Source organism: Rhinolophus sinicus, chromosome 17, assembly GCF_057876585.1.
Source record: "Rhinolophus sinicus isolate RSI-liver-muscle chromosome 17, RSI-T2T, whole genome shotgun sequence".
In the NCBI taxonomy this organism is placed as follows: domain Eukaryota; kingdom Metazoa; phylum Chordata; class Mammalia; order Chiroptera; family Rhinolophidae; genus Rhinolophus; species Rhinolophus sinicus.
The window spans coordinates 2,660,388-2,778,747 of NC_142517.1; the positions used below are offsets into that span (position 1 = coordinate 2,660,388).

The 118,360-nt window shown below is 51.9% G+C and overlaps 1 protein-coding gene and 1 long non-coding RNA gene across 8 annotated transcripts; both read right to left on the bottom strand.

Moving 5' to 3' along the window:
* Nucleotides 1-1,089: 1,089 nt before the first annotated feature.
* PDE9A (phosphodiesterase 9A) lies at nucleotides 1,090-96,763 on the bottom strand. Of its 7 annotated transcripts, XM_074324827.2 has the most exons (20): nucleotides 96,612-96,744; nucleotides 87,414-87,486; nucleotides 69,192-69,262; nucleotides 67,819-67,896; nucleotides 61,645-61,688; nucleotides 37,473-37,527; nucleotides 36,553-36,623; nucleotides 29,867-29,951; nucleotides 23,846-23,927; nucleotides 22,439-22,513; nucleotides 19,093-19,179; nucleotides 18,049-18,153; nucleotides 17,743-17,825; nucleotides 16,541-16,697; nucleotides 13,698-13,811; nucleotides 11,115-11,219; nucleotides 10,058-10,186; nucleotides 8,623-8,718; nucleotides 6,995-7,070; nucleotides 5,907-6,159 (listed from the first exon to the last, which is right to left on the bottom strand). In XM_074324827.2, exons 2-20 carry the CDS (start codon nucleotides 87,444-87,446, stop codon nucleotides 6,116-6,118), a joined length of 1,590 nt encoding a protein of 529 aa, XP_074180928.1. In that variant the 5' UTR covers nucleotides 87,447-87,486; nucleotides 96,612-96,744; the 3' UTR covers nucleotides 5,907-6,115. The 7 variants fall into 7 exon arrangements, with proteins under 7 accessions (XP_088650525.1, XP_074180928.1, XP_074180927.1 ...); XM_088794399.1 differs by lacking the exons at nucleotides 5,907-6,159; nucleotides 87,414-87,486 and adding an exon at nucleotides 1,090-1,115 and having other exon boundaries at nucleotides 69,192-69,358; nucleotides 96,612-96,749; XM_074324826.2 differs by lacking the exon at nucleotides 87,414-87,486 and having other exon boundaries at nucleotides 5,907-6,126; nucleotides 96,612-96,763.
* On the bottom strand, nucleotides 79,289-87,407 carry LOC141570012 (uncharacterized). Its single transcript, XR_012493771.2, has 2 exons — nucleotides 87,108-87,407; nucleotides 79,289-86,665 (listed from the first exon to the last, which is right to left on the bottom strand). It is a non-coding gene; the product is annotated as an uncharacterized LOC141570012 (long non-coding RNA).
* Nucleotides 96,764-118,360: the final 21,597 nt, after the last annotated feature.

Here is a 118,360-nt window from a genome sequence, read left to right on the forward strand (position 1 = left end):
AGTTTCTGATAGAAATGCTTGCAGCAGCAAAGGGCTGCTTTTGCCACTGAAAGGACCCTTGCTCGTCAGGAAAAAAAGAACACCCCTTTCCCTTTCTGCAATAATGTTAATATTCGCCCTCCCCCCATCTCTTTCTTTATGCCCATTGATTTCTGAACAAAGCAGATGCATTTTTCCTAAAGAAATACACTGAGAATCTACGTAGTTGAAGTGGTGGACAGTGGTTTGGCACAGTGGATCATAGAACCCCACAGGCTTTCTCCCTGGGGGCTCTCATAAAATCCTATCAGAAGTGAGAAGTGTGTGTGTGTGTGTGTGTGTGTGTGTGTGTGTGTATGTGTGTGTGTGTGGAGCTGCCACTCCCTGCATCTTCCTGTTTCTCTTTGTCACTCAGGGTGTCATGCAGGGTCTCAGCTCCAGCTCCCCGCATAACAATGCAGGACATGGTGAGGCCAAAAAGGAACACCCACGGAGCCATGGATGGGGGGTTCATACCACTATAGTCTCACTGGCGGCTGGGAGGCTGGGATGGAGACACAGGAAGCAGGAGCCACACGATCCACAATCTGCCATCTGCTTCTCTGGCAACCGACCCCACTTGCTAACTGCAACCCGCACTTGCTAGCTCAGCCACGGCAGTTATATCAGTGGCCAATGGCTAACTGGTAACAGCTGAAGGCCAACTAGTCACAGCTGATGGCCATCTACTACCTGAGCCAGCACCTTTCCACGCAAGGCCGAGGGCCTGGAAACTGCTCTCCTGGCTCTGTCCCCACAACCTTCCAAGCTTCCTTTACGCCAATTTTAATGCAATGCTAACGGTAGTAACCCTTTCAGCTGAAAACATGAGCACTAAACTCACTAATTTTACTAGGTTAGCTGTATACACAGTCCAAGTATTTGCCATTTAATAGTTCGTTCATTCGTCTGCTCATTCATGCATTCACGCATTCATCAAGCATGCTTGAGCACTTCTTGCCCACACCGGGCTGGCCACCAAGAAGGCAGAGAATTTACCGTCCCTCGAGTTTACTGGTGCCCGTCCTCATCCACCCCAGCTTGCTCCGGTATTTTCTTGCAATCCCGATGGAGGCAGCTCATCTGTCAGAGGTCAGCTGTTTAAATGAAGATTTAAAAAAAATTTTTTGGGGGGTGTATATTGGGGAACAGTGTGTTTTTCCAGGACCCATCAGCTCCAGGTCAAGTCATTGTTTTCAGTCTAGTTGTGGAGGGCGTGGCTCACTGGCCCATGTGGGAATCGAACTGGCAATCTCGGTGTTATGAGCCCTGCTCTCTAACCACTGAGCAAACCAGCTGCCCCAAGAGGATGTTTTTTAAAGCTTCTTACTCCTTACTGGGTGTTTTCCAATTATAACTCATGTGCTGACGTGACCCTGGTGGAATGTCTGTCTGACACATTTGTGCCTGTCAGGCAGGTGAGGGGAGGCTTCCAGGTTCATGGGCAAGGTTAGGTTTTGCAGGTGCCCAATAGAAGGAAAAGAGCAGGCTGTTATTTAATAGACAAGTTTAACCCCCAGGGTGATTCCCACAAACTCCTCACTTAATCTCACCGGGTTCAAATGGCACGATTGATTCTGAGTAAATAAACACCTAATTATGACCATCAGTGCTGATTCAATCAAGCCCCAAACACCTGCCCCCTAATCATTCAGGTCAGCCCGGAAGGACCCCAGATGTCCCCAGTCCCTGGGAAGCATTAGGACAGCAGAGCAGCATAGGGTCTCCAGGAGTGACTGCGGGATGAACCAAAGTGTGGCTGCTTTTTCCCTTATGGGGTGGGGTTTCTCCGACAATAAATATAAAGAAAAACAGTGTCGCCTGCTTGTAGGTTAGAAACGTGACTGTCCCCATGTACAGGGCCTGTGTTCACAGCCTCTCGTCTGTGACCTGGCCTGACCTCTGAGCCTCAGGCCATCGGTGCTGCTTTTGGGGCCAGGAGAGCCCATCAAAATACAGTGTTGTCCATGGTCACCTTCTGATTAAACAGTGGCTCCTGCTCATTGTGGAAGGTGTGGCAAGCACGCCAGAAAATCATCCCTTTAACCTCAGCCCTTGTAACTTCAGAAATACGCTTCCGTGAAATATCTGTTGTTGACATTTTTTTCTCCAACAAAATTAGGATCGGACTGTATAGACTATTTTCTGTCCACTTTGCTCAATCTAACATTATCTAATGAACATTTTGCAATGAAATGTAATGCCCTGGAAACACGATGTTTGCTTTGGCTGCAGCCTGTTGCCCCCTATGGATGTGCTGGTTTACTTGATATTTCTCCCACCTGTAAGACGCCGTGACTATTACCTTGGAGTTAGTGCCTGAAAACGCCAAATACCCTTTGAACTTCTCAGAACATGGAGTGACTCTGCCCTCCCATCATTTTGAAGGTCAAATATGACATTTCCCAGGAGCCCTTAGGGGCGTAGGTCCTTGCCCTCTTGAAGATATTTGAATGATGTGCCTTCTGCAAGCTTATCGTTTAAACATTCTTTGCAGTTTTGTTAGACGCCTCTGAGCTTGGTGCAATAACTACATATAAAACCTGGCGAGGCAAAACAATACCAGAGGCAAGAAAATCATCTTTTACCCTCTCACAGGCGGGCAGGTGGAGCGCAGTGCTTTCCCTGACTTCCCGTGGTTGGGACAAGTGGATCCCATCCACGCTGGGGGACAGCTGACAATGGAGTCCACAGCGGATCTGGGGCAGTTGCTCCAAAGACCACACAGACGCCTTCAAGAGCTTTATAAGCTGAGCAACTTCGATGGCGGTTCTAGGGCACGGCCTCAGAACGTCACCAGCATTTCAGCTGCTCTGCACCGGGTTGGCGGGCGGCATGCCTCCACCCCTGAAGTCAGGTAACTCTTGGAAAGCCTAGAATGGGGGTGGGCGCCTTGTGGGGGCAGAGGAGTCAAAACAGGCCTCTGGAGGAGCTTGAAGAATGACTGCAGCTGTGTTTTAAACCACGGTCTTCCTTGCTCTGGTATATGACAAAAAATGGCCATAAACATTTTGTCACTGCTGTCATGGAGTCCATTTTCCCACCCCTTAAGTCCAGGCTTGACCAAGTGACGTGCTGTGGTTCCCAGGATGTAATAAACGTGCTGCACAGCAAGACTTGCATAGTGACAAAGCACGGGGGCTTATGCTGGTGTTGCTGGGTCGTTGCCACCAGGAGAATGAGCCATGTTTTCCTGCCACACAATTACACATGTGGCTGAAATTCCAACTGACATCAACCGGCTTCCAGACACGTAGGTGACACCATCCAGAGCAACAGCTCCAGCAGGGCTGGACCAGACCAACAGTCCTGCCCTGTCAACCCACAACCATGAGAAATAATACACGTCGTTTCTCCAGGTCACTGAGTTTCAGGGTGGCTAACGGACACGCTCCACAGCCAGGGGGCTGAAGGCAACACTCCGGCTTTCAGTGTGACTGAGCAGATGATCATAATTTGTCTTCCTGGATTTACCTTTCTACCATCCTTTTCCTTCTCACCCATTTCTGTCGGTTCTCCCTTTTGGCTCACTTTGCACCCAGTGCCCGGTCCTCCCTGAGAGACCCCACCAGCCCTTCTCTGTGTCTGCCTCGTACCCTGAGCCGGCCATTGTTCTGTTCCCACAGTTGCCTGCCTCCTGCCTTCCTCACATCCTGGCTCATTTGGGGAAGCCTGAACAAAAGAAAAAAATATCCCCAAATAACGGGGCCACAGCCCTCCCCAAGGCAGGAGTTGTTGGTCAGTGATGGCCTCTGCAAGGATGCTGGAGGCCACGGACCGATGGGGACAGGCTTCTGAGGGACCTGACGCTGGTGGAGAGCTGAGAGCTGGGTTTAATGCTCCCCACGGCCAGAGGGTAGCAATCGACAGACGGGAAGGCTAAGACTATGATGCTGTGAGGGGGTGGACAGCGTCCCTCTGAAAGGGTCCTAACTCCTGGCACCTGAGACTGGGAGCTTATTTGGAAATAGGGCCTTTGCAGATGTCATCAAGTTGAGGCCATATGGATTAGAGTGAGCCCCAAATCCAGTGACTGGTGTCCTGATACAAAGAAAGACATTTGGACACAGAGACACACAGGGGAGGAGTCTACATGGCAGTGGAGGCAGAGATTGGGGGGAGGCGGCCATAAGCCAAGGAACCCCCGGGATTGCTGCAGTCACCAGGACTGGGAAGAGGTGATGAAGGACCCTCCCCGGGAGCCCTCAGAGGGCCCTGCTGACACCTTGATTTTGGATTTCTGGCCTCCAGAACTGGGAGAGGATGAAGTTCTGTTGTCTGAAGCCACCAAGCTTGTGCTACTTTGTTATGGCAGCCACAGGACACTGATACAGAAGGTGTGTGCTCACACAATCGGCGAGGAGAGAAATCCAGAAGCATTCAACCCCCGTCCTGCTAGACTCTTTCCAGAACAGGTGGCCTCTGGATGACCCTCCTTTCTTGTGGCAGAAACTGGGCAGCACAGGGGAAAGGAGCAGCCTTGCCTGGGGGCCAGTCGAGGGGATGCCTGCCAGGGTCCCCTTTCAGGATGGATGGGTCTGCCCAGATGAGCAGGCCATACTTGAACAGGAGGAACATTTCTGTGACGTCCTTCCCCACTGGTACACGGTGGTCGGCGTACTACCTACGTTAGGTCGGTGGGCAGGCTTGGTGCATGGAGCCGGCGGACGACTCCATGGCACTGGGCGCCGTGTGCCACGCTGCCAGCCATTCCCTCCAGGTCGATTAGCACCCAGGGGACACACGTCAGCTACGTCCCAGGTGTCCAGGCAGCAGTGAGAACAGGCCGACCGGTCAGCACACCACACGGCTTAACCTTGCCTTCCGCCCCATTGTAACTGGCACGCTGGATGCACTTTCAATGTTTTGTAAAATTACTTTTAAGGGAAACAGCAGACATTCCTGCAGAGCTCTCGTGGCCACGAGAAATGGTCAGCTGCTGGATGGCACGTCTCGCTCGCTGCTCCGCGAGGGACCCACTGTCCACCTCGGCCACCTCTCCCTCACACCTGTCACTTTGTTCCTTAGCGAAGCCCAAGTGTTCCTTGTTTTTTCCCGTTCGCTGCCAGGTCTGAGGAACCGAGCGAAGGATGAACACCTACTACCTTGTCATCCTTCAACTTCCTTCCTCTCGGCGGCAGGGAGGCTCGATGAGTCATAAATACACACACACACACACTCATACACTCAGTGTCCCTGTCCCCCCGTCCCCACCACACACTCTGCAGGATGTGTTTTTTCTCGGACATGATTCTTTGGGTTAGCGACCACAACTCAGATGCATTCATTTGGCAAATATCTGAGCTCCTAATACGTGCCAGTCACCAGGGTCGGCCCTGGGGTGCACGGGGTCCTGGGAAATTACTTTTTGCTGGGTGCCCAGCTATACCATGAAAAAGCTGGGTACAGCCTCCCTTTGTGGGCTCAGTGCCACCCAGAAAGTCCCCAGTGCTTGTCCCTAAAACGAAGGCAGGAAGAAAAGGGCAGCTTTCTCCCCTGAGGCAGATGCCCTCAACGGCACTGAGGCACCTCGGCTCCTTTTCTCACCTGCGAGGTAAATGTTCAGTTCCCACCCCCCAGGAAATGGGCGCCCTGTGGTGAGTCTGTGTCCCGCGGGGACACGCGCTGCCTCCAGGGTGACCGGGCGGCCTCAGCTCCCCACCAATGGCCCCCTCGCAGCTCACAAACACAGGACACGCACGTCCTTGCGCCCCGGGCTCTGGTCTGACATTTAATGTGGAATTTACACGGATGCACGTGTCACGTCTCACTGGGCAGGCGCCCTGGAGTACATCTGTGAAAAAGCGGAGTGTCCCTGTCTCCACACGAGGACGGACGGAGGACGTCTGGGGTTTATCACATGCACCAGAGAAAAAGTGCAGCACCCATTTCTGTATAAGAATATATTATTTAAAAGGCAGTTTAAAAATAAAAATTATGTACAGCATCATGAGTTTTTTTTTTGCATCACTGAACAAAACGATTCTTAGAAAACGTGGTTGTGTGGTGCCAGGCGCTGGGGTCAGCTCATCCCCGCGTGGCTTTCACAACGTCCGACTGGGCTGGGTCCAGAACACCCGCGGACGCTCCGCTTCCTTCAGGCATGGTCTGCGGGGACGCAAAATGACAACTGGTTTGTTTCTGTTGGGATTGAAATGTGCAGGCGATATTACAAATGTCATAGGACTAGACACAGACTATGTGTGAAAAATGAGGCATTGGACATATTGTTGGACACGTGTAGGCAAAATAAAACCATTTTGATCCCTCTTCCACGCCATTCAAAAATATGAGCTGACTTCAAAATGAAAAGCCAGCATTTTCTAAGCGCTTCTTACATACAAGGTCTCTGCTCATTCACTGGCTGCAACCACCACAGAAATGGTCTCACTGCCTCTGCTTCAGAGATGACGGCTGAGGCTCAGAGAGGTTGAGACGCCTGCACCCATCACTCAGCTAGTAATCAGCAAAGCTGGTGCTCAAAGCTTGGTTTGTGGGGTGCGGCTGCCTCTGTGCCTCTTACACAACCCAGCCCAGTTTCTCGTGCTGGGCACCTGGAATGTGATATAAACCGAGACTCTCTCTAGTGACCCATCAGGCACGTGTGTGGTGTAATCTTATTATTCGGGGCGGATGGGCTGGTCTGCCTTCTGCACGGGCTGAAGGAATGGCTCAAGCCAGCAAGTGGGCAGGGACATGTTTACAGACATGCAGGCAAACGCTTTCTTGGTGAAAAGCTTTGAAAACCTGCTCTCCCTTTTAAGTGGTACACGTGCTACTTATTGACCTTCGCTTATTAACTAACGCATGTCCCTGTTCCTTCAGAGCCTGATTCTAATTATTACAAGCAAGCAATAGAAGTTTCACTTATTTAAAAATATTCTGTATTCAGATTTCCTCCTTCCCTCTCTCCCCCCAGATCCCAATTTTAGCTGGAATTATTGTATCACTGAGACTCAAGGTGGAAGATCGTTACCTTCACTTTTTTTCCCGTCTCGGCTTTTCTCCCTGGACTTGTCGGAGCCCTCACGTGTCAGGCCCTTAGTCTTCTTCTGCAACCAGGACAGAGCACAAAGAAGACACAAGTCAGGCTTCAGGGGACAAGAGGGAGTGCCCTGCGTATCTGCTCAAGAGCTCCCTGTTGACCGAACACATTAAAATGTGGAGTGGAGACTGCTGCCTCCAACCTTGGCGCGCCCAAGCACACGCGTGTGAGCTTTGCAGACACAGCTGTACGCAAGACCAGCTGCCCCGTCATGGGGGGCCTCACCCCCGAGGCTGCTGTCTGGCGCTTGGATGACGAGCTCACACTGGCTGCAGTGGACACAGCCCCCAGGGGGTGCCCTGGCGGTGGTGAGCATGGACTCCATGGCCCCTGCGCCTTTGCTGGTCTGTCCTTTCTGGGGTCAGGAAGGCACCTGGAGGATCCCAGTGGCCCCCACTGGGCAGCGGGGCTGGGACTCGGACACATAACGCCTTTATCACGATGGCTCCCGGACAGCCGAGGACAGTCAGGGCCCCACCGCTCTCCTGGTGGGGACCAGCCAGGGGGACACCTCTTCTTATCTCTGTAGTATTTGCTCTTAGGCTGATGGAGTTTCAGGACCTGTCTGTGACCTTCTGGGAGACTCTAACTAGAGGGGCTGGGATTTCCAGTCTAGACTGTCACTGGGCTCATAGCACCTACACTGTGTCGGGCAGTGTACACAAAGTAGGCAGAGGGAGATGCGCGCGACACGATGTGCCTGGAAGGGAGCGCAGCGCTCAGCGAGGTACGGTGGGAGTTCTTGGCAGCGAAGACGGTAAGGACACCGCACGGGGAGGCCCTGGATACAGTGAGTGATGAGCAAGCAGTATTTTGAGGGGCACAGCAGGTTGGGGATGGTGGGACCAGCCAAGGCCAGGTGGGGCACAGCGTTTGGCAGCAGGGAGATGGCTGCAGCTGCATGGGGCCCCCGGACAGAGGGGGGTGGGAGAGTGGACCCAGGGGAGGCCAAATTCCAGGTGGCTGGAGGTCAGGCCAGCGATGTGCTCAGGGGCCCCAAGAGGCAGGGGGCACACCCTGGGGTCCTGCCAGACCAACTCGTGGGCCTTTGCGGAAAGCCTCTCCCCTAGTTCTGAGCCTGTGAACTGCACCTTCTGAGAACAGTATCCATCCCCAGAGCTCCTGAAAGCCAGGCCCGGTCTGTCTCCCTGACCCCTGGGAGGGGCCGAGCAGCCACGGGTCAGGGTCTGTGGCCTGGAGCTAGGACGTGGGTGGAGGCTTCGCCCAGGCTGGGGGAGCGTCTCTTTCCACCACCCTAATTGCTGAACAAGGTCAGCCTCGGGGCAGGAGGACGAAAGGCCATCGTGGGGCCTGGGTGCTGCTCGGAGGGATCGGGAGGCTGTGGGTGCTGACACCCTTGGTCACATCTGGGTGGCACCCTGTATCACACATCTAACTATATCACATGCCTAATTGGATTGACCTGGCCTGGCTTTGGGCTGAGAACGAGCCCCTGCCCAGAGGGGCCGCCAGAGTGGTGCCAGCACACGGCGCGAGTCTGCCCATGTCACCTGCTCGCCCTCGGGAGGTCACACTTTCTCGGCCGCACAGCCGTTTACCTCTTTCATGGCGTCATCTATTTGCTTCAGTTCCTCATAACGGTCCCTGGATTCCCACAGGGGCTGCAGCATGATTTCCTCAACCACAGGGAAGAGCTGCAGAGAGACAGATTCACTTAGTCCCCAATTGAAGGCGACGGAAAACGTTTGGGAAAATGGGTGTCAGGTCCTGTGTCTCAGAGATCACACAGGAAATCTGCCTCCATCCCACTGGCGCTTCTGGAGCCCCCAGGGTCACGGCCTGCAGCCAAATCCAAGGTGACCGAGGTTCTGAAGTCCTTTGATCAATGACTCCTGGATCTGCCACCCGCCCACCCATCCCCAGGGTCCCTGCTGTCTCATGCTTTTCACAGGGACCTGGGAGAAGCCACTGCCTTCCCTCTCTTGCCTCTCGCATCCTTCTGGCTGTCCATGCTGCAGTTTCCCACTGTCCAAATGCCAAGCTCACCCACTAGGCCCCTGACAGCCCCAGAGGCCGGAGGAGGGAGGCCATTCTCGAGGCGTGGCTGCGCGCCCTTGACCTCCACTCACACCTGCCCGGCAGCCCGGTGGTGCAGGTCTGCCCTCCTTCCTGTCCACCTAGCGGATAGTCACTTGTCTCTGAGACTTGGCTCATCGGGGCTCCTCTCTGTGGAGCCTGGTGAACACCGCCCTCCAACACCCCCACTGCAGGGCGGCCAGAGCCCTGGAGCAGCCCCCACTGGCCTGCAGTAAAGGCACCGCAGTTTGTGGAGGGAGGGAATGCCATGTGCAGGAAGGCAGCTCCCTACGTGCAGAGAAGGAACAGCGCTATGGGGTTTCAGGAAGGGTGTGCTGAGGCGGTTCTGGAAGGTTGGTGGAAGGCATGGAGTGGAGGCCGGCGCCCCAGGAGAAGGAAGGAAGGGCCCAGAGGGGAAGGGTGGAAGAAAGGCGAGAGCCAGGAGCTGTGGGCTGTCCTGCAAGACAGAAGTGCCAGGGAGGGCGGGGACCATGGCCCTGTGTTGGAGCAGTGGGGAGCCATGGAAGGTTCAGGAGAGAGGTGGGGACAGTCTGCTCCCTGGAGGTGAACCTGGCTGTGTGCTGGGTGGAGTGGGGCGAGACAGGTGGGCACCGGTTTGCAGGTTCTCTGAAGGTGAAGGTGAGAGGAGCTGGCTGTGACCTGGGAGTGAGTGCGGGGGTGGTTCCGAGATACTGTGGAAGGAGGTCTCCACAGGAGGCAGCAGGCTGGCCGGGGGCCAAGGAAGGGGACGCTGAAGGCTCTGTGGCCGTGCTGCTGGGTGACAGCTCAGAGGGGCAGGAGGGGACGACATGCCACTGTGAAGGTGGAGAGGGGCTTCCGGGGGGTGTCGGGCAGGCAGCACAGCTCAAGGGAGTGCTTGTGTGAGCGTGTGCACGCACGTGTGCACATGTGTATTTCTCACTGTCGTGTCACCCAGGTGGGGTGACGGTCACTCACCTTGGTCACTGTTTCAAACATGGGGATCAGGACAAACTTGATGAACCCAATTTGGGCCGTGGCTTTGGTCACTTTGTCCCTGTCCATGAAAGGGGCCACAGGAAGGCCTTCTGACTTCTCGCGGTCGCTCTGTGGGGATGCAGCAGATGGCAACGTTAACGACAGAAACAGCCATGGAAGGTGGGGGACTTTGAGGGGCACTGTCCTTCGAGGAAGAGAAAAAGCTAATATGCCACAACCCACCAAACCGCTCTGCATTACGTAAATCAGGATTAACAAGGACGGATGATAACACCTTACGTGCTAACGGGGGCGTCTGCTGGGCATGCAGAGCCATGCAGTGAGGACAGAGTGGAGGGGACAGGCAGAGGCTAATTAAGTGTGTCACAGGGATGCCCAGTGACAGAGGGGGCTTGTAGAGCACCTCCTGCCCGTGTTCTCTTGGGGCTCATGAAGTCGTGGAGGTGAGTGGCTTATCATCCTTCCTGGCGTTTTCGTTCGGCTGGCCTGGCTTTCTGTCTCCACGCTTCCACAGGCTACAACTGTAGGCTGACCTGCGTGGTCCCCCCACCTGGGGGCCCCTCCTGCAGTTCTGTTTCTTGACCTTCAGGCATTGGCCTGCCGCCTCTGCCACTAATAGTGGCTCAATTAGTGGTAACAGGTGGCAGCTTTACAACCTCAGCGTTCCCAGGTTGTAACTCTTTCACGCCTCAGATTACAACCTATTTCACTTTTTATTTTATTACTTTTGTTTTATTTTATTTTATTTACTTTTTATTTTATTAAGGAGGGCGCAGCTCACAATGACCCATGTGGGGATCGAACTGGCAACCTTGGTGTTATTAGCGCCACGCTCTAACCAACTGAGCTGACTGGCCATCCCCCCCATTTCACTTTTGATGTGCACCTGCTCTGAAGGCTTTCTGGACGTTGGAGACACTTCGATGGCCCTATGCTAGTCCCCCTGGGACGTTCTGCAAGGTTCAGACATGGACCCTGCTTATGGGACTAAGAAGAGCGCTAGGAGGCTTGACTGCTGTGCATAAAATACTCTTACCTGCATAAAATACTCTTCCAATAAGCAGTCTACCCAAGGCTCTGCGACGTCCATCGGGCGCACCTCGTTAGAGATGTCACAGCATTTTATCAAAATCATCTTCAGCTGGAAGAAGATGTGTGGGGTCAGCCAGCAGGACACGGACCAGAACCCACTGCTACCTGGGCTGGACAGGTCAGTTGCTACCTGGGCTGGACAGGTCAGTTGCTACCTGGGCTGGACTGGGTGCCCCAGGAGGAGAAGCCGGCGGGTGGGCAGGGCTGGCCCCTCCACGGTGGGGCAGGGTCACCTGTGGTGGGTGCCCTGGTGGTCTGCATCTAGACGCTCAGCCTCACTGGGGAGAATGGGAGCGTCACTGCACCCCACAGGCTCAGAACCTTTCCTTGGAGGGGCCACGAGTTGTCGAATAGCCCATTTAACACACAGGCATTCTGTCACACGAACTACACTTTGTAAAGTTCAAAAGTATCTTCTTGATTATGGAAGACACACAAAAGGCACAGAGCAGCACCGTGAGTGAGGGAGAGAGTGAAGAAACGAAGTGGAGACATTACAGTCAAGCTGCTAAATTACTAAAAATCAAATAGGTTGAGGCAGGAGGAATAGAACCCTGTCGGCTCTATTCCTGTTCTCATGAGCCTGGAACTTACACTTGTGAAAACTCCAGTCCCATGTCGATGCGGGACACACACCAGATCCCCACATAACCCTCCTGCTCTGAAGGTGTGGAATGTTCATGCATGTGGGCCACTGGACGTGACCAGGCCACCTGGCACCCATCCTCCAGACCGCCTGGCACCCATCCTCCAGACCGCCTGGCACCCATCCTCCAGACCGCCTGGCACCCATCCTCCGGACCCCCTGGCATCCATCCTCCAGGCCACCTGGCATCTGACTGATACCGTTAGGACTGATTCTGGGGCTCAGAAGGCAGGACTGATTCTTCTCGAGAATGTACCTTTTGCTGCCAGAACTCAGCTTTTCTTTCTTCTTTGGGACACTTCTGGGTTTTTGCTTAGCTGTGTTTCTGGTTTGCAAACCCTAAGACCCTTGAGTAAATCTTTATCATTTATTTGTAGCCAAAGCTTTCAGATACCTTTTGAGTTTGACACAGAAGCAGAGATTAAAAGGGTAATGAAGGTGGGTAGTGCTGGGATCCCCTGAGCGACATGTTAGAAATACAGGGTGAAGGGGACCCTCATGTGAAAGCAAGGAGGACATGGCTTCGGCACCCCAGCCCTCACATGGGAATGGAACCGCAGTGCTGCCTGATGCCATGGGAGTCCACTGGGCAGAACTCGGACTCCTCCTGCCCCCTCCAGCCCAGAGTGAGCGAAACTGCACAAATGTCAGGTGGCATTGGCTTCTGCCGTCTGCTCCCAAGCCCGGTGGCTCCCGTGTCAGCCGGGGCTGTCTGCCGGGTCCCTGTGCACCTTCTGCCTGTGTCCCCGGTCCAAGCCACTGTCTGCAGAGGCCTCCTCTTCCCTGCTTCTGATGCTTCTGATGCATGAGTGTGGTCCTTCCAGGGCCTGCCCTGCCCCTCCTCTAGCTTCCTGGCCACCCCAGCCCCAGATGGTGGCCCCACAGCACCTTCTGTGTGTGCTGTGTCCCAGCTGGGTGCATTACTCGTCCTCCCAGGACACTGACTCCCTCTCAGCCTGGTGAGGTTGGGCACATAGTGGGTCTTTCAGATGGCAACTTGTTAGGCCAGAGTGCTTCTACCTGAACTAGCCAGGTGAGTGCCTTCGGGACTGGCTATAGAGGGCTGGCACCAGGCGGCCTTGCCTCGCTCCAGGCACCAATGACTGCCACCTGGAGTTGCCAGTGTTTGGGGTCAAGGTGTTGGATGCCATCAGGGTCTGGGGCTGACTCAGCGTGGAGGTGCCCCTGGACACATGGACTGTGGGCCCCCAATCTGCCTGGGCTGGTCCTCCAGAGGGGATAGGCTGGGGAACGTGACTTGGCAAAGCACGGCTGTATTCAGCTCAATGTCTGGCACATTAGCCGAAACTCCAGGAGACGGCTGCCCTTTAGTCCTTCCCTCCTCGCCCTGCCCTATCGTTTCCTGGGAACTGAGCCAGGCCTGTCTCGTCTCCTCTGAGGAGTCGGGCAATTTAGGGCTCTGCCTGGCAGGCCTCTCGGGGACGTTGCCCCCGACACCGGGTGTGGGGCCAGCCAGCGCACCACCGTCCTGGAGGCAGCTTTAGCAAGGCTTCAGGCCCCGGCCACTCGGTCCCTGAGTTGCCCTCCCAGAGGCTGGTATTCAGTGTGATTTTTGGGGCTGTGCTATTAAGGAAGAGACCATTTTATTCTCAGGAAACCAGACAAGATGAATTTCTTTCACCCACTTATCACCTTCAAATAGAATGGGAAGGAGAATGGAGAAGGAAGGAGAGTTCTAGCAGGACAGGGGCCTGCAGGCAGCTTTCCCGGAAGACTGGTGACTGAAACCCGCTCCAGGGACCCCTCGCTCCTAGGCCAGGCTAGGGATTTTGGCTTTTTGGTTTGCAGTCTGAGCTGCAGGGGAGGATTCACCCACCGCACAGCCCTCTCCACCAGGAGAGGCAAAACCGACCTACTTACAAGGGTCATGTGCTCCTCGTTGCTGTAGTCAAAATTCTCCATTTTTTCTTTAAAGGAATCCACGATCTCTGCGTGCCTCGCCATGTCAGTGGCCAGGATCAACGTGATCATCCCCTGAGCGGTGAGAGAGCAAAGTGTTAACACGGGGCAGCACCCCAACAATTCCTCAGCGAGCCCCGACGGTGTCCTGAGTCCTCTGCACATTTCATTTCATTTCGTTCTCGTGCCAACGCTGTGTGTGTGCCTCAAAATCACTGCCCTCACTTTTAAGACAGAAACTGAGACTTGAAAAGGCTGGGGACCTGCCCAGGCCAGTGTGACAGTGGATGGCTGGGGTTCCAGCCCAGGTGGGTGCCGTGCTGTGTCCGTGGGGGAGCAGCAGCCACGCCCAGGCCTGTCAGGACAAGTCACCTGTGGACGGCAGGCTCGGCCAAGGACAAATCTTTCCCTCACCCATAATCTGGATAGATATATGGTTTGTTCCTTCCAGATCTTGTTGGAGGTCAATGACCGCTTTTCCATGGGTATTTTTTCCTATTATCTAATCTGTATGTAATTATATGTGCATATACTGCTTGAGAATGATCAAAGTCTGATTATATATAATAGCGTTCTTCTAGTAACAATGTTGTAAAGGAGGAGACAATGGGGTTTTAAATATAAATGTTTTATTACCTTGCTAATTGAATATTGGCTTAGAAGAAGTAACATAATTCAAAACCATAACCAAATCTCCATCTGTCCACTCATCCACCTATCAATTTATCCATCCATCCATCCATCCATCATCCATCCATCCTTCCTTCCTTCCTTCCTTCCTTCCTTCCTTCCTTCCTTCCATCCATCCACCCACCCACAACTCATCCACCCACCCACCTATTCCACAAACATTTATGGAACACACCTCTGGGCTGGGTTTGATGTTCAACCTTTCCAAGAAAATAAAACCACAAGCATCAAATGCAGAACTCAAATCAGTCAACGAAGATAATTTCAAATGTATTTTGGGGGGCGGGGGGCCATGACTGGCATTTTGAATCGGGCAGTTTCCTTGTAATGATTTAACTGTAACAGCGAAGGATTTATGCCCATGAAGAGTTCACCCTCAAAATATTCAAGGACAAAATATTAAAAATTGGGACACCTGATTTTACCCTCAGAAAAAGTCACATTTTAGCGTTAAAATGTGTGAGGCAGGACAAGTGCTGGGTGACCCATGGCAGATAGCACAAGGACAGTCCCGTCTGTGGGTGGCTGCTCCTCCCGGGAGGCACCTCCTTCCCGGTGGGCAGTGCTGGGAGGTGCTCCACCAGGGGGCGAGTCACACGCGGAGGGGGCATCAGCTGCTCTGATTCTCCAGGCCACATTCCTGGTCACTGGGCAGCCACTGGTCGTCAGGATGCACCCCCTTCCCGACGTCAGGGAAAGGTTCCTGAGGGTCTATCAGAACAGCCATGGTGGTGATGGTGGGGTTCCATAAACACGGGGAGAGGCCAGAAAGCCTGAGATAAGGGGAGGGGAATCGGTGTGAGTCAGTAGTGACAGTGACTAAGCATTTCGCTCTGAACTTCCTGGACGCCTGGACAAGCGATGCTTTATGAAGCTGCTTCTGATAAAGCGAAGCTTATCAGTCCTCCCGGGGGAGACGGGTTTCCCCAGCACTGGGTTCTAGACCCTTTATGAGGTACATCTTGAAGCGAGGCCACGGAGACATCCGATGGGGGACGTCTTCATCGTGAAGCGGCCGAATATGGGTCCCCAGACACTGCGATGGCTCCTGTCCAAGTGCCCTCAGTGCCACACGCAGACTAGGTGACATAGGAGAACACAGAGGTGTTCTCTCATGGTTCTGGAGTCTGAAACCAAGGTGTCGCAGGGCCTGCTCCCTCTATGGGCTCCAGGGGAGGGTCCCTCCTGCCTCTGCCCACTTCTCATGGCCCCAGGTGGTCCTTGGCTGGTGGCCACATCACTCCAGTCTCTGCCTCTGCCATCACCTGGCCTTCTCCTCCATGTGTCTGTGTCTCTGCCTCTTCTATCTCTTACAGGGACACTTGCCATTGGATGGACGGCCCAGCTGCATAGTCCAAGCTCATCTTGTCTAAGAGATCATACTTAAGTGCGACTGCAAAGACCCTTTCTCCAAATAAGGTCCTCTTCACAGGGTCTGGGGCAGGAGGTGGACATACTTTTTTTGTGGGGCTACCATTTAACCCGCTACATTCTTCCAAGAGATCACCCTGATATCTTTCCTCCCCTGGAAACATAAGGGGTGGAGCAGAGTCGTGTCCAGTGGGACCTCCTGTGTGGAAGGAGGGCATTATTTTTGGTGACTTGTAAGTGTCTGCCTCAGGACAGACGGCCGCTCTCACCTCTCCCAACATGCCGCGAGGAGCAGTAAGGTTTCTTATGTAAAGTGAGCAAGTGGGGCTGACTGGGTCATAGTGACAGGGGACAGCAGCTGGGGGCTCGGGGACAGTGGTCAGGGCTGTTAGGTTGGATACAGCAGGGGTGTCTGCGTTCCCTGGGCAGTCACTTAACCTCCGGAAGCCTCTCCCCTTGGGCCTCAAGACGGAGAAAAGACTGATCTCAAAGGTTAAGTTCAAGTGCGTGTGTGAAGTACTGGGCAGTGGGTCCCGCGTACTCACGCCAAGGGCGTGCATCTCTTCCTGGGGTGCTACTCGGCCTTGGAGCAGGTGGGAAGGAGGGCTGGTTCCTAGGACCCCTGGTGGGCACTGCAGTGACCGGGAGCTGCTGGGAGCCTCAGCCCCAGAGAGGGGGTGCTCTGGCGGCCGTGCTGCCCCAGACACCCTCCCTGTGCAGCCAGACGCCCTCACCCCGCACACCTGTCTGAGCTGCTTGAAGCCGTCTGGCTGCAGGTTGGAGAGGATGTTGCACTCGGGCTGTGCGAGGATCTGGAAGGCCACGGCGCAGTGGTGGTTCTCCAGGGGCGAGATGTCGTTGTACCGGATGGCCAGCTCCGTGCGCGCGTTGATCTGGTACCTGGATGGGGGGAGGGGAGCCTCAGGAGCCCAAGCGCGGGGCCCCAGCGGTACGGGCTGCCTGCAGGGGCCGGAGGACAAGCTGCCGTGGGGCTGGTGAAGCGACTGCACTGCCCGTTCCAGACACTCACGTCTCCTGGCTCCCTGCTGCCCCTCTAACTAGATGGTCCCAAGTTTTCACAGCCCTACCGGGTACATACCACCAGTGAATCTCAACTTCTCCCTGTTACGGCACCCTGAAGGTGGGCAGCCTTCCGTTATGGCACCTTGCAAACAATTTCAGTGCATGCAAAAGGCAGGCCCTTGGGAGGGAAATCAGGATGCATTTCTATGTCAGATGCTGTGGTCAGGGTCCCTTTGCTGCACGTCACCGTGACTGTGCAATGAGGGAACGGGTGCCCTTGGGCTGCCCCAGCTTGGAATCCACTCTGGTCCCGACACGTGGTGGCAAGGTTCTCGGGGATATTTCAGGTCATGACGCATACAGTAAAACTTGATACACAAATACACAAGTTGGGTAGAGAGAAGCGATGCGTCACTAGGCACACAAACCAATGCCACACAGCCGGGACTTTGGCAGTTAGGTGGGGTGGAACGCTGTGCCTTCGCCACCTCCCCTGCACCCCCCTCCAGGTGGGAGTGGGTCAGCCTTCCAGCAAAGCCCCATGGCTGGCCGTGGGCCTCTCCCATGCCTGCTCAGTCCTAGCCCTGACTCGCTCCTGTTGGGCACAGGCTGGGGAGGCTGCCTGCTGACCTGTCCACACGCAGGCACCAGGCCCTGCCTCAGGGACAGGGAGGCTCTAGTACCCCAGGGCTCTGCCCACAGATGTGCAGCCTGGAGCCAGACAGACGAGGGTATGGTTATGTTGAAGGGTCCTGGCCTGCGGAGGCCGGAGGCCCTGGACAGAGCCCCGAAGTGGGGAGCTGTGTCCTAGGAGGTGGTGCAGGGGGCTCGGAGGCGTCTGCTGACAGCTCCGACGTGGGACTGGGCTGGGTGTTGAGTTGAACCGAGTGTCATTTACAAGGAAAATACACTGTGCACGTACGTGTTGTTGTACCCTGGATGGTCCAGGTCGTGGCAGATGGCTGCAGTCATGAGGATTAAGATATCCATCTGGGAGAACTTCTCCTGGGTCAGAGAGAGGGTGGGGTGGTGGGAGGTGAGTGATGTGGCAGGGCGCCGCCCCTCCAGCCCCCCGCCTGGTGGGAGAGGACCCGACCCGCGCTGCGCGCTCTGGGGTGGGGGGAGGAGGAGCCTGGCTGTGGGGCGGCACAGACTACACAGGCTGAGGTGGCTCGGGGGGGGGGGGGGGGGGGGGGGGTCCCAGGGCTGCGCCCGCGCGGAGACCCACCTGGAGCCCGCACAGCCAGATCATGCTGTACATCATCTGCGTGACGCAGAAGCAGTGCCGGAAGTTGTGGAAAGGGTTGTGCCGGTAATTGTCGTGCACGCAGAGCTGCGAGACAGAGGGTTGCCAGTGTGGGCGCTGCTGCCCACCCCCTCTCCAAGCTCCCAGGACACCTCGCTAGCTGTTTCGGGCGCTCCCTGCCCCATCCTCGTCCAAACCCGAGGCCAAGAACACTTGTGTGTTGCTGCAGGTCAGGACGAGGTGGCTACACGGTGGCCCCGGGGGCAGGGGTGGGGAAGGGCTCCTCCAGGCTTCACCCTGGGCTCGAGGCCTTAGCTGCCCCCAGAGGGCGTCTGAGGAGCCAGGGACATGAAGCTGGGGGGTGAGCTGGGGGGCATTATGTGAGGGGTCCTGTGTCTCCAGTCACCACCAAACCTTCAACAGGCTTTTAATGTTTGGTTCTGAGCAATATTTTGTTTAGAAAAAAGATCTGCTGCTAAACACACACTCACACACACATACACTTCCCCACATGCACACACTCACTCATACACGCTCACACGTGTACACCCCACAAACATGCACACACGTACACACTCATACACCTCCCCACATGTACACACTCATGTACACGCAAATATGTGTACTCCTCAAAACCTACACACGTGCACTCACATGCATGCAGACATGTACACACAGAATGCACACATGAATACACACATGAACACACACATGTACAGCCCCACAAACACGCACACACGTGCACTCATACATGCACACACACACACATGCACGCACACAGATACACACTTACACACGCTGCTGCTTTAGAGCACACTGCTTCACTTGTCCCTCCCTGGTCCTCGCCATGTTCTTGCTCACCAGAGCAGGGGCGCAGGGGCGGAGTGTGTGGTGGGGACAGACTGGCTGGCCGTCCTGGGGGACCTCTCATGGAGGCCCAGCACCTTCAGGAAGGTGCCCAGATGGTCACTCCCCTGTCACTGGACGGAAGTGTGTCTGACGGGGGCCAGCGGGGCCTGCACTTACCAGCCACCGCTTGAGCGTGACGGGGTTCATGCCGAAGTCCCTGACCAGGCCGAGGTCGTGGTACATGTGCTCCAGGCAGCTCAGCATCTGCAGGCACAGGAGCAGGGCATGACCAACAGTGCGTGGCTCACGGGGCCACCGCCATCCCAGAGATGCCCACGGGGCAGGTGGGCAGCTTTTCGGGCCGGTCTCCAGAGGATGAACCTCCCCTCCCGGGGTCCCTGAGAGTGAAGCCTGTTGCCTGGGGGATTCAGGATGTGGGGCCTGAAAGAGCAGCAGGGGTTCAGAAGGCAACGGAATTCTGGGCAATGCACAGTGAGGCACTGGGTGAGAGGGGACACTGTGCCCAAAGGACCGTGTCAGGAATGGTTTATTTCCACACACGAGACAGCCTCAGTGGGTCAGCATCACAGCTGAGGTTCTGGGACGCGGTCCCTCCAATGCAGACCTGAGAATGGCATCTCACAGGCAGAAAGGCCGGCCCCCACTTCCCTGAGCCCAGGGCACAAATGGGCTCTGACAATTAACCTCTCAGACTCGCCTCACTGTGCCCCTTTGGGGCCTGCTGGGACCTGAGACACCTTTTAATGTGTTACCTGTGGTGTCCCAAAGATACACCCGTTCTGGTTTCCCAAACCTGATTTCACTGACTGTCTTCTAAAGAAACCCCTGCTCAACTTGAAATAGATTTTTGTTTTCAGTCCCAGAGAGGATTTATTGTCACTGCTGTGATCTATTTAAATACTGCTCAGAGCTTTGGAGCTAATTAAACTAGGGAAGAAAGATTAAATGATTTTTAATCGACGAGAGCTTGACAAAGTTTGGCTCTCTGGGAAAGCATGTCTTGGAGAGAGCCCAGAGGCACGGAGATCTGCAAAGCAGGGACAATTGAGAGGTCCCCTGGGGGTGCCGGGCATGACATCAGCGAGCGCCCCTCCCCCCGGGGCCACACCCCCGTGCCTGCCTCTGGCACATCCGCCAGCTGTCTAGTGCCTGCCAGGCAGGGCAGCTTCTCAGGACCAGAGGGCTGCAGCCTGTCGCCCCCGCCCCCCGCCCCCCCAGCCATGTGCTACTGCTCGGAGCAACGCCGATGAGCTGAATGAAATGTCTGCTGTGAAATCGGAGTCAAGAGCTGGAGATGACAGGCAGACGAAACCATCTGGTGCCACTTTTGCGACATCGGTGCCAGGTCTGGGGCAGGGCTGATGTGTCTGCATCTGTTCCCGCCCTGGCCGCCCCGACACTGCAGCGGCTCCCGCTCGGGAGGCAGGACTATGGGGAGTGTGGAGGGTGCAGGTGAAGAGCAGGAGGCCCAGCCTGGACGCCTGGTGCTCAGGAGAGCGGCTCTTCCCAGCCCCGGGGTGGGCTCTGACCGGGATGAGGGCAGCGTGAAGTCATCGACTCCTGGCCTGTGATGGGGGAAATGGGGCTGGGCCCCGTGATGCTGGGCACACAGCACCCCTGCTGGGAGGGAGAGAAGGGAACCACCACCACCAGGGGCCAACGGCTTCAGGGAGTGAGCTGCTTTGTGGGCGGCCACATGCTGTTTTGGGGGGCCAGGTTGGCTGTTGAAGTTTTCAGGTATGACCTTCGTTGTTCATCTTTTCCATCCATGGTCTAAAATTCATGGCATCCCCAGATTTGCCAGAGCCCGGGGTTTCTGCTCTGGTCTGTCACCTCAAGCAGCTGGATACTTTCTGGGAGCAACAGGACCCCTCCCCAGTTTGTCAGTGCCGTTGAGATGTGCTGGGGGAAGAAGCCCCAGGCCGGGAGACAGCCACCCAGAGGCCGACCCCGCCTGCAGGGACTGGCTTGCTCCTCTCTCACTGGCCCTGATGGCTGTGCCACCTACACCCCATGTGTTGGAGGGCAGGGAGGCGGCCTTCTCACTGTGAATGCACGAGGCCTCCAACTTTTCAACGTGAGGGCACAAAGCCCAGTGCCCAGAGGAGACAGCAACGGCAGGGGAGTGCCCAGAGGAGACAGCAACGGCAGGGGAGTGCCCAGAGGAGACAGCAACGGCAGGGGGTGCCCGCTGCCTCGCAGGTGCTTTGTCACCAGGGGGCTGAAGTCAAAACGAAGTCGGGGAGTGATTTTTCCAGATGTCTCCAGTGGTGGTGCTTGTCCACTTGCTGGAAGCAGAAAGTGCTAAGCCACTCTGTTGAGTCCACTTGCCCGTGGACAGGCCAGCCTGGGGCCCGTGTCCAGTGGGGCTGCTGAGACCAGAGGTGGTCATATGTTTCGAAGCGCTACTTCTCGTCCGTCCGGGTCACGCTGCCTCCCACACCCCGTCCTTTACCGACCGTGCATTGATCTGCAGGTGATGGCTGCACTGCAAATGCCTCCTGCTCCGTAGTATCCACGCTCCCCTCCTGCACGCTACTTGGTGGCTGGAGATTTTGGAACACGTGTCATCTGGTTCAATGCTGGCCATGGGACAATCCCGCAGACACAGGCCAGCTCTTCTCAGGGTGGCGGGGGAGGGGTGGAGGCGGGATCAGTGCGTTCCCTCGCTGGAGAGCGTGAATGACAGCATGAGTGCGGTTCACTCAGGACACTGCTGGCCCCAGATGCCCATGACTGTGACCTTGCCGGTGGATGCTCAGCGTGCACAGTCCCCACTCCCGCCATCTGCAGGGATGTCACCGTTCTCCTCTCGTCCAGGTGGGTGGGCAGCCTTGCCGCACGTCTGTGTTTCCAAAAAGCTGGAAAGAGTCTGTAGATTTTGGTGGTCTGATGTCCACGATGAGGGACTTTTTGTTTTCTTGGGGTTCGGATAGACAGGGTTACGACTGATACAATTAGGTCACTAGACCAAACAAACAAACAAACAGAATTTCCTTCTTTGTGCTTTCTCAGCAAGGTGGAAATTTTCCAGCAGTCGCTAGCTGCAGGAAATGCCTTGTAGCCCCAGATCCTGTGTGTGTCGGGCCACGCAGCTGCCTCTCCCAGCACGACTCTCCATCAAAGCCCATTTCTGGGGAGATATTTCTCCACAGCATGGGGGGTCTGTGGGCACAGCAGTTGGCCACCTGAGAGGGTATGTTTGGGGTCAGCAGATGCCCCCTGGGGACTCACAACACTCTCTGCAGAGGGTGCTCTGTGGGGGGGTTAGTGCCAACCGGGGTTCCCGGCCCCAGCACTTGGCCGCCTGCTCCTGACAAGCCCTTCCTGAGTTACGTCTCCTGGGCCGCCCTGACTTTAGTTAAGAGCCAGTTTAACTAAAACCTGGAGAATCAAGTTTAAAAAACCAGAAAGAACAGAGAGGAGAAAGTCACGGGAAAGGGCGACAGGGGCACTCGCATCAGGCTCAGCGGTGCTGGAATGGGGGAGGCCCTGCACTCACCTCGTTGGGCTCCCAAAGCCACACATCGAAGGTCGGCTTGCGCAGGGCCTCTATGGTCTCCGGCGAGAGCAGGTACTGGGTGGAAAGGGCAGGAGGCAGCGTGAGCCAGGCTCTGGGGCGGGGCCTCTGTGCTGAGACAGAGCTGGCAACCTCACGTGCTCAGTGGAGGTTCTCTCCACTTTCCCCTGTTCCCTCTCAAGGGCACCTCCAAGAATTCTGGAAAGGGCAAGCTCTAGGCATGGGCCTCCATCCATGGTCGCCTGACGCAGGTGAGAGCACAGGCACGAGGAAAGGCTGTGGTGTAACAGAAGAGCCCCACCTCTTCCTTGTGGCATCTGTTACGTGACTGTACACATTTGCCAAAGTTCACAGCACACTGACCTACAGAAGGTGAACTACCCCGTGTAAATTACATTGAAAACAAATACAATGAAGTGAAGTCAAGGGAAAAATTTAACTTGGTATACATGCTAATACTGCTTCAGAAGCGATGGGGAGTTTCTTTTTTGGGGAACCCATCCCTGGCTTGGCTGTGGGCGCAAACAGCACAGCTTGCTGAGGGGGCTGAAGGGCCCAGGCGGGTTCTAGGGGGCAGCAGAGTTTGAGTTAAATCCTGACAGGAAACAAGCTGCGGTTTAGGCATAAAACAGTCACGATGTTTCAGGATTAGATATTGTCACCGCCCAGGTCTTTCTGTGTATTTATTTTTTAGAAAGGAACTGCAATAGAGGACTGACACCTGTTATTTTGGACCTAGGCTGGGCCTTGTGACTCCTGGGGCCAAATCAAGAGAGATTTGGGTCACGTTTTCCTACGGGAAAGGCACGAGTGTCCATCTGAAAACCTGGGACAAAGTGTGGGACCCCGGCCACTGGGGTTTCGTTCAAGAGTGCTGCAAATCAGCGGCCAAGGTTCTGCTCACTCGCCAAGGGACGGCACTGTCCAGGCAGGCGGCCCTTCTTCTGTAGTTGTTTGAGGGCCCCCCCACCCCCGAATTCCCAGGGCATTGCTGCTTTAACAACGGCCCGGAGTCTCTTGTAACAAATCTTTTGTGACAGAAAAGAAAAATGTCTCATAATTATTGTGTACTGCTCAGGACAGGAGAGCTAATGAAGCAGATTGTTAAACACGTACTTAAAAGTGTAGCTATTATCTCCTGGCCCAGTAAGCTATGTTCTGGGACCACTTTTGCTAAACAAATGTCAAAGAGAAGAATATTCTGCCTAAGAATAACAGGGAAGCATAACAAGCTTGTTCCACAGCCCAGGGATGGGGTGGGAGCTGTTTCTGCAAACATGCGGACAGCAGGCGCCCGGCCAGGAGGTGGGGGGTGAGGGGGTGAGGGGCCTGTGCCCTGGGCGTGTGGATAGGAGCTGCTGTTTCTTTGGAGGCCCAATTTCATCTCACCTTGGGGTACGTGGGGACATCTCGCCGAGGAGTCAACTTCTTGTTGTTATCCAAGAAACTGTACTTACAGGGACAGCTGGTCCTACAGGGGAAAAGCAAAGATTAGCCTGGCGCTGCCCCTTCCGACTTGGTGCCCGCGTGGGCAGGGGACTGTGGGGACCTCCGCAGAGAAAAACAAACGAACAAAAAACCCCAAGCCAAACCCACACACTCCTTTGGTCTTATCTGTTATGGGAGAATAAGTCGTAAAGCCGGTGACGTCTCATTGCTAACCCCCCAGGGACCCTGCTGCATCTCCGAAGATAATATTTGGTTCTTGGAAACATGCCATCTTCAGCACAGGTAAGCGTCTAAAAATCTTTTGTTTTTTAATGATACAAGTAAAACATTTTCATTCTAAAAAAAATTCAAATAGCTCCGGAGTAGATAAAGTAAAATTAAAAAAAAAAATCAAGTCCCCACTTCCACTTCTTTCCTTTAAATCTCACATCCTGGAAATAGCTCCTGTTAAGTCTGGGGAATCTTCCAGAATTTCCTGGGCGTGGACATACACGAACGGCCCCCTCGTACTTTTAAACAAAGACAGAATTGTACGAACTCATTCTGTTGCAACTTGTTTTGTTCAATTCATACACCCCAAACTCACTGGGCGTAGCTTCCCAGAGCTCAGTTTCGTTAAAAACAAACCCTCCTCCAGTGCTCCTGGGGATGGCTGCAGCATATCAGCCATCTGGTCACCAGGACGGGCTTTCGGGGCGTCCCCCATGTTCCCCATTGCATACATGTTGACAGATGCATTTGCTATCTGGCTCTGTTTCTGTCACCACTCAATGTCAAGGTGTCCCATGTAAGAACAGACCCAAAGGAGCCAGGTGTGTCCTGGCGGGAAAGCCACCTTCTGATATTGGGCAGAGTGTGCTGGCTGTGGGATCGTACCTGGGGCCCCGACGTAGGGGGCTGTCCCAGGAGATCTGGCCATTCCACGGCCCCCTCCCCACTGGGGACCTTAACTTTCTTGGATGTGAACATTCTCTCCATCCTCCCTGTGATGGGGAGCACGACGGAGGGGTCTGCACCCCCTTGTTTGAGATTCCCTGGCTGGCGCGCAGCAGAAGTGCGTGTGGTTTTGTTAATGACGCTCCACCTTCTGGGAGAGCCATTTAATACCATCTATAGTAACAGCCATAAAGAATTCATATTCTTTAAGCCCGTGCATCTACTCTGGGGAATTTAAGATAAGAATGAGGCACGAGCAAACAGCTCAATGCACAAAAGTATTCACCACCGCGTTATCTGTCGTTGCAAAAACACCGAACCCAATGAGAAGCCACCTAAATGTCCCCAAGTGGGAACTAATTTAAACCATTACGATTCATTGACAAGAAAGACCTGCTGTGTGATCGTGACTATAATGTGAAGTGAGGGAATTTTAGGTGAAAAGGGAGAAAGAAACGTTGCATTCAGTATGTACTGAAAGGGAATGCTAAATATTTACCAAAGCACTAGGTAAAAAGAACACATTTGGTGGGTGAAAAGTGAGTGCTAGACTGGCCTTCTGGAAAAAGCTGGAGGTGGGTTAAAGTTCGATCCATTTATGGCTCAGAATACTGTAAGTGAAAAAAGATGACAACACAGTATTTCTTAGTTGTTTTCCAAAACTAGACACCTATACACAAAGAATCACCTGGAAAGCTCAGTGCCCACATTTCACCTGGGGGTGTTCTGCTGCTGCCATTACTGACGATTCAGTACCGTCTGATGGTTTTACAAGGAGGCTGTGCTACCTGCAAACTCAGAATAATAAATCGATTTCCTTTTTGAAGAGAGCCTTCAGTGTTATTTTCAGGGCACGCTGCTATTCCTCCCTCAGCCAGACACTTGTCAAAACCATCAGAGTTGCTAGGGACAGCTTCCCATGAGTGTGGGGATTTAACAAAACAGTCCAAAATGGACCAATAAAAGGTACCAACCAAATGACTGCCACTGTCATCCTGTAACCGAGAAATCCCATTTACACATTTCTGAGCGACGATGAACTTGGTCTGTGCACTTAAGACAACAGATAGCATCATCATGACCTCTTTTCTGCTTTTAACCTCTTCTGCAGAAACATCCATGCACGTGCTGGCTAGGTAAGTTGTGTGCCTTTCCCAGGAGGGCTGTGGAAGCCTTCACCACGCAAGATGGTTTGAGTGCTGGAATCCAGCAGCTTCCTCCAAAATCCCAGTGCTGGGAGCATCTGCTGGGTGCCCGGCGACTCCTGCCAGGGCCTCCCCACCTCAGCCAGGCGCCCCGCCTGCTCCCTCTGCACCCTGTTGCCATGGGAACCAGCACCCTCCAGCTGACAGAGCAGCTGGCATGGTGCCTTTTCTTTTCCTTTTATTTAGGGCTCATTTTTGCTTTCATTTCCTGGGCTCCCAGCCTCCCCTCCCCTGGCTCAGTCCAGCGGTCAAAGCCATTTGTTTGGGATGAAGTGAGGCTACAGACCCCCAGAGCCCTCAGATGCCACCACATTCCTGCAGCCTCCCCACCAGAAGTCAGCCAGCAAGCTCCACCCTGTGCCCTCAACTCGAGCAGGGAACTGGACCTCTTTCCTCATGGGAGAAAAAAATCCGTGTGTCTCAGGGTAGCGCAGCCTGTCCTGGGGGTGTCTCTGAGCGCCCCCAGGCCTGACGGCTATCCGTTTTAGCTACTCCTGGAGAGGCAAAGGCTGTCTGGGGCATGCAAACCCTTGGCCGGGGCTGCCGTGGGTGCTGTTGGTGCGTGGTGTGCTCGCTCATTAGCCACTGGGGGGGTACACGGTGGGGCTCAACCGTCCAGGCACCTTTGTTCTCTCTGCGTGCCCAGGGGCTTGACACCTCTGGAAAGAGCTGCTCACAGGTGCCACCTCTCCCTGGCACTCCAGGGAAGTCACATGGAACAAGCCTGGCCCCAGGGACCTAAAATGCTTCATGGCGCTCCTGTATGATGACAGTGGGGCCCTCCATCAGCACAGACAGAAGGGGCAGCGCACAGGGCTCTTGCTCTCCATCGGGGTTTATTTCCCCATGAAGACAAGGGAAGGGCTGTCCTTTCGGGCACAGAAGGGGCTGCTGGGCTCCTGGACCAGGGCCCTGTGGAGACTGGGACGGGTCCTCTCTGTGCTGCCAGCGATGCTGGGGACTTTCTTCCTGTTCTGTTTGTGACTGAAGAGCCACAGTTACTCATCTCTCACCTACATGGGATGCTGTGAAAACTGTCTGCTGAGAATGTCGCCTCTAAGACTGGTTAGGGCATCGGGAGCCTTCCTTTTGGATTATGGCGCCATGAGCTCTAAAACATGCTTTTGGGGGAGCACAGAAGAGGCCTGAATTACTCAGAGGAGCCTGGGGGCTCACCCTGCCCCACAGGGGCGTCTGTAGATGACGGCTTGTCTCTCGGGCCTGGTTGGTTTCCTCCCATGTGCTCTAAAATTGGGGTGGTTGTGGGTTGAGCTGTGTCCCCCAAAGTCACATGTTGAAGTCCCAGCCCCCCGTACCTGTGAAGGTGACTTCATTTGTAAATAGGGTTGTTACAGGTGTAATGAGTTAAGGTGAGATCATACTGGAGTAGGGTGGCGCTGCTCCAATATGACCTGCGTCCTTTTAAAAAGGGGACATGTGGACACACACAAGGGGGTTGGGGGGGGTAGGGAAGACGGAGGCAGAGATCAGGGTGATGTCACTACAATCTAGGGAACCCCAAGGACAGCCAGCAGCCAGCTGAGGCTGGGAGAGGCGGGGGGACACACTTCCCCCCAGAGCCTTTGGCGGGGTGAGGCCTTACCGATACCTTGATTTCAGACTCGTGGCCTCCAGAACTGTGACAGACTAAGTTTCTATCGTTTTCAGCCCCTCAGTTTGTGGTGCTTTGTCATAGGAAACTAATACAACTTGGACAAAATTTTGTTTTGTCCTTTGAACTTGACCAGAGGACCAGGGCACGCCAGAAAGCCCAGCAGTCCCACTGCCACCCTGCCTGGACTACAGAATGGGAAGGAGGTGGAGGAGCGAGGGTGCCTCAGACATGCAAGCCGGTGGCATTTGGCCACTGAGAAGGGAGACAGGCTGCAAACGCCTCCTGCACATGCTCTGTGGGTTCCGTGAAGGCAGCCTGTTTGTGGGTGAGGTGACGCCCACAGAGACAAGAAGGAAGCTGAGGGGACACCATTGCAGCCCAAGAGACATACCCTCTGGGCTGAGAGGTTTCGCTCGGGAGCCCTCAGTGTCAGGCTGGAGACTAGAACTTGAGTTTTAATCCTCTTCCCCTCGATGCTGGACGATGCTGGACACACACCCCTTCTGAGACAGCATGCCCCACCTAGCCCTGGGCTGAGGGCAACTGTGTCAGGGGCTCCTGGGGTACGTAACCCAGTGGGCACCACGCCCGGCCACCCCCTTGCCACAGCAGACATGGCCCTTGGCCATGGCAGCCACTCTGAGGCCAGCAGCTAAGCACAGCCAGCATAGCCTGGAGAATTGGGCAACAGGACTGGCCACAGGGTGGAGGCCGAGCAGGTGTCAGCTGGGCACAGGCACAACCAGAGGGCTGAGCTGAGCCCTGCAGGTCCTGAGCCGAGAGTGTCGCCATGACAAGGGTCACTTCAGGTCTGGGTGTCCTTCCAGATGCCGAGCCAGGTCTCAGGCTTGGGGGTCCAGCTCCTCAGCTGGCCCAGGGCAACTCCAGGACTCTTACTAGGTCACATGGAGGACTGTCCCCTGTCCCATACGGAAAGCACCTCCCACCATAAATGACAAAGGTGAATTATTCACTCAGTTTTCTGTGGTCGCAAACTCCTCTGCCCTGACCTCCCCAAATCAAATGGAATGAGACACCCCAAAATCCAAATTCGCTGCCGTGAGTGTGACATAAACGTGGCTTGCTCCTGACGGACACACGTGAACGGGGCTCTGAGCCCCTCAGTCTCTCCCCGAGCCCACCCCGAGGCTGGCCAGCCCGGCCGGACTCTGAGGGGACTGACCCGCGACCACCGGCTTTCCATTGCCCCCTGCCCTGGAGGACCCTCCATCACAACCTGTGGAGCCATACCCCTCACTCCGCAGGTTGCGCTGTGTTTTAAAACTGGGGAGAGATTGCCTAGCTGTTAGGTGTCTCTTCGTAAGACAGTTGAGTGCATTTACACAGGACTGTCCTCAGGTTCATTTGACCCCACTGAATGCTGTGAGGCCCTGCTGCGACCCCAGCAGCATGTGGGGGGCATGGCGTTCGGGGGGTGACGGGCCACATTGTAACCACGTGTCTCCTGGATGTGACTCTGGCGTGAAGAGAAGCAGGAGCAGGTGAGGGGTGGGGCTGGGCCCTGTCAGCAGAGCCCTCGGCCCAGCCGCACACGGGTACGGCTCACGGCCGTGCGGTCCCTCAGCCTCGACAACTGCTGTGACCCTGGTTCGGTAGAGGGGTCTACGGTCAAGGGGGTGTGAGGAAGCCTGTGTGTCTTTTTCATGAATGTCGGCTCCGCAGGGGCACGTGTGGACAGACCCTTGGTTCCCCGGTTCAAGTGAGTTCTGCATCCGGGTGAGCCACAGGCCTTTCTCCCCGACCTGCTGCTCTGGTTGTGGGGACGTCCACCAGGGAGTGGGACCTGTGGGGCACCAGGACGCTTGTCCCCTGAAAGCCAAGCGCATTTTCCTTTTATTGTCCCCTTTGTTAAAAACTGCAGTCACCTTCTTTCAGTCTGGCTAAGCTGATCCTAACACTTTGATCTGCAGGAGGGCTACTCCCCCTGAGATGCAGTCAGCTTCCTAACCTCCATCCGCCAGGACCTCTCTCCTATGACGAGTGAGCTGTGCGATTGAAAAGCAAATCCCAAGCAGAGCAGGGCGGCCTCCAGACTGCTCCCACCCTGCCGGGGGCCGGATCACACGGCTCCAAACTTCAGACTTGCTTTTGGGAAAACAAAGCCCATACCCCCCACCCCCAGCCCCATGGCCCCTCTGAGCTCTCCCCTGGCCCGTCTCCTGGCTCATTCAGTTCAGACCTTACCTGTTGCTTCTGGCTGCCAGCTCCTCTCTCATCTTTTTAATGTCACTCTTGCATTTCTCAATCTCCACCACTTTTAGTCCTTCCACTGGGGACAAAGAGAAACAAGGGGGTTACCATGGATACACAGGGAGGACCTCGCAAGGCTGGTAACGGGGGCTAGCTGGAGGCTGCCATGTTGCTGGGAGGACAGCTGGCTCAGTGCAGTGGTTCCCCCCTGCCCAGGCTGTGACATTCAGATCCCGCCAGCCCCCACCCCATTCAGCTCGGCCACAACCCACGCTGACATCTCAGGCCTCTTCCAAGCGTGAGCTGTCGCCCGCATCTGTGTGTTTCTATAGGGCAAGCCCTTTCTCCCTGCTCCTTGAATCTTGACTTTCCTTGCACCCACTTCTGGCTCTCTCTCTCCATACCCCTAAACACCAGCTGAGGACACGGAACAAAGAAGTCTATTATCCAAAAGAAAAGGGGGAAATGTGGCCCCAGGGTATTAAAATGCAACGGAAGGCTCAGTGGGCAAAACCACAGCCTTGCCAGCAAGGACGACAATTTCATTAGCCTGAAAGCTTTGCACTTGAAGGTCCTCCCTGGAGCCCTTCACCAGGAGGAAGTATGGATTTGAAATGGATTTGAGCAGCCGCTTCGGATGAGTAGAACCCGGGCTGTGTGGCATTCCTGGAGACCCACGGCACAAGCGTGCCCGGAAAGCCAGGGCTCAGCTTTCATCAAAGGATGAGGTGGGGCTTACGCCTCCAAGCCCGTGCGACTTCCAGCTGGTCACACTGGCTGGCTGCACAGGGGCCTGGAAACGCTGCCACCAGGCAGGCAGCCTGGGAAAGGCTTTCAGATTTGACTCATTCATCAGAAATAAAAAGATTGGCTTTGTCACTCTGCCATCACACCTCAATTTTTGTGCAAAAAGATACGCCTCGCAATGCTACTCAATTCCCCTTCTTATCAAGCGTGGCTCTGAATACGGCTAAAAATAAATGCGGATGACTTCTACTGAAAACAAAGTGACTCAGTGACTTCAGCAGTTCTTCCCACCCCGCCAGAGCACATGCTGGGGGACACTGGCTAAGGGCAGCGCCCCAGGCAGGAGGGCTGGAACCATAACCTCCCTGGGAGGTTTCCTAAATACCCCAGGGTCAGGGGCCAAGTGGGGCCAAGGCTACGCGAAAACATGGCTTCTTTCTGCCCAAAGTGAGCAGACTCTGAGGATCTGATACTCAAATCTGGTCCTGGTGACATGCTTCTGTGCCACACCGGGGACACCGTCCCTCCTACCAGGACTGGGGACCGAAACACGGGGTCTTAAGTGCAAGTGGCCGGAGCCTGCGAGGTGGCTCTCAGTGGCCGGTGCCACATGCACTGCCACTGGGGAAATTTGGGAGCTGATGCTGGGTGCGTTTCTGCTCCCTCACTAGGAGCCCACTGTAATGTGGAGTGGGGTGTCCTTGGCTGTTCCTTGTGTCACAGACACCGTGAAGAAGTCACTACTGAAAGCCACAGGTCCTCTTCCAGGAAAAGGCACACGGGCACACACCGTTCGCGGTTTGTATTTGGACGGGAGGACGCTGCAGGCATCCCGGACCTCGGTCCACACTGCAGGACCTCACCCCAGGCCGGAGAGGACCACAGGGCGTCTGCCAGGAGGACGCTGACATCAGCAAACGGTAGATTCAAAACCAGTGACAAGAAGCTCAGTTTTACTGACACAAGGAAGGCAGAAAATTCCAGAAAGTGAATAGATCTGGAGGAGAGCCCTGGCATGTGGTGTAGACTTTGATCCAAGAAGTGAGCAGATTGGGGAAGAGATGAAGTGTGTGGTGTAGAGTCCACAGGGGAGAGCCTGTGCCCTGCCATTCAACGTCCTGGTTACGTTATTATGTTGCAAACATCATTTTATACAAAGTAACATATGACTGTTGCAGAAAACAGAGGGAATAAGGAGAATCTTAAAGAAGAGTATTTGATAATTTATCTATGATCCCATTGGGCCAGACACAACCCATTTCATACTATATACACTGGCAGGCTTCCTTGTAGGCATTGCTCTCCCACCGCCTTGCATTCTAAACATCTGCCTATCTACCTATCCGTTCTTAATTTTCGAAAGACAAAGCGGGGATCATGTTACTTTTTCTGTTTTCTCCTCTTCGTTTTTTCCATTCTCAGTAAGGCAAGGGCACTGGGTGTGTTAGCAGCCGCCTCCTGGCTCACGGTGCTTGGTGAGTGTGTAATGTTTGTATCGCTCTTCGACTTGGCTCAGACTCCCTGGCCATTTACTGAGCGTGATATTAATATTAAGCCTTTTGGGAGACACAATATAATATCACTAATTTGCATCCCAGGGATTCAGAATTCATGGCAATTATGTTTATGAAGAGCTTGGTTGCTAAGGAACTTGCTAGTGTGTAACAAGATGGCAAAAGTCATGCATTCATCGGTGGACGAGAAAAACCACTCTTCCTGGGATTAAGGAGCAGGATGCCGGGGAGCAGGGCCCAGACGGTGGCTGAGCGGCTCCTGCTTCCCAGTCCTTTCCTGGACGGGGCTGCTTTTAGAGAAGATTCCACAGCGCACATCCCGGGCCGGCTCCAGCCCAGCCTGCCCCCCCCCACCCCCCAGAGGAGGGAGAAAGACCCCGCCCCTACTCCCTACCCAACCGGGGGACTCGAGTTGAGACTGGACGTCAGTTTCATACATGCGCCCTCTTACTCGTCCATTTTGAACTTTGAACGTAGGTGGGCACACATCAGGGCTCCAAAGGAAAGCAGAAGCACCCTAACCCTCCCAGCACTGGGGGCCCCGGTTCATTCTCCCCGACCAGGCGGCCCAGGTAGGCGGACTGGCCGCATGAGCGCATCTGGAAACCCAGCTGTCCCCTCTCGGAGTTTAGAGGTGGTTCTATAGGCCTCTGCAAGTCAGAGGCCCCCGTGAGGGAGAACCCTTAAGAATGAGGGACAGTGGCTTTGGGGACAGGCAGGAGCAGCAGAACAGGGCCCGGGGGCAGCTGTCTGCCTGGCCTCCACTGGCCTATCTGGGGTCACGTAAGAGGCCGCAGAGGGCCGGGCCGGGGAGGCCCTCCTTTGGCTGCCAAGTGAATGCAAGATGTTTAAAGACACGTGAGTCGTGTTTCAACACTTCCTCCAAGGACTTTGGTAAAGAATTTGCATAAAGCACATTTCCCAAGTGACAGAGAAAAATGAGCTTTGGTTTCAGCTTTGCATCTCATGAATTGTTTGCATTACCCACGGGGCCAGTTCTCCTTGTGTTTAGGGTTTGGTCCAGGCCCCGGGCACAGGACAAAGGCTGGACGGGAGCAGGATGTGTGCTGTGTGTGTGTGTGCTGTGCGTGTGAGTATGTGTGTGCATGTGTTTATGTGTGTGTGCTGTGTGCTATGTGTGTGTGTGCTGTGTGTGCTTTGTGTGCATGTATGTGTTTATATGTGTGTGTATGAGTGTCTATATCTGGCCTGGGGCCAGGGGGGCAGTCATGCTCCTGGCAGCCTCCCTGGCCACCGGCCCAGGCCAGCTTGCTCTGGCAGCTGTGCAGAGTCAGGACTGACCTGAGTAGCCGGCATGACCTTTTCCCCAAGTGATATGCATGAGAGGTCCAGCTGCAGGACCCCTGTCCTCAAAAGGACTCCCCTCTGCTCTTCCACATCTTTGGGGTAAGGCACTGCTCTCTCTGGTGGTGGCTCTCGGGAACTCATACCCCCTGGGACTTAGCACAGGACAGGCAACCCTGCCACCTCCGTGCCAGTATAGAGGCTGCTGGAGACTGGAGGTGGCAGCCAGAAGCGCCAGGAGGGGGCCAGTCCAAAGCCAGGTGGAGTCAAGGAGGATGAGAGCCCATCTGAACTGTGCGACCTCCTGGGGGTGTGAACCTACATGGCCATGTTCCTGAAGGGAGGGGGGCAGCTAGGAGGGGGAGAGCCGGGGGCTGGTGGGGGCAGAAGCCCCAAAGTAGGGCTGTGGGGCGAACCCACTGCCAAGCCCACAACTTGCGGACTGTTCCTTCCTCCCTATTCCCAAGAAAGGTAAGTTCCCTAAACCTCATTCCTGCGTGCCTGGGTCTCAGTGCTAGAAATGAGCACAACTAGTTAAAACACTGGTCATTTTGAATTATGCATCCAGCCTGAGCTCGGAGGGCAAACAGGTGATACCTCTTCCAGGTAACCTATATGCATGTGCAGGATGTCTGGGATTTACCCAAGGACCCGGTGGGCAGATGCCTTCCCTCTGACGAGCAAGCAGTTCCGGAGAATTCCGGGCTCAAAGAGGCCAGGGGAGAAGATCATATGGGCTGCATCGTTCAATGGTCCTCAATTCACACACCACGTGAAGGCAAAATAAAGTCTTCTTGGCCTGATCTTGTCTCCATGGCCAGACGCCGGAAGCCACTCAAACTGAGGTCACCGTAGTTCTCTGTGCGAGTTCTGAAAATCCCTTACTGGCCTCTTCAACTTGCCTGTTTGCAAGTAACGGTGGGCGGTGGGCGTTGGAGCTGGCTTCTGTGTGGGCAGAGGGTGGGAGGAGCAGAGGGACCTGGAGGAGAGGGGGCAGTGCCGAGGTACCCACTGGCCCCGGGGCATCTGCTCACCAGGTGGTGACTGTGACTTTCCTCTCTGTAAATACAGGCGGGGACTCGGCAGCGAACGTTTTTCATTTTCTACGTTCTTTTCCACGTCTGGAGAATTCCTTGCTCTGGGGGGCTTGATGGGAAGTTGAGCTTGCCTCCCAAATGCTCACTGTAGTGGCTTGAACTGGGTCGCCCCAAAAGATGTGCTCACATCCTAAGCCCCGGAACCTGTGAGTGGGACCTTATTTAGAAAAAGATTTTCGGCATACATCTCAAGACGAAAGCATTCTGGAATAGGGTGGGCCCTGAACCCAAAGTCAGACGTCCCTATAAGAGACAGGCAGATGGGACTGGGGACGAGACACGGGGGAGAAGGCCCCGTGAAGATGGAGGCAGTTTGGAGTGATTTGGCCACAAGCCAAGGGAGGCTGGCAACCACCAGAAGCTAGAAGAGGCCTGGAGCAGATTCCCCCTCAGAGCTTCCAGAAGAAACTGACCCTGCAGACGTCTTCATCTAAGACTCCGGCCTCCGGAACTGTGGGAGAACACATTTCTGTTTGTGGTATTTGTCACGGCAGCCACAGGACACATGCATTTCTCTGGCCTCCCTTGCAGCGAGGGTGTGGGCACACAGCTCCTCTCTGTCCAGACTTTGCACCTGCACCAGTACCTGGCTGTGTGCAGCCGTGCCCATGGGGCTGTAGGCGGCTGGGCACAGAGTGCCAGGTGCTGGGGCAGGCACCGCACATCTGGGGCTCAGGTGCACAGCCTGCCACCCTCACGGCGTCAGCTCTGCGTGGGATTTGGAGCATTCTCCCTGCTGCAGAAACACCGAGCCCCGTTCCTGAGTCCTCCTGGTGACCCTGGGAGCTCCCCCAAAACCTTTAGGAAAAACCCCTTGTCTGTTCAATGCGGCCACAACCAGTGTCTGTGGCTGTAGTTGCGAGGCATGCTTTCTAATCTACATTCTCGGGTCTCCTGGTGGGGGGCCCCCAGCCAGGCGTGGAGAAAGGTGACATGTCACAGAAGGGCAGGCAGCAGGCAGTGAGAGCAGCCCTCCAGGATCCTGGTCCTGGTCCCAGTTTTATCTATATTTCTAATTTGCTGGATGAACTTGGCAGATCACTTAATCTCTTTGTGGCTTCTCCATCATCACTGGGGAAAGCAAAACTGTTTTGAAGGTCGAATGACGGCAAGGATTTTAAAAATGTCAACGTACTTTGTAAAGCATGACTATATGAACCACGTTTCCGGTGACTTAGGAGAACTGGCTTTTGTATCATCCTGAATTTTTTTCCTTGAAAACAATCCAAGCAATTCAAACAAGACATGAGAAGTGACATTCAGTGAGTCCTTGTGAACAGGAATTGGCCGCATGGTGTTTGGTGACGCCCCAGCCCTGCTGGCCTCAGGTCTGCGTTTGGTTTACCCATCCCTCCAGTTAATGGACATGGTGCCGTGGACCGTTCACCTTTGCCTTGACATTGACAGAGAGCCTTCTGCCTTGGGGGTCGGATGGGAAGTTGTAACGCACGTGGGTTCAAGCACTCGCCTTATTTGCAGATGAAGACACAGAGGACACATGACTAGATACTGTCCTCCGCCCCGAAGTTTAGCTGGGGCGTCACTGAATCAAGACTTGAATCGACTGTCCTATGCTCATTAGAGTTTTTCTGCTTTCCTTTACGGAGACTGGAAACCACAGAGAATGGTTTAGTAGACATGTTCCCAAAAAGCAGACCACAGCGTGCGGTCAGCGCGTCCCCACTTATGTACGAAGAGACACACACTTATTACTCAGCAGGAGATCCTGTCCAGAGAGGTCGAAATCTGGGGGGCCTCCCGTTTTTATTCTGTGCCCCCCTGCTCGGAAAGGCTGTTTCCAGGCGCTGTTCTGTGGAACGTGTCACCCTGTACGTGCGGTGCTACTTTGAAAGTGCCTCGGTGAGGCCCCGTCCTAGCCTTTGTCAGAATCAACGTTTAGGCATTTCACAAAGAAAACACATCACACTTCCCGTCCCTCTGCACCACGAGCTTATTAGTTAATTTACACAGAGGTAAGAAGACATCTAAGCAGAAAGGAAACACAAGATTCACTCACATTCGACGCGTTTCTCCAGCACTGCCAAGTGACTGGCAACCTCTGCTTTCAGTTCGTTGATTTTAAATGCTCTAGGAGTGAAAATAAGAGGAGACAAGAAGTAACTCATAAGATTCTCAAAGTTAAAGTGGGTCCATCAAACAGCTGTTGAGCCACTGCCACGGGGGAGGTGTGCAGGTAGGCTGGTGAGGGGGGACACGAGAACGCTCCCAGTTGCTTTTAAGGAACTCACAGTGTGTGGGGGTGGGAGGAGGAAAGAGACACACCCTCAGACTATCTAGAGGGTGTGGTTTCCAAGCCTGAGGTGCTGGTGGGGATGTCTCCTCCCCGTACCTGGGAGTGAGCAGTACCTGGGAGTGAACAGCTGGGTCCTCTGCTCACAGCCCTGCCCCCTGCCCCCTGGGCACACACCACCTTCAGGGGACCTGGTGTGACCTCTCCTGGCTCCAACCCATTCAAGCAAACAATTCTTAAGCTTTAAGGAAGTGCCACCACATGGCCTCCCCCCACCGGAGTTACCCCGGCAGTGAAATAAGTGAGAAGAGGCAAGTAAGGCCAGATAACCCGGAATGAAAAGGCCCCACATCTACACAGGATCTCTGTGACAAAGCTTATTTCAAACGGTGTCAATTCTTGTAGGTTGAATTTGGAGTCCCAGAAGAGCCAGCCAGTACAGAAAACTCTTGGCAAACATGAGCCCTCATTCGAATGAGCCCCCTTCCATGGTCTTAGGTGTAAGGTGAGTGTTTCCTGGACCCCACCCGGCTGCTCAGTTACAGAAGTCACAGAAGGGTCGCGTGGGGAAGGCAGCTCCTCCAGGTTAAGTGTCTGCGACCAAGACAGCCTCAAACGAAGAGGCCCGTTGTCATTAGAAGAACAAGCACCTATCTTTGGAGATTATGATTTAGAAGAGTCTGTACCTGGAGAACTGCTCTGCAACCTGGGTCAGCACGGTCTGGACTAATTCTTCTTTATCTACAGACCAAAACAGAAAGACAGATGGAAAAAGGGAAGGGTCTCCGGGTCCCCTTGGGCCTGAATCCACCGCTATGGCTGTGTGGCCCTGAGGTTGCGGTGAGGAGTGGCCTGCCATACTGGAGGCAAGCTCTTGCCCGGTCAGCACCCCAAGGCCTCTCCTGCCCACCCGCAAGAGCGTTTTCCCTCTTGGACGGCTCCAGGCCACCAACCTGTCTCTTATCTCTCTCTCTCTCTCTCTCTCTCTCTCTCTCTCTCTCTCTCTCTCTCTCTTTCGGCAGAATGGCCTCCCATTGTCGGCACCAGCTGTAAAAGCAGGCAGGACTGGGTCTCCACACAGGGGAAGCCTGATTCGTTTTATGGGCCAATTACTACGACAAAGTAAGTCCAGGACATATTTCAAGTGCAGAACAGAGTGTTCTCATGGCGGGTCCAGAGAGGGGAAGCAGGCCAAGGTCTGTCCCTTTGTTGCCTGGCACGCACACCGGGCTGGGCGGCTGGTTTTACAAGGCGCAGGTCCCAGGCTGCATGAAACCTGCCTGGTTTCCTGTTTCCTGACTGGCCCAGTGCCGGGTACCTCGGGGCAGGTGTGGACGCTCACTGACTTGTCCTTTCCAGCAGGACTGTGCTCCTGGGAGGGGGTGGCTCCAGCTGGCCATTAGACACCCCCCCAACACTGAGCACTTAGTGCTGACTTCATGTCACTGGTGCTGACGCTACGCGTCACCCTCCAGTAAAACCAAAAGAAACCTGCCCACACACACACAAAGTCTCAACAATCCAATTTGGCAAAGGGGCTCAAAAGCTAGAAATGTTCAAATGCTCGGAGTTAGGGTCTCCGTTTCTAGGAGATACTCATGTAGTACACAGAGGTGGCCATCACAATATTTTTTCACATAGTGAAAACTGTAACAACCTATATATCCATCAAATGGGTATAAATAACTGACGGCATATCTCTACTGTGGAATCACATTCTGCTGTTAGAATATCCTGGAAAACGCTCACATCTATTGTTAAAGCAATAAAATACATTGTAAAACAGTAATACAGGGTGGTCCTATTTTTGAAAACATTGCAGGATACACTCCGATATAATAACAGTAGTTATTTTTAGTTGTAAGATGATATGGAAATTTTATTTTCTTATATTTGCTTCTCTATATCTTACACATTTCTATAACGAATATGTTAATTTGTTTAAAAAAATTGATCAATCTAAATTAAACTTTTTAGACCTCATCCCTTCACCTCCAAATGAAAGGGGAAATCGGATGACCCAAGGTTCCCTCTGGCTTTAGCATTCTGTGATTTGATGAGAAGAAAAATGACATTTTGTTACATCTTTTGAAGTTATAAGAGTAAAAATGTCACCAGGAAACTTTCGCAGAACTGTGTGTTGAGCTGTGTTGACCCGAGGCGCTAGGTTTCAGAGAGGCCCATACCTACCAGGGAAGAAAAACGGGGACCCCAATGACAAGAACCACCAGGGAGCCCTCCTTGGTGAATTGGCAGGATTTACATCACTTCTTCTGAAGTCTTTCGCAAAGGAATGCATCACATAGCCTTCAAGAGTTAATGATCTCAAAGTCTTGAGATAAATTTAGAAGGCCATCAAACAGTTGACATATATAGACTAGCCCACTGAGTAACAGTGGAACACACATTTCTTTCAGGTGTCTATGAAGCACGTACCAAGACAGACCATATCCTGGACCATACAGAAAACCTCAACAAATTAAAAAAAAATTGAAACCTTATAGCGTATGTTTTCCGACCATAAGAGAATCAAACTAGTAATCAATAACAGAACTATAGACGGAAAATCTCCAAACACTTCGAACTAAACAGAACACTTGTAAGCAAGCCATGGATCAAAGAGGAAGTCTCAAGGGAAATTTAAAAAGATGTTAAACTGAGTGAAAATGAAAATATAACACATCAAAATTTAGCCATAGGACACAGCTGAAGCAATGCTGAGAGGGACAGTTATAGCACTGAATGCTTACTTTAGAAGAGAGAAAAAAAATGTCAACACAGTAATCTAAGAAAAAGAAGAACAAAATAAACCCACAACAATAAGAGCAGGAAGGACGCAAATGATGAAGAGCAGAAATCAATAAAATAGAAAATGAAAAAACAATGTAGAAAATCAATGAAAGAAATAGTTGGTTATTTAAAAATATCAATAAATTGACAAATCTCTAACAAGACTGTCACAGAAACACAAAGAGAAGACACAGAGCACCAATATCAGAAAGAAAAGAAGGAACATCACTACAGACCCCGCAGTTATCGAAAGGATAGTGAGGAAACACTGCAAACAACTTTATACACATGCATTTGACATCTTAGATGAAAATGGACCAATTCCTAGGAAAGCATGAACTACTATATCCATTCAATACGAAATAGTTAATTTGAGCAGCCTGTAAGTATTGAGGAAATTGAGTTTCTAATTTAAAAAAAGAAATTTCCAGGTGCACATGGTATCACTGGAGAATTCCACCAAACACTTGAAGAAGAATTAACACAATTCTAAATGATTTCTTCCAGAAAATAGAAGAGGAGGAAACACTTCCTGACTCATTTTATAAAGAGAATATTAACTTGATACCACATCCAAAGGCAACAAAAAAAGCACTACAGACCAGCGTTCTTCATGACTATAGACGCGGAAGTCCTTAACGAAATAGGAGCAAATAGAATTCAGCAATACACACAAAAAATTATACATTGCGATCAAGTGGGGTTTATCCGAGGGATGCAGGGCTCATTCACTGTTCAAAAACCGACCCATGTGATCCACTATAATAACAGCCTAAACCTAAAGAATAAAAAAACTCATCTAATAATACGTATCAATGAATTCATAAAAAGCACTTGAAAAAAATTCCAGGGCCGGCCCGGTGGCTCAGGCTGTTAGAGCTCCGTGCTCCTAACTCCGAAGGCTACCGGTTCGATTCCCACATGGGCCTGTGGGCTCTCAACCACAAGGTTGCCAGTTCAATTCCTTGAGTCCCGCAAGGGATGGTGGGCTCTGCCCCCTGCAACTAAGATTGAACACGGCACCTTGAGCTGAGCTGCCTCCCGGATGGCTCAGTTGTTGGTTGGAGCGCGGGCTCTCAACCACAAGGTTGCCAGTTCAATTCCTCGACTCCCGCAAGGGATGGTGGGCAGCGCCCCCTGCAACTAAAATTGAACACGGCACCTTGAGCTGAGCTGCCGCTGCGCTCCCGGATGGCTCAGTTGGTTGGAGCCTGTCCTCTCAACCACAAGGTTGCTGGTTCGACTCCCGCAAGGGTTGGTGGGCTGTGCCCCCTGCAACTAGCAATGGCAACTGGACCTGGAGCTGACCTGCGCCCTCCACAACTAAGACTGAAAGAACAACTTGAAGCTGAACATAACACCCCACAACTAAGATTGAAAGGACAATTTGACCATTGTTCCCCAATAAAGTCCTGTTCCCCTTCCCCAATAAAAAAAAAAAAAATCTTAAAAAAAAAAAAAAAATTCCACACCTGTTCCTGATAAAACCCTCAGGAAAATAGGAATGGAGGGGACCGTCTTCCAGCTGATAAAGAACAACCACAAAAACCCCACCGCTAACATTATACTTACTGGTGAATGACGGGCTGCTTCTTGCCTGAGACTGTGACAGAGAAAGGATCTGCCCTCGCTAGTCTCCTCCGACACAGAGCTGGAAGGTCTAGCCAGCGCAACAAGGCAAGAACAGGAAGTAAAAGGCATGCAGACCAGGAAGGAAGAAATAAACTGTCCCTGTTTGCAGATGACATAATTGTCTACACAGAAAATTCCAAGGGATGCACAGGAACCCTTTTAGACTAGTAAGTGAGTTCAGCAAGGTCACGCGATACAAGATAAACAGATACGACTGTATTTACATATACTAGCAATGACCATCCAGACACTGAAATTAAAATCACAATACCACGGACAAACACTTAAACAAAGGTCAGGCATAAATATAGCAAAGCATATGCTGAAGCTGTACACTGAAAACCACAAAACACTGATTGAAGAAATCAAAGATATACATAAATGCAGAGACACACCCTATTCACGGGTTGGAAGACTCAACATAGGAAAGCTGTCAATTCCCCCACATCGATAGACAGGTTTAACTCATTGCCTATGAAAACCCCAGAATAATTTTTTTGTAGAAACAGACAAGATTTTCTAACATTGATGTGGAAATGCAAAGAAACTAGAATAGCTAACACAGTTTTGAAAAAGACGGTGAGATGGGAAGACTCAGTCTCTCTGATTTTAAGACCTATTATTATGTAGCTACAGTGACTAAGATGGGGCGACACTGGCAGAGGGACGGATACAGAGCCCAGTGGAACACAACAGAGAACTCAGAGTCATCCCCACACAAATGGCCTGATTTTTAAAAAAATAAGTTTTATTGGGGAATATTGGGGAACAGTGTGTTTCTCCAGGGCCCGTCAGCTCCACGTTGTCCTTCAGTCTAGTTGTGGAGGGCGCAGCTCACTGGCCCATGTGGGAATCGAACCTGCAACCTGTTGTTCAGAGCTCACGCTCTAACTAACTGAGCCATCCGGCCGCCTCTGCCCTACTGATTTTTGACCAACGTGCAAAAGCAGTTCAATGGAGGAAGGGCAGCACCTTTTCAACAAGCGGTGCTGAAGCAATTGAATATTCAGAAGTAGAAAAATGAGCCTTGACCTAAACCTCACAGTTTATGTAAAAATTAACGCAAAATATAAAACCATAACACTTTTAGAAAAAAATAGGAGAAAATCTGCAGGACCTAAGTCTGGGCAGGACATTCTTAGACTTGACACCAAAACCACAATCCATAAAAGGAAAAACTGATCCACTGGACTTCATCAAAATTAAAGCTTTTGCTCTGAGAAAGATCCTGTTAAAAGGATGAAAACATAAGCTCCAGTCGGGGAGAAACTGTTTGCCAACCACGTGTCTGACAAAGACTTGAATGTAGAATATGATGGTAACTGTCAAAACCCAACAGCACCAAACAAAACAACCCAATTTGAAAATGGGCGACACTAGCAGACATTTTACTGAAGAGAACAAATTGATGAAAAATATGGACACGAAAAGATACTGAGCCTCATTAGCTGTTAGGAAATGCAAATTAAAACCACGGTGAGGTATCACTGCACCTTTGACTAAAATGAAAAACAGTGACAACCCCAAATGCTGGTAGAGATGGGTAGAAGCTGGATCACCACACATTGCCAGGGGAAATGGCGTGGCAGCTTCGTTTTTAATCATTAAGTAGACTCCAGATTTATTTGGATTCTCCACTAATGACCTTTTTCTGTTCCAGGATGGTTTGGCAGCTTCTTAAAAAAACTTAATATATAACTACCATATGACTTAGCAATTGTACTCCAGAGCAGAGAAATGAAAATGTGTGTTCACAACACGAAAAGCTGTACATGGTGTTCTGAGCAGCTTCATTTGCAATAGCCCCAAATTGGAGACAACCCAGACGCCCTTCAGTGGGGAACAGACAGACAAACTGGTCCATCCACCCCAGGGACATGACGCAGCAATGAAAAGGTTCCACCAATACAGCAACCACCTGTGTGAATTTCCAGAGAATGATGCTAAGTGATAAACGTCATTCCCAAAGTTACCTAATGTATGGCTGCATTTATGGAATGTTCTTGAAATGACAGAATTACAGAATGGGGATGAGAGTAGTGCTTGGTGGGAGAGAAGGTGGGGCTGGGTGGGAGGAAGAGGGTGTGGCCACAGGAGGGCAGCTGAGGGACCCCTGTGTGGATGGCACGGTCTGTGTCTGGACCGTATCCCTGCCAACAGTCTGGCTATGGTTTCTCACCAGTTTCCAAAGATGTCACATTGTGGGGAAATTGGAAAAGTCTACATGGGCGCTCTCTGTATTTTTCCTTACAACTGTGTGTGAATCTGTAATTGTTATAAAATAAAGAGTTACATAAAACATTTCATAGATAGAATGGGACAAAGTAGTTCAGGAGGAATTTTCCTTTGGACTTTTGAGGTGGGAGCCTTTGAGCATTATGGGATTTTAATGCCTAAATGGCATGTCCAACCCAAGCAGTAAGCATGCTTTTTGTGACTTCATCGCATACCTTCTCTCCTCCCGGCTCAGGCCACGGGGCAGACATTCGTACTCTGGCCCATGTCACAGTTACACCTCAGCCTATGTGCCCCGTGCCAACCTACCCGCTGTTTCCAGAAAGGGCCCAGGTGCAGAGCTGAGCTTCCAGCGAGAAGGACCCGGGCACCACTGCACAGGTCTTGGGCTCACACGCCTTCTTATAACACACCATCTGCATTCCTTCGCAAGGGGGCAGGAGCAAACATGCTTTTATCATAAAGGCCACCCCCCACGCCCCCAGAGCCAGACCAGGAAAGAACCACCTCCCCTTCCACGCCTCACTGCAATTCCTGCATCGGCCACTGCTTCCTCCCAGGGGGTTCCAGAACTTAGAAATGAACTGTGCTTTTGTGCGCAAAGCACTAGGGACAGGGCCTGGTGAGCGCTGACTGACTTAGCTCTGGCCCTTCTATTACATGACTCAGGGTCGCCGACAGCGATTACATCATTAAGTGTCACCGACGTCACTAAGGGTCCCCGACACCCTTTCTTGCTTTCAGTACCTCCCCCCTCTGAGTTCCTAGTCTCTGGGGTGACAGGCAGAGCTCCGGGTGCACCACCTCCAGGTGGAGAAGTGACAGCATCCTGCCTGCAATGTCTCAAATGTGCCCTTCACTCCCTCAGCGCCTCTGGAACCCTCAGATAGCCCTGAACCCCTGGATTTAGGGGCAACAAGCAGTTTTCAGTGGCAAGTGTTTATCGTTCCCAACCTATCAGGAAAAAACTGTTATTATGTAGGAAACCCTTTTTTCTTCTCGAAGCTGCATGGTGCATATTGAATTTTTAAAATTAAAGCACATTCAAGTAATTTTGTTTTCAGAATTTCTTAATAGCTTTAAGGATAAAGCAGCAACCAGGGGTGCTGGCAATTCAGGGTCGGACATGACTGGGTCTCTGGGGTCCCTCTGGACCTGGATGTGTATTAGGAAATAGGGAGAATGGAAATAAGATTCTGAGAGATGGGACGTCAGCACGAACTACAGCTGATCACACAGACGGAAGCCCAGCAAGGACCAGCCATGTTCACGGGCCACCTCCACGTTCTCCAGAGGAAACCGGTTCACAAGAACAGCTGGCGTGCATTCTAGTCGTGTCCCCGAGCCTGGGCCCTCAGCGGACTTCAGGGGCGCTGCTCCATGCTCACTAAGCGCATGACATAAGCTTAGTACCGACGGCTTTAATACAGGCTAAAGATTCGGCCCCCGCAAAGGATCCCAGATGATGACAGAGGATTCCGGGGGCTGGTCATCAGCCTCTTTGAGTCTGGGCTGCTGTTCACCTGCTTACACCTGGACTGGCCTAAGTTAGCTGGTGTGGGGTGCTTGTCCACGGGCCTCTTGGGTGACAGGCACCAATGGGCAAGTGCTGGGGCTGGCAGAGTCTCACACACTAGAGGAGTTTAGTTTAGTTTAGCTCCAGGGCAGTCTCGGAGGCTGGCAGAGGCTGGGTCTAGTTTTTAGGGGCTGACACATCAGTCCAGCTTCGGGCCATGAGCCTGCACTGGAGTGGCCTCAGGACCTGGCCCCTGGGGCAGGACCAAGGGGGCTGGGGCAACCTAAGCCCTGGAGGTGACTGTGGAGTTGTCTCCTGCGGTTGGTGGGCAGGACGGCCCCGCCCAGGCAGTGTTTCCCCAGCTGCAATCCTGTGACCCAGCAGATCACTCCTCCCTGCTGGCCAGAGGCTGTCAACCGACCCCACCTTTGGCCACTAAGGACAGTTCAAGGAACCCGCCTCTGCTTCTCCCACCCCTTCCGGGAATTGTTTACTTGTCTCAGACAAACCTTGAGTGTCCCCAGCACAGAAGGACATAAAAATCTGGCTCCACTGATCCACAGGACAGATCAGTTTAACGTGACGCCCTACGGCGGATGGCCGGCCAGCTGTTCCACATATCTCGTCAGCTTGTGCAGAGCAGGTCGTAACCATGACACCATCCTACTGTCCTCTGCACCTGAGCTGCTCCGGGTGCCCTATCTTGCTCCCCTGGGGCAAAGGAACGCAAGCTCAGTCCCAGTAGGACGCTGGGCCCCCCACCTGCGCCCTGAGGGATGATGGCAGACATGGCGGCACGGGCATCTGGACCCGAGCTTCTGGCCCCTCAGTGGTGCCACAAACAACACCCGGTGGGCACGCGTGGGGTGCCTGCCGTGGCGCTCCCCTTCGCTCCCCTCTCTCTTGATACGGGCAGCGGTGGCATGGCTCCACGGCGGTTTCCATGCTATTGAACGGTGCATGGAACCGTGTTTCACCGCAGTGCCACCTGAAGCGGAGACGCTGAGCAACCCCCAAGAAATATGTACGTAACAGGTACTCTCCGAAAGCAGTAAAAAAAGCCCCAAACTGTCCCTTCAGGAAGAGGTCCCTTACTTTGCATGAGGGAAAAGAACCCACATTGCTTGGCCCCAAAGACAGACACCCCTGAGGCCCTGAGGACTGGCGGGGGGGAGTGCATTTATTTCTGCTTTTGTCCAGGGCTATGACTAGGAAGGGCTGGCATGCCCCATCTGACTCGCCCTCCCCTCCTTCCTGGGGTATCATCACTTCGCTTCCAGGAAGTAAGAGGGGCACACTCACCAGTCCCACTTGCGCTCTCCCGGCCCCTCCAGCCGGTCGAGGACATTCTAGCCCAGGGTACAGTCATCGGCAATTCACTGTTTATGAACCTCATAAAACACATGCGGAATGAGGACGTCTCCTTTATAACCCAGGAGCACAATAAACCTATGTTATTAACAGTGACCTCACCTTGCTCCTTAAAGGCACAGGGGCCCTTTCCATGGTCTGCCCTATGGAGAAATCACTCGTTTATCGGAAGCCAAAGGGATGGATGTCCCAGGTGACCTGTGGTGGGACTGTGGCTGGATGCTGTGAGCCTGTCAGATGTAACCAAGAAAGCAAAGTAGACCGGAGGATGTCAGGAGCACGTGTGACGTGTTGGAGGGTATCTCGCACCTGTGGGGGCTGGGCTGTGTGTGGGACCACCGCAGGGATCGGATGGGGCTTTCCCTTTTGCGTTTAGGGGAGGGGAACTTCCTGTCTGCAGTTTAAGTCTGACTTCAGAGGTTTGGGCACAGCTCTCCCTATGCCCTTCTCTCCTGCTCAGGTCTAGTTTGTAAGCAGAAAGTACCTGCCTGGAAGGGGAGTGGCCGCTGGGACAGCTGGCAAGGAGATTTTCCTTTATTGTTTTACAGATTGCAACAACCGTAACAACATTTATTGGGCTCTATTCCGTTCCAGGCGCTGTTCTAAGTGGTTTGCATTTGTGGATCATTTATTAAGGCCCGGAACTCCCGGAGTGGCTGTGTGAGCTCCAGAAAAAGCCATGTCCCAGCACGGCCAAGTCAGGTTCCCACGTAGGGCCACAGAGACGGGCTGGTGGCACTCGCCAGGGGAAAGGTATCCTGCACACACTCTTACCCCACGGTGACGAGGTGCACATTCAGGGAGAAGGGCGTGGGTGCCACACGCCCCGGGAATGCCCCCCGGTGAACGAGAATTTGGGAACAAGCAGCTGATCGGACGTGCTATTTGGACTTTGTCTGTTCTGACAGCCTGTGTACCTCACTGTGACCCCACAACCCCTGGGGAAGTTTAATTACAGTGATGACAAAGGGGCTCAGCTCTGGTTCACCACGTCTGGGCTTTGACGGTGTGTCCAGTGACCCCACAAGACTCGTTTTGGGGAGAATGGTGTCAGGATAAAATCCAACAAACAAATGGATTACGGTACCAATGACAGGACTTTTGCAAAAATCTCTTAAAGGCTGAGACTTTTTTTGCAAATCTAAGGTCTATTCCATCTGTGGACTTAACATGTTGCACACAGTTGTAGAGGCTGTAGCAAGATAAATTAAAAAGTAAACCCTTAGATGACACAGATGTTGACAGGAGCAGAAGGAGCCGTTAATGCCGCAATTATAAGTGCATCCAAGGACTAAAGAAAAATATGTTAGCAAACGGTAAACAGATGGGGGACCTCAAGAGAGAAATCTATGAAAAAGAATCAAATGAAAATTGGAGAGTTTAAAAATACGTCTAAAATAAAAAAATTCATGAAGGGGCTTAGAGCAGTTTGGAGTCAGCAGAAGAATCAGGTCAACAGAAACTATCTAATCTGAAGAGAAGAAAGAAAAAAGATTAAAAAACAATAGAGGCAGTCACTTGAAGACAACAGCAAACTTTCTCACACACAGGTAACTAGGGTCTCAGAATGAGAGGTGAGATAGGATGGTGTATAAAATACATTTGAAAAAACAGTAGCTGAAAATTCTACAAATTTGGTGAAAACACAATTTGATGGACCACGAAAGCTCAATGACCACCGAGCTGAATAAATAAAAAGAAAACCAGGGCTCCACACAGCAGAGTCAAACTGCTGAAACCCAACAATAAAGGAAAAACACCTTGAAAAAAGCCAGAGGAAAATGACACATTCCATGCAGGGGAATCATGATAAAATAAAAGCTGATTTCATTAGAAACAGTGCAAGACAGAAAGAAATGAATCAACACCTTTAAACGTCTTTTAGGAAACAAAACTGTGAATGCAGAATTCTATTCCCTGAAAAACCATCTTTGAGAAGGAAGGCAAAATCCAGACATGCTCAGATAAGCCAACGTGGAGGAATTAGTCACCAGCAGTTCTGCACGGCAAGAAGCGTTAAAAGAAAAAACAAACTCTTCAGGCTGAAGGGACATAACACCAGTTAGAAGTTGGGGTCTACAGGGAGAAATCAAAGCACCAGAAAGGGCAAATGTGTCGGTAACTATAAAAGATTATCTTCAAGTTTCTTCTCATAATGTCTTCGAAAGACAACTGGCTGCTTAAAGCAATTCTTAAAGCAAAAATTGTAATATTGAACGGTGTTGTTTATAATGTGTGCAGAGTGTCTTAGTCCGTTGGGGCTGGTCTAACAGAATCCCATAGACAGACTGGATTAAACAACACAGATGTATTTTCTCACAGTTCTGGAGGCTGAAAGTCCAAGGCCAAGGTGCCTGCAGATTCCGTGTCTGGTGAGGGCCCACTTCCTGGTGTCCCACGTGACCGGGGCGGGGAGGGGTGGAGGAGCTCTCTGGGGCCTCGTTTATAATGGCACTAATCCCGTTTATGAGGGCTCCACCCACATGACGAAGTCCCACTCCCTCCAAATACCATGACATTGGGTGTTAGGAGTTTGACATTTGAATTTTGGGAGCACACAAACATTCACTCTGTAGCACAGATATAAAATATATGGCACAACAGTTGTGGGGGAGGGGCAAGTGAAATTATATTGCTGCAAGTCCTTACTTTTAATGTGAAGTGGTACAATATTAATTCCAAATAGACTAAAAACTTAAGGATGATTTTAAAATGGGGAAAAGATCTGAAAGACAGTTCAACAGAAGAATGTATACAGATGGCAAATAAGCACATGAAAAGATCATGTCATTAAGGGAATTATAAATTAAAACAATGAGATACCACTGGATGCCTATTAGAAAGATGAAAATCCAAAACACTGACAACACCAGATGCTGGTGAGGACGCGGAGTCACAGGAACCCTCATTTACTGCCGGTGGGAATGCAAAATGGAACGGCTACTCTGGAAGACAGTCTGCTGGTTTCTTACAAAACCAAACGTACTCTGTCCACATGATCCAGCAGTCACGCTCCTTGGTATTTACCCAATGGAAGTGAAAACTCACTTCCACACAAAAACTTCCACACAATATGTACAGCATCTGTGCTCATAATTGCCAAAACTTTGAAGCAACCAAGATGTCCTTCAGAAGGTGAATGGATAGTAAAATGTGATCCATCCAGACAATGAAGTGTTATTCAATAACACTAAAAAGAAATGAGCTATGAAGCCATGAAAAGGAATGGAGGAATCTGAAAAGCATATGAATAAATGAAAGAAGCCAATCTGAAAAGGCTACATACTGTATGATTCCAACTGTACGCATTCTGGGAAAGGCAAAACTACGGAGACAGTAAAAAGATCAGGGGTTTGGGGGAAGGGAGGGAGGAACAGGTGGGGCACAGAGGACTTTTAGGGCGGTAAAACTATTATATTTGACATTACAGTGGTAGAAGCATGTCATTACCCACAGACTGTACAACACGAAGAGTGACCCTAATGTCAACTGTGGTCTTTGGCTAATAATGACATGTCAAGGTCATATAACAAGGGTATAATTCTAATGCAGGATGTTGATGGTGGGAGAGGCTGAGTGAGTGCATGGGGAGGGAATATGTGGGAAATGTCTGTACTTTTTACTCAATTTTGCTGTGAACCTAAAATTGCCCTAAAACTAAAGTCTATAATTAAAGAAAAAGGGTGCATCGTGTAATACCTAGAACAACCAACTAAAACTAATGATAAAAAGTATACCAAAAGAGCCTATAGAAGCAATAAAATGGAATATTAAAATGTACCCAATTAACCCAAGAGAAGGCAGAACAGAAGGAACAGGAAACAAAACCGAGATCAATAAAAAACAAATAGCAACATGGTAGACCTACCCTCAGCCATACCAATAAATATATTACATGTATATGGACATAGGAAGAAACATTACATAACATAAAATTACATTACATAAACTCTTTCACGTAACATAAGACTATTTTATGTAATGTAACTGAAAACAGAAAAAAGGAGAACACCCAACATGTTTTACAGGGCCACCTTAAACCCAACATCAAAACATGACAAAGACATTACAACAAAAAATAGTTACAGACCAACATCCCACTTGAACATAGACACAATAATCCTTAACATGTTGTTAGTAAATCAAATCTGGCAACGTATAAAAAGAGAATACATTTTATATCAGGGTAGAGGTACTGTATACCCTTGGTTAAATTTATTCCTAAGTGTTTTCCTAGGAATACTGCCCCGAAATACAAGTACAGTTATCCCAGGAAAGCAAAGTTCTTTTAACATTTCAAAATCAGTCAACACAATTCACTATTTTAACAGAATAAAGGGGGAAAATCATACGATCATTTCAGTAGATGCAGAAAGAACATATGACAAAACCCAGCACTTATTTATGATAAAAACCATTAGAAAACTAGGAATAAAAAGAAACTCCTAAATCCATCTCATTAGAAGCAGAAAAATCATCTGATACAATTTAACAAAAATTTTGTCAAAGAACATTGGACAAAAAGCATTTACCAAATGAAGAGAAGAGGATTTCCTCAACCTGAGGAAAGTCATTGCCAAAGATACTGGTGGCCCACATCAGACTCCGTGGTGGAAGAGTGGACGTATGTCCTCTAAGGCTGGAATGACATGAGGACGTCTGCTCACCTTCATTTAATTGTATTGGAGGGTCAACTAGCACAGCGAGACAAGTAAAATAAATAAAAACCAAAGAGATTGGGATGCAAGATGTAAAACTGTATTATCAGAAGATATGATTGTCTCTATGGAAAATCCTAGGAATCTGCAAAATAAGTACCAGAACTAATAAATAAATGTCAGAAGATTCTATGTCAACATACAAAAATCTGTTGCATTTTTATAAACTAGCAGCAAACACATGGAAAATTAAACTAAGATCCCATTTACAATAACACCAGAAAACAGAAAATGCTGGGGAATAAATTTAACAAAAAATATATGCAGGACCTCAACTCTGAAAGCTGTAGAACTTTGCTGAGTGGAGGGGTGTACCATGTTCATGGATTGGAAAATTCCATTTGTTGTTCCCAAATTAATTAAATTAAATTAACATATTGAATATAATTCCAATCAATGCTATTTATAATTAAGAATCAACTTGTCAATTTAAAAACATTGGCAAAGTGATTCTTAATCCTAAAATTTGTAGGGAAAAGAAAAGGACCCATATAACCCAAACAACTGAAAAAGAAGCACAAATGTGGAAGACTACCTGATTTCAAGCTCTAGCAATTAAGCCAGTGTGGTATTGGTGTCGGGACAGACAAACAGATCAGTGAAAGAATAGAGTCTACAAAGAGATGTACATGTAGAAAAAAATAACTTTCAACAAAGGTGCCAAGGTGATTCAGTAGAAAATGAAAGTCTATTTAACAAGTGTTGCTATAACAGCTGGATATATGTGTGGGGGGAAAATAAAAGATTGTCAACCCCTACCTCACACCACACACAAAATTAATTTTAAAAGGACCACAGATTAAAATATAACAGCTATGAAATACAAAAACACAAAAAATGAAAAACATAAAAGAAAAACTTGTTAAGTTAGACTTCATCAAATTGAAAACTTCTGCTCATGAAATGTCCTCATTAAGAGAATGAAAAAGGCAAGTCATAAACCAGGAAATGCAATATTTGCCAAATATATACCTGACCAATGAATTATATCCAGAATATACAGTTTCTTGCAAACCAGTGATAAAAAATAATGCAAACCAGTTTAAACAATGAGCAAAATATTCAGAACAGACATTACCCAAAGTAAGATATTCAAGTAGCCAATAAGCACATTAAAAATATGCTCAACAATCATTGTCATCCAAAGAAATGCACATTAAAACCATAATGAAATATGATTTTATACCTACTTGAATGTCTCAGATTTGAAACACTGAGCATGCCTGGTTCTGGGGTGGCTGTGGGTCACTCACACATGCTGGTGGGAGTATGGAATGGCACAACCACTCAGGAAAACAGTGTGGCAGTTTCTTATAAAGTTAAACATGCACTTATCATAGGAACCAGCAACATCCTCCTAGGTACTACCCAAGATAACTGATAAGACCATCATAAGACCCGACAACGCTTACAGTAGCTTACGGTCACCCCAAACTGGGAATCACCCAAATGTCCATCAATAGGAGAGTTAATGAACAAGCTATGGCATACTCACGAAATGGAAAAGTACTCGCAATACAAAAGTATATGGACGACACGCACGAATCTTAAAAACATGATTCTGATTGGTACATTCCAGACAAGATGGCACAATAGGTAAATGTTGTGCTCACCTCCTCTCATGACCACATCAAAATTACAACTAACTACAGAACAACCATCATTGAGAATAGCATGGAGTCTGGCTGAATCAAAGCCCTACAACTAAGGACATAGAGAAGAAGCCATGTCCAGATTGGTAGCAGCAGCAGAGGCGCGGAACGGCTGGTCCCACACCTGTGTGTGACCATTAAAAATCTGAAGGGATATCTCGGCTGCAGAGGACTTCTCCCCAGAGGAGTAAGGGGTCACACCAGGCTATCCAGCCCAGGCTTCCTGTGCTGGGGAGAGAAGTCCCTATAATTTCTGGCTGTGAAAACCAGCGGAGATTGTGGCTGAGTGAGACAGAGGCAGCTGTAGCCCCAGGCACTCCTCTTAAAGGGAGCACGCAAGGACTTACTCACCAATGGAATCACTGGCTGTGAGCTCCAGTGCTGGGCCAGCAGCTGGAGGGGCGACAGGGACATACGAGGGGATATTGAGTTGTCTGGCTTTGGGACAGGGGCTGGAGGGGCAGGTTTCTCCTGATGGAGATGCTGGCAGAAGCCATTGTTCCTTTGCTGAGTCCTGCCCCTCCCAGTGTGCAGACGCAGGTGGCCACCAGATCTGAGTCTCCATCAACCTGGCTGACACCATTGGCTCACTATGCCCTGGTGATTTTAGACCACACCCCACCCAGCTTTTGGGCACACCCAAGCCGATTCCAGTGGCTTTTTCGTACAAACTGTCTGCCTTGGCTCATGCTGCATACTTTTCTAGGGTCTCTCAAAGGTTAGTGGAACCCAGACAAGCATCATCTGGTTTTGGAATGTCCCGTACCTCTGGCTGAGCTGCCCTAAGCCTGGCATTAGTGGCAGCTAGCCTTGGTTCATTGCTTGGCCTCTCAAGGCACTTCCAAGTGTGGCATAGGAGGTGGCCATCTGTGCATTGCTTTGTGGCTCCTGTTGGGTGGCCCAGAGCAGGGCAGCAGGATGGGGCACGGTCTGTGGCTAAACTTGGCCTGCAGCAGGTCCCCTCCCAGGTGGCTCTGGGGCTGGTATGCCCAGTGGCCAGCTTCAAAATGAGTTGGAGCATCACCCAGTCACCTCCCAGGACGACACACCCAAAGGGGCAGATTGGGAAGATACCAGAGTCCTGCTGAGGCAGATCCTGCTCTGTAAGATCAGCCCCCACACAACAACTTCTCTACTATAGTGAAGGCCAGTCCTCACAACCAGTGAGCCTGAGGGTCAGTCCCTCACAATGAGTGCAAATAACAACCAAGGCTCAACTATAAGAGGAGGGCACACACAACCCACACAAGGGACACATCTGGAGTGTGTAGCTCAAGTGACCAGGGAGACTGTGCCAGTGGGCCCCAGAGCACACCTACTAAATAAGGCCACTCTACTAAGACCAGGAGACATAGCAGCCCTACCTAATACATAGAAACAAACACAGGCAGGCAGCCAAAATGGGAAGACAAAGAAACATGTCCAAAATAAAAGAACAGAACAAAGCTCCATAAAAAGAACTTAACAAAATGGAGACAAGCAATTTACCAGACACAGAGTTTAAAACACTGGTTATAAGGATGCTCAGTGATCTCAGGGAGAACTTCAACACAGAGATAGGAAACATAAAAATGGGGATAGGAAAAAAACCCCCACAGCAGTCAGAAATAAAGAATACAATAACTGAAATGAAGAATCATTAGAGGAAATCAATAGTAGATTAGATGAAGCAGAAGATCAAATCAGTGATTTTTGAATAGAAGGTAGCAGAAAACACCCAATCAGAACAGCAAAAACAAAAACAAAAAAATCCAAAAGAACAAGGAGAGTTTATGGGGCCTCTGAGACAACATCAAGTGTACTAACATCCGCATCATAGGGGTCCCAGCAGGAGAAGAGAGAGAATTCATGAATAATAAAATGGCAATAGCTACATATCTATCAACAACTACTTTCAATGTAAATGGATTAAATGCTCCAATCAAAAGATGAGGGGCTCAATGGGTAAGAAAAAAAGACTATTATATATGCTACCTATAAGAGACTCGCTTCAGATCAAAAGACACAGACTGATAGTAAAGGGATAAGAAAAAGATATTTCATGAAAATGGAAACAAACAAACAAAAATCTGGGATAGCAATACTTATACCAGACAAAATAAGCTTTAAAACAAAGACTATAACAAGAGACAAAGAAGGACCCAGTAATCTCACTTCTGGGTATTTACCTGAAGAAACCCAAAATGCTGCTACGAGGGGACGTGTGCATCCATAAGTTCATTGCAGCAGTGTTTACAATGGCCAAGGTGTGGAGGCAGCCTGGGTGTCCATCCAGGGAAGAATGGATAAAGAAGATGTGGTACATATATACAGTGGAATATTACGCAGCCATAAAAAGAATGAAATCTTGCCGTCTGCAACAACGTGGATGGATCTAGAGGCTATTGTGCTAAGTATAGTAAGTCAGACGGTAAAAGACAAATGTCATATGACTTCACTTATAAGTGGACTCTAAACAACAAGACAAACAAAACAGGAATAAACTCATAGATACATTTTGGTAGTTAGATGGGATGGGCGTTGGGGGTAAAAAAGGGGGAGGGATTAAGAAGTACAAATTGGTTGTTATACAGTAGTCATGGGATGTAGGGTGCAGCATAAGGAATAGAGTCAATATTATTCTAATAGCTATGTATGGTGTCAGATGGGTACTAGATCTATTGGGATGATAGATGGTGGGGGGTTGGAGGCAGGGTGAAAAGGTGAAGGGGTTGAAAAGCACAAATTGGTAGTTACAAAATAGTCATGAGGATATAAAGTACAGCATAGGGAACATAGTCAATAATATGGTGATAATTATGTATAATGTCAGGTGGGTACTAGACTAGTCAGGGGGATCACTTCTTATATTGTATAAATATCTAACCACTATGCAGTATACCTGAAGTTAATATAAAATAATATTGAATGTCAACTCTAACTGAAAAATTAAAAGGGGGGGTGAAATAAAGAATAAGAGGTTCAAAGTTCCAGATATAAAACAAGTAAAGTCATGGGGATGTAATGTACAGCATAGGGAACATAGTCAATAACACTGCGATAACGTGGGACTGTGTCAGGTGGTTGCTGGACTTAGGGTGAGCACTTCTTTCTTTGGCACGGGGAATATAATCAATGATATGGTAATAACTATATAGTGCCAGGTGGGTACTGTTGAATAACTATGATGTACACCTAATGAAACTAATATAATATTGTATGTTAGTTATATTTTAATTTTAAAAATCTTAAAAAAATAACCATGGCACTGAGCGCAAGAGTCCATTCACCCAGGAGCATACCTGATGATTCCTTCACGATTCCTTCTCATGAAAGTCAAGAGCAGGAGAAAGCAACCTGTGGTAACGGAAGTCAAGGCCAGGCTTCCGGGTGGTGTGTGCCGACTGACTGGAAAGGAGCACAGGAAACTTTCCTGGGGTGATGGGAATGGCATGCCCTCTCTCTCGATGTGGGGGAGGGGGTTACACACAAGCGCACTTTCATCAGAGCAGGCTGTGCCTTTCCCTGTGCAGTTAGACGGGGCACCGATCCCCGACGAGTGTGTGGGGGGTCTGCCGGGTCCTCCCTGGAGGCAGGGAGAGCACTGTGAATGTTTGCTGCCTGAAGGTGCGTACAGTAATGTTCACACGTCATCGTCTTCACTCTCCTAGCTTCTGTAGTCATGACACACAGATTCTGGTGTTACTGTCAGCCGCCCACGTCGCTGGCAGGGACAGGCTGGGTGCTGCTGGCTGCGGTGGCTCCAGCACCCCGAAGGGAGCATGAACACACAATTCCATGAAACTCCAGAAAACAGAATGGAGTGAGCCCTCAGGCATCACGGGAGAATGGTTCATTTTCATGTTATATTCTGCACCCTTTTGGTTTTACCACTGAATGCAGGTCTGGATGACTAAGGCAATGATTATAACGCTGTGTGCAATGGAACCGCACTAAAAATAGAGAATAATAAGAAGCAGTATTATTTCTCATAAACAACATGCTGATGCTCACATTTCAAGCGTTAACGTGACTTGCAAATGAAAACGCGCTGGCAGGAGCCCTGCGGTTTCAGGCCCTGGGAAGGCAATCCTCTCCTATTCAAATGGGCAGTTCCAGGGACATAACTTCAGCCATTCAGAAATGCCCTCTGGGTTGGCTGAAACGACAGCTATCATTTGCTGTGTGCACTTACCCAGTGGCAGGCACTGTGCTGAGCATTTTGCATACATCACTTCACTTCTCCTCAGAAGAACCATGCGAGCTGTGTGTTCCCGCCCCTATTCCAAGGGGAATTGAAGTGCAGGGGGGATTAGGCGCTTTCTGGGCCATTGCACTCACTGACAAGTGACTGAGGGCAGAGGGGTGGCCCTCCGTCCTTCTCCTCCCAGTCCCCTCGTCAACAGGTCTTAGGCTGGGTCCCCAAAAGCAGACCCGGAGACGAGGAGTTGGGTGCCAGCAGTTCTCAGGAAACCCTGGGAGGCAAGGAAGGGAAGAAAGCGTGCAGAGGGGAGTCAGTGAGACAGTTACGCTGGGGCAGCTGCAGCTCATGGCTCTGGGGTCCCTCTGAGCAACTGTGTAGATGACACTGGAGAACTGTCCCACCACTGGACAAGGAAGCCTGCATCTGTCCACCAGTTCTCTCTCTCGCCAGGACTGTCGCGGGGCAGACACCCTCTGCACAGGGGAAGCGCTCAGGTAGGTGGGGGACTCAGCCTGGCACATTTAGAAGAAATGTTCTTTACTGTTCCTCCACTCAAAATGTCATGACGCTGAGATATTAACATGACCCTTTGTGCTCTGCAGTGCCGTTTGTCATCAAACCCCTTTGTGGCTCCTAGGATCTCAGGTTTGGGGGGGACTGCAGAGGCCCGAGGCTCAGCCACCTGCTGGGCACCCCATGAGGATCTGAACACCTAGCCCTTCACCCCAAGTCCTGCGGGAGGTGGAGTTCAGTCCTCAAGACCCCCAGTTCTACTCACACTGGCTCCAGCTTTTAAGTTCTTCCCCTTAAAGGGCCGCAAACCATCTTCCATTGGACTTAGTTAGACCCCAAAGTTATACAGAATCCCCTTTATTCTTCCTCCAGCGACAATCTTGTCAATATCTGAGCATGGGTGCCCCACTCCCAGCCTTCCTTTCCGGAAGCCCTTTGTGTTGCACCCATCTATGCTCAAGGGCTTCCTGTCCCAGCTCCTCTGTTCTGGATGGTGTCAGGTCACCAGCGACCATCTTTTTTCTTCCAGAATTCTGTTCCTGAGTGACGGGTCTCAGGGCTCAGTCCTTGGTCCCTCCTGCTTCCCTCCCACCTCCAGCTCACCAAGCACCAAGGCTACAAACATGCTCCTTGCTGACTTGCCAAGTCACATCCCCAGCTGAGGGGGAGCCCCAGCTCCTCTCCACACGTCTAGTCAACAGTGATGTCCGACAGTCAAACCATGGCCAACACACCCAAAACTGAGCAACCCCTTCCTCCCTGCACTGGTGCCACCCTCAGCTCGCGTCCTCGTGCGGGTGCCATTCCATCCATTCCAAGCTCAGGCTGGGCCCCGGAGGCTTCTTCCACTCCTTTCTTTCGTGTCCCACATCTAGTCGGGAAATAAGCTTGGCTCTTCCTGCAGAACATGCTAGAAGCTGACCATTCCTCACCACCTCCACTGCACCCGCCTCCTCCTCCGACAGGAGCTACTGCGTGGCCTCCTCGTGGACCTTCAGGTCCCACGTGGTCTGCCCCCAGCACCCCCAACTCATCTCTCAATGTTTGAGCCCCAAATAGCCAGAGTGGAGAATGCTTGGGGGGCCTCCAGGGGTCCAAGGGAGGCCCCTGAAGGATCACATCTTAGCAGTGGGACCTAACTATGCTGGAAGTAAGGGTCTTCTACATTCATCCAAGCAAAGCTTAAAAACAGGTCTCAAAGGCATCAAACTGATTTGCAAGTAACTTAACTGCTTGCCCAGGAGAGAACCCACGCTCTTTGTGGGAGACTCGAAATCCAGATGATCAACAACGTAACACAAAATGCAAACATGGATCTACACAAAGAAATGAAGAAAAAGTATAAGTGACTATTGAAAGCAAAAAGTGAAAACAACGGCCTATGGCGTGTTCTACATATTTTGAAGTACGATGTATGACATGCAGCACAAAGAATGTGGTGGGAGAAACGAGAGCACACAGTTCTGAAATTCTTACATTACTGAGAAGTGGTGTAACGTAATTTAAAGGTAGACTATGATAGTTGATGATGCACACTGTAAAACCCAGAGCAACCACAAGAAAGAAAACAAAGAAGTATAGCTCATAAACCAAGTATAGAGAAAAAATAGAATTTAAGAAATGCTCAGGGTTCAACTGACATGAGAAAAGTATCAAAACAGAATGAATGAGACAAATAGAAAATGAGTAGCAAAGAAATGGGTTTAAACCCAACCATATTTATAATTCTATTTAGTGTAAATGGTTAAAAAACTCCAATTAACAAGGTGGAAGTGCCAGACTTGATAAAAGCTGCCTGTAAGAAATCCACTACAAACACGAAGACACAGATACACTAAAGGTAAAAGGATGGAGCAGATAGAAGAGACGAGCACCGCACATGCGGAAGCTGGAGGGGTGACACTGATGTGAGATAACGTAGACTTTAAACAAGGATAGTACCTAGGACAAAGGGCAAATTTCACAAGGATAAAGGGGTTGATCCCTCAAGAAGACACAACAATTCTAAGTACGTGTGTTCCCAATAGTAGAGATTGAAAATGCACGAAGCCAGAACTGAGAGAACTGGGGAAAGAAGTAGATGTGTCCACAATATGGTTGGCTATTTCAATACTCACCTTTCAGTCATCGATAGAGAAAGTACAAAAATAGTAAAGCTACAGGAAGCTTGAAGCACACTATCAACTAACTGGACCTAATTGACATTTACAGAACATTCCACCAGGAACAGCAGAACACCCCATGTGTTCTTTCCCCAAATCCACACCCCTCCCCACCCCGGGTGGTCACGAGAAAAACATCAGACAAAGCCAGATTGGGGAATGTTCTACAGACTTTTCTAGACTGTCAAGTTCATGACGAACAAGGAAAGTCTGAGAAACTGTAAGAGCAGAGAAGCCTGGGGAGACAGAATGAGTATATGCAATGTGGGGACGTGGACTGGATCCTGGAACAGAAAAGGTACATCAGGAGAAAACTGATAAAATCCAAATACAGTATAGGGTTTGGTTAATAACAATGTAAAAAAAAAAAAAATAAAAAATAAAATATATATATATATTATTAAATCAAGGGCTTAGTAAGCCTTTTATGTTAAAAAGGTATTTTTATACAAGAAAAAGTTAGAACTCATTTTTTATTCTAACATTTACTATCAAGAGAAATAAGGGTTTTCATAAAGAGCTATGCAAATCCTGAAAAAGATTTAAAGCAATCAGTGCTCACATGTAAACATTATCACTAAACATGAGAAACCGAGGCACACAGATGCCAGAGCCTCACACCATCTAGCATGGTACGGTGGCTTCAAAATTCTATTCTGTAGCCACCAATCTTACAAAAATTAAAATTGAATTAACATTAAAATCCAAAAGGGAAAATAAACCTCAATTCTGCCTCACACCACACACAAAAAATTAATTCAAAATGGATCACAGATCTAAATGCAAAGGCTAAATCTATAAAAGTGCTAGAAGAAAACATAGGAGAAAACTTCACAACTATGGGATAAACTAAGTCGTCTTAGAGAGGACACACAAAGCACGAACCATAAAAGAACAAAATCGGCAAACTAAAATTTCTGCTCATTCAGAGACACCAATAAGACAATGCAAAGGCAAGCTGCAGACTGGGAGAAAATATTTACAATATGTATCTGACAAAGGGTGTGCACCCCAAATATATCAGGGACACTGACAACTCAATAATAAGAAGGGAAGCAAGCCACTGCCACCAAAGCCACCAAATCAGAAAGGATGTGAACAGATACTGCATAAAAGAACAATTATGAATGGTCAGTAAGTCCAGACTTCCCATCATTAATCACTAGGGAAACACAGATTAAAACCGAATGCAATTCCACTACACACCCATTAGCATGGATAAAACATAAAAAAGACTGACACTAGCCAGTACTGGTGACGACGGTGGAGCCACTGGACCGCTCACACACTGTGCATGGAAGTGCAAAATGCTTGCCCGTGAAAGCTCACAGCAGCCCCAAACTGAGACAGCAGCTGACTGGATACACAAGCTGTGGTCCAGCCCCACCACGGAACATGACTCAGCAATAGAAAGATGATACACTGACACACACAACACACAGACGAGTCTCAGAAAGAGTACACACACCGTGAATTTCTTCTATCTGATACTCTTGAAAAGACAAATCTCACCTACAGTGTCTGAAAGCAGGTCGGCTGCTGACAGCAGGAGGTGAGGAAGGGGAGGTTAATGAAAAGGGGAACAAGAGAACTTTTCCAGGTGACATCAGTGTTGTGTGTCTTGGTTTGGGTGGTAATTACAAGGGTGTGTACATTTTCCAAAGCTCATCAAAATATAAACTCCAATGGGAGCATTTTATTATGCATAAGTCACACATACGGAAGAGTCACAGAAGAGCTGGAGCAAAGGGGATTTTAACCAAACAGCACCACGGGCTGTCTAAGGCATCCTGCGGCTGGGCGTTACAAATGGCCCACCTTTGTGGCTCAGTCTGAAGAGGCAGGACAGGCACTGACCCCAGAAGACCAGAGTGGACTGTCGCCCGTGTCTGCTAAGTCCTTGGGGGTGGGGGGCTGAGCTGTCACAGGCTGAGTGCAAGGTTGTCTGTGCAGTGGCACATGGCGTTAGATCCTGTAATAAACAGTATGAGGCTTTCGATGCTAATGCTTAACTAATTTACAATCAATCACGCCTGGAGCTTTCTTTTTTTTCCTTTTAATTTTTCAAATGACAGAAGGGACTTACCAGAGAGTTGCTTGACGGCCACAGGTCTCACTTTGTAGGGAGTGCTGCAAGAGAGAAGGCAGTCCTCTGTGAGATGCCGGCAAAGATGCTCGCGGCATGTCTGCTCTGCGAGATAAGCGCCAGGTGAATTAGAATTCACAGGATTAGTTTCTTGGGCTGTTCTGATCTCCCTCGCGCAGAAGAATTCCAAACACTTTAACTCTATCATTTAAACAACGAACTTCCCTATAATGTTCACATTGGTCAATAACACAGATGTTGTCATTGCTACCCCAGGTGTGGAATCCTGCTGGGAACGGCAGACTTCCGGGACGGCCATGTCCATCCTGGCCGGACCGGGGCGGGCATGCTCTCTTGCCTTTGCTTGGCTTGAGCTCCTGGTGGCTGCATCTCCCAAGTGCGCAAGAGAGGGTGGTGGCAATGATTCAGTCGAAAATGCACTGGCATCTCAGCAATGCCACCCACAGGAATCATGAGACCCAGAGAAGATGGGGAAAGGTACTGGTGACACTTAGGATGGATGAAAGGTTAGTCCCTGAGGTGCAGGGACCTCCAGCGAAGGGGCAGGAAAAGACAATTCAGCCAATGGAAAATAGGCAAAGAATAGGAGCTAATAATGGAAGGAAGGAAGGAAGGAAGCGAGGGAGGAAGGGAGGGAGGGAGGGAGGGAGGGAGGGAGGGAGGGAGGGAGGAAGAAGAGGGAGGGAGGGAGGAACGGAGGAAGGGAGGAAGGAAGGAAGGAAGGCTAACCTTAAGAGATGCTATTTCTACTCCCAACAAGAGCAGTGCTGCAAGAGCACAGGGAGACAGGCTCTCACAAGCTTTGCTGGTGTGAGTGTGGGTTGCCATGACCTTGGGGAAAGCAAGTTGGAAATACCAACTAGGATTTAAAATACATAATCCTGTGTGGGTCCTAGAACAAATGAAGTCTGACACACGACTGGAGGCCAAAATGACACCACTGAAGCCGTCCTACTTCAGGCACATCAGAAGGCAGGGTTCTCTGGAGAAGCAAAAATGCCAGGAAAAACAGGAGGTAGCAGGAAAAGTGGGTACCAAGCCTGAGCTGGGTTGACTCCATAAAGAAGCCACAGGCTGAGCGTATAGGAGCAGGCTGAGGAAGGGACACTGGGAAGTCACTCATTCGTGGGGCCCCCAGGAGTCAGCTGACTCAGCGGCTCGTAGCAACAATAATCCTTTGCCTCAGCACATGAAGTTGGGAACAAATGAAACATAGCCCATGGCGTTATCTGCAGATGGCATCTGTCCACGGCATCCATCTGTCCACGGCGTCCGTCTGTCCACAGCGTCCGTCTGTCCACAGCGTCCATCTGTCCACGGCGTCCGTCTGTCCACGGCGTCCGTCTGTCCACCCCTTCTACACATTTTGCACTGAGTGCTCACTGTAATTTACTCGTGATGTCACAGTGAACAGGACAAAAATGCTCCTTCCCTCATGGAATTGCCATTCCACATTCAAGTGCACATCGAAAAGACGTGTATTACCGCTGTTTGCATGGCTGGCACCAGAAATACCTGTCACACAGCAAGTTATAGAGTCACATGTAAAGGATGGGCTGAGTCCGAGAGACGGAGCGCAGAAAGTCTGAGGGTTCACACACGCCAAACTGTTCACAGTGGTGAAATAGGGTGATACACGCTTTAATGGGTTAAGGGCCACAGGCAAAATGTTTACAGTTTAAAACACTGACGAAGTCTAACAGTAAAAATTGCGGGGCACTTGGGTGATGGACAGACAACTCCATGGTGGTCCAGACTGCCTGCCGCCCCCACCCCACCCAGGGATTCCTCTCCCACAGAGAAGTGAGGCCACACCTTCACATCTCCCAGGAGAGTGTCCTGCTCCTGCTCAGGAAAAGGCCCTGCTTCGAAAGGTCTCTGGAGTCAGTAATTTAACACTTGGGCTCATTTCTGTCATAATGGTGTTTGGGTCCTGGCAGATCAGGTAACGTCTTGTTTAGAAACCATGTGGGTTTGCAGTTGGCCATCCGAGCAGGAGGTGCTCCTCGATCCTTCCTCCTGACTCTAAACAGTCCTGTTGGCTCCATGATTGAATGAAGTCCTGGCTCGGTATAAACTGAGCAGCCCCTCATCACTCTCTTCTTAACAGCAAAACTCCTATAAAACCACTGTCTCTTTAAAAGGGATAAATGTGCCTGGAATTTTGAAGGTGTTTGTCTTTTTCCAAACGGTAACTGCGTGGGCTCGAAGTCCTCCTCAAATACGTAATGGGGAGACCTGCTAGGCCCTGGGGGCTTTTCTCCTGGGCCGAGGGCATGGCCGGTAAGCCACGCTCACAACGCCCAGCCACTCCATCCACTAGAGCCCTACCTGGGTGACAAGCTGGCTGAAACGGGCAACAAAAGGAGCGTCTGTAGTGACACGCGTGCCAGCTCACTCTGGCCCTCATGCCCTGCCTCACGCCCCACGTTTTCTCAGGCTATGTGAGTGTCTCTCTCCTGTCCGATGAGCACCTGGAAGCAGTCGTGGCAGAAACGGGTGGGTGGACTTGTCAAGAGGGAACGCCTTTGTCAGCTGGGCACCGTGGGATCCAGAATAGCCCCACGCAGAAGAGAGGTTGGACCAGGTGGCTCAAAGTCCCTCCGAGCGTTAGCTGAACAAAGTTGTCTGTTCATATATTTGATCGGGGTGCTTGGTCATCAATCACCTTTCTTACCAGTCCCGAGAGTGGACGCCATTCAGCCCAGGGTTATGCCACAGCCCCCCACTGTGGGTCAGTGCGTCGCAGGTTATTTAAAATGTGGGTCTGAATGTTCACTGACCAGACAGAACAGCCGGGAGGCCTGGGAAGAGTGAGGGAACCCCCAGTGGCCTCCTGCCATCGGGAATTCAGCCGGCCCACAGAGGAGGGAAGTGCTCAGGTGTCTGTGCAAAGGGAGTGACACATCTGTGCAAGGCGTATAGGGACTCATGCGGTCAGTGGACCTGGAGACCAGTGTTCTAAGGTGGATTTGGGCCAGACATTTGGATGGCGGAGTCTGCACAAAGTGCTGTGTCTAATGAGCACTGGAGAACGCTGTGCCGGGCACGATGGATGACAGCTGTGTTGGAGGCTGATTCTTCTGGAATGTGGACAGGACTCGATGAGGGGTAACTGGAGGCCTAAGCCAGGAGTCTGTGCATCGGGAACCCAGACAGGAGATACGACGGTTTCAACTGGGGGTCGGCTGAGGCAAACAAAGGTGTTAAGGCAAGAGGTATCTTGAAGAAAGACTCAGAAGGGGCAGCTGGTGCCCCATGTCTGATCAGTGTCAGGGTGGTCACAGTCAAGGGCCCTCAGAATTTGGAGGCGAGATCACGAAACCCCACCTGGTGAGCGGGGAGAATCTGAGCATGGTGGACGATGCCCGTCACTGGCAGGCCAGCCCTTCCCACCAGGTGGGTCCTACACCTGGGGCTGGGGGATGAGGCGATGACAAGGTCACGCCAAGAGGCTCAAAGTGTCTTCAGAAGCGGAGGAAGCTAGAGGGACACAAGCTGACCCACTGCTTGTCAGGAAGCAACAAACTTCATCTAGCACTTTTCAAGAGGGGAAAACCCTGTGTCTGGGAGATGTGACTGGTCACTGGTGGGCTGAGCTCTAACCTGGGGTCAAGAGGATTTTCTTGGGTTTTGCACACTTTACGTCAGGGGTTCTCGCCTGGACTGCATGGGGAGCTTTACAAATCCCTCAAAACTGAGCATTTAATTAGTCCCAACAGGGGTCTGGGCCCCCGTGCCTTTTTGAAGCTCCCTGGTGGTTTTAATCTGCAGCCAAGGCTGAAAGTCACTGGGTTAGCTGGACTCATTTACGTTGCATGTTTACAGTGGACGGGACCTCCCATGGCAGCTGGAGATGGGGAACTGGAGAGCAGATGGGGAACTGGGAGCAGATGGCGAGGGCCTAGCTGGGGCTCTCAGCCGTGACTCGCGAGCTCGCTCAGGGAGGAATGGTGAGCAGGCTGAGAAGGACACCCTGAGAGCACCGCCTGTTACAGGCTGAGAGTGGGAAGTAGATGGAGACGGGAGAGAGTCCAATGGAGGAGGCAGGACCCCAGATGGGAAAGGTCACACCTCAAATACAGGACAGAGCATGGGGCTGAGGGTGGAGAAAAAGCCCAGCGGTCACCATCCTGGAACCTGCAGAAATGCCAATTCTGGCCCCACCCCAGACCCTGAGGATCAGAGTGTGAGAGGTACTCTATTACAAGCCCCCAACCCCACCCAATGGTGCCGGCCACCTGCTGGCTTAGGGGCTGGTGACTTTTGAGGGGACAACCCATAGCTCTGTAAAGAGAAAGTGGTAGAACCCTCACAAAGCAGGGCTTCCCACCCTCTGACCACGGCCATCGGGCAGGTATGTCTCTGTGGGGGGTCGTCCTGTGCCGCACCCTGCTTACTGCCCACTGGGTGCCCGTACCACCCCCTTTCCCTGCTTGTGACAGCCAAAATGTCTCCAGACATCGCCAGATGTCCCCTGGGGAACAAAACTGCCCCCCGTTGGGAAGTGCTGGCACAGAATCAAGTACCAAACCAGATTAATGAGTGACAAAGTTTGAATAGACAAAGTCTTCAGACAGACTGTTTCAACTGAATTCAGGAAAAAATCAGCTTCGTTCAACCAGAGACCAGCTTGCTCTGACGAGGCACTGGTTTGAGTGGAACCTCCCCTCTGATGAGATCATTCTAGTCTGTGGACAGCAGGATGACAGGTCACTCGCAACTTTCCTTCTGAAGTGAGCACTGGTGGAGTCTTCAGGGAGCCAACTAGCACAGCACCTACCAGGTAGCTGGGAGCCCATAATCAGAGCGAGAGTGTGGGGGCAGAAGCTCCTGACTGGGGGGAATTTGGGCCGACTGATGGGCGCAGCGAGAGGGGAGGCCTGGCTGAGGCGGCCAGGTGCACGGGGAAGGACAGTGCCGGCCACATTCCCCGAGGACTGTACCTTCCCCAGGGCGTATCCAACCAGCTCCCTGCATCAATGCCTCACTCGTCCTGGGACAGGGATTCTGCACCCTGCCTGGTGTGGATGGCTGGCAGGCTGGCTTCTGGGGGCAGGAGGAAGAACAGGTGCTCACCCGTGGGCGCTCAGGTGTGCACGCACCTGGGGTGGGGTGAACCTCCAGTGGAGGTCCCAGGGCACCCGTCACGGGGACCCCACATATTTCCCAGCTGTCATTAGGGAGCCGTGGGCGCTCCAGTCTCTGGGGCATGTGAGGGTCTGCCTGGGGCCGGCTTTCTCCTGCGGACTCGGAATAGCTGACGTGGCTCGGTCAGTGGGACAACCCAATGACCAGATTAACACATGTCCCTGGGAGGGGTGTTCAGGGAGAAACAGGAGCCACAGACAGGGCTCCCGAGGGGGCACCCCCACACCCGATCACGCTCCTGCTCCCTGGCCTCACAGAGACACAGAGAAACTCTGCCTCACCCAGCTGAAAATACGAAGTGGGGACTGCAGGGGACGTTGCAGGCTGCTGGGCGAGGAGGCAGGTCAGCAGGGCAAGGGCCCGACTCAGCGTCTTGTCCTTGTTTCTTCCTGCCGCACAGCCAGGCTTTACCCATTGCACTCATATTCACAAACGGTTTACTGCCGACCCGTTTGTTTTCCAGGTCTCTCCAGGTCACAGCCCTCCAGGCCCCAGCTTCTTCCCTCGCCCTGGGCAGAGATGAGTCCTGTGGGCAGCATTTATCAACACCAGCAGGTGGCAGTGGGTAAATGCCACTGTCCCCCAGGGGTTCTGGTCAGGGCATGTCCTGCAGCCCTTCCTGAAGTGGACAGCGGGATGGTTAATGCAGGGTCTGGGCGCTTGGCTCCACTACTAATCACTCAGCCTCTGCGCCTCAGTTTCCCCTCTGTGACTTGGTAATAATACCAGTGCGTCCTCACAGGGTTCTTGCTGGGAACGGAGCATGGAGCCCTGGGCACGCTTACAACTGTCACTATCTTGGAAAGCGACTCGTTCTGCCTGCAAAGGAACCAGCCGACTCAAGCCCCCTTCACGGTCCCTCCCACATCTACCTCCCATCTTTGATTTAAATTCAGATTTTCCTACAGCAGTAAACCATGAAAACAACCGTAGGGACCCTCACGTGGGTGTGGGAAAAGTCAGACATGAGAACAGGAGCGGACAAAGCGGCCAGCTGCTTACCGTTCAGAATTCGCGGGCATGGTGGGGTCAATGGACACCATGGCGTCGTCCGAGGTCAGCAGGGAGATGGTTGTGTTCCTGGAAGACATGCCAGGTCAGGGCCTTCCCCCGCGACGGTCTCCCTCAGGGAGACCTGCACGGGCCTCGAACGCACGCACGAGGGCCCACAGCCAGGAGGACCCTCCCCCAGACACAACACTCATTTGTCAACTTGGTGGAATGGCCGTCTAGTCCTAAATGCTTTGTAGACGGCTGAGTAATTTAAAACAGGAATTGGAGAAAGTCTAATTTATTGAGTGGGGAGTTTAAAACCTGGGGTAAAAGAGAAAGAAACATTTGTATTGGCCGGTGATGAATTCAGTTTGCCTTCCTACTCCACTTCCTGTGGGAGTTCCCCTAAACGGGCACGCATCTCTCCTATGAAATAGTTTCAAGTGGGTGAGTTTTGCTCCAACTCTCATCTTAGGGGTCCCCCATGAGAGCTACTGCCTCGACCACGTTACGTAAGCTGTCTGGTCTTCAGTTGTGTATTTTAAAAACCTGTGCAATGGGGGTGACACCGAAATCCCAGGGTTGTTCTAAAGAATAATATCTACATTTTTCAGCACGGTGCTTAATAGAAGATGCCCCATCGGTGGGCTCTTCTTGCTGCTACAAACAGCCATTTGCGGTAATGTCAGGCACGTCATTTCATCTCCTGCATCCCCCTCTCACCGGTCTGTGAGACTATTGTCCTCGTCCCTCATCTTCCTTCACCCGGATCCTGACTCTAAAGGTAGCCGCCACGCCAAGGCAATTCCGGATCACGCTATAATCGGGCAGTTAGGACAGAAAATCAGCTCGCTCGAACAAACTCTTGGTTTCGGAAAACAACTATGATGGAATTCTGATGCTGTAAGATGGATCACTGGTCCTGTCCACTCATTTGAGTCCGTGTTTTCTCAAACATTGATCTGTGATGACGCCCTAACCCCATGCGAAGATAGAAAAGACACTTGCTGAACCCTTTGGAGATGGGGTCCAAAGCGAAACACAGCCACCCTTCTTTATCCTTTCTCCAAAAGCAAATGAATATATGATAGAAAAATAAAAACGCTTAAGATGGTAGTTTCTGCCTAGGTGTGGCCCTGGTGTTTCCCACTGCATACACACGTGGTGCCGGCGAGTGGGCAGCGGCAGCTGTGGCGGGAACCTGCAGGGATTATCCACCGATTTCAAAGAGCTCCCACGGCAAAGGAGCCTGCTGGCCCTTCCTCTCCTCTCATCCCTCCTCCTCGAGACCCGCCCTCCCCAGGTGCCTTCCTGTCCCAGTGAACTAGAAAGCATGGAGGCAGCATGGCGCCTTCCGGCAGGGACGGGGCTGCACCACTCACCGGGGCAGGCCGGTGGCGATGCAGAAGAGGTCCATGATGTCGCTGGAGTTGCAGTACTTGCTAAAGACCACCTGCAAGACAGAAGACACAGTCCATGGGAGGGGCAGGAGCGGGCAACTGGTTTCCATGGTGACGTGAGGGCCTCGAGCTGCCTCTCTGACCCCAACCTGTAGGTTTATTTTAAGAGAAAAGAATGTCACCGTGGGCACTGGAATGTTACACATACATTGTTCCATTTAGTTCCATTTAGACAGGTTGTGACAAATTCATTTTCCTGTTCACTGAAAAGGGTTGCGAGCAACAAAGGTACCACCCAGGTAAACACCCCTGCAGGTGACGTGGCTGCGACATGCCCATCATTGGTGATATTTGATGCACTGATTGACAACCTTGGTTAATGATGTCACATTGCAGGGAGTCCCCAATGACCTCGTGGGGACCATTATTAAAAATTTTTTTAAAGGTCTTTAGCTTAAAAAAAAAATTGCCTTTTAGGATTTGGGAGCTGGTGGGCATGGTGGGGTCGATGGACACCATGGCGACTAAATCAAAGAAGGAATCATGGAGAAAAGGGCTCTGATGTGAGTCACCATCTTTGCAGTAAAAGCAACTGCACACGAGGTGCCACGACCTGGCTGCCTGCCCGGCCGACGGGAGAGGACGCATTGGCATCAGTATCTTCTGTCCAAGGGGTCCCGAGTCCCTCCCTGGGAGGGGCTTCATGTACAGTGAGGGGGGGGGCTCCAAGGCTGGACAGCGCGTGGACAGTCCATGCAAAGCCCCCATTTTCATCACAGTGGGTGCTGTCCTTCCGCGTCGCCCTCTTGCTCTCGGCATGGGCCCCAGGGAGTGCGCAAGCCTGAGCCGGTGGCTACTTCAGTGCCCAGGGCACCATTTTCCCGCTAAGATCAGTTTGCATCTTCCTGTATTGGAAACAGTTAAATATAGCACGCAGGTATTTCCCCCATAAACTCAGCCTGTGACTAACACCACTTCCTGTGTGCTGCTGGCCTGGCAGCGCTGAGGTGACGTCACCCTCGGTGACAGGGCCATTAGTCTGCACTGTCCACCCGACTGCCACTGTCCTGGCTCAGCCCTGGACCCTGGCAGTGGCCTCTGCTTGGGTTGCCACTTCTGGTCTCGCCCCAGCGCTGGGCCTTGGTTTCTAGAACTCAGACCTGGTGGTGTCACATGAAAAGGTCCACTTTGTTGCCCGGGCACGTGAGGCTCCAGGGTTTGTGCCTTCTAGCCTGAGTCCTCTCCCAGCTCCGATCCCCGGCCTTCCTTCCAGTCCACGGATGCCCCCACCCCTGGCCCTCTGCTCCTGCCACTGCTCTGAGGTCCCCCCTCCCCTTCCTATTGCTCTCTCCTTGTATCTGGCATCAGGAGTTAGTGGCAGCCTTTCCCCAACGCCCTGACCACACTGCCAGAGCAGTCTTGCCTTTGACTGTGTGTCAGGCCTGCGTTTTCTGACAGCACGCCCCCAGCGGCCTCTAGCACAGGCCATGACATCACAGATCACACCCGGCTTTTCTGGCTGTGCCTTGGGGACGGATGTGTGGGACGGCTGGGCTGGGTCCTGGCCACTCCCACTGACCGGGACCATTTCTGACTTTCCCATCCTGAACTTCGATGACGTTCCTTTCCATTGAGTGGACTGAAGTCCTGTATCCTGGGTGGGCTGGGTGGCCTGCCTCAGCCCAGGAGAACGTCAACTATTGTAGTCCTTCAAGGCAGATGTGACACCTTTATAAAGGTCCCCGCTCCTGGAGGGGCTCAAGTGCACACAGGCGCTATACGCCTAGTGGGGGACCTGTCTCAGCCCCTCAGAGTTCTGGGGGTGGGGGCGACTCAGAGGATTTCTTTCCAGTCTCATCTGGCAAGACAGCTTCTAACCATGGACTTTGGGGGGCTTGACTGAAGGAGACACATCAACAACAGCACGTCAAAAGGTGAGGGGGCTCCTTATGCAGTCATAGCCTCTTATGACTGGGGCCTCCCTGACTTTGCCAGAGGGAAGGGACTATGTCAAGAGCGCCCCGCCCTCAGGTGGGGCTTTCTCACGCTAGGCGCTGGGAAGACATGTGGGAGGCAGGCTGCCAGGCGGGGGTCATGGCACTCAGCCTTTGACCTCTGTGGCCTGAGAGTGCTACTCAGCTTCTTTATGTTTTAATTTGATGTTCCTTGTTGCTGTCACTCACAGGTGGCTTGTTTTATTCGAACACTTGCCTGGAGGTTCTGCGATCAGCTGGAGGCCAGTTGGTGACTCCATTGAAGGACCACCTCAGACCCCCAGAGAAAGGGACCCCTGGGGACAGGGCTTCCACGGCCTCGCTTGGACAATGTTCAGACTGGTCCAGTGGGCGGATCGGGATTTCCAGAACTCTCTTACTTGAAAAACAGCTTCATGAGATCGCGTAGCCGAGACCCCGTGGCAGGTCGAGTCACACAGGACGGAACAGATGCAGGCGGCCCGTGGTGGCGGGCGCGTCTGCAGTGCTGCTGACAATGTTTCAATCTTCGATTTTCCGGGTGGACAGGAAGCTCTCACTTTCTTCTTAAGCTACTTGTAACTCTTACCAACCTACTAGATTCTTTTGTAACCTGAAATGAAACATTTGTAACTGACATCTGATTTTTACTGTCTTCCTCCCTTGATTCAGAAACTTTTGGTAAGTTTTTACTTTTCATGGCAATGTACCAATGTACCATGTTTCCCTGAAAATAAGACCTACCCAGACCATCAGCCCTAATGCGTCTTTTGGAGCAAAAATTAATATAAGACCCGGTCTTATTTTACTATAATATAAAACCAGGTCTTATATTAATTTTTGCTCCAAAAGACGCATTAGAGCTGATGGTCCGGCTAGGTCTTAATTTCGGGGAAACACGGTAGGTATCTGCGAAGTTTCCATGAGAATCTGTCCTCCTTTTTACCAGGAAATAATCAGGGAAAGAGGTTTGCAACCAATTTCCTCCCTGACTCCAGTGTGACTGCAATCTTGTAAGGATTGTAAGGAGCCCAATGGGACCACAGGAGCAGGTGTTTGCAGAACCCTCCCTGAGGGTCTGACCTGGAACCTGGCCCTCAGCCTCCCGCCTGCCAGGTGAGAAGAAGGGCACCCATTGGCAGCACGGGGGACTGGGAATACTCTGGGGACAAGAGATGAGTTCACCCAAATTTGTAAGAGAATCTTGAGCTTGCCTTTCTAGCCTCGGGATAGCAGGTAATGGAAGCCTTAAAAAGTCCAATTACAAAGGCTTCCAGCGAGGCAAACTCAAGAGGGGCCCTATGACTGGTGACACTCTTGCTGCCCTGTACAAGCTACCCAGCTACACCCAGTGAGGCCAGCCTTATTCTGCGGTCCAGAATAATCTTTCTTTGAGGATGTTTTGGACAACAGGCTGGGAAGCTGGGAGGCAATGTGGAATAAGCAGAAAGGATTAATTACATGGAAACGCATGTTCTGCATATAAGTGTGTGGATGTTTGATTTCTCCTTTGAAGTGGTTGTAGCACCTTACCAGCAGGTGAGAGGGGTGAGAAGCACGTGGGCCCTTGTGGGGAAGTGCTGGGACAGTGACATCTTTGCAGAGGGTCAGGAGCTGCTTGGGACCAGACCAGCTATTGCGGCTGCGGGAAACTGGCCCCCATAGCTTGGTTGGCCCGGGCAGAACCCCCACTCCTCAGGCAGTCTTATGAGGACGGCACAGGATTTCTGTTCACATGTTGAATCATTTTGCAAATCCTTTAGTCTTTAGCCAGAAACAAAGAGCACCAAAACAGGGAGGAGGGGAGATGGACGGTCAAATAAATTTTAAAATGAGATCTGGAGGCAGCAAGATTAATGAAAAACTAAAGCGTCTGTATTGCCATCCAACTTGAGGCAAATCGGGGCTGGAGATCATGAGTGAGGACGGCAGGTCACCCCAACTCTTCAGTGGTTTGACTGACAGCCGTGGTATTGGAACGAGACCAGACAAACCGATGAGGACTCGGAGGCCGGATATTGCACTTCCCTTCTATTCAGCTGGGCCTGTGAAAGTCCAGGGAACCTCCTGCTGCTCTCATCACAGAGGATCTGACACTCAGCGAGTGTGACCCCAGGCCCAGCCCCGGGCTAAGGGATCTCCATGAGGAAACTGAGGCAGAGAGAGCTGTAAAGCCGCCCCCCCCCCCGGCCCAGCCAGCGAGTGGCAGTCAGGCTCACACCCCAGGCACCACTGCTCAGGGCACACACCTGAGCTCCGCGTCCACGACACCAAGTGTCTGCCCGCCTCTGGATGTCTGTACTAAACCCGCCCCCTTCTCGCAATGGTGCTGTGGCCGGAGCGCGGGTCTGACGCTTGTCCCTGCCAGGTACTCCTGTCCACTGCCTTCTGTTTCACTGCGTCCCCCACCCCACGGGCAAGACGGGAACCACCTGCAGCCTCGGGTTGCCACTGTGTAAATGGGTTGCTCACCTCACCTGCCTCTCAGGCCGTGACGAACAACATGTGAGGGAGCGTATTTGAACGGAATCACTCGGGACACTGCTGTGTGAACATGCAGTTCAGCGTCATGCGTCTCAGTTGGCCATGAATCTCACGGTCCCTGCTGCCTCTAAAACCCTGATTCTGGATGCAAGTCTCCAGGGGTCTCCGCGTTGCCAAATGCACCCAGAATGACTTCTGGCCACATTTTGTTCGGTATCCAATTTTATTTTAGTACAAATTCAAATTTACAATCTACAGGGCTTCCAGAGCTAGAAGAAAGAATGTCTAACCCAGCTCCTCTATTTCCTATTTCCACTGCTTCCTGGGGGAGGCGCTGCCCTTGACTCTGGCAAGGCAGGAATGGAGGCCTGAGCACCGCCCACTGCTCAGCTGCACACGCACATGGGCTCCGCTCAGGGTTGGGACTGGCCTTGATCTGTCCCTATTGGCCAACTAGGGCTGTGGTCAGGGCTGTATCCTCCACCCCAGTTGCTGATAGAGTAGACCTGCCCTTACAGGTGGGGTTTAGGAGAGACCCAGGGCGCTGCAGTGGCCAGCGCACACCCCTGACAGCTTGGGGGCGCCTCCGGCAGTTGGCTGTGCAGGACACTCCCCCCCGCTGGACATAACCCCATTCCTGGTGATCATCCCCCCACCACGGCCTGACCGATGACTGTCTGGCCAGTATCCAGTCACCTTTCCTCATGGGAACTTTTACTAAATGATTCAGAGCCGATGGCAACTAGGGTCACAGGGAGTCCATCCTGGGCTGACCATTCCAGGCCACCCAGACAAATGAGCAGCAGCCCCTGAGAAGGGACGAGGGGGAGGGCAGGAGGGGAGCAGAGAGCGGTGAGCCCAGGACCCCCCAGCTTCCTGGCACCTGGATCCTGGGGCTTTGTTCTAGGGAGTCGCAGTGGCCTTACCGCAGCCTATCAGTGAGCCCCCACCCCACGTCCATTGAGACCCGTGCAAACCGAGGCCTTCCTGAACTGGTATAAGAATGTTTCTGGGTATCAAAAGCACTTTGACCAAACCCATTTAGAAAAACAGGGCTGGTAATTATGGAGCAGATGCCAGAGGGCTGCCAAACCCATGTCCAGCTGGGCTAAGGAGACTGGGCAGGGCAGTTTCTACAGGCCTGGGAGTGGAGTGACTTCTTTTTGATTCTGAGTCCAGAGACCTGGGACCTGATTCTATTGATGAAGTGCCCAGAGAGTCTGTGTTCCTTTTCTCCCCTCTGGACGCCTCATTCAGAGGCTCCTGGAGGGCAGGGTGCAGAAAGGGGCCCCTCCAGTCCCTGTTACCCAGCCACACATTGTGCCGTTTCGAGCCAGAAGGCAGGAAGACGGACGGGTCTCCAGGCCGCCGGGCAGCTCCAGATAATCGAGTTTGCGTGTTATGAGGTTGGGCGGAGAAAGATTTGATCACCTCTGGGCAGGAGCATCTGAGGGCGCTCTGTGGTCTTCCTATAAACCACTGCGCAGAGTTAAAGGGCCTCCAGGTTCCCTGGAAACTCTCCACCGGGAAACGTGGCTGCGTCTTTCAGTACAAGATGTGCAGTGAGGGTTGGGAAGGGCACCGCGAAGGGAGAGGAGACGAGAGTGAAGGATGAGCTGGCTGAACGCTCTGGAGAGGAAACAGGATTTCAATGTCGTGAGCCTGACAGGGACAGAGGACACAGGAAGAAGACAGCACAGACATGGGGCGGGGGAGGGGCTCCCGGCCGCAGCAAGACCAACGAGGCACTGAGGCGTTCACCCACAGGCGGCGGCTTCGCCTGTGCCAGGCCTTCCCGAGAAGGTTCTTCCACCGACTGGCACTGGGGCTTCCTCACATTCAGCCTGGACCTCTCCTGGGTCACCGCACAGTGTTTTTGTGAATCTGAAACGCGTGGGAATAAAGCCCCACTTTCCAGTTTGTAGGGACTGGTCCAGTGAGATCTCTCCGGTGACCAGTCCTTCAATCCAGCAGCAGATTCTGCCGTGGGGGAAGCTGGCCGGACTGTGACGCAGGCAGGTGTCCCGAAGCTCAGGTTCCACCACTGCCTCTCGCGAGGGAAGGGACCTCCGACTCCACTCCCAGCTCCTCTGTGCGTCCCTGACCTTGGAATGCAGCAGGCCCAGCGCCTGCTTTCACGTCCACCCTGGCCAGCCTCACTACAGATGCTCACGGCTGCCACCCCGCCTGTTTTCAGACATGGAGGCCACGTTGGTCCGTGCGCCTGGGGCCAGGCTGGGTGCTGAGCAGCAGGCACTGTCTTCCATTTCTGCCAGACACCAGGTCTGGCTTTTGGAGCGTGCACTTAGGATGCATGCGTGCTCCCGTACACGGCGACTTAAAATTCACCCATGAATTCACATACGTGAAGACGTTTTAAAAGAAAGCTTTGAGAAGAGCTGGTCTTATGTCCACAATCTATTCTTTTCCTTCTTGCCTTCTCCTTTTTCAGGGTGGCTGACCAAGGAGCCGCTGGGGGGAGAACCGCCCAGAGCTGGGCCTCCGTGGTGCCAGGCGCACAGGGCAGGACCATAGGGAAGGGGAGAGGGCAGCCCGCAGGGGGCTCAGCTATAGAGGGACTGGGCAGGAGTGCCCGAGAAAGCAGGGGTGTGGGCTCCACATAGAAACATGACTCTCATTCACCCTGCCTTTGGGGCATCTATTCAGTCCAAATGTGGTTGGCTGTGACCAATGAGGAAGTTATTCCTCCTTTAGAGCTGAAAGGAGTTGGGGGAAGGGACTTGGGGGAGGGGGGGTCGTGATAGCAGCAGAGGAACGCAAACAGCAGAGGGGTAGCCAAGCACCCCCTCTGAGCACCCCAGGCTCTGTGTCCCCTGTTCTTCCACACCGACTGGGAAGCAGACCCCCAGTTCAGTTTTCTATTTCTATTTGAATAGAAATTCTTTGCAGCTGCTGAGAACACTTCTTGCTGCATTTGTCAAATTCTACTTTGGATTGGCACGAAGTCAATGACCCCTAGAAGTTGTGGGTTTCTCACACAGATATTTGTAGGGCTACGTGATGAAATGCTCCCAACCCAGGACAAAGACAATAACTGAATGGCAGTTTAGGTTTGGGTTGAGTTTTGCAGGCTAGGGAAGACCAAAACCACAACTATCACAGAGGAGTTCATTACGTGGGGCCAGGCAAGGTGGGGGATGGAGGGAGGTGCCCTGCAAGGGAGCAGCGGCCTCTGAATTCTCTCAGGGAGCCCCGATACGAGCTTCTTCACCAGGGAGACGATCTCACCAAGCTGGTGTGGCTTGATTCCCTTTCAAACTCACAGACAACGTCTGTGTTACTGTTCGAATTCATGAACAACTGTCTGTGTCATGCTGTTGGGGGCTGTTGTAAAACACGCAGTGCTGTTCATTGTCTCGCTGGTATCGCTTACACAAGCTGTGAGACGTTCTAGTCAATCACCTGAGCGACAGTTTCACAGCGTTTCTTTGACGCTGGAGTAATCATTCTGGAGCAAAATGCTCCACCTCAGAATTCTCCTACAGTCTTTCCCCGGGTGATTTTAAATGGTTACAGGGGAAGGTGACAGCCAGGTCCCAGAGGCAGATGCTGCGCCAAAGCATCTTAAACCTCAGCATTACACATCCTCCGACTTTTATTTACTCTTGTACCTTGACCACCATGTTGATTCATGATCAATGTCACCCTGACGTCAGAAATCTCCACCCAACCCAAGTAAGGGCACTGACTTCTACAAAGAGCCACACTGGCCTCCAAGAAACCGAAGGCCAGTGATCAAATTGCTCCAAGTGAAAAAGGGGTGGATGGCCAAAATCTGGAAGCAACCCAGACGCCCTTCAACGGGCGACTGTTAAACACGCTGCAGTCGGTACCGGCCGTGAAGCACTGCTCAGCAAGGAAGACGAAAGAACTACTGACCCACCCACCCACTGCCATGGGCCTCCAGGGGTCTAAGCTGAGTGAATAAACGCCAACGCCAAAAGGTTACACCCTGTTTGATTCCATTCAGATGACACTCCTGCAATGACAAAATTATAGAGATGGAGAGCAGGTTGGTGTTTGCGGAGTTAGGGACGCGTGAGTCGTGGGGGTGGGGAAGGTGGGTGTGGTTTCAAAAGGGACAGAACTGTTCTGTATCGAGATGGTAGTGGAGGACACGAAGACCTATGCCTGCGATGGAACCATCTAGAACTGAATCCACGCACTCACACGGGCACAGCACAGGAGGCCTGAGGAGCGTGGTGGCTCGTCCCACCGGCAACATAACATTCTGGTCGGGACACTGCACTGTCGCTTGCAAGACGTCACCACCAGGGGAACCTGAGTGAAGGGACATAGGTCTCTCCATAGTATTTCTAACAACACATGAATCCACAATAATCCCCAAGAGCTTATCTGAAATAAGGTGATGGCACAAACTCGTCTGGGATGTGAGGGGGATGCTTTGAGGAATGTATGCCCACATAGCCCTGGTGGGAGGTGGTGTGGCAGTACGCGTGCCCTCTGACCCAGAATCCCATTTCTAGGTTCTTTTTTCCCCCCCTTCTTCCGCCTCCCCCACCCCCCACTCCGGTTCAAGCCATTGTTTCTCAGTCTAGTTGTGTAGGACACAGCTCCCTGGCCGGTGCTGGTGTTAGGAGCCTTGTGCTCCCCCAGCTGAGGAAGTTGTTCGCTGGTTGTCAGTCAGCCGCTCACAGCAGCTCTCGCTGGCTGGCTGGCCACTCACGCTGGCCACCGGCTGCAGATGGCAGCACACGGTAGCCCACGGCAGCACACAGCAGCCCACGCCAACCTCCGGCTGCTCACAGCGGCCCAGCTCCAGGGAGAGCTGTTGTTCACAATCTTAACTGTAGAGGGCGCAGCTCACTGGCCCATGTGGGAATCGAACCGCAACCAGGGTGTTGGGAGCAGGGCCCTCCCACCACCTGAGTCACCGGGCCAGCCCAGGAATTGCTCTTAAGGAAATAATAATAACAAACATAATAACAAGGCATTTATTAAGTATCAGGCACCATTCTGGGTGCTTTCCATAAATCAGTTTATCTTCATGGTAAGCCCATCCCTTCCCAGGTTCCCGCCCAAACCACTGTCCTATGCTGTCACTCTGCCAGTAAAGACACATTGCTAGGGACGTGCCTCTTCTTTATTAATTGCATGGGATTAAGCTAAATATCTCACAAAGGATGAAATTATTACATTTTAGTAAGTCTCCATGATGGAATATTCTATAGGCATTAAGATCACGTTTTTGAAGACTATTTCATGCTATATGGGAAATGCTGCTGATGTAATGCTGAGTGAAAGTGACCAGGATAAAAAATTATGCAAAGAAAGAAACACACAGGCGCCTGTCCACGCACACACACGCGCTCACTCACAGGAGAAAACAGCAGTGGGACAGGTCCTGAAGTGTTAGCAGTCTCGTCTTCCTGGTGTGATAATGGGTTATTTCATTGCTGTTTGTATATTGCTCTGCGTTTTTCAAATATTCTGCAATGAACACGCAGGGCTTTTATAACCAAGAGAGTATTTCCGTGGACCTCGCTGTGGAGCCCGGGGAATCAATAACTGAGCAAGCTCACGGAGGGTCCCTCCAAGGAGCGCGCTCACAGCCATCCCATCGAACTCTTCAGAGAGAAAAAAGGCCTTTACCATTGTTATTTGGAAAGAGTACTATTTGGCATTAAGCCAAGCAGATGAGAAAATTAAACAACAGTTCACCAGAGGACAGAATTCAGAATTTAAATAGCACTTAGCCAGGAGTGGGGGGAACGTGTGCATGAGAGGGAGGCACCAGGAGTGAATCAGAGAGGAGGGGGAGGGGCAAAGACAGTGGCAGAACCGGGGTGGGGGTGGGGAGGGGGCGGAATCACATGATGGAGAGCAAAGACCAAGCCAGGTGCCTCCTGGGAGGGACCCAGGGGGAAGGTTCTGGGCTGGCCACAGGTACGGGCACACAGGCCGAACAAAGACCAAGGGAACCTGAGGCCCTGCAGACAGAAGGGGGGGAGGGGAGACGCTGCTCCCACCCGCACAGTCACTCTGGGTCCTGAGATGCAGCCCAGAGGCAGGCCTCACTCCCCCTAGAGAAAAAGGACTCCTGTTAAAGAATTTCTAAAGCTCCAAACCTTATCCCAATGCCCCTCAGATCCATTCATCTTCAAAACCCCACTGAAGTGAGCTTTTTGAGGGGCTGCAGTGAGCTTGGGCCAGACAGCAGGGGGAAGCCACACCTAGACTCCCAGAAGGGGGTTCTGTAGACCAGTGCTGCCCGGGGGCATGTGATGAGGTGAGAGTGGCCCTGGCAGCACTGGGTTCAGACCTACTTCCTTTACGGAGATCTACTTAAACTCCTTTCCACACTAATTACAAAGCAACACTCAGCTGTAGTAACTTAAATATCAATGCATTCTAGGAGGGACATGTTATCTTAGGGCCCAGGTCCATTCAGTCGGTACCCGCGAGACAGCCCACGACCACCCAAGTGTTTCGTAGATGCCTGCTGGCTGGCGAGTCGCGGGGCCACACTGCCCAGGTATTCAAGCCCGTCCATGTTCCCAGAATGGTGCAGCCCAGGGCCCAACTCAGGCAGTGTTTGGGGGGCTGGGGGGTCGGCAAAACAAACAATGCTGATGCCGTGAGGCGTGGCTCTCGCCCTGAAGCCCCAATTCCAAAGGTGGTGCTCACACAAGGACACTCTGTTCCCACTGATCCTCTAGTGGGTGCTCCAGATTTGAATTTATAGGATAAACGGGGACTGACGCACGTCACTTAACAGTTTATATAAACTTTATATATTAGAATTGCATGTAAAATGATGAGAAAAAAACAGTTCAGTTGCTAAAATGGTGCAAGTCACTGCACTAACTCTTTGACATCGGGGCAGAGAGGGGCCTGGAAATGAGGACAGTCAGCAGAGTGAGCTTGGTGAACGGCTGCTCTTACTCTTAGCTGCTCCCTGCCATTCCAGCTGTCTCACTCACACCGCCAGGATCACCCCGCCGGACGTTGGTGCTGTGCACTGCTCCAGGCACAAGCAGGGGAGAGGGCTGGGTAGGGAGGAGTCAGAGATGTGAGTTCACTTTCAGCCCCTCCTGTACCAGCTTGGCCCAGAGCGGCTTAATCTTTCTGAGGCTCTGATTCTTCATCTGCAAAGTGAGGAAAATCCTACCTCACCCACGGAGTGCTAGGATTCAGTGTGACATACAGAAGGCCTGGTATACATTAAGTGACAAGTTAATGGCAGCTGATTACAGGAGGGGCCCCTTGAAATGCTTCCTCGGGGTGGGAGACTCCTCCTTGACCCCTCAAAGGCCATTTGCACAAGTAAGATGCACTGAGAATGTACAGCCTTAGCTTCAACATGTGGGTGTTTCGGTAGAGTATGGGACAGAAGGATGTCTCTCTAACTGACCTTCCTGTATTGTCAGCCACATCCAACTATATCCAAATTGCAATGACACCCGGGTCATGTCCGTACAAGTGTGCATTAGTTACTAGGGTCACCAGGCAGGATTTAACAAAAAAAGCTGATAGGCTAAATGATCAATTTGACCTTACTCTGGTTAATGTTAGTTTTCTCTTCCATTAAATATGGAAGGAAGTCTTTGGAAGACGAGGTCCTTGTGGGCAGGACTGGGCCAGTTCCTTCGCATCCCAACAGTGAGCGTAGGATCTATCAGATCAGAGAAAGTATCCTCCTGTGTGAACGGAGTTGATGCTGAATTTTGTGTCTGCTGGTTTTATGTTCTACCACTAATAATGCCAATGCCACTATGACCACTATCATCTCCACCATCACTGCCATAATCATCACCATCACCACCATCATCACCATCATCATCACCACCACCACCACCACCATCGCCACCATCACCACCATCAACATCAACAAACACACCATCATCACCACCACCATCGCCTCTACCACCATCACCACCATCAGTCACCACCACCACCACCTAACAGGATTCAGCCCACACTTGGGCCAGAACCTGAGCCAAGTGCCTTACAAGCCCTATGACCTTGGTCCTTGTAAGAACCTCATAAGCTTGGTGACATCATCATTCCATCACAGATGAGGACTCTGAGCCACAGTGAGAAAAGCAGCTTGCTTGGCCTGGTCAGTGTGGTCCAGGGTGCAACTCGGACCCACCTGGCTCCAAGCCCAGAGATTCGTGCTATACCTGAAATCAGACTTTTAGTGGAGGTCTGCATGGGAAGTAGAAGTGGTCTCTTTGCCTATTTGCCACTGTCACTCCCTGTATTCTCTGTTTGTCTCATTTGCAAATTACAGACACTGCCTTCTGCTTGCATAGTTGGAATGACTATTGATGTGGGCCCTCCTCCCAGAGGAAAGCAAACCAATTCAAATTCCCTTTCTTTTGTCTATCAGACCATGGCTTGCTTTTTATAGCTTTTATAAACTATTAAGCTTTTATACAAGCGTCTATAAGCTTTCATAAGGCTTTGTCTGCCACAAACCAGAGCATTTCAGTCTGCCTCCTGGACCTCGTGCTCCAGCTCTAGGAATTAGAACCCAGCCAGACCAGCCCATGGAACAGCCAAACTCCAACCCACAGTGAATTCACAACTTTTCTATCTTTGGGTGAGTTAAAAAGTGAATTTCCATTACCTTTTGGGCACTCGAGAATTCCAAGTGTTTAACATATAAAACAAGTTAAAAAGAGACCAAGATCAAAATCCCATAGTTTTGTGTTATTACTCAAGAAATAAACACATGTTCACTAAAGAAAACATTGTACACTATCTACCCAGCTACCTATGTATATCTGCAATTCATCTGCAACTCACCTCTGATTATAAATTATATATAATTGTCCACTGTGGTGCCCCTTATTTTTAGAACACTTAACATTGATATCACATTAAGAATGGATTATAGTTACAAGCAACTATACACCAACAAATTAGACGACATGGAAGAAATGGATAACTTTCTAGAAGCACACAAACTTCCAAGGCTGAATCAAGAAGAAACGGAAAACCTGAATAGACTGATTACTATCAGTAAATTGAAGCAGTTATCAATAAGCTCCCAACAAACAAAAGCCTGAACCAGATGGCTTCACAGGTGAATTTTACCAAACATTGAAAAAAGAATTATCATCTATTCTCCTCAAACTATTCCAAAAAATCCACAAGGAGGGAAGGCTCCCAAACTCTTTTTACGAGGCCAATATCATCCTGATCCCCAAAACAGACAAAGACATTACAAAAAAAGAAAACCACAGGCCAACATCCCTAATGAACATAGATGAAAAAATCCTCAACAAAATATTAGCAAATTGAATTCAGCAACATATTAAAAAGATCATACACCACGATCAAGTGGGACTCATTCCTGGTTTGCAAGGTTGGTTCACTATCTACAAATCAATTAATGTGATACACCATATTAACAAAATGAAAAATAAAAATCATATGGTCCTGTCAATAGATACAGAAAAGGCATTTGACAAAATCTAGCAGTCATTTATGATAAAAACTCTTAGCAAAGTGGGAATAGAGGGATCATATTTCAACATAATAAAGATCATATATCATAAACCCACAGTTAACATCATACTCAATGGGGAAAAGATAAAACCATTCCCCTTAAGATCAGGAACAAGGCAAGGTTACCCACTTTCACCACTTTTATTCAATATAGTTCTGGAAGTTCTAGCCACAGCAATCAAACAAGAAAAAGAAATAAAAGGCATCCAATTGGAAGGAGGAAGTAAAATTGTCATTATATGCAGATGTCATGATATTATACATAGAGAACCCCAAAGACTCCACCAAAAACTATTAAAACTAATAAATGAATTTAGTAAAGTAGTGGGATACAAAATTAATATTCAGAAATCAGTTGCATTTGTGTACACTAATAACAAACGATCAGAAAGAGAAATTAAGAAAACAATCCCATTTACAACTGCTTCAAAAACAATAAAATACTTAGGAATAAATTTAACCAAAGAAGTAAAAGACTTGTACTCAGAAAATTATAAGACACTGAAAAGAGAAATTAAAGAAGATAGAAATAGATGGAAACACATACCATGCTCATGGATAGGAATAATTAATATTGTTAAAACGTCCATACTACCTAAGGCAATATATAGATTCAATGCAATCCCTATCAAATTACCAATGGCATTTTTCACAGAAATAGAACATATAATCCTAAAATTTATATGGAAACATAAAAGACCCCGAATAGCCATGGCAATCTTGAGAAATAAGAACAAAGTGGGAGGTGTCATCAAATCATACTATAATCAAAACAGCATGGCATTGGCATGAAAACAGACACACAGATCAACGGAACAGAATAGCGAGCCCAGAAATAAATCCATGTCTATATGGTAATTTAGTCTATGATAATGGAAGCAAGAATTTTTACATTGGGGTAAAGACAGTCTATTCAATAAATGGTGCTGGGAAAACTGGACAGACACATGTAAAAAAATGAAACTGGACCACCTGCTTACACCATATACGAGAATAAATTCAAAATGGATTAAAGATTAAAATGTAAGATCCAAAACCATAAAACTCCTAGAAGAAAATATGGGAAGTAAAAAAAAAAAAAACAAGAAAGAAAATATAGGAAGTAAATTTGCAGACATTACCCTTAGCAATATTTTTACTGATATATCCCCTTGGGGAAGGAAAGCAAAAGAAACAATAAATATATGGGATTACACCAAACTAAAAAGTTTTTTTCACAGCAAAGGAAATCATTAATAAAACAAAAAGGCATCCTATTGAATGGGAGAAGATATTTGCCAATGATACATCTGACAAAGGGTTAATATCCGAAATTTATAGAAAACTCATACAACTCAACACCAAAAAAACCCAAACAACCCAATTAAAAAATAGGCAGAGGACATGAAGAGACATTTCTCTAAAGAGGACATACAGATGGTCAACAGACATGAAAAAATGCTCAACATCACTAATCATTAGAGAAATGCAAATAAAAACCACAATGAGATATCACCTCACTCCGGTCAGAATGGCTATCATCAATAAATCAACAAAGAGCAAGTGCTAGCGAGGATGTGGAGAAAAGGGAACCCTTGTGCACTGTCGGTGAGATTGCAGATTGGTACAGCCACTATGGAAAACTGTATACAGAGGTATCTCAAAAAATTGAAAATGGAACTACCTCACGACCCAGCAATTCCACTCTTGGGTGTCTATCTAGAGAAATCCAAAACACTAATTCGAAAAAACATATGTACCCCTATGTTTATTGCAGTGCTATTCACAATAGCCAAGACATGGAAACAACAGAAATGGATTAAGAAACTACGGTACATTTATACAATGGAGTACTACTCAGCCATAAAAAAGAATGAAATCTTACCATTTGCAACAACATGGATGGACCTAGAGAACATTATGTTAAGTGAAATAAGTCAGACAGAGAAAGACAAATACCATATGATCTCACTTATATGTGGAATCTAAAGAATAGAATAAATGAGCAAACTAAACAGAAATAGTCTCAGAGATGTAGAGGAAAAGCTGAGGGTTGCTAGATGGGAGGGGGTTGGGGATGGGGGAGAAGGTGTAGGGATTAGAAGGTACAGATTGGTGGCCACAATATTGCCACAGGGATATGAAAGACAGTTTGGGAATATAATCAATAATGTTGTAAAGATTTTGTAGGGGGTCAGAGGGGCACATGTCTTATTAAGGAGACCACTTCATGGACCATGTAGATGCCTGATCACTGCACTGTACACCTGAAGCTGAGTAATACTGAATGTCAACTACAATTACATATGTAATATATATATAGTCACGGGATGTAAAGTACAGCATAGGGAATAGAGTCAAGGGAATTGTAACAGCTACGTACGATGTCAGAAGGGTAGTAGACTGGGGGTGGGGGGTTATCACTTTGTGGGGCGGTTTCTGTACCCAGCCCGAGAGACGCTCGCATGCCGAGCAAACCCACGGGCAGACTTCTTTCTCCAAGGAGAGGCACGGCCACGCAGTGTTTTGTGGCCTCACCGGAAGCTGGCCTCCCAATTCAACTCCCAGCTCTGTCTCTCACGGACTTGGGGACTGTGGGCAAATTCCTTATTCTCTTCATCGCATATTTTCCTAATCTGCACAGAGGGAAGATACCAGTAGCCTCTATAAAATACTTACAAAGATACCCTACGTGCTGAGCACTATACGACGTCTGCGAGGCAGATGCTACCCTTGCTTTACAGATGTGGCTACTGAAGCCCCAGATCATGCAGCCAGCCCACAGCGCCGCAGAGGCGAACCCCAGCCTGCGGGTTCCAGGGCAGCTGGATAAGCAACGAAGGTGGTGGTGGTGGTGGGGGGGGGTTGGGTTGGCGTTCTGGAGGGCTCCACGGCCTCCCAAGGTTCATCTCTCTATCACGCACCTTCTCCGGGGTCCAGCACACAGGAGACCCTCAATAAACATCTGTTAGGTGAAAGGATCTAAGAAGCACATTTGCTTAACATGGATTAATTTAATCAAATTGTACAGCAAAATGTGGTGGGGAGTAGAGAGCTATCTAAGACCCCACCCAGAACATGCAGCTGGCAGGCAGGGGAGGCAGTGATGTGAACAACACACACGAAAATAAGGGCAGGTTTGACAGATGCTGTGAGAGGGCTGACAGGAGCGGGGAGGCGACAGGAGCAGGGTGGCCTAAAGCAGGAGGGGACGGGAAGGTGTGGCCTCCTCGCTTTGCCCACCCACACCCCAGACCAACGACCCTGCTGGGGGAGGATGCAGCGATCATGAGAGCCTGGATCATGCAGCCTGTGGAGCCAAGGACATGTGGTGTGAGCTGAGGCTAGAAATGTATTTACAAGGAAATGGCTAAGAGCCCTGTGGCCCCTGAATAATGCCCATGCCCCAAAGACACCCAGGAGGCTGTGAACGTCACCTTACGATCGCCAAAGTCTCTGTAGATGTGGGCAGGTTAAGGATCTTGATATGAGGTTATGCTGGATTGTCTGGGTGGGCCCCTAAAGATGACCACAGAGTCACCGGGGAGGCACAGGGAAGGCTGACAACACACACACAGGAGAAGGCTGGGATCGTCTCTGCAGGTGATGGGGGTCCTTTAAGCTGTGTGCGGCACGAGCGGATATTGGGACCACACTTCAGGAGGGGCCAGCAAGAGATGGATTGAAGGCTCACGAGCAGGTCAGAGGCTGCACCCCCCACCCCCACCCAGAGCTTATGTGGGTCTGGGTGGGAGCAGGGAGGCTGGAGGGGACAGCCTGGGAACTCAGGGGAATTCCTGTCCTGGTTGAGGGTGTTCCTTACAGGACGCAGCTACCCAGACCGTGTGCACACGCCCTCCGGCTCCCAGGGCTGGGCGGGACGTCTGGGCCCACTGCCTACCCCTGCGTCTGCCTCAGGCCCCTCTGCACAGAACCCGTTTGTCAGGGCTGACCCACTCACCGCTCCTGTCTTCTTTCTGGGTTGCTTTTTTTTGTTGTTTTCACTTCTGGTGTCTGAGGCCAGTCTCCACTGTCATAAATAATGGATCACAGGGGATTGAAAATGCAAAGAGCAAGAAGCCAAGAGCACAAGAAACGTGCCGAGCTGGAGCTCACTCCGGAGGGCTGTGTTATGGGTGGAGGCTCTGAAGGGGTCTCTCGGGTTACAATTTGCTTTACACCTTGAGCTCAGAGTCAAACAGGCAACTGTGGGTGCACGGCCTTCGCATTGCCCCTCATGGCGCCCTTGCCCTGCTCTTCTACTCACTTCTCCCCTGGGCCCGACATGGCTCTGTCGCATCAGGCTCCACTGTGGTCCCTGGGGTCAGAGTCCCTTGCACCTGTGGGGGGGAGGGTGGAAGAGGAGGTGCTGGGGAGCAGCTGGGCCACAGCCCCTCAGGGACCATCCATGGGGAGCCCTCTCCCAACATGCAGCCCCTGCAGCCCTGTCTCAAGGTGGGATGTGAGAACGGCGGACGCTGGACAAGGATGAAAAGACGCAGAAGAAACCGTGTGACAGCGAGACCTGAGACAGGAAGGAGGAAAGGACCCTGCCCCAGCTCAGACCCAGGGAGCGCCGCTGGCCTGGTAAGCAAGCGTCATGGAGAGGGAACTGAGGCTCACACGGGCACCCTGTCAGCAGTGGCCATCACAATCGGGGGCCCTGGAGAAAGGCTGTGGGTTCGCTGGCTGTGTGGACGGGGCAGCCCAAGGAGCGTCCACCTGCAGTGGGGAGAAGACCATCCTTCCTCCCTCCATTGCGCCCTCTTTTTCCTTTCCTTTTTTCACTTGCAATTTCATTAGAAAAATTGAACTTGGTTTTCCTGCCAGAAAAGAAATGTCTCAGAGCGTGGGCGACAGGGGCCTCGAACTGGTCCAACTTGGTTCCACGCCTGCCGCTGCGGTGGCTGGAGCGGCCTTCCCACTGTCCTGGGTGTTGTCCAGGCCGAGTCTGCCAGACGGGAAACCTTGCTGCCGCCTCTGTAGCTGCTACACGCACCCCCCAAGATCGGGGTTTCTGCTCAATGCCATCGGACTTTGTGGTGGCTGGTCACTGTGACAGAAGCTCAGCCCGGGCAGTGCCATCCTGAGACCAGCATCATACTGTTGGCACGGCCCACGTCACCAGCACCCGTGTCACAGCGTGTCCAGGCCACGACGCCCAGGCAGCCTTCCTTGCTGAACCGAAGAACCTCTCTCGGGCCCACCATGTTCAGTTTGATGCGTGGGCTCCCAGCAGTTGGCTGAAAGCCGCTAACCCCGGGAGCTTTCTTCCAGAAGCCAAGCCTGGCACGTCAGAGGGGCAGGTGGGAGCTAGAGGCGCCTCACGGCCGTTCTGTGTCTGGACCCGATTGGCTCTGGGTTTCCTCTCAAGGCTGCCGACCTATCATCTGGAGGACGCACAGTGGGTTCATCGCAGGGGCTGAGACTGAATCAGGAAGCCCAGACCAGTGGGACCTGGAGCATTCCAGGAAGCCTGGCACCCAGCGGTGGCCCCGGCTACTCCAGGAGACCCAGGGTCCCCAAGCCCTGCAGAGGTCTGTGCTTTGGGGAAAGGCCTGGGAGGGAAGGTGCTGAGCGGAGAACTAGTTGGAAAAAATGGGCTATGGGGCTTGGCACCCTGTATCACATCTGGGTGATATGCTGGGGTGCAGGGAGTGGGGGTGGCTGGGCGGAAGGAGGCCTCGACATGTCTGCAGGTCAGAATATCAGTCTGTGTCGGCCGGCACGTCCGCGCACACTCTCCAGGCTCATTCGTGGGAAGCCCTCAGAATCCGCCACGATTCTAAGGGGCAACACTTCAGGCACCTGCAGGTGTTACTCTGGGAAGAGCCCTCCGCCTGCCCCGCCCACCAGGTGCCTCGTCACCTGCCAGACGCTCTGCTGAGCCTCGTCATCCACGCATCACGTCTCAGGTCCCTGAAGCTGTGGCCCTTCCATCCCCTTGTCAGCACGGTGCCACCCAGGGCTGCTCAGAGAAGTATTTGTGGAGGAAACTCCTACACGGCCCCATTTTCAACTTGGCCACAGGCAGCTCCTCTGTGGACTCTCGTTCCTTGGACTATTCCAGGCCGTCTGCCAGGAGGGCACAGATGCCATCTCCCATCTCTGCTGCTTGGGGCTCAAACATGTCGGGACCATGGCGGCGTGTCCTGGCGGCTCAGGGGGTGTCTTAAGTCCGAAGGAGTCCAAATGGCCATGCAGTCATTGGCCACCTCTGCAGTCACATGTCCCAGCACTTCCTGAATAGCTTCTAGGCTTTGGATGTTATTAATTGTGATGGTAAACATTCCAGGCTTGCATGACATGCTGCACTGACAGATGTCAGAGCACGATGACCACTAATTGTGAAACTTTAACCACCACTCACATCGTAAATCTCCCCGTGTGAAACTTACATAACCACGAATGAAAACCATTTGGGTGCTGTTTCCCAAAGCACTTTAGAAACGGTGGGAGCAACAGACATGGGACAGATGCGGTCGCCAGCCACACCCAGCTGCTTCTGTCGACAGCGCTCTGTGTTAGCTGTTCTTGCAATTGTAAGCCTAGGTGGAGAGATTATTAAAGATCTCCAGATAATGCCGCATGTACTCCCTCCTCTTCTGTTACATGTAAGGCCATAAAAGTTTTTGTAGAATCCCAAAGGCAGAAGCTGCGAGGATAAAGAGTCTGAATCACCGGGTTCCATTAACTGCTGTGCTTACAAAATAAATTAGCGCAATGTGCCACTGGCCCCCAAGGTGACTGAACCCCATCTGGACAGACAGTGCCCTGGTCACCCTAAAGCTGTCATTTGGTGGCAGCTTTTCCTGACGGCAGTGCTCTGGGCTAAACCAAGGAGCGCTTGACAATGACGAATGCCACCAACTCCTGCCATTCCACGGTTGGCTCTTTGTTCCCCCAAAACCCCCTCAGCCGGGCAGCTGTCTGAGGTGGCATATGGGGGACCTGTGGGGGACGTGTGGCCAGCAACCAAGTGACACACACAGCAGAGTGCTCCTGGGCCGTGATGGACAGTGAGTGGCCAGGCAAGCCTTCTCTGAGCACAGCTTGTTTTAGCAGCAAGGCTGATGTCCCTTGCTAAGTACTGTGCCATCACTGCCACCACCACCTCCTCCAGCAGAACAAATGACCCTGCAGCCTGGGGACCATGCCTACACGGAGTGGTCACCCTCGCTCCCTCCTCATGGCAGCCCCACCTCTGAAAGGGTTGGAGGAGAAATGAAGGGCATTTGTGGTCTTTTTTTTTTGGGTGGGAAGAATGCGGGAACGAGGGCACATTGGGGGCTCATCTGGGAAGCACAGCCGCACGCAGTCACTGAGCTGGAAGCGCTGTGGGCTGGCCGGCCTTCCACCCCACAGAGTGGGCCACCTGGACACCTGGCCCTGTGCTGGAGCCATGGCGGGGTGCCCAGTGGCCACCGGCCAACTTGTGAGCATGAGGCTACCAGTCTCAGTGAGTCTTCCTCAACCAGACATTCAGCTGTCCTGAATCGACAACACGGATAAATAAATGACAAACAAATAAAAACAACCACGACTTTAGCCCCTGACAGCAGATGACATACATTCACACACTGAATCACAGTCCTTTGAGGCAGATGCTCCCTTCGCCCCACTTCGCAGACGGAGACCCCAAAGCACGTAAGCAGCCTGCACACACGCCGGGTCCAAATGCAGACAGGCTTGCTCCAGAACCCTGCTCTCGACCCTGCACCACGTTCCTGGTGACTGAACAGAGTGCAGCTGAACCTGAAAAGCATGTCCTCCTGTCCCCGCCTGTGACACGTCACATGTCACAGACTACACCACACACCACCCTCCTAGACGAACAACTACGCCTGGGAAATGGGGAGGGCTGCAGGGAACCCAAAATTTGTCAGAAGACACAAGGATACACCGTTGTAAACTGAGGAAATGAGAATGGAAGTGACTGAGGTTTAAAAAATATCGGGCAGATTCGCTGACGGCTGGACAGACAAACAGAACGTGTATAAACACACCATAGAAAGGTATTCAGCCTTAAAATGGAAGGACATTCTGACGCCTGTGCCAACACGAAGGAACCTAGAGGACATGGTGCTGAGTGAAGTAAGCTGGTCACAGAAGGACAAATACTGTGTGATCACCTCACAGGAGGTTCCTGGAGGCGTCACATCCATAGGCACAGGAAGTGGATGGTGGGGCCAGGGGCTGGGAGGGGGAGGGGAAGCTAGTGTTGAACGGGGACTGAGTTTCAGTCGGGGAGATGAAAAGTTCTGGAGGTGGATGGTTCTGATGGTTGTGCAACAATGTGAGTGTGCTTAATGCCACTGATCTGTACGCTCAGAAGTGGTTACGATGGTAACATTTTGTGCTATGTGTATTTTACTACAGTTTAAAATGGTGGAAAAAATGTTAGCAGGGAATCTAAAGCAAAGTGAATAAAACATTTGGCTGTAATTGCATCCAGACCAAGTTTCCAGGGGTGCTTCGCGTTTCTGCTGTGGGCAAATGCTCTTGTGGGACGAGCAGCTTTGGGAAACAAGGACACGGTGTGGGGGTGGGGGTGGGGGGAGTGACAAGCAGACGGGGATGGGGCTGAGGCAAATAACCCGATGGTCACCTGCAGAGATATTTCCTGACATAGGAAATGTCTGGAACCCTCCACGGCAGCTGAGTGCATCTGCGTGGTGACCCACCACGACGGTGAACCTATGTGCCCAGGGACAGGTGCGTGCACTTTTTCACTCCCAAAGGCCGGTCTCTAGGTGTGCACTACCTTAGAATATATTGTTTTCTCAGAAAGATTCAGAACTTTGGAAATGCAGCCCCTGACCCACAGAAGCAGGAGGCAGCAGCCTGGCGAGCTGAGCAGGAGGCTGTGTACGGTTCCATGTCGAGCTCAGCCACTAGCTGCCCAGCTGGGTTCCACAGAGTAGGAGTGCGTGTGCCCAGCTGTGGGTGTCTAAGTGGCCAGCTCTCGTCACACTGCCTGTCTGGCCCGGGGGGCAAGTGGGGGACAAGGGGGACTCCTTCACCGGGGCAGGACCAGCTGGTGGGCTGCTGCTGTCTTGTCAGGTGGACACTTGAGGTCCCTGTGTCTCTGGGAACTCTCTTAGCCCTCTTGACCAAAGACCTCCCCCAGTCCCCAAAAGTGTGGCCTGTTGGGTCGCCCGCAGCCGGGGGAGCGGGTGACTGGATGGAGATCGTTCAGTTTATGCCACTTATTGTAGGAGAGATGGAGGATGGCATGCCAGCTACCCCACAGGCAGCAAACCGAGGACAGGGGTGCTGGGACCCAGCCTGCAGTGACCCAAGGCTACCCGCTGGCCCAGTCCCTGCTGCCCCCTGCCTGTTGCTGGCACCGAGACCCCCGGCTGCTTCCCTGTTTCACCCGTTTGCATGTCGTTCACACCAGTGGGTCCGACGTGCACGTCCTGGCCCTCCCTCTGCCCTGGCTTTCCTTCCCTGATGACCAGAGCTGTATTCTGCACGTCTCTGAGGCCAGGCAGCCCCTCAGTGCCCAAAGGCTGAGGCTACTGGACCCCGTCGTCTCAGGGTGGAAGTGCCCCCATTCCAATACGAGAGTAGCCTCTGCCAAGTCAGAGGTGAAGATGCCCTGGGCAGTGGGACCCAAGGTCTTGGGGTCCTTGGCACTGCCTCCCTCTCTGTGCTTCAGTCACAGTGGGCTCCCAGAGATGCAAAACAAGGGACAACAAGTCACCTGCCATCGCTTCTTCCAGAGTCTGCATTGGCAGGTCCGGGGCGGGGGAGGGGCTGAGGCGTGGGGAGGGGCCATGCTGTGCCCAGGCCAAGGACAGGACAGGTTTACTGAGCCTCCCCATGTGACGAGCACTTTTCGGGTATTACTTAGTGCCATCTGCAGTCACCCCACAGGGGGCACCACCACTGTACCTACTTCATCTAGGACAAGGTAACGTCCCTTGGGCTTCCCAGCTGGCAAGTGGCAGAGCAGGGCACTGCGAGGCTGTCTGTCCCAGCACCATGGCCTCCACCGCTCCGCGTGACTACCAAGAGAGGTCTCCTTGTGATTATCTGTCACTCTGATGACATCAGTGGGGTTCAAGGCTCTAGCCATCCCCCTCCAGGGGCCTCCAGGGGTCGGACATGTCCGGTTTAAGTGGCCTTCAGACCAGGGCAAGAGAGGGGGAGGGAGGCCCCCTGACGTCTCGGCGTCCTTGATACGACAGCACCTGCTGTGGCATAGCAGGCAGTCAGGCTGATTTACTTCAATGGCTGATCTACTTGTTAGAAAAGAGACTGAAATAGAGACGCTTATTAATTGTCACAGCCCAGCTCTGACGCCACTAGAGACAGAGAGGTCATCGCAAGCCAGGGTTCGGGCTGGGAATCAAAATGTCCTGCTCTTCTCCCCATCACCACTGGCCCCACTTCTGTTTCCACACTGGAAACCAACCCCAAAAGGGTGTGGGATCACCCCCTTCTCCAACTTCCCTTGGTTGCAATTTGGCTTATTTTACCATTTCAATATCTGTTTAAAGATCTTAAGTTGCAAACATTTAAAGGAAGATAAATGGACATTGCTGACGACGGCCAGGGTTGGGGGTGTCACCGTCACCTGGCAGGCATGAGGGGAGCAGACAGGTACTCCAGAGCCCAGAGAGCTCTCGATGGCTCTGCCTGGCCCTAGGCAAGGACCCTGCCAGTGAGCAGAAGGACGCTCTGAGCAGAGGGCCAAGCAGGTACGCAGGTGTTATGAGGAAAGGAAACTTTCATGGGGCTTTGCCAGGTGGCAGGACAGACACATTCCAGGAGGGGAAAGGTGCCCGTGGGCCAGGGAGGCAACCACACCAGACAGTCAGTCTTGCCCATACTAGGCTTCTCACCAAACCCAAGTCCAAGGTCAGGCGAGGGGCATCTCACAAAGGCTTCCTGCTGCCACACTGGGAAGGTCAGCAAATACACACCCGGAGGAGCCACCAGGCAGGAGCCCCTCGGACTCCCCAGCACCGAGCGCACGGTCCCACCAAGCCCAGGCACCCCAGCTGAGCGCACCTTTCTCTGTGCACAGGTGGGAGAAAGGAGCAGGGGCCGAGGCCGGGGTTCCCGGGCCAGGGGACGCTGTGGAAAGGAACAAGCAAGCCCTGGTCACAGACAAGACACCTCAGCTTCCAGAGTGGAGTCCTCCGGCGCAGGGTCCCCAGCTCTCCGGGGGTGGGGACCTGGCTCCCTCTCCCTTCTCCTTCACCTGGTACCAAGAGGTGCCAGGTCAACCCGGAGTATGAGGTGAGTGAGAGGTGACCTTTCTCCAGCTTGGAAACCCCAACCGATTCGGCTCTCAACCAGGGTTACAAATCCCAACAGTGTCAACAGCAAAGGGAGAGGGTACCGAACAAGGCCAAGAATGAGTGACAGACATTGCAGGGATGGCACAGCTTTCAGGACCATGGCCCACCTCCTCCCCTACTTGTCTCAGTTAAATGGCATCTATGGGACACAGAGAGAGAGCACCCACAGTGCCATCCTGTTCCAGCAGCGTTCCGGCTCTGTTTACATGATCTCGGTTACTCTGAGAGACTGAGGTGACTCTCCCACTTTACAGACAAGCAGGATAGCTCAGAGCACCCAAGGGACTTGCCCATGATCGTAGAAAGTGGTGGCACCCTCGCAACATCAGATCTGGCCCCTCCCGAGGCCACGGCCTCCCTCCTGAATGCCCAAGGTCATCCAGGGCCACCTGCAGGGCTGTTTTCCTGGCGATCACCCCAACCTTGGGTGTGTCACCTGTAAAAAACCACCCTGCCAACAATGACAGCAGAGCCTGCCAGGCGCGGTGCTCCCCTCCTGCCCTCTGGAACCTCTCTTCCACTTTTCACCCATTTCCAATCATGTTTCTCGAGGAGACCTTTGGGAAGTTCTTGGGAAGGATCTGTCACTTCTGACCTGGTGACAGTGTCTCATCTCACCTCTTTCAAACGATAAAAAGGCCGATCTTTGCTACTTCTCATCTGGTAGGGCAGAAGACGTGTGCCTGTGTATGTGTGTGCATGTTTGCACTTTTGTGTGTGTGTGTGGTATGTGTATGCTTGTGCGTCTGTGTCTATTGTGTGTGCATGTTGTGTGTGCACGCTGAGCAGGACAGTACTGAGCCGTTTGTCCCTCCCCACACTGCTGTGTCGTACAGGTGCCCGGTCCTGGAGTTAGAGACCTGGGTGTGGTCCTGCCTCTGCCATTGACCAACTGCCCGGGGCTGATGACATGAAGGGGCTGACCAGCTGCCCAAGCAGATGCTTCCTGTTCCCTGTTATCTGATTCTACTAAAGTGCAGCATCGTGAAGGAAGGGCAGCCTGTGCTTCTCATTTCACCGGGATCAAGCCGGGGATGGGGTGAGAGTGAGGGGGCTTGTTGACAAGTCTATCAGCACAGGCAGCGGCACATCTGAGCCCCGGGAGCCCCAGACCTACAGAACACCTCCTCTGTGCCTGTAGGGCATCCCTCCCAGGCTCCCCAGCTGGGGTGCTCCTGGAGAAGAGCTAGGGGAAACTGTTCAGCTGATGTTTGGAAGGTGGCCTCACTCTGGCTTTTCCCTGTGGGGGGTCTCGGGGCAGCTAAAGAGAGCCCTTCTCTAAGCGAGCTCAGTGATTGTCCCTCTCTGCCAATCAGAAGCAGGGGTCAGGACTCTCTGGACCCATGCCAGGGGCTTAGAAGGGGAGGGGCCATCAACATGGGGGGCCTGCTCTGGATCTGGATGCCTTTCCTATGAAATTCAAGTTGGTTAGGGACAATGGACATTTGGTGGGCTTCATATCTCCAGAGAAGGGCTGGTCCAGCGGGCCACCTAGTCCTTCTGTAGGTCCCCTAGTCTCTCTGCAGGGGCCCAGGAGGTAGAGCAGCCCAGGTCACCCTCTCTGCAGTCAGAGCTGACCACCTGCGGGGACCGGGGACACGCAGCTGGAGCAGCCCTTGCGGTGCCAGCCCCGCCCCCCAGCACCTGCTCCTGGGCCAGGAAGCAGCGCGGGTCCTCGCAGCGGGCGGCTTGCGAGGGCGCCCCCCATGGGCAGGGGCCCTGTCTCGCAGGTCTGCCTACAGGCTTCTGGGGGTCTTTCAGCCGGAAATGAAAAGGTTAATGTACCAGCTTCCGAACGTACAAACTCAGCCTAATCAGATGTGTTACAAAGAAAGCTCTGCCCATGAAATGGAAAAAAACCCCTGCGAGGCCCCCCTCCCACGGTGGGCCGGCCGGTTCGTGGGGGACACCTGCCCCGCAGAGCCCCGCCACCCCTGGACGAAGTTGTCGGAGGCCACAGCCCAGACAGGGACGCGCGGACGCACGGACGACGGTCCCCTACTCCCGCCTGGTCCCCCACCCCGCCGCCGCCGCCGCCGCCGCGACCCCCGCTGTCACCCGGGGAGGAGCCCCCGCGGCGGGCTCGCACAGCGGGGTCGCGCGCCGGGAGGGGCCCTGTGGCTTCCGGGGGAGAATGGGAAGGGGGTTACCTTCTGAATGCGTCCATCGATGTCCAAGTAGATGGCCTTGGGCCGGTAGCTGGAGGAGCCGGACCCCATCTTGCGCCGAGCGGCTGCACTTGGACTTTTTACTGTACTTTCTCGACGCCAGCGCCGCGAGGAGGGCGGGGCGTGGGAGGGAGGCGGGGGCGGGCGGCGGGGACGAGGGACCAGCCAACCAGAGCGCCGCCGCCTCCGCCGGCTGGCGCGTCTCCTCCCTCGCTCCTTCCCGCCGCCTCCCCCTTTCTCCCTCCCCCCTTCACTCCGTTCTCCCCGCTTCCCACATTTGAGGCACGCTCTCCTCTTCTTCCGCTGGACTCCAGTCGCCTCGGGGACAGGGCCAAGTGGGCAGCCTGTCTCCAAGTGCCCTCTGGACAAGTGCCCAGAGCTAGCGACACCCTCTGGCAGCAGGGCTGGTCTCCTCCCCATGTGACCAGACTCCCATAGCGACCTCCGCCGGTGGACACGCAGGCCTCAGCAAGCACCTGGCGGGCCTGGCGCCCTGAGCTATTTGTGGTCGCGACCCAAGCCCAAACACCACTTAGCAGAGAAGAATCTCCCCAGTAGGTCCCCCTCCCCTGCTGTGACCGAGCCCTCCTGTAATGTGAACAGGAAACGGGAAAAGTTCCTTCTCATTCATGCACATCCGTCCCCTAACTTTTCTGTACATTCTAGGGAGTGACAGCCTCTTCCAGCTGCACCAGGAGCTGAAATGGCAATTTTATTTCTGTCTTTAATGTAGCCGAGCGTTAGGACGACCCAGCCACCAGCTCTTTGCTGGTTTCAGCACTGTTCTGTCCCCACCCCTCTGTTAGCTGCCACAGGGAGTGTGGGAAAAGCAGGAGGGGGAAAGGAGGGGTTTCAGCAGATGTGACCTGCAGATCACAGTGGGGGCTGCCTTTGGTTCCGGTTCCACAATTCTCTTGGGGCTCTCGCGGTGGGAAGCATTGGAGGGGAGGGTGAGTGGACCTCAGTGCCTGTTACTTTGGGAGGCGGTGTCCGGCTTGTTTCCTTCTGAGTGAATCCCAAGCCACTGCCTTCCATCTGTTGAATGTCTGGGTTTTGCTGCTCGAGAGAGTTCCTGGTGCACACAGGCTCCTGTCTCCCCCAGGCCTGCCTGAGCTGGGCTGACCACTGCCATGGCTCAGCCATTCCCTTTCTCTTCCCGGCCATCTGGCCTCCACCTGGCACACTGTCACTGGCTCTCCAGACTTCCTCGGGGCCTCCTGGAGCTCCGGGGAAGGTGGGCTCAGCATCTTCAGGTGAAGCGTCTTCCTCAGCCTTCGGACAGCCCCGCACGTGTCACTTCATGTCCCTTGCCTGCTCATGGGGGCTCTCAAAGGATGATGATGCTTTGCCCTTGCCTGCAGCTCAGTGAATGGACCATGTCAGACCTGGGCACCACGAGACTTGCTTTGCAAGTGACTGGGGGTGAAAAGGGAGCAGCCAGGAGGCCTTTGAAGAGCGTGTGGGGAGGTGACCCCAGCTTGGTGGTTACAGTTGGCCCCCTGGTTCAGAGCTGTGATAATGTGTCCCCAGAAATGGGAGCGAGCGCTAGTATTACGGTTCAACGCTGTTGTTGAATGTCCTGATGCTATTTTGTCGAATCCAGCGACTGATTTGTGGGGCTGGTGTACTGCCTGGCGTGGGAATCTCACCGCCTGGCAGATGGCTCATTAGCTTGATGCTTCTTTATTCTCCATGTGTTATTGTCATCTGACCCAGGCCTCTCGAATCATCTCCTTCTAGCGCCCTGGAAAGACGAGTGCCCTCACACAGTGTGCGTCTCTGCAGAGCCATCTCCCCGCTGACGGACTGTGTGACTGGTCCCACGAGCGGTGGGCCTTACGCCACCTGGCCCGTTCTGTATTCAGAAGAATAACCACTGCCATAGGTGTGTGACAGACTAGATTGCTCTACGGATATCCAACCAATGACACAGCAGTCCTTGCCCAGCCAGACCCCAACGGGCCACGGTGGCTCTTGCCTCCATCAGCACTGTCCCTACAGCGTGTCGGGGCTGTTCTGGCACTGAGTACCCACTGGAGAGCTCAGAAACAAAGCCCCCGGCCTGGAGGAGCCGGGCTGAGAGTGGGAGACAGACAAGATGGGATAAACAAACATGACATGTAGCGTGTTGGATAATCATTAGTGCGAAGGAGGAGAGTCGTGCAGAAGCGAAGGCAGTGTGGATGGAGGGGACGGTCGCAGGGGGCAGAGGGGCTCTGCAGTGTGAGGTCAGAGAGGGGACGGGTGGCAGGTCCTGCGAGGGCCACACAAGCGACTTGGCTTTACCCGGTCAGGTGTGGCCCACGCAGGAGGATGAGCAGAGGCCGAAGGGGCCCACTCATGTTCTAACAGGATCATCCCGCTCTGGGTGGGCAAGGCACGAGAGGGGGAGGCTGCAGCCAGGAGACCACTGACAAGGCTGCCGCAATAATCTTTGCAAAGTGACAGTGGTGAGAAGTGGTTGGATTCTAAATCCCAGGGTTCGAGTCTCTCATGTCTGCTCATTTCTTAGGCTGCTGTTATTTCTGGTTTTTGCTCTCTTTCCCTTTCCTATAATGTGATTCTGCCTAAACTGATGCTGCCTCATCCTGACCGGCCCTGCAGTAAGATTCCGGGACCCTCCCCTCCCTTGGGAGCCCACCTGGCGTCCTTGACTTTCATTCTTGGTCCCAGCGTGGCCACCAGGAATGCAGCCAATGTAGGTTCCCAGAATCAAGATAAAAACAAAAGAAACCGCCTGCCTCTGTCAGGTGGGCAGGGGGCTGGAATGAGGAGCTGGTGGGGAGCAGGAGGCCTGTGGGTCTGTGGGAACTTGGTGACTAAGGGGCAAAGCCAGTCCTGGGGAAGTTCCAGGGAGGGAAGTTTCCAGCCATCTGGGGCTGTGGATGTGAGATCCTGTCCACCCGAATCTCATGGACAGGAGTGGGTGAGGTGGGGAGAGGTGGGGTGGGGGAGGGGTGGAGGTGAAGGAGTTTGTGGACGAAAAAAGGGGTTCTATGGACAGGAAGCTGACAGGGTGACCTGATCGTTCATTCCTATCTGGGCAGGCCCTGGCGGGTAGTCCGCCCCAGGCATCTAACTTCCTTAGTAAAAGGCTTGTCTTTGCCTTAAGCAGCCCTGTCCGTTGTTTCTGTGCATCTAGGTTAACACACCTTTGACATAAGCAGTAACCATCTTCAAGAGAGCCCAGAATCTGGTTAACTCTCCTGTAATCCCATCCCCACCTCACCTTCTCCCACCTGCATCCTTCATGTCATCTTCCTGACGTTTCCTCCTTAATCTCAAATGCATCAAAGAAACTGCAAAACTGTTATTATTCTCAGGAGCTTTTGAGATCTTGCTCTCCGACATATGTCGTCAGATTCGCTCATATAAACACTTATAAAAATTCTCTACAGGTCTGGATGTTTCTCAAATCGATAAGTTCCTGGAGGTGCAAAGCTGCTGGGCTCCTGAGATCAGAGCTGGGTCCGAGATAACCACACCGCGTCAACTTTAGTGCATTTGATTCACACACACACACTCTTCTTTCTCTCTATGGGTTTGGCAATTACAAAATTGTTCCCAGTTGTAAAGATTTCAAACAATGTACTAGAAAAGTCAAAGTCCCATCCAGGTCCTTCTTAGACATTGTCCTGTGGGTCTCTGACATGCGTGCTCTCTAATCTGTTTAGATAAGATACTCTATGTGACGGGTGTTGAGATTTCCCCAGTATTTTTTGGTTGTAAATGGTGTGAAAAAACAAAACAAACCACCCCCACGTATATCCTTTGGTAGTTGTGTGGCTATACTGTAGTACCAATTCTTAGAAGTAAGATTTCGGGATAGAAGTGCACGCACATTTAAACTTTTGATTTTACCAAGTTGCCCTGCATAACGGTAAGGGATCTGAGCACCCACGTCCAACGTGTGCGGATTAATGTGGGGGTTCCCACCAACAAGCAATTCTCAGACACCAGCTGGACGTCCTACAATTCAACTCAGTCCTGACACCACCTACCCGTAGGTAGGGTCAGATCCCACGGGCCAAGGGCTCAGTCCCACAAGACCGCCTCCTTCCCTGTCAGGTGCCCCCCGCAAGCCCACCTGCACTTCTGATTGATGGGCTATAGATGGGAGGTTCTCGATTAATTTGCTAGAACGGCTCCCAGAACTCAGAGAAACAAGTGACTTACCGCATTACTGGTGCATTACAGAAGGATGTAACTCAGGACGGGCAGATGCACAGGGCAAGGTGTGAGGAAAGGGCACAGAGCTCCCGAGCCCTCTCCAGGGTGCCCCTCGCCCTGAATGTCCACGTGATCACCAACCTGGAAGCTCTTTGAACCCCATCCTTTTGGGGTGATTTTGGAGGCTTCAATACACAGGGACGATTGATTAACTCATTGGCCATTGGCGATTGACTCAACCTCCCACCTCTCTCCCTCCCCACAGACGGGGATGCGACAGAAAGTTCCAAGGTTGGTTCCCCCCGAAACCTGCTCCCGTCCTTAGGTGACTTAAATGCTTTCCAAAAGTCACCTCATTAACAGAAACTCAGGTGAGGTTGAAAGGGGTTTGTTACAAATATCAAGACACCTTTATCTCTCTGATCCCTTAGATAATTCCCAGGGTTTTAGGAGCTCTGTGCCAGAAATGGGACGAAGACAAAACATGTATCTCTTATTATCAATCACAGCATCACACATGGCTATGCCAGCTTATGCTCCCACCCTCAAGAAATGAGTGCCTTTCCACCACTCTTTGAATTAAGCAGGACTTAACACTGTTTATATTTTCCAGTCTAATAAACAGGGAGCTCTCTTGTTTTAAGTTGCATTTCTATGTTTGTGAGTGAGATGAGACTCTCTCCTGTTTGTGGCCATTCGTGTTTCTCCAGTGAATCCACATTCTTTGCTCTTTATTCTATTATCAATTTAAACCAGCGGCTTCTGTACAAAAGATAATAACCTTTGACTCTCACATATTTACAAATATTTTCTCCAAGCCGGGGCTAACCTTTTAACTCTGTTCACATCTTCATAATGTGGCTGAACATGTTTAAGTAATCAAAACCCAGCACTTCTCCTGTAGGCATTCTGGATGGCTTGTCGGCTTAAAAGGGGGGATATCATTTATAATAGAAAAATTTAAAAAGAGAAAAAGAGAAAGAAAGAAGTGACCTAAATTTCCAAGGGTGGGACTGACTAATTAAGTTGTGGCACATTTGTTGAAGGGAAGATCAGGGACACTAATTATGACAAGTCTATAGAGACCGAGAAAATTCCAGTAACGTCAGTGACAAAGTAGGATGCACAGAGCACTTAGGCCCTGGCCGTTCATCCAGGAGCACAGCCTTGTGTCAGCACACGCCCCGTGCCAGGAGGGGACCACATATGGCAGACCCAGCCCTGCTCCAGGGTTTGCAGACGTGTGAAGCTCCGTGAAAGCTGGGAGAGGATTGAACCAATCGGGGAAGAGACTGTGAAATGGATATATTGTGTGGTGGGGTTCTAGGCGTTTTTTCCAAAACATTTTTCTAATGCTGTGCTGTTATTTTTGGCATAAAATTGGGAAAAGAGGAAGTGTTAAAGTGATAAAATTAGCATGGATGGGGCAGTTTCGTTACCCTCCTCCCCCCATTCTTAGAAGTGGCTGGATAGGAAAGAACACATCTGCTTTATAAGGGTGGCACTCTGACCCTGTAGGGCTGAGCAGGGACTCGAGTCACAGCTGTGGCGTGGAGTCACCTGCTTATGAGAGCCCTCAGCTGGCCCCCCCTTCCTGGGGTCAGCGACTGCCTTTGTGCGAAGCTGGTGGGTCAGTCCCTCTTTCTTCCTCTCTCTTTCCATTTTGCGGCCTCCTGCTGGTCCCCTGCTTCCTGCCATCCTCATGCGTGTGTCCCGGATTTTCCTCTGTCCCTGTCATTTCCCTGACAGCCTCCCTGAGGACTTCCCATTGCCTCCCAGCGTGGCACACCAGGCATCTACTGTCTGCCCGTCCTTCTCAGTCCCCACCCTCTGAAGACACCAGACACTCACTGTCACAGCCATGGTTTTGCACCTTGTTTCATCCGAGAAAATGTCCCATTTCTCTCCTCCCTGTGGTCACCTCTTCTTCAAGATACATTAAGGAGTCACCTATACGGTGCCATCTTCTCTGAGCCCCAGATCTCTGGATGGGGGTGGGGGTTCCTCCGTTGGGTCCCTGAGACCAGGCACCTCTCTCAATCCCCGCCTTGTGGCCCTGGACGATGTAGGAGTCCTCCTGAGCCTGGGGTGGGGGTGACAACAGCTGGCCCAGAGCACTCTGAAGGTTAGTCGGGAGCCTGGGGTGAGGCGGGAGAATCGTCAGCCCAGGGCCTGGCACAGACTGGGCGCGCGGGCTGTTTCATGGTGGCTCTGGTGAGGCCCGCCCGGCAGCACTGCGGTGGCACTCACCCCTGCGCTGTAACCACCCCGTCCTCCCGCTAAATTATGACCTTGTGAAGGGAGACTGAGTCCTGGGGTCTTCCTGCCAGGGGCCGGCCCGCCACCCGGAGCTGAGTGGCCGCCATGTCCCATCAGTGAGTGACTGTGATTTAGCAGCCAGCTGCACAAAGCTCGTGGCCTGCGCTGGATGTTTGACCTTGGCTTAATTAGCGTTAAACTGGACACAGTCCCAGCCCCCTTGGGCTACAATGGTTTTTCTGAGTTTCTGAGAAGAAAGGGCTGCTTCATGCTGACCCCGAGAGGCCCCTGCCTCACCCAGACCCCCCATGAGGAACGCGTACCCTGGCTGCTCACTGGGAGCTGGAGCCCCTGCCAGACCACTGCCGCCTGCACGGCAGGCAGCCGGGCTCCAGTGCAGCTGAGTGGCGGCTCAGCCGGGGACGGGCGGCTGCCTGCCCTGTCCCGGCACAGCCACGCGCCACACTCTCCAACATCTTTCCACCAAGGCTTGACGCGCCTCTAACTCATCTTCCCTGTGGTCTGTTGCAAGGACCAGCGCTAACCGTGGCTGCTGTCACACTGCAGGACCACAAACGGGCTTGCCACGTGCAAAGGCTTTGCAGCGACCGGGGCCGGCTGGCCCCTCAGGCCAGTTCACCCATTAGGAACTCTGAGGTCATCTGAGCGTGACTGACAGACATGCTGGGGTGGGGGTGGGGGGTGGACGTGTGTCTCAAGGCCCTTTGGCTGCAGAAAGACCCCAACTCTCTCCAGAACACTGTCCCCTGTGACCAGAAGGTGGGCAGCGTGGGAAAGCTCATTCCAGTTCACAGAGCTGCTGCGTTAATTGTGAGTGGAACAAAGAACGACATCATAGATTGAACAAGGCTCCAAGTATGACAAAGTGGGGTGATGTGGGGGTTTGAATACACTGGGCCTGTTGGCCTGCGGAGGGATTCTAACACCTGCCACCGGAAGCGGCGGCTTACCAACCAGCCCTCATTTCTGTGATCAGCTCACTTCCTGCCCATCATCTAAAATTCTTTGGCAAGGGGGGAAGAGGCCTCCCACCAGACACGGACCCAACAGGCTGATTCCTTTTCATTAGGGCTTCTGGGGCGCATACTGGGAGAGCGAGGTAGGCGTCCAGGTCTGTTCCCAGGATTGTACGTCAGCGTGCAGGCTGCTCCAAGAACCAAGGGCCCTCCTGCTTGGCTCAGTAGTGAGCCTGCCGTCGTCTGTGGAATCAACTGCACACTGGTGAGCTCATTTCCAGACATAGGAACAAAAGCCTGACTCTTATGCAGACCTGTACCCGATGACTTGCTAACAGCCTACATCCATAGGTCCTGGCCTTCCAACCTCATCGCAGGCTTCTTAAAGATGGAGGCTGTGTTCCATTTATTTTGGTGGCCTCCTCAGTGCTTCGAACGCTTTAAAAATATACCAAATGCTAGTTTTAGGGGCCAGAGCTGGTGATATTTTAGTGAAAAGAAATGCTTCCATAAACTCCAAGTTCGACTGTGGCCATGCCTCTTGTAAATTCGTGGTTCATTTCTTGAGTGCCTGCCTGTCCAAGTGTGCAGGAAGTGCCTGGTCTTGTTTCCTGATAGAGACCCTCACGCTCCCATGTGCCCCAAACCCCAAGGGTTTATGAAGGTCAAGGGGAGGGGCCTCTGAATCCTTCCGGAAGGGAGAGACTGGGGCTCCCATCAGCCCACTGCTTCCACTGCTTCCCAGAGAAACAAGTAGGAAATAAACCCAAAGTGCCCTCCTCCAATACGTGTGCTGCACTGTGCTCCGTAAGTTGCAGACGACACAGAAGAGAGATTTCAAGAGTCAGAAAGTCCTGCTCCTTTTTTTCTTCTTTCTTAGCCATTGAAGCCATTACTGCTGTTTGCGGATTTAAATAATTTGGGTCTGAGGACCATGTGACATGGGTGATGCTTCAATGCCATCACTTGGGCATCCCCCTGACAGTGGCTTTAGGGACCAGTGCCCCGGACACACAGCAGTCAGCCGCCTTCCCTCGAAAGAGTCCCTCTTGTCTGTGACATTCGTGACTGCAGCTCTGCTGGGGTCACAACCACTGGAGTCGGCTCTCATCACAATCCCCGGCCTCCAGGGGTTTTCTCCCTCCTGCTTGCTCTCTCATTCTCGCTCTGGTCCCCTGGACTGCCCTGCTGCGTTCCTCCCCATGCGCTGGGCCCTGGTGAGAGGCTCTGGAATCCAGTCCCAGACACCCCCGCCCTGGCTTCTGGGCCGTGCCCACTCTCACCACCCCGCACCCCTAGGTGAGGAAAAGCACTTTTCTTGGCCAGTTCAGACCAGAAGAGACTGGAATTTTCCAAAGAAACTTCTACTGAAGAATTAGGTGAGGTGGGACATGGAGGGAGTGACAGGATTTGCCAGAGTTTGGAAACATGAGATTGTGATGGCCTGTTTCTGACCAGACATCATGAAGGCCAGCCATGGAGCTGGTGAACTGACAGGACCCACCGGACCGTCCAACCTCTAGGCCCGGCCCAAATTCAGACACTAATAAGCAAGTGCTCACTGAGCAGGGGTCAGGTGAAGCAATGAGCCAGGAGCTGGGAGCTGGGGTTGGGGCAAACCTATGTGCAGCTGGGCCCCGCTCTGATGAGCTCACAGGCAGACAGAAAAGGAAGCTATGTAAGGAAAAGCCGGTGCTCCATCTCCCCTCACCCGCACTGCACATATACACACAGTACAATAAGCGCTGTCTCTAGGAGAGGTTTGCACAAAGCTCTGTCAGTAAATAAGTACAAACCTGGGACTTATATTCTGGTGGGGAGATAGACAACAAACATCCAGTTGGTGTTTGTATTCTGGTGGGGAGATAGACAATAAACAAAAATATATAATGCCGGCGTAGAGATATGATCTATAAAAATAAAAATAAAGCTGAAGAGGATAGAGGATTCTTTAGGCTGCTATTTTAGGTATTGTGGTCACGGAAGGCATGATGGAGGAGGTGACATTTGAGCAGAGACATGAATCAATTGAAGGAGGAGTCTTGTTTGAAATCCAGGCTGAGGGAGCAGCAGCAGGGAAGGCCAGAGGCAGCCAGCACTGGGTCAGGGAGACGGTGGAGAAGAGGCAGAAGCAGCCAGGGATCAGAGTGGGCTGGGTGTGTAGGCTTTGGAGTTTTACTCTAGGTGTGATGAAAGCCACCGGAGGATCGAAAGCTGTGGAGTGACGTGAGTTGACTTGGATGCAGGTGACATGTGTAAGGAGGCCAGGCCGACTATTATAGTGGCCGGACCAGTCCTGGGTTCTGGTCAGCTGGGGTCTGAGTCCAGCTCTTACTTGCTGGCAACACTGGATAGATTCTTACCTGTGCTAAGCCTCAGTTTTCTGCTCTGTAAAATGGGCTAATCGGACGTGTGCAAGGATCAGTGGTATAAGGTATATAAAGCCCTTAGCCACACACAGCAGACTTTTCCCTTGACTTTCCTCTTCTCTTACTTGCCTCTTTTCTGCTTTCTGATACATGAATAGACGTTCAGAGTGCTGTGTCAGAGCCCTGTGGTTGGCTTTCAGTATAACAAGCAGTAAATTGCAGTTGCCATGGCAGCTGTAACTTTTTTCCCCTTGGGAGCATAGGTTTAAGAATTGCTGAAGAGGCCCCATTAGAGCACGTTAAACATTCTAACAAATCTCTGCTGCCATATCGGGGTGGGTGGCAGCTTCCGTCCTGTGACAGCTCCAGGTAATGGCATTCCAGCTGTTGGGAGGGGATGCTAGGGCCAGCTTTGGTCTTTAATGAGAGTCACCTGGGACACAGCGTGACCTTCCAGGCACGGAGCCCGTCCTGCTGACCATCAGAGCACATGCTGGGTTCCCACGTGCGCACAGAACCATCCCTTTTCAAAGGCTATCTCCCCCGGCGATCAGCGTCCACATTTATGTGACACTGGTACACGAGTAGCTGTGTCAGTGTGGTTATGAAACACACCTGGAGGGTCGTCACTGTTGTTGTTTAGACATAAATTGCCGCACCTTCTTCTTGTAAGCAGGATGGTGGGAGATCTAACACCCTGCCAGAGCAACTTTAAATTGTCCTCTCAGGGCCAGCGGGCATCAGCCACTAATCAGGTGATAGGACAGGGGAGTTCAGCCATGTGCACAGAAAAGTTTGCTGCTTTGGAAGAAAACAGACTGGAGCTTTTCATCTCTGAGGGACCACATACAAATTTTTGATGATGCAAGACGTGGCTCCCAAATTTCTTTCTAAAACAGGAGCAGCGAACATCGCTTATCCCTGGGGGGTATTAGAACCTTTTATATGCAAGTAGTGGAATCTGTATTCACATGTAAGCAATGCTTTGACTCATAGCTAAATAGTCCAGCAGTGGAGCCGGCATTAGATGCAAGTGGATCCAGGGTCTTAATCTGTCTGTCTCCCCTCCCTCCATTGGGCTGTCCCCATGTGGCCAAGGTCATGGCTGGCTGGCTGCCAAGAACTCACATCCCACCAGCCCTGTAACCAAAGCAGAGTAACTTCCTGAGAACTGGGTGAGAAATTCTCTGGAGAAAACCCTGGGAGGCCAGACTAGGTCCAACATGAGTCGCTTCAGTGGGTGCCCTGATGGGTCATGTCCAGTGCAATAATATTCGTGTCACAAGCTTGATATGCTCTTTCTCTCTCTCTCTCTCTCTCTTTCTCTCCATATATATATATATATATATATATATATATATATATATATATTTTTATATTTATATATATATATATATTTATATATATTTTATATATATATATATATTTTTTTTTTTTAAACAAAATTTTTATTTTAGATTGGTTTTAGGTTTGCAGAAAAACTGCACAGATCGTACCCAGAGTTCTCACATATCCCACACGCGTCTCCCCTCTCATTCCCATCTACCTGTGGGTGGTACACTTGTCACGATTAATGAACCGATATTGATACACTGCCCTTAACTAAAGCCCATGGCTTACCAGATGTTCTTGGCTTTCCCCTGATGTCCAGGCCTCAGTTTTCTGTCCCAGGTCCCCACCCAGGAAACCACGTTACTTTCAGTCGTCATGTCTCCTTCGGCTCCTCCTGGCTGTGACAATTTCTCAGACTTCCTGGTTTTTGATGACCAGGACAGTTTGATGAGTGCTGGTCGGCTGTTTTGTGAGATGTCCCTCAACTGGGATTTTGCTGACGTTTTTCTCATGATGAGACGGGTGGGATTGGGGGAGGAAGGTCGCAGAGGTGCAGTGCCCTTCTCACCACACCACATGCCGTCAGCATGACTTGTCCCTGTTGATGTTGACCGTGGCCATAATCTTCCGTGTGAGTCCAGAGTCCATCACTGGCATATAAAAGGTTCTCACACCGCCCAGGGGTAAGCGATGTTCGCGGGTCCTGTTTTAGAAAGGAAGGACATTTGGGGGACTGTGTCTTGCATATTGGGTACCTCAGAGATGAAGCGCTCAAGTCTGTTTTCTTCTGAAGCAGCAAACTTGACCTGGCAGAGGTTGTGTTTGCCAGGTTTCTCTCTGTAAAGTTACTCTTTCCCCGTCCACAGTGTCATCTTGGAAGGAGATGCTCGCACAGCCCACAGCTGAGGAGACGAGGGCCGCTCCCCTCCGGGAGGGCACAGTATCTGCATAACTTCTGAATTCTTCTGCCTGGGAAACTTGTCTCTTCTCCCCAATGGATTTATTTATTTAAATGAGCCACATGAATCCACATGGATTCGTATCCGTGTGGACTCATGAGTGTTTATTTTATTCTTGGGCTGTAATCCAATACTACTTTATTTATTTTGTTGCTCAAATTGTTCCAGTTTGGCCATTGGGAGCCCTTTCAGTTGGGCCTGTGTCCCTTTGACATTCATCCATCATGGGATTTTTCTCTTCTCGCCTCCCCTCCCCTCCTCTCCCCTCAGTTTCCCTCCCCTCAGCTCCTCTCCCCTCCTCTCCCCTCAGTTTCCCTCCCCTCGCCTCCCCTCCCCTCCTCTCCCCTCAGTTTCCCTCCCCTCAGCTCCTCTCCCCTCCGCTCCCCTTTCTTCTCCGCTCTCTTTTTTTAGCACTTCCCTACTTTCTGGCACCACAAGGCACTCCGGGCTCATCTGGCATATTTTCTGCCCTCGTCCCAGAATCAGCCACTTCTCCGGGAGCCCCATCTCCTTTTACTGGAGAATGAGATTAGAAGCCAACATCTGATGCCAGGTGTGCTCATTGCCACCGGGTATTGTTGCTTCCAGACCCTGTCAGCTGACAGCGCAAGAAAATATGTGCATATGCTGACTTGTGTATATGCACCTATCTGTAACTGTTTCCACCTATAACCTCTGTATCCATATGAGGTCAAATGTGGTCGTACTGGCATCTTCAGCTCTAACCCATCACCACACGAGTCATTCAGTCTCTCCTCCTGCTTATCTGTTACCCCATTTCCCCAGGGAGAGAGCTGGCTCCCACCACCCACAGTCCCTTACTTAGTTGAACGTGCCACCCATGTGTACTGTTGTTTGGAGAGCAGTTGGGGGTAGATGGCCTCAGGGTCTGGCCACCTGGATGCAGAGGTGAGGAGGGCACAGGAGGACACCTGAACCTGCAGCTTCCAGCCGGGGAGTCTGGCTGGGTAGCCAGGGGACTGCTGTGCTCCCAGCTCTGGGACCGTGGCCACAGAGCAGTCCAGGCTCCCTGACCTCGATGGAGGCTGAGGCCTTGCAGTGTTCGAAGAGTAAGCTTTTGCCATGAAATTCATGGACAATTGAGCTGCTTCTCTGCAGAATGTTCAGTAAGGGCACTGGACAGACGTGCATTTCCTCCTCCCCTCACGGGCAGAGTGTGGGGGCTGCAGAGAGACACGCAGGAAGGATGTTTTCACAAGCCGTGCGTGTGTGGGAGGCAAGCAGCACACACAGTACGACAAACCATCAAAGGCTGCAAGAGAATAAATTAGGACACGGAGAGAGGACCTGTCAGCCCAGCCAGAGAAGCTCTTAAACCCAGGGAGGACACATGAGGAACAAAGACGCCACATGCTGACAGAGGAAGTTAATGCGAATTAAGCAGTGAACCTTTGGCAACTTCAAAGCAGAATGTTGAAAGGCAGCCATCTCTTGCCCTTCGTCCAAAGTGACCTGAACCTTTGAGAAGCCCCCAGCCTGAGCCAGGCAGCTAGGGCAGAACCCCGGGAGCCCGCTTGATGAAAGTGATGGCGTCAGGAAATTCTTTGCCATGGGGTCTGCTCCTGGAACAGGGTCTCCCAGGATGGCCCTGAAGCCCTTCCTGTCCCTTTGCCCTCCCTGGATGGCTGGGTATGTGGGTTTGGAGCTGCCCTGCTGGCTGTGACTGTCCAGCTCTGGCCAAGAGCCCCTCTGTCTGTGCCCTGTGGGTCAGCAGAGCTGGCCTGAGCATTTTGCTCAAAAGTAGCCCAACACCAACCACTGGGGAGTGTAGGAAGCCCCCATATAACCTGACCCTGATACCGATTTCCCGTTGACACACAAGCTGTCATTGTCCCCCACACCTCTCCCTGCGCAGCTGTATAGCCCCTCATTGTCACGTGTTCCTTTCCCTATAATGAGACGCCCGGTACTTCTCATCAGACTTTGCAAGTGAGATCACAGAGTGACCGTGAGAGCTCTGGGAAGGTGGTGTGGGTCACCAGGGGCGTCTTTCCTCACGTGCGAAATCCTGTTCATGAGCCCGTTTAGCACCAGTGGGCAGCTCTCTTCTGGGCCTGCAGACTGCTCTCATCCCACCTACAAACACACAGCCTCCAAGACCTAGGAGTCTCATCATGGGGCCTAAGAAAATGCACGGTCCCTCCGTATTTTTATCATTTTGCAACCCAGATTAATTCTCCTAAGAGATGCTGTTACCGGGCATGTGGGTTTGATGTAATTATGTGCATGGTGGAAATAATACCAGCCCACGCTCCCAATTAATGCCATTATTTGTCCTGCGTGACAGGTGGGTTTTATACACTGGCCTTCCAGTCCCTTTCCAGCTTTAATAAAAAGAGAAGAAAATGGTGTGTGAGACGGCATAAAACTGGAAATAGCAAGCCACTTTGGAAAATCACGCAAGGCTTCCTTTACTGAGTGTGGTGTGTGTAGCGGGTTATTAATACGTTACACAATAGCGCATGATTATGGTATTAGTTTTACAAGACAAGAAAAGAACCACTCGCTGCAGTCAAAGAGTTAGTCAGCTGGCGGATTTGTCACTGTCGAATAAGTATCTAGTTATCCGACTGAATGTAAACCTTTCCAGTGACTGAGTGGGTGTTCTGTGGCCAGCGCTCTAATGAATCATTGTTAAATCTACTTAGCTCCCTCGCAGAGGAAGGAGAAAGCTGTCCTACGTAAACAAAATGGAAACCAGAGAACATGCTCTAGAGTTCTCTGTGTTCTAGTCTTCGCTTTAACCCAGGGGCAAACAAGAAAAGCTGCTACAGTCAACGGTCCTGCCCGCTGCTGTGTGGGTGCAGACGTGTTCACCTTGGGCCCTGGGTCAGTGGCAGAGCGGCCTGGCGTCGGTGAGGAGACGGGCCATGGTGACTATAAGAGGCAAAGCTTTCTTGGTCCATGGCACTTGCATCTGGGTCCCTGTGTGTGTTTCTATGTTCAAACTCCGAGAAAAGAGCCAGGGGAGGAGTTACAGATGAGGTTAATGTATGAATGATGGATGGATGGATGCCTGGACGTATGTGTGTATCACAGACACACGCCCATATGTATGCATGTATGTGTACACGGATGCTTTGATGGATACACGGATTTACGGTTGGATAGGTGGGTGACAGATGGACGCACGGATGAGGGATGCACGGACGTATGTATTAGGTTGGTGCAAAAGTCATTGCGGTTTTTGCTATTTTTAACCTTTTAAACCGCAATGACTTTTGCACCAAATTAATATGCATCATGGATGCTGAGATGTGTGTATGTGTGTGTGTATGTGTGCACGGATGTGTGCACGGATGTGTGCACGGATGTGTGCACGGATGTGTGCATGGATGCTTTCTCGGATGTTTGGGAGAATGAAAAATAAATAGATGTTTGGTTTGGGGGAGAGAAATGCCAGCACGTTTGGTCACAGAGTAAGTGGACACACGTTCACTGGGTACTCATTTTGCTTCAGGTCTTAGGAGCACAGGCTTTCTGCTTGCGTGAGGGTTACCTTGTAGGGCGTGGGGACCACTGTGGCTGGCAGAGCACCAGGAAGGCCTCTGAGGAGCTGGCATCTGACTTGCACTTGACTGTGAGAAGGCATCAGGCTTGAGCAGGTGGGGAACAACAGTGGTAGAAACGGCCTGGTGACCGTGTGCAGGTTCCCAAAGGCCTGAGGGCTGTAATGTGACGGGGCAGCCCCTGCAGGTCCATCTGCTTCCCATGCAGGGATGGGTGGCTCGCACATCAAACTGCCCCGGCCGTGGCCCCGAGGGTGCCACAAACAGAGTAGAGGCCAGGCTTCCTGGGGTAGTGGTGGTGTCCTGTCCTCAGAATGTGACATACACAAGGAAGCCTGAGAAATTGGGGTCACTGCACAGTCCTCGGTGGGGAAGGCAATTTTACGTAAAAACACGCTGAGGTGACATAGGCAATTTTATGTAAAAACACGCTGAAGTGACACAGGCAATTTTACATAAAAACACACCGAGGTGACACAGACAATTTTACGTAAAAACACGCTGAGGTGACACAGGCAATTTTACGTAAAAACACGCTGAGGTGACACAGGCAATTTTACGTAAAAACACGCTGAGGTGATACAGGCAATTTTACGTAAAAACACGCTGAGGTGACACAGGCAATTTTATGTAAAAATACGCTGAGGTGACACAGGCAATTTTACGTAAAAACACGCTGAGGTGGCATAGGCAATTTTACGTAAAAACATGCTGAGGTGGCACATGCAATTTTATGGAAAAACACGCTGAGGTCACCTGAGTTGAGTTGAATAGCTTTCAATGCTGAGTTGCTTCTCTGCTGGATTTGTAACGTCTAGGTCAATGCCTGCCTTTTGGTTTTATAAATTGGTTCCCAGATGTCAGCACAAAAAGATCCTGGAAAGTGAATATTGTAGGTGGGGCTGGGCATCCTGTCATGGTGACCCTGTTGTGGTGACCTGCTTCGAGGCTCCCGAGTTTGTATAGACTTAGGTCCCAGAGGGCACTTAGGTCCCCAGAGGGTTCACTTAGGTTCCCAGAAGGCACTTAGGTCACCAGAGGGTTCACTTAGATCCCCAGAGGGCACTTAGGTCCCCAGAGGGTTCAATTAGGTCCCCAGAGGGCACTTAGTTTCCCAGAGGGTTCACTTAGGTCCCCAGGGGGTTCACATAGGTCCCCAGGGGGCACTTAGGTCCCCAGAGGGTTCAATTAGGTCCCAGAGGGCACTTAGGTCCCCAGAGGGTTCACTTAGGTTCCCAGAAGGCACTTAGGTCCCCAGAGGGTTCACTTAGATCCCCAGAGGGCACTTAGGTCCCCAGAGGGTTCAATTAGGTCCCCAGAGGGCACTTAGGTCCCCAGAGGGTTCACTTAGGTTCCCAGAAGGCACTTAGGTCCCCAGAGGGTTCACTTAGATCCCCAGAGGGCACTTAGGTCCCCAGAGGGTTCAATTAGGTCCCCAGAGGGCACTTAGGTCCCCAGAGGGCACTTAGGTCCCCAGAGAGCTCACAGCCTCACTGTGACCCGGGGCTCCAATGACAGGTGTAGTGTCTGTGGGCTGAATGGCAGTCCCTTCAAAAGGCGTGTCTCCCCTGGGCCGCGAATGCGACCTTATTGGGAAAAGTGTCTTTGCAGATGGAATCAAGCTGAAGATCTGCACTGAGAACATCCTGCATGAGGGCGGGTCTCACATCCAATGGCAGATGTCCTTATGGGGAGGGGGACATGGAGACACGGGGGGGGGGGCATGTGAAGGTGAGGCAGAGACTGGAGTGACGCATCTATAAGCCAAGGGACGCCAAGGACGGCGGGTGACCAGCAGAGCCTGAGACAGGCGCTCCTCGAGCTCCAGAAGGAACCAGCCCTGCGTGGTCCCTTCATTTTGGACTTCTGGCCTCGAGAACTGTGAGAGGATGAATTTCTGCTGTTTTGAACCACCAAGACTGTGGTGTCAGGGCAGCCTTGGGGAGCCCAATTCAGTGTGTAAAGAGTTGTGAAAACCCAACTCTTGTTTATGACTTCAGTATCACCTTCACAGAGAAAAATGCATCCTAGGGGCATGATGGGAACCTAAAGCGCTTCTTTTTTCTGCTTCACCTGCCACCTGCTCTGTGGACTCAGGCAAGGCCGTCTTCTTTCCAAACCAGGCTGCTTCCTGGGGCGAGAGGGGGAGGTGAGGATGGCCCTTTCCCTTTCAGACCCCAGCCTGGTGTGAACAGAGGAGAGACGCCTGAGCCGAGGGTGGGGCACCCAGTGGGCCTGGGACAGAGGGGACAGAGCGCAGGGGGAAGCAAGCACACATCAGTGCGGGAAGACTGTCCAGATGCTTCCCCCTCCCGCCAACGCTGCACCAAAGAGGTCAAGACAGACAGGAAGGAGAGTTTCCGAGCTGGAAGGAGCCAGGCTCGCATCCGGGGACCAGTGCCAGTGACAGCTGGGGTCCCTGGCGCGAAGGGCCCCGGCAAGGACGCCTCGCTGACCCTCCGGCCTGTGGCCACCACAGTGGACGTCCTCCACCAACCCAATTCGCAGTCATGGAGGTCAAACTGAGACGCGTTTTTCTGCGTCTCCTTCTCCGGCTCTTCCTCCTGGGTCTCAGACTCTCAGTACCATCTGCCTCTGTGCTGTGACTTTGAAAGCTCACATTTCATTGCAGGGACCTTTAAACACAATGGGAAGACTTGACCTGTCAGCCTTTCAGGAACAGCCCTGCTTGTAAGACGAGACAGACCTGTGCCGAGGGGCTGCCACCGGCACTGAGATACAATCGGCACCTGGGCTTGCTTTGGAGAACATCCTGTGGGACTCAAAAGACCTCTTTCTGAAGACTCCTTCACTGCGTGCCTGCATTTCTTCCGTAACTGCACTGACCACCAGACTGTAGGTTCTGAGGACAGGGACGTGGTCAGTCCCGATTGCTGCTGGGCCCGGCCTTCTAAATGGTATCCTCTCAATAGACATGGGTTGAATGACTAATAAATAAAACACACAAAAAAGTGGACAAATAATTCAGGGACCCTAGACAGCAAAGTAGAGCTCGAATGGAAACCTTGAGTCTACAGAGCGGAGAACGACTGGGAACTTGGTGGCACACAGGAAACTCCTTGTCAACCTCCTCCTTTTAAACACCCTCCTCACCCACTGTTCTTGTTTTACAATCAGGGAAACTGAGGTCAGGGAGGTGATGGAACCGTCCATGGGAACACAGCATGTGCGTGGGAAGTGAGATTCGAACCCAGCGTCCTCCAACCAGAGCTTGGCTCCGTCAGCCGGCCCAGGAAAGCGTGACTGGAAGGGAATACCTGGGCGCAGAGGTACAGCTGGGAGATGCTTTGGGAACTCGGGGCATGAGGGACAGAAACTCTAGGATGGTTTTGGGTTATTTTAAGGGCACACCTGTGGGTTCTATGGGGGGCCGAGTGGCCCCCAAGAGAAGGTGGAAGCTGAATCATCAGCAAGTGCTGAGTGAGAACCATCTGGCTGCCGGGAGGAAGCTGGTGGTCTGAACACGGCTCCTGGGGATGGTCCTTGAGCCGGGTTGGGGGGGTGGGGGGTGTGGGGGGTGGGGGGGAGTGGGGGGCTGGGGGGGTGCAAAGGTACTGGTAAGAGGCTGCGAGAGTGGCAGAGCTGGACGTTTGGGGGTGATGTCACAGCACTGGAGGGGAGGGGACCTTTGGCAGGAGGGGAGGGATATAATGGTGGCATCTACGTGGTCCTGTGTCTTAGAGAAAGAAGAAGAAGTGTGTAGCACCCACAGAAATGGGGCTGCACACGGGGAACTGGCCCTCACCCACACCACCTTGTTTAAGGGAGAATGGCACACACTTTCAAGTGGTCTGATGGGCTTAAGCTTGGGAGGGAGGAAGTGTGGGCTGCCCTCTGGGACCTACTGGCCAAGGTGTGGGAGACGATGGTCCCCAAGGGGGTGAGGCATTGGCACCAAGCGCTCTCTGAGCCCGAAGGAGCTTTCTCCCAATCACAACACAAACACGGGCTTTACAGCAAACAGACAGGTCCAATATCCAAAAACAAAACAGTCCACTGCCTGAAGACCCACATATAAGATGGCTGCGCTGCTCCTGAGCGGGGTGGTGAGGCCGCTTCACGGCCCAGGGGAGGTCGCCTGCCCAGTTGCTCTCTGGCGGAGGTGACCTGCCTTCCGCATGATTTCCCAACTTCAGAGGGCGAAGTGCATTGACCAGGACATAGATGTAAATGCTGGATTCAGGGTGAGGCTCTGCAGACGGCCCCTCCAGCTCGGCCACCCTACGCCTTCCCCATAAGCATACAGCCTCCTCGCCTGGGCCTGGGGAACGGTGTCTGGCCCTGTGCTGTGTACCCCGTCCCCCAAGCAGGCTTCTGCAACGCACCCATCCCTCCAGTTGACGCGCTCATGTCCCAAAGTCCCATTTATTCCCTCCCTGCGCGCTCCTCATTTCAGACCACACAGCAGGAGCCCTCCCCCCCGAGGCACAGAACGAAGCCTGGGCCCCACCCTAGACCAAAAGAATCAGCATCTCTGAGGATCTGTGTTCTTAAAGAGCCCCCAGATGGGTGCTGAGACACTGCGTTGCAGAGAGCCTCCTGAGTGCTGCAGTCAGAAACCAACGGCGTGCAGTTTTGGGGCTGGGGCTGGTGAGGAGTGGGCCCCTTGAAGTGTGGGTCCCAGCCTCCGCAGCAAGGCTTAGTGGGACAGCCCCATTCCCTCTGCCTTGATCCGGATTATGCCGGCTGCTGACGACCATATGAAAGGATGGACAGGGAGGCTGCAAAGATGAGGACCCTAGCAGAGACCACGCATCTCGACAGCGCCCAAAGCAGACGTGCTCTCATTAGCTACCGTTCAGTAGCTAATCTGAGTCATTAGCCAGCTGCCCCTAAATTAGTCTGTGCATATCTGTGTGCATCCCAGGGAAGCAGTGACTGACAGCTTGTCCCCAAACGGAAATGCAGATGACAGGAGCTTCATCAAAATAGAAAAGGCAGTATTTTTAAGACCCCACACGTGGAGCACAGCTTGCCCTGAAATGAAGTCAGCGTGGCCTTGAATCAGTGAGGTGAGCTGTGGAAACGTGACTCAGCAGTACCGAAGGACCGGCTGGTAGCAGCGCACTCCTCTCTGTGGGGGTCCCCCACTCTGATGGGGTTACCCCTGGTGGGCGGGGACTGTGTCTTATCCATCCCCCGTGATCTCCACAGCAGCCAGCGTGACGTCAGACACAACGGCAATGATTTTGGGGGCGTGAGTGGGTGTTGGCAATGAGTGAGTAACGCCAGTGACGTCTGGGAGGTAGAAGATGAAACCAGCCTCCAGGAGGCCAGCGGAGGCAAAGCTCACCGGACACTGAAAGATGCCTGCTGCCCCTGCCAACCAGGGAGAGACACAGGCATTTCTAACCTGGCGGAAATCCAGCCCATGCTAAGTTCAGTCCTCGGAAAGCAAGAACACGAGAGAGGAGGCAAGTCACGTCTTCAACAGGAGCGGGCGCCTCACAATGGCTAATCCTGAATCCAGGACCCCTAAGCCATGCCCTTGTGAAGGATGACAGCAGACAGGCAAAGGTGCCATTGTTCACTCACTCATTCACTCAGCACCTTTATTTTGAATGTCAGTAGGTGCTGGGCACTGAGCTGGGCCCCAGCGACCCAGGGTGAGTGACCACAGCTTGCCCTCCTAGAGGTCACAGTGTAGCATGGAGACAGACAATTCCAACTTCACGGGAAGAACTGAGATGGTACATGAGGGGCACGGAGAGCCCGCGGGGAAGCACAGACCCTGCCCACATCCAGTGGGCGAGGATGGGAGTGGTCCTCCCACTCTGGAGCGTCCTGACCTCTTAGCATCCTGACTAAATGGTGCTGATTTTAGAAGGGCGGTGGGAGGGAGGCCTGGGGGTGGGGGTGTATGTCTTCAGAGCACCCATGCAGAACCAAATACCACAGAATCGTCAGAGTATCGGACTCCTGGTTTATGGTGAAGTAGAGTAAAACATCTGCCTTCTCCGGAACAACTCAGAATGCCTCTGAGTCTTGGGCAACAACCACAGGTGGGCTTTTCTTGGTTCCTGCCACTCACCTACAGTGTAAGTTGCTTGAGGGTGGTGACCGGATCTTTCATGACCAGCTCAGTCATCTTTACTACCTAACCCATGTCTTGCT

Excerpts from the sequence above, each read along its gene's own strand:
- PDE9A (XM_074324815.2), bottom strand. The coding sequence starts at position 96,680 with ATGGGGTCCGGCTCCTCCAGCTACCGGCCCAAGGCCATCTACTTGGAC. Across the intron at positions 67,897-69,191 it reads ATCGCCACCGGCCTGCCCCG|GAACACAACCATCTCCCTGC; the intron begins GTGAGTGGTGCA and ends CATGTCTTCCAG. Across the intron at positions 18,154-19,092 it reads TCACGCTCAAGCGGTGGCTG|CTCTGCGTGCACGACAATTA; the intron begins GTAAGTGCAGGC and ends TCTGTCTCGCAG.